Genomic DNA, 144179 nt, shown 5'->3' with positions numbered 1-144179 from the left:
AAAAAATAAAATTTAAGAAGTAAGCTGAAACAGATAAATTAATTCATTCACACGTTAATTAAATTAGTAAATTAAGTATTAATTACAATGAATAAATTTTATATTTAATATTAAGTAATAATTTTAATTAATAATATGATTGAAATAACAGATATTTGGAACGCAGATTTAAAAATAACAATAGCAATATTATTTGTTATTCAAAAAATCGTGGATTATGCATTTCTAATGCCGATCAATACGAGTGAAATGAAATCGAAAATATTTAGTGTAAGGATTAATTTTTTTCTTGGCGTTAATGAATAGTCATCTACTCAGGATATTGCCATTCAACGTGCACAATATTTTGGATGCGGTGAAGCACACATATTATTCAGAGTTTATCTCACATATGTAAAATAGAATTATTATTATCGATGCCGATCAAGGTAAATTATATATAATGAAAATTTTCCAGTGCAAACAGTAAATGTTCTATTTATTCAGTGAATCGACAAATGGAATTTCGGTTAAACAAGCGTATATCGTGTTAATTGCTTCGTCAAAAAATATGCTTCCCAAACGTTCGTCAGTTAGTAGATCTACACCGAAGCACACAGAAATAAGCAAATTTGAGATTCTCAAACAAACGAGGAAAGATGAGTGAGCAATGAATCAGATCTTTTACATCGATGATTTATCTAGATCTGAAAATTTATATATACATTGAAGGCACTGTTAATGTGCAACCCGAACACGCACATCAGAATCAGAAGACCAACATGCGGCAAAAATAGAGGCATCAATTCTTAACGGAAAGTCGAATGGACAAAATATGCTTATTCCACGCATTCCCATTATTCCCACCGACATACCTTTTGATTTCAAAGGACTGCAGTTCTCCCTTCGACTTGCATTCCCGATGATCATCAACAAGGCGCAATTACTTTAAGTGTGCGGATTGAACCTAAAAAATCCATGATTTTCACATGACCAATTGTATATCGGATGCTCACAAGTCAAACAGTCAAGAAATTTATTTATTTTTACTGAAACCGCAAAGAAGAAAGAAGACAGCTATTAAGAAGCAACGTGCCTGGCACGCGCCGACCTTGGGGAACCCCCTAAACAACTGAGTGAATCTAGTTGCAGCCGGTTCTTATCTCCTGTTCCACCCCTTCCAGACGGACGAGAATGAAAATCCGAATTGCTGACCAACCAACGCCCTTACTAACCCTTCCCAACCCTTTTACGTACTTTAACTAAGATTTAATTATAATCACATCATCCTTTTCTTTTAAATTTTGTCACTTAATTTCTTATTATTAAATTATCCTTATTATTGCATTATTTTTTTTTCTTTTTATTTCATTTTTTTTTCCTCCAATAACAATTTTTAAAACTCTTAAACTTCTATGCACTACATCATTGTTATAATATGTTTGCACTGTTATCTTTCAACAGCACCATTAGGGAGCGGAGATTATAGGCTAACCGCCCAGGCTCTCCATATAAGTACTACTATTCTGGTGAAGACGGAAAAACAAAAACTATTGTCTACCCTAAATCACTTGAATAGCAAATTAAAATAACAGAATATATATTGTTTGTACATTTTCTTTATATATCATTCAATTTCAATGAATATATTCATGATCGACAATAAAATAAATATCATTGTTTCTATCATTCCTAATTAAACAAGACAGCTATTTCAAATTTCCAAAATTATTTCTTCTGTGGCAGCAACGCGCCGGGTACCAGCTAGTCATAAATAAATTAAAGATCTATCGTTTTGCCAAAATATCTACCTATCAAACAAGACATAAATAGTTAGTAAGTTTTGTATTTGTTGACATTTCTAAAACTTTCTGCTATATAAACGCTTCAAATCAATCAATAAATGCAACAAAAATTGTATTTTTCTAATACCAAATTACATTGAAAGCATGTCATTTTCTTGTATACAAAGTCAATGTCGTAGTTGTCAGAAAAATATTCGACAACGGGATTTTGACGCGTCTTACGTTTCAGGCCTCCTTGAGACTTAAAAACTCATTTTAGGAGATATGGTTATCAGTGAAAACTATAAATCAAGTCTTCAATTCAATACTGATGAAATTTGGTATCTGATTTATACAATAAATTTAGATTTCTATCAAATTTTGAATAAAATTCATCCTTTGGAAATTTGCCTGCCTGTCCGAGTACAAGTAAACGCGATAATTACCAAGTTTAAAGAGCTAAATGGATAAAATTTGGCACAATTTTTAACATCAAAAGTATAAATCTGTATTAAGTTTTTAAACAAATCCGTCATTGTCACGTTATTAAAATTGTTCTGTTTCACAGTTTAGTTTCAGTCGGAAGGCCGGGATAACCGGGTAGGGCGTTGGATTCGCGTTTCTTGGGTTGCGAGTTCGAACTCCGCCGGCCGAAGACTCTCCGTGTGTGTGATGGCTGGCGCACGTATAAATCTGTCGTGGTCTCAAAGTCCTTCAAGTCATGACAGTGCACTAGGGATATTGGATCAGGGGTGATCGTTCTCTGCTTCAGATCAAAATTACGATCTGTGAATGAAATGTATGAAAGAAGTCCGCCCCGTAAAAAGGGTTGTGATGTGTGTTTAGCAAAGTCGTACTCTTGGCCCTAGATGGTGCTACTGAAAAACAAGAGACGCACTTTTAACTTAAAATCACAGACTTCTTAAGTCAATGGGCTTGTCTATGATAAGTACCCTTAGAAACAACAACAGTTTCAATCGGACAAATATATACAACTAATTCTAATGTTATTACCAATTATTCCAATATTTGTACTTCATTCACAAAATTTTACCTTCAAATATATATAAAATTAATACAATTTTTGGATGTCAAGATTTGCATATCCGCAGAAATAGCTCGTAATCAATATTGGGCTTTTAAACCAGACACCCATCGAATTTCATACTCGTACTATCGCTACACCTATTCTTTGAGTTAATAATTTATTTTTCAATCAGGCACTTTTAGATATTTTTAATTTACACTATTCTTCTTATTATCTGGTATGTCCTTTTCTATATTACTAAACTTGCAAAAATTCATTATCTATAACAAACTTTCAGAAAATATCAGTTATTTACTTCAAAACAGAGCTTTCAAAACTGTAAAACTAGTTGACGATCTAATCTTTTAATATATTTATCTCAAGGGTGACTTCGGGCTTAGGAAACCTCTTAAACTTTGGGATTGTAGTTTCCAGAATTTTGGAAACTTAAATTAGGTAAATGTCATCGTAATTGACCTAAAATTTGCCTCTGTCACTCCAGGTGGAAATTAGGTGTGCTTTGGCAGTTGAAAATAAAAGACGCTGTTGCATTCATCTTTTATGCTCAGTGACATACTGGAGAAAGATATCTTCTGAGATGTTTTTGTGAATTATATGTATGTATTAATAAAAAAAAGAAACCAAACGAAATTTTGATTTCTTCACAGTAATGCAATCTGGTAGTGAATAATAATTCTCAGGATTAAAACATTGAAAATATTTAAAATAAAATAAATTCTCTGTTTGCTGCACTAATAAAAGCGCATTTTTTAAAAAAATCTTTATTCAAAGTATACATTTTTTAATCTTTTATTTTTTTAGAATAATATCCATAATGAATATAATTCAAATAAACCTGTAAAGGCTTCCATTATCAAAGAAAAGAGAAATCCAGAAAAAAAAATTTAAAGATAAACAATACATTAGAAGCTGTTGACCTCTGAAGGTCAAAACTTTTCATTACTAACAAGAATGTTTAACAAGTGGTGCTAAAAAGATACGTTAAAGCACTGAAAATCAGCTCGTGATGTTGTTATTAAAATTGGTTGCACTTCCACAAATTTTGATTTTAAATTATTGCTGAAGAGGGCTAGATGCATACTCTGTCTTTTCACTATATTATGAATTACAAAACTCTCATGTGTAGTACTCAGAAAATAAAAATATGAGCATTCATGGTGTTGGCCAAGATCCTCTTGTTTTATGCAGATGGAGGGAAGGCTAACATCTTTATTTTAAATATACAAAGAAATTTTTGTGAAAGCAACTCCTCGGGCTTCAAAATGCCGTAAACATGTTTCTTTTAATTATATATTCTCAGTAAATAAAGAAATAAATCGGGACGATTATTTACACGAAGACAGGACAGCACACAGACCACAAATATTTACAGTCGAGACCAAGACAGGACAGCGCACAGCAGCAAACAATAGCCCACAAGTAGAAATCGTCCACAGCACACGAAGCAGCCAGACAGAATCCAGCAGGTGAGGGGATCCTCGGAGCATCGCTCTAGTGTCTCTCCAAACGGCTGAACTTCTCACTGTCTTCTTTTCGCTTTAGCTGCCGACTCACTACTTCTCCGACTCCGACTACTTACTGTCTTTTATAGTTGAGGGAAGCGGGGCTAGATTCTTCCAGACCAATAAGGGCGTATCTAGGTATATTTCGGTTCCTAGCGGATGGATCGTGAAAATTCTCGAACTTTCCAGTATTACCCATTTTGTCGTCGCCAATGTCGCCAAATGGTCACCAAATTTCTCGCCAAGCCCTGAGGTCATTGACGTGGCACCCATCCAGTACGCACAGGATAGATCGTATAAAAGTCTTTCTTACGATGACACTATTCATGCTGGGAAGCAAAACTACATGTTTGTAACAATATTTTTAAATTTTAATCATAAATACATTAGAATGAAAATAATTTCATTGAATTTTTTAAGTCTTTTACCACATCGTATGCTAAATTTGGAATGGAATTCAGAATTCGGTTTTCTGATTTTTCAGATTTTTCACCATAAACATGAAGATTATCGCATCACAGCACATATCTATAATGCTGTTAGGAAATAAATAATATCAGAAACAAATATGTTATTCTTTCTAAATATTCATAATTTTACATTATATACAATGTTTATTAGCAAAAAAAATCCCTTCATGTACAACTCAAATCCCTAAAATTTTCACTGTCGAGGTTGTCTCATTTCCCTTAATGTGTTGGAAATATAACATCAAAGATAAATCTATCAACGTTACTGCAGCAACAAAGAACTTTGAGGGGCAACATTTAATCAAAATATTCAAATGAAAAACCCTTTTACAATAATTCCAGAAGAAAAAGAAAGCAAAAGATGGTGGAATTCTTAGAAAACAACTCTATTCTGCCGCTCATAATTGAAAAAGAAAGTTCATGTTGACTAACAGTTTTATAAAGATTTAAAAAAGAATCTGAAGCTGACAATTTGATAAAATGTCTTTTCTTTAAACTGTTTGCATTCTTTGTGAAGCTAATTGTAAACTCGGCAGCTTTCGTACCGATGCTGGATACTTAATTTTAAGTGAGTTCAAAGTAATAAAGTGAAGAATGTTTTTATTTTGTTAATTCGCAAAGTGCAATCGCTAGTCAGTTTCTGAAATGGGAAAAATATTAAGATTTGCCTTTTAAAAAGAAATATCAGGAATAATATTTCTAAAAATCGGCTTTCTGTAACTATTTATTTTTGGAAGCTTTTACCAAGAACCTTGAAATATATGTGGATTTTTTAATTTATTTATTGTTAACTATTTAAAATGAAATATTTTTTTAAAAAAATGAGTTTTTTAAAAAGAAAGTTGTAATTTATTAATTAATACTCAAATATTTGCTTACATGTCAAGTATTATCTATAAAGAAAATATTTTCCAAGCTACTTTATAAATATAGCGCATATGCAGTATTATACTAATGGTTTAAGAATATTTTTCTTGAACATCGGCAAGAGAACATTTGTTAAGAAACATGAATCATCGTTCAAATTTATATTTCCTGGTATAATTTTAAAACATTACTAAACATTCAAAAAAAGAATTATATTTTATTTTCTTTTACACAAAATATACAAAGAGAAATTATAGTAATCGTCAAACTTGAGATTTTGATAGTTCTCCACAATTTTGATATATCTCTGTGTCCAAAATATATGATCATGCGATTGCAGTTGTAGTTCTGTGTGAAATTTTAGCTTCAATTGTTTGGAAAAGAAAGGCAATCAAAATACACGCACATTCGATCTTTTAGTACTTGTGTTTTAAACTCATGACAATAGTTAATCATAAAAAATTCCTACAAACTACTCATAGTACTCACATTTTTTGCCAAAATTCATAATTTACACGCACACACACACACACACATATATATATATATATATAATATTGCGCAGGAACAGAAACGTCTTTATTTCTATTATTAGCGGTATTGAACTTTGCTTTTTCTATTCCACAGTTGTCTCTTTTGAAAACCAGCTGATTTACCGGAGATATTGGCGATTCGTTTAAATATAATTTCGTGTGTATCACGAAATGTATACTATCGTGTATACAATCAAATTGTCAGATATTAAAATTCTGTTTTGAACTTTTTAAATGGAGTCTTGTCTCATGATATTATAGTGCCAATCAAAACGTAAGCGTTGTGTTTATCTACCTTCAAGCTTTCGCTGTATTGCAACTAATATTTTTTATTCGCATTATAAATTAATTAAATCCTTTATTTTTACCTTTCAACCGTGGAAGACAATCCCACAGTTAAATATTTGATAACATAAAGAAATCGATTTGAATCTTAGGACAATAATGTAATCTATTGAAGGTAATCAGGGAAAAAATTTATTTTAATAAACTTCTTTTAAAATTCATCAATTTGCACGATTATAAATTTGGTATCATTAAAAAATAATATAAAATTTTTTTATTAAAAAATTCATTAAAAAGTTAAAAATTAAAAAATTAAAAAAAACAGCTAGATTAAAATATTTACAACTTTAAAAGGGATAAAATATAATTTTGTGTAGTATGTTCAGAACCTATCACTGTAAAACGCCAAAATTCTCTTCGATTTTTAATTAATTAATATTATAATTAATATCTCAAAAACAAGGACTCAGAAGTATTTATTCCATTCTTCAAAGAGTCAAATTTCTCATATGGGCCATTTTGTAAGTTGCAGGTCAAATAGTTTGGTCTGTTGAGTAGCAATACATAGACAGTCATCTTTATTATTAATAGAGACATAAATTACACATATATTAATTCTTCCTAAGTTTTCAACGACGGAAAAAAATCACTCGATTATATAAATTAAATACCTGACTGAATAGCTAAAAATGTTTGAATTTTAATTTAAGAATAAAATTTATACTTGAAAATTAAGCAGATAAAAATTAAAAAATTGCCAACATTTAGAAAAATTCGCATGCCATTGATATTGACAACATTAAAAAGATAAATTGGTATTAAAACTTTTTTACACCATTCAGATATAATATTTTTGGAAGCTAACATGAAAATCTCAATTAATTTTTAATTAATTAAAATTTCAAAAGATTCAGAATGCAAAGAAAGATAATTAAAACTTGGATCGCAATTTTAACTCCCACGAGCAAGCATTTTCGTGTCTATTATATTTGTTTGTTTATTATAAAATCTTTCATATGTTTTTCTTATTTTGGCCTTTAATATAATCAGTTGCCTCATTATTTCTTGAATTGAATCAGTACGGGTGGAAGTAGTGAAATTTCCGAAAACTTCATTAAACTACTAAAGAGAATGAAGCGCAATTTTTTAAAAGCAGATTTTCAGTTTTAATCTCTTATGGACCATGAGAATATTAGAATCACTTATTAAAAAGGCCTTCTTTTATATTCTAGTTTTTTTCCTTCTACTTTAAATTAAGCTTTTTACTTGTTTTGCTTTTCTACCATGTTCTTTTGTTTATATTTCTTTATTTCAGCGAACGAAGCTGTGCTGATCAACAGTTTCTGAAAATTTCCTTTGGCGGCTATTATAAAACTAAAGAAAAGTTTCTACAAAGATTACAACAATAGAATTTACCATAATTAGATTATTTACAAATATTTTGCTTTTGTTGATGAGCGGTTCGAACTTTTTGAAAGATAATTCAAAACTCTGTCCATAAATATGAATATATATATTTGAGCCATATGTTGATATATTTCGACAGGTATTGATATATTTCAACAGGTATTGACAGGCGTTAAATTGAATACTCAAAGCTCAGAATTCAATTCAATAAAACATTTTGGGGATTAATCCGTGAAATTGCATGTTCCTAATATTAATACAAAGACCCATCTGTCTCTGCAGGCCCAGAATTTTTTCCCAGAACAAAACAGAAAGAAAATTACATTTATGCTGCATAAACATTAGATATTTGAAAGCACAATATATAAATTCAGAAGAGTTATTTTTCCATAAATTTCAAGCATAAGCTTTTGTAAAACAGGAATTTTTACAGTTTGTTTAGAAGAATTTAAAGGATCACGCTTTAAAACTGAAAAAAATGCCGGATATATATAAGATTTAAAACTGTAATTATTATTTATTACAGTTATAATTTATTACAGCTAACATATAAAATTTAAATTTTTAAATCCGAGATAAACTTATTTGTAACCTTATTTTAAGTTATCGAATGCTGAAATACGAGAAGATACATTTGGCTTCAAAGGCCCAGTCATTTCTTTTCTGAAATAAAAAAATTGAGTTTTGGAAATGTCTGTGCTCAATTTCCAAATGGCCTGAAACGCAGCAGCTACTGTGAAACAGAATGTTGTTGTTGTTTTCGTTAATAATAATTAAAGCAATTTTCCGTGATATATTTTAAAGCCTTTGGACATCGAAGTCCCAATGCAAGTCCTCCCGGGTTGAATTGAGTATCAAATTCGAGATAGACTACCACAACTCGCATAGTTGACAGGGCTTTCCTGTTTTTTTCTTTCAGAATATAGTGAGATTTCTGTAGAAACATTCCTAAAGCTAATTGATATCCGCCCTTATAGAGTAGCAACCATTGTTGCAGTACAACGTAGCACCACCTCGTGTTAATAATTAACACATCTCTAGGACATTTGCAGCATAAAAGTGTGTGCATGCTTTTAATTATATCTTGCATAATACTAGAATTTTAATATTTACTCAAATAGTAGTAAAATATCACAATATTTTAAAAATATTTATGATTTTTAGTTTAATACAGTTAATGATATGTACTTAATTTCTAAACAAGGAGCAATCTTTAGTATGTTTCTAGCCTTTTAAGTTCGGTATAATCATTCGATGATTCAAATTTAAAGAATATTAATTTAAGGACCTCTCTTGTTATTTGAAAAAAAAAAACTAAAATGAAGCTCACTACAATATCGATATGTTCCTGAATCTTAATGTTTTTCAACAGGCATATTTACTTATATTATCCCATACATGTGGCTTTTGAAACTGTGAAAGGATATATATGTCAAACTGTAAGAGGAATATTTTTGCGCATGCGCAGTTAGAATTTATCATATCTCCCTGAATATTTTAAAAATTCACTTCAAATTTTAATATGATGTTTTAATAAAACTTTGTCATATATTCTATAAATTAATTTAGTTGAAAACTATACATTTTTGAAACAATTATATATTTGCAGAAAAACTTTAGGACTTCTTTAAAAATCAAACTTTATATTTTTCTCCAAATACATCTTATTTTTACAAAAATGTATATAAAAGTCAGTCAAGTCAAGTACATCATTATTCCATTTAAAATTCTTATCTGCCTTTTATAAAACTGATGAGATAAAATCTTTCTTAATCTATTTGATTTTTAAATATCCGATGACCGAACCTTCACAGTAAAATATATTTTTTTATAGTTGAAGTGCAAAGAAAGTTCCGTCAAGCATTTCTGGAGATACTTCAAAAAATTCGTAAATCCACTAGTCTCTGAATACTTTTGATCACAAAGAGTAAGTTCAAATCCACTGATGAAAGAATAATGGAAAATTTATTTAGGAATCAATAAAATTATCTTATGTATACAGCTTTATAAAATCATTTTAAATTATAATGTAAATTTTTTTCAATGCATCATAACACCAAATGCCAACCAGGGAAGTTACTCGAAAATTCAAAATTTGAAAACAAATTTGAAGGTTCAAGGCCTTTTTAGTTTTCTCTACAGTGCTGCAATTTATTTATTAACTAGTTGCCTTTGGCGACAATTTGTAAATCGAGTATATATTAGATTTCAACCAAATCGGTAGTTAATCAGCCAATAGAATTTAGATATAATTGCATGTCTTTGATTCATTCAAAATATTAGATATCAAATCAATCTCATTTTAATTGTCTAATACTCTGTTTAATGTGTTTATGGAACTTCTTAATGGGGACCAGTCAGGTAAAATCATACCGCCATTAAAAATCGTCTGGTTCTTCTACCTTCTATAGTAATTTCATTTTTTTATTCGCTTGTAAATTTCATAGTATTAAGCATAATTCTTTTTTCTTAGCTTTTAAAAAAAAGAAAGTCACACTATTAAATAAACATTTTATGAAACATTGAAAACAATTTGAATTTCACAGCAACAATGTAATCTATTGTTGGAAATCAAACATTAAAAAAATTTTCAAAATTCATCGAAAATCTGCACAACTAGGAAATTTGTATAGTTAAAGAGTGAAGTTTTAAAGTTTTGAAATGTTGTAAAATTCATTTTCGTGCAATAATATTCTCGGAAGTTATCTTAGAAAAATACCGAAATTCATCTTCATTTTTATTTAAATGAAATTTTAAATAAAATTTCAAAAAAAAAATCTGTACATGGGGTCTTTTTTGGAGCTCTAAGGCATGTATGAACCAAATTTGGCGGCTTTATGTTAAACGGTTTGGTCTATAGAGAACTAACACATATACACATTCGTCTATATTATTAATAGACATTTTTTCTTATTTTGTAGTGCATCTTTCCTTCAAAATGTCATGTAAGAAACTGAAAATAAATATAATAATCACAACGTCAAGTACGAAACGACAAACCCAAAGATAATTTTCCATAAGTTTCCAAACCATAGGTGTCGTTATACAATATATTATTGAACAACGTACACTTACATTAAAATATTTATATACAAGCCGTAACCAAACTTCTCAAATAACATAAACGTCATCAATCATAGTGAAATACGCCTACTCAGGTTCATTTAAAATTTATTATGTATCCACATCCTAAAAGATATTGTAAATCATCTGCCATGGTTTTATAAAATATTACCTTTCCTCTTTTATTAAATGATATTGCAGGTTGGCATCGTAAATTATAAAATAGATATTTATCGAACATTGGAAGAAAATTGAAAGCTTGTTCTATATAATATGGCAGATGCTTTTTTTTCGTAAATGCATTTTATAACCATTACTTTGCTCGTTAATGTTATTATTGATTCGATATCATATATATATTATTCAATAATTATATTTAACAAGAATACGTACTGATACAACATTTGGTACGCTCCTATAGAATACAATCTTGTGAAAATCAGCATTTTATTGAAAAAAATTACAACAGAAAGGAGATGTTTTGTACTCTAAAAAGGATAATATATACTAATATTTTTTTATAATTGAATGTAATCCTGCATTGAGAATCAACTATTACTTTCTCTGTTTCTGCTTCTTTTACAATGTAATCTCTATTTTAATTCAAAATTTAATTAATGCCAACTTAAATGAATCTTTTACGCGTCTTCTTTCACGCATTCGACCGAGTTCTGCATGAATAAAATTTTAAATCCTTTAACCCCTTTACTACTCAGCCGGCCCAAACGGTCGTGCAAACTTTATACTGGAGTGAAAAAAAAGACAAAGAGAAAGAAATTTCAAAATTCAAATTTTATAAAAGTGAACTACTTTTCAGTAGATGACGAAATAATCTACCAATTTAGAAAGTTTTGATTTTTTCACCTCATTTAACATTAAAAACAAAAACTTTAAACCTATTTTTTCTAAATGTGTTTTTTTTCCTAAAATTTACGTTTCTCAAACTTAGTAAAATGTTATTAAAAATTTCAGACAGAAATTTTTAATAGCATTAGATAATATAGACATAACATTAGATAATAACAACTAGATAATATAACAACACTTAGTTGATTATATTATCTACGAAATGAGCCAAATTAGAAATGAGGTGATGAATTATTGAAAGCCACGCAAATTTTAAACTAGGAAAAACAACTTACAGAAAAATCTATAATTTTACCTTAAAACTTTTGTAGTTTGCAAGAATTTCGTATTATTTCAAAACCTTTAACTTCACTACCCCTCCAATAAATTGATGATTACATATATCGAAGGATTTACCATTCAGACCATTTGTATTTCATAGAAAATATCTGAAAATGTAAAATTCGAGGGAATAATTTCTAAATTATTTTAATTTTTTAAAGCAATTAATAGTAAAATATTTTTGTAAATTACAGGAAGTTTCTGTATAAATTTCATTTGAAAACAGAAAAATATTGTTTCAAATATCAGTATTTAAAAAGAATAATCATAATTAGTGGCATTAATATCAGTATTAAAAAGAATTTATAGAAAATTTAATAAGGAATAATTTTTCCCTAAAAATTTTTCTCATTTTCAAGAATTTTGAGTAAACATTCGATTTAAGTAATCAATACATATATTGAAGAATATGTACTCATTGTTGTATTGACAGGGTCATTCTGTCATTTTTTTATTAAAAATATTTGACAAAAAATAAAATTCGAGTGAATAAATTCTAAGTGTTGTCATTTTTTTAAAATAATTACATAGTAAAATATTTTTGTAAAATAAATGAAATTTCTGCATAAATTTCAGTTGATAATAGAAAACCTTGTTTCAAATATGAACATTTAAAAACAGCCTCCGAATGTATAAGCATTACGTTGATATGTTTTTTATGAGTTAAAAATAATATTTTCGGTTACTTTCTCCGGTTTTTTTGTGCTTCTATGATAAGCAGAGGAGGATGGCAAAAATGAATGACAGATGGCAGTTAGTTTTTACGAGTCATTCATCATTCTCAGTTCTAAATTCAACTAACAATTGTGGATGAGTGACATTAATGGCTTGTCAAAGGGTAGAAAATATGGCATGGATACTGCATCTAAGATTGTTTATCCTAAGGACGTTTAAAGTGTTATAAGAATACTCGTTGGATTATATCCAATTTAACTCCCGAGTCTTTTCTAAAGCTGTGCCAAAATAAATTCTTCATAAATAAGCACTTTTTTCAAAAGAATACTGTTTAAAAGTCACTCTAAAATTTAATTGCGACTTTTAATGACATGTTTGTTTAATATTTTATTCACTTTTAATTTTATCATAATTCAAAATAATCAAGAACATTTGTAAGAACTTTATTTAGAGATATTGCAATCCTAATGTCTGTGAAACTTAATACCTGAACAGATAATAAAGGTATAAGTAAGTTTCAGTTACCAAAATTAACTTTTAATGGGTAGTCAGTAATTAGAAAATAATTATTTTTTTAATTTTATAAAGGAAGTTTCATAATATTTTTGAAATTATTCCATGAAAAAAGAGTATTTTGACGGTTAAGCACTAAGGCGATCTTTAAAAATTATCAAAATTTGTATAATTTTAATGTTTAACATCATTTACAAGATTTCTTTGGTCTTTATCCAATATGACACATAGGTTTGTAAAAAGGGTTAATATTTTTTTAATAATCAATCTTTAAATTTCACTGTTATTAGATAAAATGCTTTCTTGAGTTCTTGAAATCTAGATTTTTTTTCTAAAATAAAAAAAAATAAGTAAAAAAATTATTAAAGTTTAGGATTAACTTTTTTGTACAAAGCAGTTACTAATTATACTTATAATATTTGTATTAGTATTATTGATTCTATTGTAAATATTTTAGTTCAAAAGATAAGATAACACAAAAATTTAATAGGCTTTCGGAAAATTGCATATTATTCAGTATAGTTTCGTCAATTATAGATGCGATTGTCAGTTAATTATTCGATCAATAGTTTGAACAAGTGTATTTGCTCGTGGTGCCATCAGTCGGTTTGATAAAATAATAAAAATGCATTTAACATTATGATACATTTTTTTTAATGTTATTTGATTTCAAAATTACATTGCACTAATTTCTTGAAAAATGGCACAAGGTTAAAAAAAATATAAGGACATTTTTTATTAATTAATTGATTAGATAGAGTAATCAAATTTTCTGAACTGCAGACTTGGATGTTCTTATTATTGTGGGGGAAAACAGATCAAGTCGAAATGTTCATTTACCCTTTTGCTTTAAGAATAATTGTATGCAATTAATACAAAAAACACTACTAAACTGACTTATTTCACTAAAAAAATAATCAATACATTCTATGTATATTAATTACAAATAATTTTAAGAATCAATTTTTCATAACAAAAGCCAGAGCAAAGATACACAGAAATTTGGTTTTAAATATTTTAATTTTCTTTAGAACAATGCGAAAACATACGTTTTTCATACTTTAAAATCATTTAAAATCAGATGCCTGTTGTTGGTTTAAAGCACTTTTTATCTTAAACATAAAAGTATTATATGTTGACAGCTTGAGAAAATCTATTATTCCTTTAATGTTTTCGTTCGCTCTAATTTTCTAAATATTCAAGACTTTCACAAAGTTTTTGTTTGTTTTATCTCAGAGTATTTAGATAAGGGATCGTTATTAATTGTATGCCAAATCACGATAAAATCTTAAAGCAACGTATGTCACTGCATTGCATCTTATTTTGTTTCAGAATTTGAAAAAAAAATTCAGAGTTCAAGTAACGTATAGGAATTTTGCTTTAATAGGTCTTTTTTTTAAAAGACCTATAAAAATTGTGGTAGTTTTTAGTTTTATTTTACACTTTTTTGATTTAAAAAAAAGTGAAGAAAAAAATTGACATGTTTATAAATAATTTTGGGAAGAAATTTTTCAGATAACTTTTAACTAGTAAGAAAATTAAGTTTACTGTAGTAGGAATCCTTAAAATATTCTTATTTGAAAATTCAAAGAAAAATCAGAATACGTTTCTTTCTATAGTCAATAGATGTCGCCACGATAAATTATTCTTTACGCAGGATTTACTAAAATGTTTTCTGTTCAAAATTTGTCTATAATTTGTAATTGTTCATAACTGTTAGTTCATAATTTGGTTATTTGAGCATATTATTTTTTTTCATAGAAGGTATTTTTTTATTAATGAAAGAAGTACTTTTATATTAAATCTTTAGTGTGAAATGAATGATCGGGAATTGCTACAAAGCATGTCATGCTGAAATAAATGTTCATCTATCAATTGAAATGTGCGTCTTGCATTTAATTTTCTCTCAAAATATTTTATACATTTTTTAATGAAATCGCAATCATCTTCAACAGAAAAAAACTAAACATTTTTATATTCATGGCTATACGTTGAGCATGAAAAATGTAACACTAATAAATTCCTCAGTTTTTTTTTTTCAATCGATTTTTACCTCTGCGTTGTAAAAAATGGTTTAGACACATATAAATATAATATTCAAATCAGATGAAACAGTCTGGCTTGTGTAGCGCCAACACACACATTAAAATTCATTTTTATTCATTTTAAATTAATTTTTCAGTAGTGATAAAGATAAACAAATAAAATTTAATGAAGGAAAATTTAAATTCTATCCAATAAAATTTCAGTCTATCATGTGTGAACTTGAATGATTCTTAAAAAATATTTTGGCTAAATTTTTTTCATAGAGTTGCGTACAGCTGTGCGATGTTATAAAAATCTATGTTACATGAATTTATTTTTAAAAAAAACGTTTTTTGTTACAAAGTTCTTTACATTACAATTACAAATATGTATATTATTATTCGATAGTTATAAAAATCTATACGGCAAATGCAAACCTGAATTTTCTTGAAAAAATATTGGTATTTTCAGTTTTTGTTCATCAATTTTAATAATCTCTGTGCTATGATTTTAGGCTGTGTTTGGATTTTTTACCTACTTAGAATGACCTTTCCATTGCTATATCTTAATTGTAATAGAGAATGAGTCATCTAATTAGATAGTAGGTACAATCAAAGGCGAATGGCGCAGTATCACAAGCGTTAAAAATCCAGGTAACAAGCGCAAACACGAATTGTTTGGAAAAAAAATATTTTTGGAGTGTTTTTTTTTTCTACATTTGTATGCAGCACTCCAATAAGTTAAAATATATATTCAATAGGTGATGGCAAAAATCTTCTTCGAAGATAATTTTGGTTATTTAATTCTTATCATTTTACATACAATCATCAATGTTTCATTTTTAAAAATTGATGCAACATGTGCAACCAGTGACTTTGTAAAAACATTCGATTACAATGTGCGATTTGTACACAATTCGATACAGCGATCAGTTTGTGTACAAATATGAAGTATCTGTTTAGTATTTGAAAAGTCTAGCAGTTAAATCTGATCAAATGCAGTTAGTGAAAATAAATGGAGCAGAAATTTATATTTTTAAATTATTCACCTATCTATTTTTATCATATCAACAACACGAAGCACTTTTCGTAGCAGTCTTTTGCTTTTCTAGCTTAAACACATTGCCTATTAATTACTGAACTTATAAGACCGAAATGTATTTTAAAGTTAAAACTTCAACACTCCTTTTCACAATATATCATTACGCTCATTTATAAATGCAGCTGTCAATCAATTTGATATTCCATCAGAGAAGAAAAATAATATCCAAACGTATTTTACAAAAAATTTATTAGATGTTGAATATTGCATTTTAAATGCTTACTAATGCAAACTAAAATATATGAAATTTTAGCAAAACAAGATTGTCAACTGAAACATCAAAGGATGCTATAATTAAGGTATCTCGATATTATACATTCAAAGCATCAAACAGTTTTGTTTACAATATTTTATGCAAAAACAGGAATGGCGAATTTTAATGTAAATAAACTACAATGACGATAATTTTTTTGCTTTGTATTTATGAATATTATTGATATCTGTCATAAATCAATTATATATTTGTAAGTAAATAATATTATAAGACAGAAATACAAAAAAAAATGTTATGATAAATACATTTATTTTCGTATGTTATTTATATTTGTAAAATGTTCTGCCCCTTCCTTCTTAGAAAAACGAATTACCACTCTATTCTAAATGTGTATGAGCTTATATTAAAAATCTATAAATAATGCAAAAATTTTAAGTTTCTAAACTCAGAGAAATATTTTGATATAAATATCTTATATGATAAAATTCTTTTTAAATGCTATTTGTCTTAACATTTCATTATCATGCATGTTAAGTTCAACTAATTTTAAATGCTTTAAAATAAAATTAAATAAGCACCAACCAAATTTAAATAGAATTGGCAATTTCCAAATTTAATATTTCGCTTCACCTAATTTCACTGAGCATTTTTCATACATTACATCATCTTTCATTGTTTCTTTTTTAGATAATGATTTATAAAATGTATAGAGAATTCAGCAAACATGAAACATATGCATAACAGACGATTTTTATCTGAATAATTTAATAAATTTAAAATAGTTTCATGATGGCATGCATTAACAATTAACAAGAAATAAATTCGAAGCTAAATAACTTCAATCATGCGAATAAATGATACAATCATATTCAATCTATTATTTTTTATTCTAGAATTGTTTATTTTCTAAAGAATAATCATTATCCATATATTGTATTGATCTTTTTCAATGTTAAGATTCTATAGTTATTTCTTTCTGAAAAATAGCCAAGATCCAAGTGCGTTAGGCAACTATCCCAATGATTAGTTTCCATATATAATGTCAGTTGATTGAGCTTCATTTGCTGACAAGAGTTCTATTATGGATTGATTATACGAAACCAGACCGAAAATTAAGTCCGCAGTAGGTTTCAATTGATCCAGAATCCTTACAAATTATCCTGGAGAATATCCGGAGTAATATCCGGACGAACCAGTAGAAATTTCCGTCTAGCAATGGCACGTGTTTGTTGAGATCAATAAAGACACAGAAACCGACTCTTGAAGCAATTATATAAATGGATTCAATATCTATTTGAAACAAGCTTGTGACAAAATATTATTCCATGGCCTTTTGCTATATAGAATACAATTTTTAATATTTTGCTGGAAATTTAAGTAAAAATAACATATAAATAAATTATTGACTTTGGAAGCAAAATCAGTTAGAACTCCGTGACATCATATATTCGGAAAAATTGTTGGAAAATTCGAAAAAAATATGAAAAGTTCAATTTTTATTTTTTTTAATGTCCATTGCAATTTCAAAGAAATCAAAAGAATAAAATTTAAAAAAATGAGGGAAATAGAGTGCATGCTTCTGAATGGCATCTCCTATTGCATAATTACAAGATTCTATTAAGCACTTGAATATATTATTATTTAAATGAAAAATAAGCAAAATTATTGTAGCATTTAAAAAAAATTTTGAAAATGAGTTTTAACTATAAAAGAGTTGCCTTATAATTTACTTAATGTCATTAAAAAGATTATATATAATTATCTCAATCTAAAAACAGCGTGAAAATCTTTTTATGCTATAATATTATGCGAAATTAGGGAAAAAGAATTTAAGAATTTCGTTTTTTAAATAATTGAAAATTTGATTGATATATATTTAAAAAACCTCTACCTTAAAGAGCATATTCTTATTCTTTTTTTTTTTTTTTTTGCTAAAATATGATAGATTTGATGCCCGATTATCTGTTTTGTATACAACTACATATACAGGCTATGCAGTATCTATTTTTTATATTCGGATAGAACACGCCAAGACGAATATTTTGGTGTATAACATGCGGAGTCCCCGAATATAGCGTCAAAGTTTAATTAAGTTGTGAAGCTTGTGTCATAACAACCAAGAAAATAAAACCAAGTGAAAATAAATGTTTATTGAGAAGTTCCAATACAATAGATTTTCGACATGTCGGCCATTCGAACAAATAAAATGGCAAAGTTTGGAATCGAAGTTCTCAATTGTTTTCTGCAAAACATCTGTTCCAATTTCCTTAACCTCGGTTTCAATTGCTACTCTCAAGTCTGTAAAAATTAGACGCTGCATACCTTGTGAAACACCCTGTACATTGGAGACCAACCGCTTTTGATGACTTGCTGGTTCAACTGGAATATTGGTTTCTTAATGCCAATTAAACTTTTAAACGTAACATGATGCATACATTCCCTCAACAAAGTATTTTCTATCTGAAGGACACGATAGACATTAAAGCCATATTACTTTAATAGTTTTATATATGATCTGCTTATTCTATACATGGATCTTCCTAATGAAATAGAGCACCACAACATTAGAGTGTCATTAAAAATTTATTTTGGTAACCTATCTGAAATTGAATATATTCCTTCTGGTAATGTAATTTCACTTTCTGATTTTTCATGTAAAAAGCGCAGATGTTTCTTTTTTTTCTTCTTAGCATTCATTGTAAGAGAAAAGAATGTGGTTAGATATTTGGTGAAGAAATAAAAAATCAGTTTAAATTTTATAGTCACAATAAGATCTAATACTGAAAGTAATTCGGAAATTATTTAAAAAAATCATCAAAATTCAGCCAGCATAATTGAAAGGCAATTAAATTGTTCATATTTAATAATTTTTTTTTAATTTTAAAATGGTGTATAAATCAATTTAGTGCAGTAATATTACAGGTAGTTTTGTGAAAAAAAGTCAAAATTTTGCTTAATTTCTAATTGACATTTTAAAACGCGTTTCTATTTACATTCCATTTGGCAGCTCTGACTCAAGCAATCTAACCTGTGTATGATGTGCCAAACAAATAAACACAATCACTGTTAAGTAATTGATGTATTGGGATTTGCTCGATATAAAAATCCTTTCATCTATAATATTTTAACGCAAAACCACTTTTAGATAAAATATTATAATATGCAAATCCCTTGTAAGCAAAAATTAGGACCGGCCATCCGGGGGGTGCGGCGGATGATAAGCACTGGGGCCCAGCGATTGAGGGGGCCCCAACATGACCAAGAACTGAAATAAAATTCTAAACGCTAATAGCGGGGTGGAAAGAAGAACAAAGAAAGAAATTTAACTGTAACAATCGCGTAGCCGATGGGTTTTGAAATATACGAAGCTTAAAGATATATTACAGCTTAGTGCAAGTGTGTAACACATTATAAACATAAATTACGGCCATTTATTTACCTCACCTACTAGGTTAAATTGCATATATTACTTTGATAATTCATACTATAAAATGTTTAATATTGTTATATTGCTTAATGCACTTGCTATACTAAGCAGTGAAAAAGAAATTGTAATTTTCCTGAAGTAATTAATAGCAAAAAATGACGCATTGAAGAAGCAAGCAATAGTAATATGTGTTCGTGTTTATATATATATATTTTTTTTAACGTTACAAAAAATTTAGGGCCTCAAATGGTTTTTTGCACCCGGTCCGCTTCATAGAAAAGGCCGGTTCTGGCAAAAATCTTTATTTTATCAGCTTGTTTGTAAGAATTATATGCTTACATATTAAAGAGTCAACAGGATACGAATCTGTGCTGGGAAACCCCATCTTAATTTGTAAGCATATAATTCATAAAAGCAGAAGGCAAGTTTGAAGACGCTGAAGATACTTTCGATTTCTTGACGCATTATATACACGCATGAGCCACAAACACACAACACAGAACAACGACACAGAGCGAAAAGAGGAGAATGAAGGCCAACTAGCATTTATCCCTGATCTTATATAACATGAGATTTCCGCCACGCGTCGATTCAATACACGTGTTGATCTTTGACAAGGGCAACGGAGGGATTATTTTCACTCGACATGTGGAACTGATGGCGCAATATTTTTACAAAGCTTCAACTGAATTAATTAAACATAAAAAGTGGAATGGGATCAGGAAATAAGGAACACTTCAGAATGACATGGGAAAAATTAGGACAAAAAAATTAGGAAATAAATTTGGATTTAATTTCGAATATATATATATAGAGAGAGAGACGAAAATGGAGTGTTAAATTAACCAAATATTTTTTTTTTTTTGTAAAGTTTCTAGCGATAAATCTGAAAACTTTTTCCGTGTATAAACAACTTATTCAATTCAATTAGAGATTTTTTTTTTCAGAATTTGTTCTCCCGAGCTACATTTAGGTCAAAAACAAAGAGGGCAGAGGCAATATCTATGAATGCGCATAGTTCCCTCGACTGCGAGTGTCTCCAAAATAGCTTGCCACCCAGAGGAAACGACCTGTCACTCGTGGCAAGGCAAAGAGTGGAAAGGTTGAGCAAAGTGCCTGTCACTGTGGTAAATTTGCGCTATTTGCGCAAAAGCTAGGAATGGGCATTCACCCAAAACTTTTAAAGAATGACATCTGGGTTCGAGAATAATGGGGGGATCATATCAATCGGAGACAAAAATGGACCAGAAACCCTTCCTAGGAAAATAATGCAATCAATTTTTCACAGGTATTATATCAGAAGTTCCCAACCGATAATAGTATACATTCCTTTGGAAATATGAAAATATATTGAGAATAACAGCGGTATAACACTAGAGATATAGAATCAAAATGGAAAAAGCTTGTACCATTTTCATACTTTTTCTTAGACTTAGTATAGAAAATGTATTGTAATCATCAAAAACTTCATACTCGAAGTTTTGACAAATCTCTACGTTTTAGACTTATATGAGTTCTGAAAACGTATTTTTGGGAAATTCCCATTTGTCTGTCTGTAACGAAGATAACTCGAAAACTCTTTGAACCAGATGGATAAAATATGGTATACGGTATTTACACTAAATTTATAGATTTCTATCAAATTTTGAGTTAAACCGTCCGGGTCAAACGTCCTCCTTTGACCGTTGACCGGGTCAAACGTCCTCCTTTGACCGTTGACCGGGTCAAACGTTGTGGTGTGGTATGGTGGGGAGAGGGGCGTGCATAGCTCAGGTGTTGTTCTCGTCATTTGACCGAAGTTAAAATTACGAGGTCCGCCCCGAAATAGCCCTAGTGTTGCTTTAAAATGGGACTTTAATATAACTCAACTAAACTATCAAATTTTGAACAAATTCCGTTCAAAAGAAGTCTGTCTGTACGGCTGTTCGAATATAAATTAACACCATAACTGCAAAAGGAAGAGAGCTAGATGGATAAAATTAGGTACAGGTATTTAATATCTATAATGTAAACACCTATCAATTTTTGAGCTAAATCCAATGAGGGATTAACCGTATGTCGGTCTGTATTTTCAGAAGCATGTAAACTAGATAACTCAAAAACATAATAATTGAAATATATTAAATTTTGGTATGAGATTTTGTGACCACAAGTGTAGTTTTGTATCTAATTTTTATTTCAGTCGGTTGGGAAAAACGCCTCTAAATCACAAAGTTGATTTCTGAATACTATTAACCACATACTAGGGAGTAATCATAAAATCTTGCCAAGGATCAGACGATAGAATAAGTAAAAATACTAAATTCAGACCAAAAATTAATATTTCATAACCATTGCACGCAAATGCTATGCAAGGGATTCTCTGGAATAACATCTTTATTAAAGTGTATGCGAGAAAGACAACTGCCACTATTTCCTAAATTTACGCGAAAAATAAAAATTGTACAACTCTCAAGTTTTTTTGAAGAACACTGAAAAAAGAACAAGAACAATGACTTGCATATTTAATATCTTTCATAAATACAGAAATTGTAGAAAGAGCACAGTTCTCTTATCCTTACCTTAACACAAATATCATTGTAAATTTTAATAAACTACAGACAAGAATTATATCTGTTTCATTTAAAATTAATTTTGCAAAAGAAGCTCCGTGAAACAAAAACTGAAATTGACTTCCATTTGAATAATAAATTACCCAAATGAGAAATTGCTTGCACTGTGTATGTATTTGGAATTATATATATCCGTAATAGTGAAGTAAAATTTTAATATCACTGTGTCATTCTGAATCCACTATGTCATTCCGAAAAACTTTCTAATAAATGTAATTTAAAATTGCTGTGAAATTTCCCGGCTTTTATTTATTTTTAAATTTCAGGATTTTTTTCTTTTTTAAATTTCGTACAAGCTCCTATTTTACAAGCATCTATGAGAAATTTTCCTCCAATTCCATTCATGTCACGCGAGATGAGAATTTTATTTCCATAGTTAGAAGAGCCAGCCCACATGGTATTTCTTGCGGCACGATAAAAGGCAGAGCATTCGAAAGATAAAGTGACGGAGAGTAAAGTTATAGAAATGAAATAAGAATAAAAAATAACAAAAATAATGTTGCATCTTTATTTTTCGGCCTTGATAATGATATCGTGCGCGGATAAAAATAGAATAAAATAACAGAAAATGATGATATTTAAAAAAACTCAATGAAATTAGAATGAATGTTGAAAACGGTGCTAAGAGAATTTAAATTGCATAGAAATATTTTTTATGATGCTAAGACGATTATAAAGGTTCGCTCCTAAAAGTGGAGCTGTGTTCAATTTAAGTTAATCAAATCTTCACACATTACTGAAAATGGTAAATTGAGAGACTTTATCCTCCTATTTTACACGTGTTCCGTGAGATGAAAATTTTAATTAGATATTTCGAATCATATACGTTGCTGCATCAAATTTCGTTGTTTTTTTGTTTTTTTTTTCATTATCATATTAATGGATTTGAATATAAAATTGTGTTTTTCTCACTCAGAGAGATCTAAAACTAGTAGATTAATCAAAATCAAGGAAAGGGAAATTTTGACTGTTACAGTATTTTTTCGTTGTAAATGTATGTTCCGAAAAATCGAAATATTTATTCAGTTTGCAAAGTATAATTACATTCTTCTAAATTATTAAAATTAAAAAAAATACGAAAGACTTTTTACATTGTGACATTACTTTTGTTTTTTAGTTAGTTATTGTAATTTATTGAACACGAGAGTGATGAGAAATTTTTATTTTGGCCCGCAATACCCCTCGACCTGATTAGGATCGAATATTTACGGTTTATGTTTGAACGTTCAATCGGGAATCGATATCCTCCACTCGCATCTCTTCCAGATTTTTCATAATATTACAACATTTATCTAAACACTAATTAGCATTGGTATGATTCGATTCCCAGACGAATAGATTCAGTTTAGTTTTGTTATATTAGTGTCTCGTTTTAAATCAATACTAAGATTATTTAGGACAGACCTCGTAATTTTGAACTGTGGTCAGATGACGAGGAATACACCTGAGCTGGCACACCTTGTTCAAACTTCTACCCTACACCAGTGGGAGAACATCTGGCTCCGACAGATTTAACGTGCACCAAAAACCAGGAGAATAAATTTGTATTACATGCTAACGGTGGTCCTAGGCTTTATTAATAATTATTCTTTTATTTGTTTTTAGTCATCCCATTATTTTGATAACCATAGATGTATTTTATATGTGTTAAAAGTCAATGATGAAAGACGAAAAATATCTATACAATATTTCCCGACAATATATATAACCAGAAGGCAGGCATTTTCAAATGTACAACAACAAACAACAGTGCTATGTGAAGATTACGGCTCTTTGCGATGCAGCGTTATGAAAACCGAATAATGAATTTTACCTCCTGCTGATGTGGAAATGGGACCTTTAAAATTTAAAACTACAGGACAACAAATCGTAAATAACCTTCATTTGTACACAAACCTCTAATCGATTTTGTATTTTTGTATAATTATATGTAATCTCACTTATTCAGCATTTTATAATGGTGGAATTTTCTATTGTTTTTAACATCTTTCTTGGCATTTAGAACTTTTGAAATTTTATGAGTTTCTGTATCTTCAGTGACAATATATTTTCTTTTTCCTATTTTAGTACTTAACTATCAGTAACTCATCTATAAAATTTTGATTCGTATAAATATCTCAACCATGAGCAATTTTGATTTAAAGACGAATTGAAATGCTTGAATTTCATAAAATATAGAACCCAGGTTTGGAATATATTAAGCAGCAAATAAATAGGACTTTATATGCTAATAATTGGATATAATATGAGTTTTGTGTTTTCTACCATATAATTCTAACATACCATTTGGTTTTATCATGTAATTAGCTAACATCTGGATGGCAAGGGTATAATATTTTGCATATCACACTATTTAAAAAGAGGTGAACGATTATGGGAAAATGCATCATTGTATTTTTATTTACCTTATTTATATATTTCTGTATTACTTTTCAAAAACAGTTCCATTTCAAAATATTGTACTATTGTCGAAATTTTATTATGTAAATGCATCCATTTATATTTCAAAGTTTTTGTAAAATTTGAATGAAAACTGTAAAAACAAAATAAAAAATAATTAATTACATTCCACTTAATATATTTATATCTATTTAAATTAATTAAATTTCAGAAATTTATACGTTCAATATGTGAGTGTAAAATAAAAATGAATAGCGACTTCAACCCTAATAAATGAAATATTTATCGAAAAGAATAAGTCTTCATATCAAAACATAACTAACGTGTGGTTGTCTAACATCTCTTTTACGAACTCGGTCTTCGTTCCTTATCCTGTCTTGAAATAGACTAACTTCTTACTCTCGTTTATAAAGATTTATTTAATTGTGTCTAGAAAATAAAGTATTATGAAATCGTAAGTTGAAATAAATATATTTTTGTATATGCTACTTTCGCATTTATTTGCGTTTTATACTGAAATATTTTTAATAAATTTTTACTTTCTCTTATTAAACACACACACACACACACACACACACAAAGAAAAACTTGTCGAAAATTTCCGAACCTTTGGTACCTGTAATTCTTTTGCGTTCCCAGTTTTGAAAGAATCTCCACTTATTAGGCTTTCCAGTCTAAAACACGCATTTTTGAAGTTAGACTAAAATTTCAATTAATCAAAGTTTAATCGAAATTATGAAATTACCTCGCCGCATCTTGGAAAAATATGGAAGTGTATGGGGAATGGGGCAATGGGGAATGCGTATTTGAATACTTTTTTCTCGGACCTACCGTGATCTTAGTGACCTTGATTACCCACTTGTAGTTTGGAAACCGAATATTTATCTAACAATGCTATAATCAGCGGTTTAGTCTTTGCAAAACATACGACAGATTTCCACTTATTATTTTAACACTTTATTTATCGACGTATCTCCAATAGAAAGCAAGGCCGCGGTGGCCTGGTGGTAAGGTCGCGGCTTGTGAGCCGTAGGATTTCAGGTTCGAGACCCGATTTCACCGAAGAACCGTTGTGTAAGGGGGTCTGTTGCACGTTAAATCAGTCATGCCAAACGTCCCCCCGTTGATGTGGGGTGGAGAGGGGGTCCCAGCTCAGGTGTCGTCCTCGTTATCTGACCGCGGTTAAAAATGACGAGATCCGTCCCAAAATAGACCTAGTGTTGCTTTACAACGGGACATTAATCTAACTAAACTAAACCAATAGAAAGCAGTAAATGCGTACTAAAAACAATATCAAGTCTTTTATTATTCATTTAATTATTTAAATTATTTTAATTAAATAAAGTTTTTCTTCGTCCTGGATTTTTTCTGTGCCAAAACTTTACTAATAGTTCAAAAATAAATTTGAAAAATTGATGTTAAAATGCTTTGTTAAATAAAGGTTTAAGCAAACATAAGCCAGCATGCAAAAACACATTTTCTACTATTTTTAGAATAAAGAAATATACATTTGCATCGTGAATTTATAAACCTGTTGACATGTCATCAATAAAATGCTTCATTAACTTCTGGACAGTATGAAAGTCGTCCCTAAATTGCCAAAGAAACGACTTTGCGCTCGTTGTAAATTACATACAGAAGAGTCTTCGCAAGCACATATGTCTTTCTGAACAACCTTCTCTAAAGATATTCTTTATTCGTAACTTTTCTCACAGCATTTGCTAATGACCGCCGTAGAACTCTTGAGTAAGGTGTGGGTGGATCCTCTTCTTGTCACGCAATTGGGTTTTATCACTTCTTGATGTACGATTATGGTAGAAATGGCACATATTTCATATCTGTTTATGGAATCAGATAGCATGTTGAAATATATTTCTTTTTTTAGTAAGCAAATATCTTCTGAATTTATTTAATTTCATAAGCCTTCTTCAACTGAGCACTGTAAAATATGTTTTTCTTTCGTTTTTTCCCTCGTGTATGAAGTATAAAAAAATGTGTTATAATCGTAAAAATGCTCGACTTCGAGATTTTGTCGAATCTCAGTATTCCAGCCATATCTGAATCGAAAAAAAATGCATTTTTGCAATCATGTCTTCCTTTCTTGAACATGATAATTTAAAAATTGTAGAGAAAAACAGACAAAAATTTGACTTTTGAGAAGATTTTGATTTTAAAGTCGTAGGTGCCTTTAAACATTAAACGAAATGCATTAGCAGAAATTATATATATCTCTCTAAAAGCAAATGAATACAATAGCTGTAAAACGCAATGGTGATAAAATTTGGTACATATCAAATTTAATATCTAACGTGAAGATTCAAATTAAATTTTGAGCTATATCAGTCATTGGGCTGTCCGATTGTCAAATGGAACGTTCGCACATAAAATAATTCATTAAAGCGATTAAGTATTTGATGAAATGAAAAAATTTTAATTTTGTTGAAACAATGAAATTTACTGCTGAAAAGTATAAAGAAAATTGCTTTGAAAAATGTGCCGAACGTTAGGAAAAAATTTACATTTACAAATAAAATGACATCATTAAAAGGAATATTTCAGTTTTATTTAGTGTAGAAAGCAATTTTATGGTAATATTTTAAATTAAAAAGCCCAAAATCTAGCTTAATTTTTCATTGATTTAAATTCTGTATAATAAAAAAAACGCCTGAAAAGGCATATTTCCACCCTTCAAAGTATAATTGTATTAAATTGTATTGATAGCTCTAAGTCTAGGGTCACTTCTGTAAAGCTTCACATTCAAGTTTGTACATACATTTTCCTGTACTATCAATGCGTCGTCTTTGGTGATCAGCCAGTACATCGGAGATATTGGTTACTTATAATTTCATTCAAATAATTTAGATGCAACTTCATGTCTTTCACACTAACATATATCAAAGTATATTTGTATGTTTATATATTTGTTATTTTAATTTTCTTACGTAGGTTCTGTTCATTATATACGCGAACCTTTCTAAAGGTGACCCATACCATGATAAAATAGTCCGCAGTGGCCTGGTGGTAAGGTCTCGGCCTGTGAGCCGTAGGGTTTCAGGTTCGAGATCCGATTCCACCGAAGATCTGTCGTGTAAGGCGGTCTGTTGCACGTTAAATCCGTCATGCCAAACGTCCTCCCGCTGGTGTGGTGTGGAGAGGGGGCCAGCTCAGGTATCATCCTCGTCATCTGACCGCGGTTCAAAATGACGAGGTCAATCCCAAAATAGCCCTAGTGTTGCTTTATAAAGGGACGTTAATATAACTAAATTAAAACTAAACTAAACCATGATAGGCTATTAAAATACCAAACTATTATTGACCAAAATAGCGCTATTAAAAACGCAAATACTCGTATCATTCATCTTCTATATCTTGCAGTATTGTAATTTCAATTTTATTCGTCTTATAAACTTAACAGTTGTTAATTAGAATCCTTCTTTATTACTTTTCAACGATATAAACATTAACACAATCAAATATCTGATGGAACAAAGAAAGCTATTATAATTCCGGAACAAAAATGTTATATGTTGTTAATGAGACAAAGAATATTTTTTAAAACAAATGCCAAAACTAAGAGCAAATTTGTTTGCCTTTTGAATAAGCATCATTAAAAAGGAAAATTTTGAAATTTTAAAACGGTATAGAATTAATTTTTGCGCAATAATATTTTCTAAATGCATCGTGGAAAAACTCCAAAAATTATCTCAAATATAATCAATTAAAATTTCAAATAAATCACAACGAGATGCACATTCCTGCAAGATATACATATATGGTCTAAGTTTTAACTGTAGGTCGGACGCCCATTGAGTGCCAAAATGCGCAAAGACAAATGTACATTCATCTTTATTATTAGAAGAGAGAGCAATAATAGAGAAAGATTTTACGGAAGTCAAATAGATGCTCACTCCAAACGAGAAATCCTAATTTAAGACACAAATTCAGTGAATACATTGTAAAAGAAAAAGCATACAATTTCGTTCATTTATAGATTTCTTTGATGTGTTCAATTATTTTTATCATTTGAAATGTGCGAAAGATAAGTAAAGGTTCAAATCTTTTGTACGCATTACAAAATTAAGCAGCAACATAAAACATAATTTCACCGGATTGATAACGATTACAGTGAAGATTTTTTTTTTAATTTTCTAATTCACGAAGAGTACATGCAGAATGTGCTTGAATCCTCATTTCTTTATCTCCATAAATTAATGAATTCATGTATAAGGTTTTTTAAAGTTAAAAAAAACACATTTTTGAAATTTTATGTGTTTACCTGCAAATGAGATAAATCGAAGAAAATGAAACCACTAGTCCATTGAGATTTTGCATACGGTCTTAATATCAAAATTGTAAATCTGCAAATAGCATGTCTGCTTTCTCATCCATATGTATTTTAAATATGTAAACAATAATTTAAAAAAAACGGTGAGAACAATTGATAAAATTTTTAATCATCACAGTTTCAGGTATTTGTTAATTTTTTCAACAAATCCGTTGGCGGGTAAATTGCCGATCGGTCTGCTTGCTTTTTATGAAAGTGGACGCAGAATTTCAGATACATTCTAAGCTAAATAAATGCATTGCATCAGTCTGGGCACAAAAATAGTTTAAAAATAGTAATTAAATAGTAACAAAATTAATAATAAAATAGTAATAGTAACAAATATAGTAATAAATACAAACATATAATATAAAAATATAGTAAAATATAGTAATAAATAATATAATAGTAACAAAAATAGTAATAAAAATAGTTTAGTCATAAACTTGAGGCCCGGTAATCGAAAGTATTATCGTTTAAATTGATTCATTTATTTTTCCTTGCTACAAATAAAGAAATAAACCGATACTTTTTAGTGAAAGTATGAAGGAATACAAAAAGGTTTTCGTTAGAAAATTTTTTGTGCCATACATTTATTAGACATAAATTTTAAAATTCTGAATTTTCCTTTCGGAAATTTCTACAGTAAAAATTCGAAAATAATAATTTCTTTGCACTTCAAACTGATAGTTATTTTCCTTTTTATATTTTAGAATTGAAAGTGAAACAGCCGTCTCCACATTTTTATGGAGGATTTTTTTTTTAAAAAAAATGGGTCAAAGCAGGAGTTGTTTTTGGCACGCCTTGTTGAAAAGAAGGGTTGTATTTTTTCGTACCCTTCCACACCAAACTGCATCGGAACTGAAAAGAGAAAGAAAAATATTTTTAGCAATTGAGGTCAATGACTTGATGAGATGAATGAGTGAAAATGATCAGCTTTTCAAACATTATAATTCCCCGAAAAAAGGCTCCGAGAGATATTGAATATTAAATTACTCTATAGTACGAATATTAAATTATTTCTATAAGGAGAATAAAAATAACCAAGCATGTCGGAATTGCTTAGGAAAATACTAAACACCAGATATTGTCCTGGTGTTGATTTAAATGTCATAATTAACAGTTAATGTAAAGTTCGAATGATTTTAACAAAAAAAATGTGCTTTAGAATAATTTTTCTCTCTACTTTTACCATATAAAAATAGAAAAACATCAGAAACCTTTGGTGGTCAATCGGTTGGCAGGGAGTATCGGTTTCAGTTTAATTTCGATGTGATGATGTCGTGTCCGCGCTACCACGGAAAGGGGGTGCAGTAGCTTCTGAGGGTAAAGACCCCTGAGCACCCTAGTGCAAAAGTCTGACTTCTTGCTCATATGAAGATGAAACTCACACATTCGCTTGCACAACCCCTTTTTACAGGGTGGCACATTCATACACCTCACAGATAGAACACAGATGTAGAACAACCATGCCCGAACCGAGATTCGAACTCGGGACACTCAGATCACGGGGAAGATGTGGTACACTTATGCAAGGACGCCTGCTTTAATTTCGATATCTCAATGAATCAAAAGTTTCTATTGAATAAATGCGCGCACTAAATTGTAAATTGTACATATAATAAATAGATACTTTCTTCGTCATCTTCCAACAATGGAAGAAAATTGAATGGAATGGAATTGAACGATAGAAGATCTAAGGGCAGTCAATCAAGTGGCCAGCATAATAAAAAGATTTAAAATTTTTACATTAAGAATATTATATAGAGTATTTGAATTTTTAACAATATCAGGCATATGAACTAGTTATAATATAAAACGGTTGCCATACAGAAAGAAACTTTAAAGTTTTTTTTATTAAGTAAACACTGCATTAAACTTTTCTTGTCACACTGGAAATAATCAGCTTGGTAATTCATTTCACAATTATATGAATCATTCTCTATGCGTACCATAACATTGCTGCATTCAGAATGTACCACATATCCCAGTGATCTCCATTTGTATGTCCAATTATTTTGAGCAATACTGTATGTTAACGGAGTATTTTAGGTGAATTCTGAACATAAAATCCAGCTATCGCTTCTATGTTTGCCATGTAACTAAGTGAAGTAATACAGTGAGATTATTAACCTTCCATTGGGCGCAACTAATCTGTGAGATGAAGTCACATTAATTGAGTACTCATATATACTCAAATACTCATACTAAATATACTCAATTGTAAGTGAAAAATTCTTTTAATATGTATTTTTTAACATACATTCAAAAATTGCATTAATTGAGTACTTTAATCTCTTAGATGAATTGCGCCCGATCGTGTTAGAATTTTCATTGCGCCCGACGGAAGGTTAAGGAATCAAACGAAAAAAAACTTTACATTTCAGTTAGTTTCTAAAATGTCTACTTCTATTGATATTTTGAAGAAAGTCATAGCAACTATGTATTATATCTCATTTTTTTTTAAGCAGTGTTACATTAAATGAATAATTTGAGCGGATTCTGAATAGGAAAATCTCCGTTCAACTATTAACGGTAAGTTTTATATTTTTTACATATTAAATTTCCAATAACATGGATTATTTGGGCATTATTTTTGTATTTTAAAAGAAATAAATTCTTTATTACTTCCAAACAAAAAATCCCAATTTGAATCCAAATGAAATTAAGACCTTGGGACAACTGTTAATTAAAAATTGCGCACACGGATTGAGGAACATATTTTTCTATTTTATTCTTCTTACAAAGATAAAAGAATGATTAGATACGCTTTTAATCACTATTCTTGTAAACAATGTTATATATCGTTAATGAATCTAGATTGGTATCTAATCATGTATTATTATTTATAAAGTTCCGATTACTTCCTAAATGATAATAAAACATTAAACAAATATCATTATAAAAGTACGAAACAGATCATACAGTTTATATTTTTAATGTTTCAAAACATTTGATATAAATTGATCTGTTTCATATTTGTAAAAATGGAATTTTGTAATAGATTTTCCTTTTATTTTCCTAATATCCCTTTCATCTTCTGAAGTTTATACTTTTGTGCATTCTCGATAACAATACATTATTTAATATTTTCAAATTAAATATCAATGAATCAATTAATTTAGTGAAATCTTGATTCTGTACTATTGGAACAATTTGGTTTCAAAATTAATTGATTTGAAAAATTCATAATATATATAATATTAAATTATGAATAAAAGATTGAAAAGTTCAAATCAGTTAGAATTTTTAAAAAAATTATTATTATTATAAACACCATAAAAATATGTTTTTGGAAATTGCTATTATCATCGTCATTCTTATTTTTCTAAAATTATTAGTCTATGAAATTATGAATTAGTAAAACAGAGTTTAAGTTTTCTTCAAAATTTGATTGTATATTTGTGTTTCTCAGAATTAATTATATACTTTTATTATGTTAACATACGAAAATTCAACTTATTTATATATTTACGATAATTAAATATATAAATCCAAAAAAACGCCTGTCAGCAAGACAAACCAGTGACCCATTTCTACATTTTTTTTAATGAAAGATTCCTAGATATGTCATTCTAATTCTCTATCCGCAATCTTTATCATTTTTTCAGAGAAATCGAAAAAATATAACCTCACTGTACATTCTTTATAGGTAAAAACTATGGTAAAAATTCTAAAACTAAGATTTCGCCATTTGTTATCATAGCTGAACTATCAGAATGATCTATGTTTATTTTTCCAGTATAATTTAAAATGCTCTTTTCTTGTATTTTGATAAGAAGTAATTCATCAAAATTGGTTGACATGACTAAATTAATGCTATCAATGTAATGAACGAACAGCTAGTCATCGAAATTGGCTAGCATCTTTAATGTTTCGAACAACTTCTTAAAAAAGATAGCTGAAATTTTAATATTTCAATCATTTTATATGTTTGCTTGAATCATTAACTGAACTTGTACCATTAAATTTTTTTATTTAACCGCTTGCATTTGAAAAAAGTGCCACGCGAAATGCTTTCGTCACAGAATAGCGAATGGAATATTACATACATCAGCAAACAATTGTCACAGAAGTAAAAATGATCGATCAGTCGATCGAAAGTGTTTGTTGGAACACAGCTCGCAGGAACATAGTCTTAGATCGAAAATTGATTTATCTATAAGATACAGATATTTATCCGATTTCTATATGGTATCGGATACTTTGTGTGGATTTGCTGCGATTTATAATGGACTGTTTTGACACGCACATCTATGAATTTCTTGCTACCATAGGTGAAAAATATTTCCTTTTCCAATACAAAATTCTGAAACAACAAATGCAACGTTCTGCAACAGGAATTGCAACATTCTGAAACAATAAATGCAGCGTTCGACAACAGGAATTGCAACATTCTGAAACAACAAATGTAACGTTCGGCAACAGGAAATGCAACATTCTGAAACAACAAATGCAACGTTCTGAAACAACAAATGCAACGTTCTGAAACAACAAATGCAACGTTCTGAAACAACAAATGCAACGTTCAGCAACAGGAAATGCAACATTCTGAAACAACAAATGCAGCGTTCTGCAGCAGGAATTGCAACATTCTGAAACAACAAATGCAACGTTCGGCAACAGGAAATGCAGCATTCTGAAACAACAAATGCAACATTCTCCATTTTCACTTCATTTCCTGTGCATACACGCAGATTCCCATCCACAAATATTTGTAAATATACACTAGTCACGACCACGAAACGTGTGCCTGCGTGATCATCGACGTCACAATCATAACAAAACATAGAATTACTCTCAAAATACAAAACATCTTGCTTTAGAGATAAAGGATTGCCATTGATAAGCAGATAAAAACTGATACACACAATCGACGTATTGATCTTTTTAATAATTTATTCTTTAAAGATTGGATTATTTTGCAATATTGAGAAATTTGTGCAATAAAAGCAGGATTACGGTGTTTATTTCAATGGTATTGGCCATACACATTTATCACGCACTGAATCCTATTGAATAATTTCATGAATACACCTGAAAAATTACTGATTTATTCTTAAAATTACGATTATCCCGAAATATTCAGAGATGTATGCAATATAAGAAGGGTTATGCTATTTATTTCAATGGAATTATACATTTAACGAATTTATTAAGTCCTGAATCCCATTTATTAAAGTCTAGAAAGCAAGAAAACTGATTCTGATGTATAGTTTATTACTCCCAAAAGCTAAATGCTCATATTCTTTTTTAAATTGTAAACTTAATTATTAAAGTTCAGCTATACAAATGTTTCTAACTACAATTTCTGTGACCATTAATTTAGTGCGCTGTTTTGAAATTAGTAATAACTTGTTCGTACAGTATTAAATTCGTGATCGGACGAGTACAAAACTAGTATCTGACTCCATTTAAAATGTGTTATTCATAAAAATGAATAGTGTGTTAAGAATTTCGTTTAAATGAATCCCCATGTGTTTGTTCAGTGTGAAATTTCCCGCTTAAACATCGATTTTTCAAGTACTTGCAAGCAGGAAATGCCATTTTCTCCCCAAATAGTTCTCATTTAACTTCCTAAGGGAACACAATAGAAACATCCAGCCCAAATCCCTTTCAAAATTGCAGGAAGAACTAATGAAGCCATATATTTATTTATAAATTTACTTACTTTTTATTACTTTCTTGTATACATTGTATAGAGACAATTTAGTAATTGTCAAAAAAAATTCAAACAAGAGATTTTGAACAATCTACACATTTTAGATCTCCTTGAGTTCAAGAACCACATTTTGAGGCATAGATATGTCCGTCTGTCTGCGACAAAGTAACTTAAAAATGCTTTGAGTTCGATTGTTGTATATGATTTTTACACCAAATTTGCAGATTTCTACCAAATTGCGAGCAAAATCTGTTTCGAGGAAGTCCGTCTGTCCTGCTGTTTGAATATAAGTTAACACGATGACTAGAAAACGAAGAGAACTAGATAGGTTAGATTCGGTATACAGATTTAATATCTATAGTGTAGACACCTATCAAATTTTGAGTCAAATTCAATAACGGGCTTATTGTCTGTCTGCCTGTACTTTCAGAAGCATGTAAACGCGTTTATTCAAAAACGCAATGATTTAGATATATCAAATTTGGTACGGGATTTTGTGACTACAAGTGTAGCTTTGTGTTATAGTTTTATTTCAATTGGTTGGGAAAAGCGCGTCTAAAACACAAATTTGATTTTCGGATACTATTAGCTGCATGCCAATGTTTAATCGCCAAATAACTCGCCAAGGATGATATGATAGATCCAGTGAAAATGCTAAATTCATGCCAATGATTAATATTTCGTTGCTATTGTACACCAACTCCATAGAACAGGGATGACGAACCAATACCACGCGAAACAATATTTTGGGCACGCCGCCGATTAAAACAGTTTGCATTTTACGGTTTGCAAAACGGCTTGCATGTGACTTCATTTGATAAACTGAATTTGTCCCAATTCGATTGGTTGGAAATCGAAGAATTTGAAATGCAACTCATTGATTTCCAGTCTAGTTCAATGTGGATTCAAAAATGTATTGAAACAAGGAAAAAGTTGGAATTGATTCAAACAGAAAGGTTAACATGCAATATAAGTAAAAATTCCAGTAGCAAAATTTCGGAAACATGCAATTTGATTCAAACATTTAACTGTTTGAAGAAGCTGGCTCATTTCATTTTAAGCATATTTTCATCTATGCCTGCAACTCATTTTCAGAGTGAAATAACATTGAAGACTCGCTTAGAAACCGTTTGGCAGATGACTCCAATTCAGCTTGCATTCTGAACATCTTACAATCCTAATATAAATTGTCATCTAATCTGCAACAACAGAAGCCACATTAATGCTACTTTAGTTTGAATTGCATGTATAATTAAAACGTTTACTATTATACAGTGCAAAATGCATTTTCAGTAGTAAATAAAGAGTTTTGAGTTGTTAGCATTTAGTTTTATTATCTTCCGAAAAATCACGGGCCAAAATTATTTCACGGCACGTCTATACCTCATTAGACATTTCTTTAGAAAAAATGGCACGTTGATCCATAAAGGTTCGCCATCCTGCCATAGAAAGTGTTTTCTGGGGTAACACATTTATTAGAGATTATACGAGCAAATTCTGGGGAGAACTATATTCCTATATTACATTAATATTAGGATATCTGATAAAACAAATTATTGCACACCATGTAACTTCACACGATCAAATTTGGTTCAAATTATGATCAAAATATAATAAACGTAAATTTTGCATCCATACATTTTGATAAATATTATTTTAAAAATAATTTGGAATCATTAAATGTCTGGCTGTAATCTAACGGCATCTTCTACTTCGAGATTCTTTTATTGCAGTAGTGAAAAGACGTTAGGTTTATAATTACAATCATTGCACATCAAGAAACAATGAAAATTTCAAAAAAAAAAAAAATCAAGACATTATCCCTTCAAATGAGAGTAAATTCTTTGAAAGAAAAATAGGCTTGTCACGGCATTTGAAATGTGGAAGCCAAAATACGCAACCTGTAAATCAAAAGTTTTGTAGTGTTCAGTTTTGCTTCTACAACCGTTTTTAAATCTGTTGAGCACTAGTATATCACTTTCAATTCCATTCCTATTGTCTTTTTCCAGAAAATTTAGTATCTAATAAGTACTTACTTTTTTATTTTCTCCTTAGAAAGTGTACAAAGAGAAAGCATTGTAATAGTAAAAAAAAAAATTCGAATTCGAGAGTTAATCGAATTTCCACGTCTAGGACCTCTTTGAATCCTAAATATTTAAATATATATTTAGTTTGTTTGTCTCGATATCTCCAAAATGCTTTGAGCTATGTCCACGAAATTTAACGTGTAATTTTTTCATCAATTTTGTAGTTTCAATCAAATTTTGAACGAAATCCATTCAGAGTAAATTTATCTGTTCGGTTTTCTGTATACTTGGAAACATAAGAAACTTGATAAATAAAATTTTGTGCACAAATTAAACTTCTACAATGTACCTCTGTACCAAATCTATCAGACCGTTTGTCTGTGTGTACTGTAACATGTGAGCAAACGCGATATTTCAATAACGTAAAAACTGAAATAAATGAAATTTGGTTCACATTTTTAGCATCTGATTTCGTATGAATATTCTTATCAAGTTTTCAACCAAATTTGTATTTTCGCATGCATGTAAACATTACAATTCGAAAACGCAATGACTTAAATAAATGAAATTTGGTTCGTAATTTTGTGATTATAATTTTTACTAAAAAATTATGCATATTCACAATTTTATGTTATTATAAAACACAAAAATTACAATTTTATTTGATTATAAATTTCACAAAATTTTTGTTTATTATATAATTCTGTAATTATAATTTTATTATTTAAAAAAATTATAAATTTATAATAAAACTATGTTAAATTTCTGTTTCAGTCGGTCAAAAAAGAATTAAAAAATACATAGTCGATTTTATGAGGCTTGTTTATTAATCGCATGTCAGCGAATAATTGTCATAAGCGCATGTAAATTCAGTAAAATCCTTAAACTCTTGCCAAATATAGATATTTCCCAACCATTATTTACAAAGACCATGTAATTAATATCCAATTAACAGTTTTCTTTACTATACCATGGGGTCAACAATTTTCATATAAAAATAAAAGTCCGAACATTGGAGACATTCATGACCTTGACCAAGGTCAATTTTATATGGCGCACCCCTTCCATAGTGTGAGTAACATTTTTATCAAAGAGTATGCGAGAAAATTAGAAGTAGACCATACTCGTTGGTTTTCTAATGATTTTACTGATGTAACTTTCAATTTCTAAAACAGCTTTAAATCGATCATTATGAAGAATTACTAACTACTCAAATTTGTGAAAACTGAAGCACTGTATTCAAAAACAAAAAATAATGTATATATGTAAGCTTATTTTGTTTGAAGCAGAATGCAGGTTGGAAGACATTGAAGATACATTTTCCTTTTTTAAATTCCTTTTAATCCATGCCGGGAAGGCAATTTATTTACAAGCAGGCGCAGACAGAACACGTCTACAATAGCGCGCAGCAAAAGCAGAAGTAAGGAAGGGACGAAACAAATGATCACTAGTCTTATACAACATGGGATTTTCGGCCCGTGTCAATTCGATACTCGCGTTGGCCTTGGATAAGGGCCCCGAAGGGATTATTTTCACTTGACACGTGGAACTGATGGCACATCATTTTTAAAAAGCTTCAACAGTGGAATGGGATGAGGAAACAAGAGAACACTTTAGAATGACCCCGACATGAGCCGCATTAGGCAAAAATTTAGGAAATTAATTTGGATTCAATTAGATATTAAAATATCATTACTTATATGAAATAAAAATCTGCGCACTCTTGGTTTTGCTTAAAGTCCACAATTGTATGGACAGGCAAAAGGGAGAGGAACAACATCTTTATTAGAGAGTATGCTAGAAATTTTTGCAAAATAAAGTTCCCACTAATTGTTCAAAAATTGTATCGATAAAGAAAGTAAACTTGTTACCAATTCGTTAAATGCGTTTACTGGTCAAGTTTCCTTTTAATGACGCTAATAAAATGTTATTTATTTATTTATTTATTTTGACAGTGGCCTATTTACGGGTGGGATTTGTTTTCCAAACTACATTGACAGCAAAAGAGCACATCTCCTGGCATTGAGAAAAAGGTCTAAAATGAGAGTTGCAGAAACCCGTGATGTTATTTTTTTAAGGTTGCATTTTCGATAGTTATCTAATTTGTTTGCTTTTTGATTGTGAGAACTATTTGTTTACTTTTTCACTCTTAGAGTACGATAATTAATAAATAAGGTGAAAAAGCAATAAAAGCCTTATTATTAGTCAAGAAATGAATCAATAAGAAGGAAAATGTAGATGATATTTTGTAAGCAACTGGTTATGTAGTAGATACTGTAGATGCATATAGTAGTACTGTAGATGAGGTTATTTTGTAAGCTACTCAAGAATCCCCGCTGCACACACAACTGATTGATTGATTTGGAGACAAAAGACAAATCTTTCTACCTTTGCGTCAATCAGACCAGCCCTCTGCATTGGAAGGAGGCAACTCATTCTTATTTTTTTTTTTTTCAATCCTATCTAATGTTTGCTTTTGTTGTCTGAGCTCATTTTCATTTCATTTTTCTCATTGTCTCATTAGGAGTTTTGGTTTCAGTTCTTGCTGTCTGGACAGAAAAATATTTGGTTGATTGAATATTCTGTTGTTGTTTTTTTAGCTTTTAAATAAATTGTGTGGATGATTTTCTAAAATTTTATACAGATGAAAATTTTTACAAGAAGATATCGATTATTAATAATTATTACTAGTAAAAATGATGAGTATTGCAAATAATTTATTGCGCATCTTTTTTGATATTCATTTTTGGATAGGCATTATCGAGTAGAGTGGACTGAGATCGAAAAGTGGGGGGGGAGGTTGTAATACTTTTTTCTGGTAGATCATCGCATCATCATTGATATAATTTTCTATTAGGAAAATTACAAGAAATTTATATTATATAATAGATATTTAATATTTTTGAGCTGTATCAACTTTCATATCTGTATTTGAAATTTAAAATATTAGACTATTTATAGGCAAAATAACTCTTTATAAAATTGGAATCTTTTGATATTTATTTTTTGTAGCGCAGTTAAAATATGTGTTGACGAACCACCGCACACCATAGTATCAAAATTACTACACAATTCTACATAGTAAATACAGTAGACTCCCGATTATCCGCACCTGCCGCACAAAGTTTTTTTTTTTTTTTTTGACTGATTTTTTCAAAAAGGTGCAGTTTTACAGTTATGCTTTTGTAATTACATAATACATTACAGTATTAAAACAGTACATATCTATTAATTTTTCTGTGTATCCTTGACGCCTCTCGTAAGTACAAAGCACTTTTCTGTTTTCATTAATAAAATGCATTTTAGGTTAGTTTTGAGTGATATACTAAAATATTAAGCGTTAGTGAAACATTTCCTACTGTTTATTTTACGTTTTATTGTACATAAAACGATTTTTCAAAGTTGGAATGACTGTTTTCTCTTTCGCTATACCCGTTTATAGCTTTTTTCGGATTATCAGCGATTTCTGTTATCCGCGGCGGCCGCGCCACCCAATTCCGCGGATAATCGGGAGTGTACTGTATGTGACTTTTATTTTATCTTTGGTTGTAGCTTTTTGTATTAATGCAAGAATAGATTTCATATTTTTAAAATATAAAGTGTAATAAACAATTATTACATACAATACATTACAATAGATTACAATTATGTTACCTATTATGTTAATGTTATTATATGTTATATATAGATTACATATGTTACATATAGGTAGCGATTTGTGTGTGTGTGTGCGTGTGCGCTCGCTTTACCTACATGTTTCATGAGTGGACCTCAAATATCCCATATACTATAGGTAATCTGCCCAACCAAAAGATGGAAAACAGCTGACGAAAGCAATCTATGAAATTATGTTCGAGATTCCAAAAGAAATATTTTAACATCATGTCATAAAACAATTGTATTGAGCTTGGTGAACCTAGAACTGCCAAATTCAGCACATATATATTTTGGAATGTGAGAATGTGCACCTCAGAAAGATTTCTTTTTTTACATTTTAAGAAGAATTTCGATGAATAAAAAATTAACTAAATATCGGCGTTTTTTCTCGATAACTGTAGAAATATATTTTTACTGCAATTTATAATTTTCAAAATGTTATCTTTTTTTATTTACTAATTTAGTAACTGCAAACTTCTTTTGTCTTGATTTAATTCCATTTTTAAGTTAATTTTAATCAGATTAAAGAAATCGCTGTAATTAATTCATTCATTCAAAAAAACTAATCCTCTGTCATTATTTCATCAAATATTTAATCGAATAATGCTTTCAGTTAATTGAACTAAGGAAGTATAATTCTGATTAATATCTGTATGATTTACATCTTTAATATTAGTATCGTAAGTAGGTTTCATTGTAAAGTCTGCTTTTAAATTTAATTTTAAACATTTTTTGTGTTTACAATGGTTTTGTTTTATAATCAAACAACAGTAAAAATATTTTATTAATGAATCTACATTACATTAATTTATCTACTACATTACATTAATGCATCTACTTTTAAATACTATTCTGTTATATCTATGGATGTGTAATGGTAGATAATTAGTAAAATGCGAAGCACAATTAAGAGTACGGCTTCTAAAAGAGCAAGGTTACGTCAAATTTCTAATTGAAAATTTTAGAAATTACTACTCCCGGTGAACATTTCACTTAACTGGTAAGGAAGAATGGTTAGTTAGAAATAATTAAACAAATACGATATAAGTTTGAAGAGAAATTTTTAAGCCAAACCATGGTTTGGTTTAAACAGATCTGTTTGACTTTATGTATATCAAACAATCATAAACTGAAATTGGGTATATAAAGTTACGTACTGTATAGCATATCCAATACCACGTTTGGCACAGTGTAAAGTGACGTCTTAATATTTCCTCCTGGGTTTTCTTTCTTTTATTTTCATTTACTTTTGAACCCGAGAAACCGAGGGGATGTAACTTTTAAGACCAATTAGCAATTCGCTATGTGTTTCAGAGATTTTATCATGCCTTATGTCAACATCCGTCTAATACTTGGCATCTCTGCTGTTTGTTTACTTTAAGAGTGTTTCATTTCGTCCAAATATTTTAGAATCCGTTCGAAGAAATTAGTGCTGGAACGAATTCAATTATTTCTCTTTTCAGAAATGCGGAATACAGTGAAAGGATGCATCATGCATTTCGTGAATACAGTTTTAGCAATTTCTTCTGTGGTTTCATTATATTGTTAAAATATATAAAAATAATGAAATTTTAATTATAAATATTGAATTATCCGATATGCGTTTGATGACTTATTAATTATATTTTCCTTTTATAAAAAAAAATTTCGAAATTTCAAGAATTTGTAATAACATGCGAAAAAAATCATTTTAATTAATTTTATAATCTTCATTAATTTTCTCAGTTGCAAAAAACATGGTTATATTAAAAAAGCAATATTGAATGATTTATGCACTGATAGGAATTCCTGCTTCTTCAGATGATTTTTTTATGTGATTAAGATTATAATAACGTCAAAATAATAAGAGGAATTACGATATCCAGTTATTATATAACATATTATATTAACATTTATCATTATTACCCCGTTCCATAATTATACTCTTTTAAAAAATATACTAAATTTTTATTATATTTGGTCCACACCATAAAACTTTGACAACTGCAAGTCTTGTATTTAATTATATTAAAGTATCGTTTGAGGGCAACATGTAAACAATTTAGGGGATGAACCTCTTCTTTTGATTCTCCCACCCAGGTGACGATACTTCCCTTTGACTAAATCCACCCAATTTGCAGGGCTTTTGGCCCACGACATCGGATTTCATGTGCGCTAGACCCCACCAACAAGGCATACTTACAAAGGAATCCGGTTTTGAACTAGAAGAAAAAGCCGAGATCTTACAACTAGATAAAGTCTTGGCGGACTTTGTTAAGTGAAAAATGCATAGAAAATTATAAATTGACGAATTTTGTAGTTATTTAATGTTTTTTTTTTTTAGAAAGGAAAGTGCAAAAGGCGAAAAAAAAAGCAAGTTTTCTGTAATTAATTTGATATATTTATTTGATAATTTATTTAGATTATTTCAGAATGTTTATACTCTGTTAGAATGCCCTTTTTTAGTTCTTATTATTATCTTGGCTTCCTTCCAATTCTTAAAACAATATCATTATTTTTCTTTCGGAATAAAATAAGCAAAATTTCCCTTTGCCTTTCTTCTTTTCTATAAATGATTACATTCATTTTCAACGAGTATTTATTCTTTTTTTATCCATGATTATTGAGTTTGAAAATAATGTCTATTCTTCTGTACTAATTTATTTTTCTGATAGTTTTTAAAATCTTTCTTGTTTGTATAACAACTGAATGTCATAAGATATTAGCAATGCATTTAAGTAGCTTCGTTCAAACTGAATCTTAAAGAAACCTTAAAAATGAAAGAATAATTGAATTGGAAAATTCTACAAAATAGAGGTGTAAAAACATTGCTGCTACTGGAAATAATTGTTTGGGGCTTATTTTTTTTTTAATTATTATTGCAGGTAGTGTTTTAACCTATGAATTGTAGGTGTGAAAACACTGTTTCAATTGACAATTGAATTTGTGTGTGTGTGTGTGTGTGCGTGCGTGCGTGCGCGCGCGCGTTTATTTCGTTTCATGTTATGGAATGCAAGAAAATACGAGTTAAATTTAATTTTAAGTAGTTTAAATTTGAAAATTACTTGGAAAGATAATTTCAGTTTTCATTCAATATCGTAAATAAATGTTTAAATTTTGCAAGCAATTATTTATTCTATTTACGAATAATCCATTTTCATTTTGAAATATATTTACTCTATAAGGCATATCTATTTTTAATCTTAAGAGTTAGACCCAGGTTAATTTCATTGTAATGACTATAATAAATCAGAAAAAAATGTCCCGACCTTGAGTCTATGTGGGGCTTTTTTAGGACCCGGAGAATTCTGGTAACTTATCTCAACCTGTAATCCAACTCTTCGGCTTTCTTTCAGAAACGCAATAATCGTAATGAAGGTCATTGCTTTGGGGATATTGACCTTCGTTGATAGATGACTCGACTGAGAAATGCCAAAAAGTTGTACAGACTTCCTAATATTTGATTTCAATCTCATTGGCGCCACGTAACATCCGAGTCAAATGGTGGCAAGTTACACCAGGAACAAAGCTCACAATTAATAAATCATTTACTCTTAGCAAATTAATAAATGTAACAGAAATATATTTCCCGAATAATGAACTGAGCACCTGGTTAAAATACAAAGCTTTAAAAAAAAATGAGTGTTTTTGTCAAATTTGCGGAAATGGTCTCCCCAAAATTTTCTCGCATAATCTTGATACTTATATATTATTAACCGCATGCCGTTGTCGAACAATAATTAGAAAAAACCCTATCAATGTGTAATTTTTGGCGATTTTATTTGGCGATTAACCGATGGATGTGGCCAATACGTAAGTACCAGAAAACCGAATGTGTGTTTTTGGACGCTTTTTTCCCTACCGATTGAAAAAAAAAAATGACACACAACTACAATTGTAGCCACAAAATTGCATGTCAAAATGCATATAATTGAGCTATGAAAACTACAAAATAAGTCACTAATCGCTCATTGTATATATTCAAAATGTGCCAAATTTTAGAAAAACAATAACAACTAGATTTTCATTTATTTATTTATCTTTTTTTAAATTAGAGAACGTTAAATTTAAGATAGTAGAATAGCATCTCCATTTATCTAATTTCCTGAGGGTCCAAATGCACATAAATTTGGCCCAGCTCATACTCCTTTCATTGATATGTATTTTCAATTTTGTTGGATAGCATACAGATTTGAAAATATACGAAGTCTAGAATGTAATTAGCTTCATTATTTCGAATTATAATCACTTGACAAGAATGATATCTTTGTTCTCATCACGTTTTTCAAACTGCCAAATGGTGTTCCATCATTAACAGACCAGATCCAAATAGGATCCAAAACTGAAATATGATGATTAGACCCAAGATCCAAATATGAGGATTAGATCCAAATAGGACATGCAAATTTAGAGAAGGATCAATTAGTTTAGTTATGTTAACATCTCGATTTAAAACAACATGAGGGCTATTTTGGGGCGGATCCCACAATTTTGAACCGCAGTCAGATAACGAGAACGATACCTGAATTAGCCCCCCCTTCAAATTTCCACACCACATCTAGTAAAGGGACAAAGAAATTTAGATGCCGTCGTCGTCGTCATCGTCATCCTTCCAAGGTTTAAATAATATGCTAATGAATTACTGAAGGTTATGTGAGCATTTCAAACTTACCATATGTCTAAATATAACATTGTTTGTATATCATTTTATGGTAAATATTAAATGGTTCTGACTTAAATTATATGAAATTAAACAAATTATTTTCATTAGTATACCTAGAATTACAAATATTAGCAAATTATATAATTGGCTAAAAAGTTAAAAAAAAAATCCATGTTAAATTCAGATTTGTATGTATGGATTTGATAACATCCATGAGCCATTTCTGAATCCCTTAAAAATTAAACGTTTTTTTTTTTTTTTTTTTTTTTTTTTACAAGGTGACTGCGTTTTCAACTACAAAAAAAAAAATTTTAAAAAAATGAAGTTTTTAGATTAGAAAGAAAAAAGCTTGGAAAACTGTATGAACTGAACACTAACTGTTTAGCCTCTATTATCATCTTATTAAATGACGACTTCCGAAGGGCCGCGTGGTCTGGTGGTAAGGTCTCGGCTTCGGAACAGGAGGGTTTCATGCTCATGACTCGATTCAACCGAAGAACCGTTGTGTAAGAGGGTCTGTTGCACGTTAAATCCGTCATGACCAAACGTTCTCCCGCTGGTGTGGTGTGGTGTGGTGTGGAGAGGGGGGTGCCAGCTCAGGTGTCGCCCTCGTCATCTGACCGCGGTTCAAAATGACGAGGTCCGTACCAAAATAGCCCTAGTGTTGCTTCAAACGGGACTTTAATATAACCAAACCAAACAGACACCTTCCGAATCGGGAATGTATTGCCTTATTTATCCCATTATCTGTAGAATACTAGAGGTATTTATATAATTTTTATAGTGAATTTTAAAGTGCTGAATGATCTAATTTCAGCTTATGAGAATATATAATTCGAAACCTATGCGACACACAAACATGACTTTAAGAGGTTAAAGAAAATATTTTATGTAATTTCCTTGCATCTGATATTCTTCCATATCTTAATTTTGTAATCAAGTAAATAGTTTTTAAGCCTTTGCACTCGGAAGGTGAGTCTCACTCACCATTCAAGACGGTGCATCATTTTGAAGGCTTATTTGTTTGTTTGTTTTATTTTAATTGTTAAAAACGCCTGCTGAGTAGTAAGAATATGCAAATTAATTAAATGTGAGCATACAACTTAAAACAATTATATATATATATTTATTTTTCGGAGCAATAAAAAAGTATTTGTATTAGGTGAATAATTATGCATCGATTTACTTTTCCGAGTGCAAAGGGTTAATCTACGAACATTTATACGTCACAGTTAATTTCAAAATGTTCAATAAATATTAAAAGCTGAGAAAATAACATTTTAGAAGCCAAATTCATCAAGATGAAATCAAATTTGTGACTCTTTATTATCATGAAGGATTTACTAATGAGGCTAATACAAAACAAGTTGGAATTATTCCATCTAATCCTAGTTTTACAACCCCTTTTTTTTTCATAAGCCCAAAATATGCCAAAATTCAAAAAAAACATTCCCTGCAGAAAATCAACCAACTCTTTTGTATGGAATTAGATTATGTGACTCGCCTACATGCAGCAAAACAAATCGTAAATTCATCGTGAAGTTTGTAAATTCAACTCTCACAACTTCAGCAAAAGAAAGAAAAAAAGACCCACCAACAACCTAAAAAGAAGTTCCACTCTCGTATGTTACTCACGAGTAGCCTTATCATTTCTAGAACGGTTGTTGAGTCCTTGAATCGAGCAAATGACAACAACGCTCTTCGGTGGTGGAAGGAAACAGCGGGGTTTCGGGATCGGCAGCGTGACGTCATCAAAAGCTTCCTCTCTGCCCCTGCCAATTGCAACACATTCATCAGGAGTAAAGAGCGTTCGAAAAAATGTAGGAAGCGCGAAACGAGCATTTGTCGAATTGGCAGAACAGCTAGCTAATCGTTTGGCGAAAGCTACCATTTGTGTTTAATGCCAGTGGAGATAGCTCATTAGCGGCGATTGTTTATAACCTTTATCGTCTGCGTTTTTTTTTTGTGTTGTTCTTCTTGCTGTTCTATGTGGAAGTGAGAAAAAAATTATTCTGAGTGATTATTGTGTCGATATGGAATTGATAAAAAGAGAAACAGCGTGTTAAAGCCACGAAAAACTATTTTGTGTGGTTTACCTGATAAAAAAATAGATCAAGTGTATATTAATGCCACTTTCGTTTTCAATTATTAATAAAGATGAAAGAAATAGTATATTGTGATTGACATCTAGAATCATACAAGTTGTGATTCGCAATTTCTGTAATTTGGCGAAAATTTATTTCTTGTTGATACTCGTGGGAATTGGTGATTATTAATCACTTTTTTCCTACTAAAACTATAGTATTGATTTTTTCACATGAGTGCTTTCGTTTTTTATCCCTCGGGTACCAGTTCTGTTTGAAATTGAGAAGACAAGAAAAGAAAAACAATTCAAGGTAGTTGTTTCAAGTTTTTCATCGAAAAAAAATCACTAATTAATTAATTAACAGAATAATTAGCTAAATAAATAACGGATTTTTCCTGGGGAACTTCATAAGAAAAACAAAAATTTATTGATTCTGCTCTTATTAAAATAGCAGACAAAGATGAAAAAAGAGTTGTAAGTTTGAAAATTTGCATTTTCTGTTGATGTTTATTTAACTGTCATAGTTTTAATTGTGGTAAGATGTTTTTTGTATTGTGATGTCACTTAAATATGTTATGTGAAAAAAGAATTGAAACTGATTATTGCATGTTGACCTTCAAATTTATTGAAAGATTTTAATATGATAATGAAAGAGGAAGATATTTTGACTACAAACGAACATTTCATTCAAGTAAGGGAACAAATTTAGATTATCAGTCTGATTTTCAGTACAATTTAGAATTGAAAAAATAAGAATTTAACTGGAGTATTCAATTGATTGTTATATTATCTGAATTTTGTAGAAAAATTGTAAATGTTTTGCAAAATGGTTTTGTAATCTATTAAATTAAAGGCTAAGTTTATTTTTGAATTCGAAGAATAGTGCAAAAACTTATAATTCCTTAAAATAATTTGTCAACTTTCTTTTCTTAACCAAATTGAATAAGTTTTATTGCACTTTGAAGAAGAAATTATTAGAACGTCTTTGAAGTTTTCAGAATAAACTATTCTAATCAATAAACTATATAGCAGCAATCAATAAAGTGTACCAAGTATAATAACATTGTAATGAAAAACATTCTTTTGTGGAAGAAATGGAAGGATAAAAACATAATTGATTTTTCCACCACAAAAAAAGACTATGATGTCGTCATAATTGATTTCTTCTTTCAAGTAATGAGTTACGGCAACTTTACTATAATTTTGGATGCTTAAATTGTTCTGATAAAATCAAATGAAACTTCTTAAATATTGGCATTGTACCTTTAGACTCCTTGTATGTTCTGAATACACGTAATATAAAGTTCAAGAATTCAAAGTTTACATTATCTTAAGTCTGCATTGTATTCAAGAAATATTCAAGAAGTGTGTTATTACTGATCTTTGTGAAACTGTTACCCACAATTTACCTCAAGACTACATTAATCAACTTATTGATTACATTATTGATGTGTAACAATTGAGAAATTTGTGTTTTGACTTTCGACATTTAAAAAAAAATCTCCGGATTCGCTGAATCGTTAACGTCAAAAGTATTTTGTCCTGAATCGAATAAGTAAACATAGGAATAAAATAAAATATCTTCATCATTCGAACCTAGAAGTGCGCGAATGATAAGAAGAATGTTCTGATAAGAGAATTTCATTGTATTGAGCGAGTAATCAGAGTCAATACAAGGGATATATATCTTTTTTTGAAAGAGAGAGAGATAAAATGACGATCATCGGAAAGATTTATGCGCTCATCAATAGTGCTGTGGTAAATTTCACAATTGAACTACAGGAGGTAGATCGTCCGTGTATTATGCAATAAAATACGAAAACACTCAAACCTGAAAGAAAAACACCAAAATGAATGCGAGATTTTTAAGGATTATGCATCTTGGACTGTCAGTGATTTTATTACTGGTAAGTGAATTCTTTTTATAATATTTACTTTAAATAGTCATCAATTTCTAGGAATGACATCGTAGATGTAAAAATTAATACATATTAATGAAAAATTTTCCATTTTTTTAAGCATTCGCAATTCTTTTTTGTTGAATAATTTTGTAAATAGCTATAAATATTTAATCATCTTCTACTCAAGTATTATTTTACAAGAATAATAACAATGATTCAATTTTGCGTTTGCAAACTTTTTATATTAAAATTTAAATGCAATGATTTAAATTTGATGCAGTTATTTTTTTACATTTGATTTATATTAATAATAGCATATGCATGTATCACAATTTTCTACGTAAGTATTATTTTGTAAGAACAATAACAATTATTTAATTTTGTATTTCAAATTTTTTATAACAGAATTTAAATGCATCGATTTAAATTTGGTGTAATTATTTTATTACGTTTGATTTATATTCATAACATCACAAGCAAGTATATCAATTTAAATTTTCAACTACAAAGATAGGAATTTTAAATAAATTTGTTTCTAAAACTTTATGAATTATTTTATATGCATGGTTTGACTATTTTTGAAACTTACCCATTTGTTATTTCTTATGCTACGAAAAATGATTAAATTGTATCTCAAATGTTCTATTAAAAAATTTTTGAGACAAAGATTTGTGATTTTATATATTAGAAAGAGTTTTTAAAATAACATAAAATTGTATGATCTTTTCATGAAAATTTGTTCCAAATTTTAATTGAGCCAAATTATTTTATCAAATTTATCTTATCTTTAAAAAATTAATTTGTAGCAAATTGTTCAACTTTATTCAAAATAATTGATCATGAATGGTATTTATGTGAAGTATTTCTATTACTGCAATGATTTTTGGACAATAATTTGATAACTACAAACGCAATTTAGCAATTTATGTAATATATTTCCATTAATAAAATAATTTTGGGCTAAAATTTGAAAATTATAAATTCAATTTAGCTATTTCTGAAAACTTTAGTGAATTGAAACTTGATTTTAAAACAATAATACATTTAACTATTATGAAACACATTAATAACGCAAATATATTTCTTATTATCAATCTGAGTGGTTTACTCAGTAATAGATTCAGCCATTAGTAAGAAAAATTCTGCTTCGAGTCATTGATTTGTGATGATTTACAGCTTCTGATGGGATGATATATGATACTCATTGATTGAATCAGCAACAAATATACATTCCACGGCGATCATTAGCATTTGGAACTCGTGCATTAATACATTATTATTTTTATATAAATATACATGCTAATGATTAATAAATGAATACTGTAACATTTTACCGCAATTCTGACATATTTTCCACATTTTATACCATTCATTTACATTAAATGTTTGATACGAATTGCTATAATTTAAATTTCTCAAAACTATAAATTATGATTAGAGTTCTACAGATTTTTAAATAATTATATATTAAAGAATTTATTATTAATTAACAAATCTTATTTATAAAATTAATAAATATTGAATATGAATTAATGTTTTTTTTAAATATGAGTTTTGAATATGAAATATATGTTTTCTAAAATTTCTTTTAAAAGTGAAAAATATGTTAACTTCTCATCTAATGGAAACTCCTAAATTAATATTTTGAATTGCAGATATTTAGGCACGTTTTCTGTTAAACCTTTTCTAGTGTTTTTGTTGGTCTGAAATTACTTATTTTATTATATTTTTCTTTACAAAAGAACGTTTTATAGTCTATTAGTGAAAATATGGTAGAGAGAGTTTCATATTTTACATATGAATTCATTAAAAAAATCATTTTCACGCAGAAAATATAAATGAATATGTCCTTGAAAGAACTAAAGTCTTGGATTATTGATTCCAAATTAATAAAACTGCTTTTACTTTTGGTTGATCGAAGACGTGAATTTAAGATACAAAAGAAAATGCATCTTAAATTCGTTTCAGACAAATCTTATGCGATTCAGTGTAGAAATTACTGCATCTTGAATTTTTTTAAAATTAATTATTTAGTGATTATTATCGCATATAAACTAATAGATATGAGTTTTTGGTTATGAATTTGAATCTTATTAATTAAAATTGCTGACAAATTTTGCTGAATTGAATTTTAACAAATTATAGATTTAAATGATGTATCTGAAGTTAATGCGGCCTTTTGGGATTTTTAGTATTAGTAGACTTTTTTTATATATAAAATGCATATATTATCCTCTAAAGAAAGCTGAAATGGTTCTTAATAACCTTTTACTCATTCAAGATTTTATAATGCAATATCCCAATTCATTTCTGGAAATATTGTTTAAAAATTTGTGTACTTGACACTAAAACTACTATTAATTAAATTTTTTTATTGTTTATTAATTATGTATTTTACAAGAAAATCTTCCTTAATTTTATCCTATGCATTTCCACAAGTGACGGTAAAATAGATTTGCACAGAAATAGCAAATCATTTCGTTCTAAAAGTATTTTGATTTTCTCACAGGTGCTGCATACAAATAGTGGTTAAACTAATTCGTGGTGGCATTATATAAAAATAGTAAAAACTTTTTGCGAGATTTGTGATTTAAAACGAATCGAATGTTTTATTAGATCAATAGATTGTCTAACTTTCAACGTCTTTCTTAAGAGTAGGACAGTTGAATTCATTTCGGTTTAATTTTCTAGTTTCAAATTATGGATTAAAATTTTATTTTAAAATAATTTTTATTTACAGATTAAAAATCTATTTAAAGTTTCTTCATTTAAAATATCTGAATTTCGGAGGAGGGATGAAAAGGGTTGTTTTATTAGAAGAAATCTATGAATTTTTATTCGTTATAAAATAAATTATTCTTGGAAATTGAAACTGACGCAATATAAATTATCTATGTAATTAATTTTAATATGAATTTCTGAGTTTTGATTGCCAACAAATTGTAAGAAAAAACAATCAAGTTTTTACTTTGAAAAATTAGTTTATGTAGAATAAATCCTTATCTAATTATTTTTACACAAAGAACATAGTCCTGTTATTTTAAAGAATAATGATAGTTAGGTATCTATTTAATATTTTTTTCCCATTACTGCGTAGTTCGCATTGTACTATTATTAATAAAAATGATAAAGAGGATCTAATCTCGGATTCGAGATTGTTCTGAATAGGTTGGAGAAACACCAATGTTTGATTATACATAAAATCGTTCTATCTACATATTGGGATTGTTTGATTATATGTAGAATCGTCCCAATATCTACATATTGGGATTATATGGAGACATCGGGGTTCCCTATATCTACATATAAGATATTGGGAATCCTGTTCCAAACATCTTAAACGTAGGATCGTCCTGAGTGATTTATATAATATTTAAGATTTCATTGCTCCTTTTCTACGTAATATTACCAGTATTTGTAAGTTTAAATGCTCAGACTAATCATCAAAATTTCACCTGGAAAGAGTTAATTATTTAATTTTCACTTGATAAACGTTCAAATGCGTTACATCAATTTAATTTTTGAATCCAGAATACTTCTTACGACTGGAAACGGGATGCTACGTACCATTTAGGGTAAGACAATGCGCAGATAAATACTAGAAGAAATATTATTGCACTTCTGTGCCAATTAAGGAGTAATTATGGATTTGATGCATTTAGTCACAATGGCCTGGAGATAGTCTTGGTTTCTAGGCTGAAGGGTATGAGGCTCGAAATTCAATTCTATCAAAAATAAATAAAATCACCTTGTAAACGGGACAGATGCACGCTAAATTCATCGGGGTCAAATGTCTTTTCGCTGATGTGTTGCGGAAGTTTAGGAAACAGGATGCTAGCGCAAGTAGCGCCCTCGTCATTGACCGCGGCTCATAATTAAAAAATTGTCCACAAATAACCAGCGTTGCTTCAAATAATAAATCTAAACTAAATAATAATTTTAATAAAGCTAAACTAAGACATTTATGCATAGAATCATCTTGTATTGAATCACAGAGAGATTAACTCCTAAACGCCGCCTCTTTTCTCCAAAAAGGAAAATCTAAAGGTTAATTTATTTTATTTAATCTTGCATGTATTGATTAAGTCTTCTTTTATAAAAAAAAACATTAAATTCTTTACAGCTATTGATAAATAGTGTTTTATAACAATCATTCTTGCCGTATGTAATTCTGTATGGCAATATTACTTTTTTTTCTTCAAACATTTAAAAATACAGAACTCTTGTTTCATTCTTAAGAGATCTTATATTATGAGAGGAAGATTGTATCATTTCAAATTTCTTCTTTTTTTATTTTAAAATCAGAAAAATGTGTCATTCGTAGTTGGAATTAAAAGTTTCATTTTCCTGAATTCGTAACTTTCCTGTAATTTATCAGGGTATCTGTCAAATGTATCGCGCCACCATACTGATAGATAAAACGAATTGTTCTTTAGATGAGTCGCCAATGATGTCTCATTTTTTTTTTCTTTCTGTTCCCAATCTATTTCATTATCTCTTTGATTTGATTTAACATTTTTCTTTTTCAGTTTTCATTACAAAAAAGATATTATCGCAAGTTTTATCTTCTAGATTCAATATTTTCTTTTTCTCTACTTCATTTACCTAGTTCTTTTTTTTTTTTTAATATCGTAAATAAAAATGACAGAAAAAAATATTTTTATCTGCATGTGAAATTTACTATATGTTATATAATATTTTTGGCAATCATCTGTTCGCTGAATTACATTGGTTGAGTTAATTTCAATTAAATCTTATGCTTTATTTCATGTTCATGATTCCCCAACAAATTATTTTTTTTTAAGTATCGAAATTTTGATAGACAATAAAGTCGTGTTATGTTAAGAATTTTGGCATTATGCATGTGGTCTATATGAACTTTCCATAACAATTTTCGAATCCCATATCATTACAGTTCCCTTTAAAGCGTAAAGTTAAGAATCTGGGCAATATGTTTCGCATTGCGCATTGTCCTGTCCGGTAATGCAGTTTCACTTACTGATCACCGTGGAATCCATACATATGATCAACGGAATCGTTTTTCTTTTGCTTTCAACTGGGGTCCGACTACGTTAAAAACACTGGTTTTCGACTACATTGGCGAATTCTTCTTTTATTATTATTTCTTGTAGTTCAGGCTTTCCTCTTTCCAAAATAGTATTTTCTAGGAAAGATCTATCATCCAGGATAATTTGAAACAATTTTTTAGCTAAAATATTTCTTTAACTTCAATTTTCTTAAACTTTAATTTTTATAAAAATTGTCCACCGTTAACATGATATCTCAAAAACTAATAGAGGTATTTACATAAAAATTTCAGCGTGTGTTTTAAATAATGTGGGCAATGAAATGAACCAAAAGTTTTATTGTTGGTGAATTACTTTTTTATTTATAGGTGTTTTTAGAAAAATTAAGTTGTAAATTTATGGAAAAATGTATATGTACGTACATTTTTACCCATAATTTCTTTGCATCTCAAAATGTTTCTTAAATTTTGGCTCATTTCATTCATCATTATATTCTATAACTTGTGTACAAAGAAAAATAGGATAGCTGCATTACAATTTTGTGTAGAGTGTTAGCCGTTTAGGTTAAATTTCATTAAAATTTACTACAAATTTTCCTATTTCTCAAAATATATTATATTTCCAAATAATTTTTTTGTATATATAGTGTTTATAATTGACAATACATCTAAAAACCATAAATAGTTTTTAAAAAATCCACTTTTTCAAAAATATTGCTTCGAACGTAGTCGGCTACCTTAAAATAAAATTACACGAATAAATAATTGATGAAGTAATGTAAATGATTTTAATTCCACTACAACAGCTATAATTCTATTGCCAAAAATTTTAGAAAAAATATTTTTTTTTAAATCCCTTGCACTCGGATGGACGGACAGAAAGACAGACAAACGGATTGTGAATGGATTTCGTTCAAAATTCGATAGAAATCCGCAAATTGGGTGCAGGGATTTCATACCAAATTTTATACGTGCAAAGCAATGTGCTTTTGAATTATTTTGTTCGCAGACAGGCAGAATTTTAAAAAACGTGTTTTACGTACACGTTTGAGTGTAAATATTCGTCAGAATATTAAGCATGATTTTTGTTTTTTATTTTGCTTTCTCTTTGTATTCATCATGTACGAAAAATTAAAAAAGTAGTTATAATAGTAGTTAGTATATATAGTTAGTAGTTAGTATATATAGTTAGTAGTTAGAATCGTCGCGTAATCGTTCATAAAATATAGGCTAAAACTGAATCCTTTTCTTTGAATTGCATTTTTAAAAATATAAATGCACATTTCGTCATGAGAATTGTTGTGTTTACTTAAGACTGTATCGCCCGATTATAGCTAACAATGAATCATATTTGTCATTAATAAATAAGATTATGATCACTTAAATAACTTTTCGTAATACTACTTATTAAAATTATATTTCCAAAAACTTTCATTAATTATATACCTATATACCTATACCCAACCTATATCCGCTTGGCTGGTAAGGGGCCAAAAGTAGGTCGATTAAAAAATGTTATTTTCTTTGTTGCCAAATAAATATGTCTGTAAAAAGTATTAATTTTACTAGTGATAAAATATAAGGATAATCTTAATTCTTTTTCAAACATAATTGATGAAGTTCCCATATGTAACATTACACTCATTTAGTTATTAGAATGTTTATAAAACTAAGTATCTTCTTCAATAATATTGTATGCAAACACTGGATGCTCGGTAGTCTGCACCATTCGCTTGGCGCAGCATAGATAAACATTGCTCTTGCACAATAAAATGCAACCAACTAACCAGCGAGACAGTCCAGAATCAATTTGATGACTAATTTAAATATTCATAAAAATAACAATTTGTTTAGTTTAGTTATATTAACGCCCCGTTTAAAAGCAACCCTAGGGCTACTTTGGGACGGAGCTCGTAATTTTGAGCCGCGGTCAGATGACGAGTACGACACCTGAGCTGGCATCCTCCTCTCCTAACTTCCACACCACATCGTTTGGCCCCGACGGATTTAATGTGCACCAGACCCACTTACACGACGGTTCATCGGTGGAGTTGGGTCTTGAACCTGAAACCGCCGGTTTCGAAGCCGTTACCTTACCACCAGTCTTACCACCTTTAAAATTAATAAAATGAAAAATATTAACCTAAACTTGATCATTAACATGAATTAATAATCATTAATATGAAATTCAAATGACCATTATATATGAAAAGCCTCTTAATAAAGCCATAAGGCAGTACACAAAACTTCACTTCTTAGTGCTGCAAAATGCTTAAATCCACCCTTTGTTAAGCTTCTTTAATATTTCATGCCGCATTTCGTAAACCATCGCAGCAAACCACTCGCACTAAGAAATTTTGATGTAACAGTTGAAATCATTAGCAGCATATAGCATTTTATCAGAGCATGCCAACAATTTAAAAACAGCTTTAGTTCACTCATTCAAGTGTATTTTCTCACAATAATGTTTTTGTACAATTAACATATTTTTGATATAATAGTGATGATGTATAAAATGCAATATTTAATTAAATAAATGTATGAATTTAACGCCATGCAGCACGTAAATCTTGTTAAATTCGAATTCTTTGTAAATAAGTGTCGGACAACAGCTTGATTTATCTTGCATGTGAGTTATAAACCTCATTTTGAATGCTAACCGGCATCTGACGGACGTGATCATATATTTAAATGCTTTACTTTCTAAAATACACAGGGAGACTGTTGTAAGAGTCACAGATTTCTGTCTCGAGATTTTAATTAATCTCTGTTTTAGATTTTATTGAATCCATAAAAAAGACATTATACCTACTTATTTGAAAACATTCTAATTCAGAAATGGAAATAGTTAGGCAAACGTTAGCGCGTTTACATGAGTGTGTACCGATTGATAGATAGCCAACCTTTTGATATATTCTGTTCTTAATTTGATAAGAATCTTCATTTCAGATTCAACACTTGTGTACCAAATTTTACATATTTAGGTCTTTAACCGGGGGTGGGGTACCTTAGATATGAGGATGAGAAGCTTCTGGCATGGTGGTTGGTTCTCTTTACCCAGATAGGTACAGCAATGGTGGGGCTCGGCTGCCTCATACCGATGATGAGAAGTGCTGTACCGTGGCCGGTGATAGCCTCCAGGACCTAACCTTAATTCCAGCCAAAGGTGTCACGACGTTCCGGTCATTCAAATTAAATCCGTATGCAGTAAAGAGTAGGTGGGACGGAGTAGACTCGTGTGGTTATATAGGTCTTTACATTTTATAGTTATAGTGTTCCCTTATTCTCGGACAGGCAGCAAATGCGATTAAAGACTAGATACCAAATTTCATCTTTTTAGTTCAAAGCTTATTTGAGTTACTGTGTTCACAGACAAATTTTGAGACCGATGCACAGGCGAATACGATACTTTCTCTTTGTATATTTCGTTTACTATGAAGGGAAATCTCATAAAAATATTTTACTATTAAATAAATACGAAAATTGCATATATATACTAATATATTTATATCAACTTAACAGTTTCTCGATTCTTTATTGTCCAGACATAGTTGTGTAAATCTTTATAAACGAGATTATAATAAGAGATGATAAAATTTAAATTATGGAAACAGGCATCAATAAGAAATGCAAGGAGAATAATCAAAAATATTTATTTTGTGATTTAATTTTTAATTTAACTAACAATTATATATTTCTTGGTTATAATTTATTTTTAAATCAATAAACAAATAATTATTTTATAAGCTTATTATTTAACTATTTAAAATGAATTAGAGAAATTTATTATGGGCATAGGCATCGACGAGAAATGTAAAATAGTTTCTATCAGTCACAACATCACTATTCGTAGTATTAGTATAAATTGTTATAATTTGAATAATTATTTAATAAACTATGAAAAACTAAATGCTTTTTCTTAAATATATGATGATCTATTCAGTTAGAGTTGACTTTAGTTTGATAAATTAGAAATCATTTGAAAAACTTTACTCATTAAAACAGCATTTGAATAAAGAAACTTGCATTTTTCCTTTTTTATGACGACGCTTGGAATATAATATCTGCATTAGTTTACAAATCATACCGACTGACATAGCGAATATGATTTAGGTTTTACTTTAGTCTTACAACAATATTCCACATTCTTATTTAAGGAAGCTTCTCAAGCGCACTGTCTCAGCTGTGGCGATAAAAGGATTTCACCCTAATTATATATATGCATAACTACATTTCTTGTTATGTTACTATTTTCAGATTTTTTGTCGGAAATCTGTTAATAGAATTCGCAGCCTTTAAATAATTTGACATGCATGCATTTTGCTGCAGTCAATGAACTTTTAATCCAATGCCATTTGACTAGCTGCCGTTGTCCACATACCCGAATGAAATTTAATCTTAACTTGGCATTGCAGGAAATAGCTAGATATCTTGCAGGAAACGTCTTTGATAGTTACTCGTCTGCGTGAATGAATTTCATGTACGTGTAAGTTCATTCATGAATCTAGAGCGACGTTGAGGAAACTTCTGAAACCCAGAGGTCAAATCTGTTACTCACGACAAGTTAAAAATATTTCGAAATCTATAAGTATTATAAGTAAATGAAATAAATTTTAAAACAATTAATAATATTAACTATATACCATCATGAGAGCGATGTAGATATTGCTGGAATTCCTGAATTTTTGTTTTCAAAAATTTTAGAATTTATGGAAAATTTTATAAATGTAGATATAGTGGAATAATTTTGGTTTCAGTTTCATTTAAAGATATGTATGCATAGAAATGTCCAGAATTTAGAAATTACAGTTTAAGGTTGCTGGTCTAGAATGTTATTAACTGATTTGTAATTGAAAATTCTGAAACTTTTTATTGCCGATATAAACAGCTTTGAAACAAATTATTTAAATTAAAGAAATTTTGATAGTTAGCCATATAATTTTTTTTCTAAGACATTCTTTTTCTTAATAGGTATTTGCTGTAAATAATTTCAAATCCTAAGGTTCCTTCTGTTTAAATGACCTGTCAGCTATATGATGAAATTTTTGTATATATTTTTTAAAGTCATTTTTACTTTTTCATATAGAAAGAAAAAGAACTGTAACCATAAAAAAAATAGAATATGTCATCTGACAATTTTCAATATTTTAGGCCTCCTTCAGTCAAAAAAAAAAAAAAAAAAAAACCTTTTTTGAAATTATTGTTGTTTGCCTGTGGATTCCATAATTCAAAAGAGCTTTGAACTAAATGGATGAAAATTAATATGTGGTCTTTACATCATATTTATTGATTTCTATCAAATTTTGAAAGAACTCCAATCGAGGAAGTCTATCTGTCCTGCTGTTCCGAAAACATGTGAACATGATAGCAACTAGACACAAAATAACTAGACAACTTTAGTTATATTAACGTCCCGTTTTAAAGCAACACTAGGACAATTTTGTAACGGACCTCTTAATTTTGAACCACGATCAGATGACGAGGGAGGCCGCAGTGGCCTGGTGGTAAGGTTTCGGCTTGTGAGTCGTAGGGTCTCAGGTTCGAGACTCGATTCCACCGAAGAACTGTCGTGTAAGGGGGTCTGTTGCACGTTAAATCCGTCATGCCAAACGTCCTCCCGCTGGTGTGATGTGGTGTGGCGTGGAGAGGGGGGTGCCAGCTCAGGTGTCGTCCTCGTCATCTGATCGCGGTTCAAAATTACGAGGTCCGTCCCAAAATAGTCCTAGTATTGCTTTACAATGGGACGTTAATATAACTAAAACTAAACTAAACAGATGACGAGGGAGACACTTGAGATCTCCAAACTACCACACTTACCAGCGGGAAAAAATAACTAGACAAATGAAATTTGTGACGCAGCTTTCGCATCTGAACCAAATCTTTCATAGGGTTAATTTGCTATCTATCTGCACTTTCTCATACATGCTAATGCAATAACTCAAAAACGCAATAACTTATATAAATGGAATTCGATATGTGATCGTATGATCACAGTTGCAGTTACGTGCCACATTTTGCTTTCAATCGGTCAAAAAAATATATTACCAAATTACATATTCAATTTTGTGGATGCTTTGTAATAAAGGAACATCAAAAAGAAACCTGTTGCGTAAAACTGGTGAAATGAAGGTAGAATGATTTAAAATTTTTCCATCATAATTTTAAAACACATCATTGCACAAAAGAAATTTTTAGATTTTTTTCAAATTTAGTGAAAAAGATATTCTTTTATTTTTCTAATGTAATCAATTGCTCAATTTTTTTATACAACAATCCTATTCAAACTAGAGGATTCTAAAATTTCGTAAAAGGTTCGATATAAGAATTCGAAAACTGCACAATGCAAAATTATATGTATTTTGTTTTTTCTTATATGATATGGAACAACTAAACGCAAGTAGAGCCACAGATAGAGTGACTAGTCTTATATAATATTATCCTTTTTTAATCTTTGTGAACTTTTTATCGTATGCATGAATTTAATTAGCATTTGATGATGCTGAAAGTTATCAACTTCAGTCATGCGTCTACGTCATTTGCATTTTTATATGTAAAACAGTAACGTGTGTGCCATAGAAATCATTCGTGTAACTTAACGTCTAATGGCAATAATTAAGGTGTATATACACACTTGAAACTTCGAAAATCGTTTAAAATATCGAATATTTTTTTTATTGCTTAATAATGTTCTATGACCCTTTAGCTTTCAAACGGTACCAAGATGTTGTCAATATTCGAAATATTTCTCGAGTTATAATTATTTTTCTTGAGTTGCTTTCATTAAAAATTCTAGTTACGGTTTTTTTAGAACTCATTTTATGAAGAATGATATTTCTCCACTATGTTGCTTCATTCAAACAATCATAACTCAACAAGAAATGAACCAAATACAATTATTTATATATCAAAATAATCTGTATGAAAAAGCGGATGTTTTGTGCCTCAATCAAAAATATATTTATAGAAATAAATTTTTAATAGCTATTTAAAAGTTAAAATGACAGAAAAAAATCTCACTTTTTCTATTCATCGTTGATGAAAAAATTGTTAAAAAAAACTATATCTTTTTATAACTTGATTGTGGCAGACAACATGAAGACTAATATTAGGCATAATTTCCATCTAAAATTGTGTGTCTGTACAAATTAGAATTTAAGATATCGTGTTTCAAAAAATAGGCTAATTAACTCATTAAATATTATTTAATTAATTAACAATGAGTGTAATATGGTTTTTTCTCACTGAAATGAGTTTAAACATATATTAATGACCTACTGTGAAAAAACTGGATTTTTAAAGTTAAAATTAAAAAAAAAAAATCTTCTAGTGTGTACGTACACCTTAAATGTAAGTAAACGGCATACGAAGTTCCAGATTATTTCATTAAGTTTCTAAGCTGTACTTAATTCTAAACTAATTAATGAAACTGCAATATATAATATAGCTCTAGCCGAAACCTCTATTCGATCAGAGCAAAGAAGCTGTATAAGAAATCAAGATAATAGAAATAGGCGTCTTACAGAAGTTTTAAGCGACAGCAAAAATAGGTTTCATGCGATGACTGCAGCGTAATTCATTGTAATTCTTACCTGCTATTTAATTGTACTAAACCATCAATCTAATTAGATGAACCCTTCTTTATTTTTCTTAAAAGATAGAATAGAAATAGGCAACCAATAGATGGTTTGAATATGAGGTGTGAATTGTGACAATGAACGTAAACGTGAACAAACAGATTATTACTGATTTTTCTTTGGAAAATGATGTTCATACTTTTCAAAACTTTCTCTCACAAAAATGATTTTTGCTTTATTTTAAAACTCAAATTACCTTTTTAATCATGTCAACTTTATTTCCATGTAATTTTCTTTTCCGTTTACAATAATGTTTTGAAGGATTCTTCATGCACAGTGTACAACAATGTTTTTAATGTTCTAAATTCATGAAATTCTAACTCATTCAATAAAACATTTAATCCCATGCTTTTGTGATAGTGTTAAAATTAAAATGAAACAGGAATTTCTTTGTTCAACTAGCAAAATTGGGCTTTCATATCCGTTTTTATTTTGTAATATATACACTTTTCAATTTGCAAGTATAATAATGTGTAATAGACTGATTCAATAAAATTCATATTTCCGGTCTTCAAATAACAAAATCAATTAATTTACATTACATATTAATAATTTAACAGTCTAAAAAGTCTGAGTGATCAAGCTTATCGCAAAAGGCGGCTAATATAATTAAAAATCAATATAATCATTAAGATTATGATTGAAAATAGAAAAAAGAATTGTCATATACAACGAAGCCTAGCCTTATCTTTTATTTAGGAATTATTCGCTCATATATTTCTTTCGTTCAATTTTTGACATATCCTTTTTCGGCATATTTCGACATGATTCTCTTAGCATCTTTTTTTTTTATCAGTTTTCAAAACAATATACAATAGACATTATATCAATACACATAAAAGAAATTTAACCAAGCAATTTGAATTCCACTCGCTTATAGATTCATTTTTAACACTAGCTGATTCTAAATTATTTGAAAAACATTACAAAGTTACGTCATATAAATTTTTCTACACAAACTAGCATATTGTCTTAAATTTGCTGTTTAATATTTTTTTAATGCAATTACTCCATTATTTTTCTTGTATCAACCGAGAAATATATTCCGTTATTGAGAAGTAAGTAAAAGAATTATATAATCGGAACCAAATTTGACCGACGGCTATTTTTGGTTGAATTTTTCTGAGTTTCTATCCAAATCAAGATCTGAAGCGAAATATTGGATATATTTCTAAGTGCAGTCCTATGTCCTCGCAGAAAACTACTAATGACAAGTGATAGAGTGGAGAGTAAACAATCATATCCTGTCAATTATCTGACCTGTTTTATAAATTACGCGTGGATACTCTGTCTTCTAAATGAATTACTGACGATTGATTCCAGGAAAAATAGTACGTCATGTGATAAAATGATGGGTATAAACAATGTCCGCAATCGTGAAAGATATGACATCATTTTTTATGATTCCGAGTTATAGTGCTCATTGTCTCTTTTAAATGGAAACTCATTATTAATCTCTTACTCCACAGTGATGTGCTCTGAACTTTGTACCTAATCATAGAATTATCGATCGTGAAATTGTAGCGCAGTGGTTAGTAAAAAATTATCTGTATTTCCATAAATCTCGAGTCGTTTATATTTTCATACAGATAATCAGAACAAGCGATCTTGCCGACACTTTAACGTATACTCTCTTCCGCTTGAGAACTTGAAGCAAGGCTGTGAGCTCAGAGATCACTGAACACAGTCCTTCAAATGAGCGTTTTGTGCTTCTTAATATAGTGAAGGATAAATAATTTTACAATTTGAGACATTTTTTCCAACCGTTTGAAGGCAAATTATATAAAACACAGAATTATAAGATCACATACCAAATTTCATTTATCTAGTATCTAATATCATGTGGTTACAAGCATGATTACAGATCTATTGATGGTCTATCACGGATTTGTAATCGATATGTTAAAAATGTGTTCCAAGTTTTATCCCATAAGATAAGATCTAATTTGATAAGACCTAATGGTGTAAGATCTAGTGAGATCTATTGTATTTATTTGTATTATGTTAAACAAACTTCCTGTGAATAAATGCCATTAAAATTTTGTGAATTATTGTAAATATTTCATTTACGGTTAAATTCTTATTTAAGTAAGAGTATATTCTTTATAGTAAGTATCCTTATTTGTAAAAAAAAAAAAAAAATAAGCAAATGTAAACGTATATAAAGTAAAAAATCTTACTTGGTAAAATTATTATAGATATTCAAATTACTGTTTAAGAAAATGCCAAATGGAACAATATTTATTTGGAATTTTCTAGCGAAACAAGAAATATTTAGAATTGCGCTGGTTCCCCTAAGTACGGAAATTCCGCGTTTGTACTAAAATATCCGAATAATATTTCCTTCCGATAAAAATGTAACTCTTATGTAGTGAGTCATTTCCGCAGGATTGTTCAGAAATGACAAATTATTTTGATCTCCTAGTTGTAAAAATCTATTAATTTTTTTGCAAATTTGATTAAAAAATTTTTTCACACAACAGCATTTTTCTCACAACATTTTTGAGAAACTCGCGGGTATTTGTTGCATATTTTTCCTTTAATGCAATAAAATATCATGCATTTACTGTATTGGAGGAGAGAAACTTTTTGCCTAGTTTTGAATTTAAATGCTTGCATTTTTTCATATGTAACTTTTTTTCATTTCTTGCAAACAAAGCGTGCAAAAAAAAAAAAAAAAAAGTATCGTAGTTCTCAAAATTCGAAATAAGATTTTGAGTTATTATCTCATTTCAGAACCCTCTCAGTTCGAAAACTACATTTTTGTGATTAAGTCTGCCTGTCTGAGCAAAATCAATCAAAAACACTATATTTCATTCCATTGACCTAACATATAGTTTTTACACTAAATTTGCCTATTTTTTTATCAAATTATGAATCGTATACTTTTACTGAAAATTCGCCTGCTTATCTATATGCATATGAACACGATAACAATAAATCGTAAAAAGCTAAATGGATACAATTTGGTATACAATTCTGACATCTAAAGTGTATATCCTTTTCATATTTTGAACGAAATCCATCAATGTGTTATTCGTCTGTCGGCTATACATTCGCATCGATGTAAACGAAATAGCTTTAAAAGTGAATTAAATAAATAATTTTGATGTATAACTCTGTCAAATTTTTATTTCAGTCGGTTGACAAAAGTGCGTTCAAAAAGCATACTCAGTTTTTCTTACTACATAGCAAAACATAATACTTATGTGAGGGACTCTGGAAATAAAAATCTGTGGACTCGTGGCGTAAGGATCTCCCAATTTCCAATTTTTATACGGAGGGGTAGGGGGAATAACACCTTTATTAGAGAATATGCGAGAAAAATTCGGGGTGACCATTTCCACTGGTTCATATTTTAACCCTTTATAGGGCCTGGGAAGTATGCTTCCCACCAAATTTATCAATCTTTGTATGAAATTATTTAGGTTGGCATCAGTTCTGACACATTTTTTTAGAAAGACAGAAATTTAGATGCTTCAGTTCTTTATCTCAATCAAAATGATGTGTCTTGATTTGTTACTTAATTATTAATTGACCAAATTAATTAATTAATCAAATTAAATTTATCTAATAAGCTAAATGAATCCCTTTTCTTATTCTAATTTCAAGCCTAAAAATATTTTAACATAATATGACTAGAAAAAAATGGCCCTTTAAAGGGTTAAAATACCTGAAATGAAATTTAGTTTATTTAAAGTACATTCAACCTTTGCATTATTAATTGTATTCATAATTTCAAACGTTGTATATACTTACTTTGAAATAAAAAAGCGAGAATACACAATTCACAAATTTATGCAACTACAAATATGATAACTTACTCGATATTGTTAGTCTGTATAAGTGTTATGTACCGTGTACCTGATACAAAGCATCGGATTGAAATAGTATCACACAACCCTACTTTAGCTTTGAAAAAGGAAGTTAATCTAATTAACCGAAAATGCAAGACAAGTGAAAAGATATATCTTTTATTGATAAAGTTTTCTATCTTCAAACTAAATATTTCCGTTGTATTCGAAGTTTTCTTCTTTCTTGTATTAGTATAAAAAAAGGAAACATTATCACTGCAAAACAATTGATACAGAAGTTTTGATGAATCTTCAAAACATTCACTAGTTTCAAAAATGATTTTCGAAAATTGTTTAGCTGTTTATCTCTAAAGGAGAAGACTCAAAAACCGAAATACTCTAAAACAATGAAATTTAGCATGTATCTTCACAACAAAAGTGTATATTTCTGACAAATGTTGGACGGAACCCACCAGGAAAATTCTGTTATTTAGTCCGCGCGCATGAGCGAGCAGTAACACGAAAACATAATGAGTTAGATAAATGAAGTCTGTTGTGGGATTTTAGCTCTAATATTGTATATAAATATACAATTTTGTACTCTACTAATAACTTTTTTAAATAAAAAAATGGAAAAGATAAAAAAGAGTCATTTTGTAAAAGTATATGTGAAAGTGGAGACTTGGGTCGGCTGGAAATGTATGAATAAATGGAAAATTATTTATAAGTATTTTAGTAAAAGGAAACTGATGCAAGAGGACCTCGTTTGACGAAGTAATCTTTGATCACCTAAAAATAATATAGGGTGTTCATTAATTATTGTCGGGGTTTCCGTACCTCATAACTTTCGAATAAAAAATATTACGCAAAAACCGATTACATATTCGTAAATTACAACTCAAAGAATTTTATTAATGATATTAAAATGTAAAGCTTGCACAATTTGCACTTTGTAGCCATTCAGTTGAAGGCGGTTATGGAGAACGTTCCATATCGTCGTATGTGCTCGGTCTTCCCGCTCCCTTTCGGTGTAGAACGCTACCAGTTTCCTGAAATTGTGTTAACTAGCGTCTGATAGAATTATCCGAAGAAGGATCTTTCTTGTACGTGGTCCTGAAGCGACGTTGAGTAGTTATGACTGATTTAGTTTCGAAAAACCGCAATACACACATTGCTTTTTCTTGCACTGTCGCCATTTTTATTTATGACGTCATAATTACCCAGACTGCAAATGCGCTAAGATCGCATTGTTGCCACGTAAAATTCTTTGAGTTGTAATTTACGAATACGTAATCGGTTTTTGCGTAATATTTTTTATTCGAAAGTTATGAGGTACGGAAACCCCGACAATAATTAATGAACATCCTATATATCGAACTTCTTTTAAAAAGTCATTAACGAATGAATAGAACGTCTCCATAAAAATATGTTGACAAATCTGTTTTTAAAATGTCATAATCAGGATTCAAAATACAGCGGTGATGATATAGGTTTAAAAACACCTTTCAGCTTTCCCATAAATAAACCCATAACCCATCAGCTTTCCCATAAATATATTACATAAATAAACTTTCTACTACTACATAAATAAACTTTGGATTTCGACTAAACATGCAGCATTTAGTTGAAATTTTTGTTTGCTTTTAAAAGGTCTTTTAAAGCTACGTTTTAAAAAAATAAAGCATTATTTAAAGGAAATAAAATGAATGCTACACATTTAATCCATTATTTTATTTATTTTTATTATTGTTTAATTAGATGGCTCTTTTAACTTTGGAAAAGTGATGTCTTACTCATTCAATTAAAGATCGAGAAAATATTGAAGATTTTTTTATTCATTATATGCAATTTTTAGAGCGAATTGCAGCATCAGCATGATTTATTTTTTAACTTACAAATTTGAATCTGATGTGTGGGAACGATGATTAAGGGATTAATAATTTGTATTACAAAAGTGAACTCTCTTGGAACTAAATCAGTTGGCATTCTTATTCGTGCATGTAAGGAAATACATTCTTTTTATACCCTTAAAATATACTATAGAATGTTTTTAAAAATTCAGTATTTGAAGAGGAAAGTGGTATCAATGACTGAGCTTGCCATTACAATCAAGAAACTAATATTTAGTTAGTTGATTGATTATGTTCGATCATAGTTATTTTGGTTCGATCCATTAAAATCCTAGTTGAAACCCAGGCTCACCGAAATGCCTCTGAATTGCAAATGCAACTATCAGGAGTCTACCCAAAATTTTCTCGCATATGTCTAATAAAGGTCAGAGAGAAGGCCTTGCATGGTATTGGCATACAATAGTTACGAAATATTAACCTTTGGCGAGTATTCTGCATTTTTACTGAATCTATCGAGTCATCATTGGCGAGGTTCTTGGCGATTAATTTGTAGCATGCGGTTAATAGTATCTGAAAGCCAAATTAGTGTTTTAAATTCTTTTTTCCTAAGCGATTAAAACCAAAATATGTCTTAGAACTACTCTTGTCGTCATAAAATCACTTACCAAATTTGGTATATTTCAATCACTGCGCTTTTGATTTATCGCGTTAACATGCTTTTGAAAGTCTAGACAGACAAACGAACTATAGAAATGAGGGAGTGTATATAGACATTTTGAACCAAATACAACTCTGTTGAATTTAGCTCAAAATTTGATGGGTTTTTAAATTATAAATGTTAAATATCTATACCAAATTTAATTTAATCTGATTTTCTTTATTTTGTAACTATATTGTTAACTTATATTTGAACAGCCGGAAAAATAGATTTCTACAGAATAGATTTTGTTCAAAATTTGACAAAAATCTGCAAATTTAGTACAAAAACATTATATCAAATTTTATCCGTGTAATCTCAAAGCCTTTATAATAAATATATAAGCATAATTCCTTCCAAAAGTGTATTTATCAAAGTCAGGGCGTTCTAAGAAATGAATTTGCTAAAATCTCGAGTTCATTTTTTTTTATGACTACAATATTTTTATCCATATTTCATAAACGAGAAAGAAAAAAAAAACATATTGTATTGCTGGAAAATAATAGTTATTTTAAGTTCCCATAAGATTTGTTGAACAATGCAATGAGTCAACGCCTAGTGACGCCCTTTTAAGATATGGGATGGTGCTGGAAATTTGTTGTTCGAAAATGTCGGAATGGAGTCAGAAACAAACAAAAAATATTGAAATTTCTGAATGATTATTTCAAGTACTAAAAATTATTGCGAACTGTATATTGATTTGAGATATCTACTTTAATTTTACATATATAAATTTAACTTTAATAAATATCATATGTGTGATCTACAAAGAAACTTTTGAATATGTTTTAGAATCGAAATATTTCAGAATTACGTAATAATATTCAAAATAGTAGTGGATATTCTTGCATAACTGAAAAATTCGCTATTTAAAGCGGCGGTTCCTCAATCTTTAGTTTGATTATCTGATGTTACAGGGCATATGCAGAGGGATCCAAAACAGACGAATGTGAAATGGTGGCAGTGATAATGCAGATGATCGGATAACTGAAAATATCTGATTATTAGGAAAGAAATAGAGGGAACCTTATTTGCGCTTCGGAAAATGATGCAAATTGAATGAGTGAGAGATATTTTTAACTTTGTGCAGCGTTACAAATGGCGTTGGATGAATATATGAAATAGGATTATATATATTTATAAAAAGAAGTTTTAAGGGCATTCCTACTGAATGCATTCATTGCAATGATGATGAAGGAATTGATGAACTCTCCCGATTTTATTTGATTTGTTTAAGGTTTTCTGGCGCAAGAGCCATAAATTGACCGTGTTGCGCCAAACAATAGGTAAAATTATATGATTTTCAAACAGTAATCGAAAGGAATATGAGAAATAACTAAAATATAATCGACATTTAAATAAATTGGAAAAAACTTCATAGACTTTAAAAATGCAAAGAGTTGGACATGAGGTATCTTATCAAGCAAGAAAGATAATGGAGTGCAAGACCTTTGCAAAAACTGTAAACGCTGAGCATTGAAATTCGGGCAATCTGACAATATATGTTGGACAGACATTTGACAATGACATCTCGAACACAAAGACGGTTGTTCTCCTAGCAACAGCAGAACTCTCCTGAAGACACCAGTCTTAAGTAGCACTACTCTTGCATATTCTTGCAACTCTCTATCTCAGAGAAGTTTTATCCATGAAAATGTTGTGCTAACTCTCACAAAAAGGTCTAAAAATATTAATTTATTTTACAAATTCAGTATTTTTGCGCTTTTGTTTCCCATCGTCATTACCATTACATGCTTTCTAACGCTTTTAATTTCCATATTTGATCTGGAAAACTAGTATGAAACTAGTTTGATTTAGAGTGTATCACCTCCTGTCCAATTCGCAATCTATCTATAATTATATTGCCAACTTATATTTATACCTATCTGTAGAGTGCACCTATTTATATATTTTTTTTTCTAAGAGGATCTAAGAAACACATTTTATAAACTATTTAACAAATGTAGTCGATGAAAGTAAACTATTTGATAAGATAGTAATTTGAAATTCTTTTGATCTATTCTGTATTTGATGTAAAATATGATTCTGTTTTGGTCTATTCTATTGTTAAAAGTTGGTTACAAATGAAAATTGTTGCCATCTTCTTATTCAGTTGAGGAGATGAAAATTGTTATCTATAATACATGAAAGGTTTCTGGTCTTTAAACAAAAAGGTTTGATTATGATAATCAGATCTGATACATACCATATATCGATTGTTTGAAAAATTTGAAAGAATTCTTTGGAAACCTCCTATCGTCTTCAAGGAGATTTCCCTCCTTTGAAGGTTGTGATTCACGTTGGTTTTGCAAGTGATAAAATCAAGTGCCAGTTGCCAAGATCCTCGATTCGACAGAGGCACTTAATACATCATCAGTGAAGATAGAATTTTGTGATTCGTTGACTAATCTTTTCCTTAACACTTTCAACCCTTTTATGTCTTTTACGTTTGATAATGATTTCTTATCTTTTAATTTAACATCTTGTCCTTTTTTATTTTAACACTTTCCTTCTTATCATAATCTTATCTTAGTGCTAAAATACCAACTCCCTGATAATATTTTTGAATAGAAAATTATTCATTTCAAAATTGAGATTCTGTCTGGTTGATTTTATAGTCTTCCATTGAATTTCTTTACTAATCATCTGAGTGATTTATTAGACTGTTTTCTGCCCCTAAAATTAGATGAAAGATATCAGAGAAGCTGTTCATAATTTTGAATGATAAACAAATGGCAATGGATACGCGTCTAATAGCCTATACAGTTCAAATGTCCTTGTCTAAAAATAGAACATTCGTTTGTGCCTCTATAAGCACTATTATATAATACTTGTAATGGAATAAAAGTCCGGATAATTCTTATCTATTATTTGATTCTAATGTCTGATTAACCAAGCATTAGCCCACGTAAACAGATTAAAATTGGTGAAGGAATTCTAATTGCAGTTCACCAGTCAGAAAATCAAAAATAGCACCGAGTTACCAAAGGTTCTTATGAATAAAATACAACAGAGTTGCAGTTATCCAATATAAGTGGGAGATAATTGAAAATGAATAATGAAGGAAGAAAGAGAAATAATGTTTTTATGTAATAATCTCTATCTAAAAAAATGGTTTGGAATAGATCCTTTTTTTTTCAGTACAAACTATCTGCTATAAATTAACGCACAGTTTGTGTTACTGAATAAATTTTTCTCATAAATGGTTGGATTATGACGTATTCAAGTTATCCTTTGTTAAGAAATATAATGTAGCCTTATGTTTAAGTTAGATTGGTATAATAAGCATAAAAGCATTAATTTGACCTTTGAACTTTTAATTTAAAGACTAACAATATACTTTACCATAAAAACTTATATTTTATAAAAATGAAGCCTTGAATTATGAGCCGCTGTCAGACAACGACAAAAAGTGAGGCGGCAGTTTATTTTGACATTATATATGCGAAATAATGAAAAAGAGTTTCTTACGGAATTCTTTCACAAATATTTTCACATCTTGTGAATTAAACTTGACATTTAATTTATGTTTTCAATATATAAAAATTTTACGAACTCTTTTTAAAAGGATTCAGGACAGGGATTCATAAGATTATTTTATTTCTTTCGTTGGAATACTTGTTTTGAACGTACTGAAACACTGACTGATACGTCTAATGATCATTGAAACTATTTGATTTTAGAAGACTTCTTTCAAGATTCTTATTAATATTTATTTAATTGAATTTTTTTAAGTATATTAGTAATATATATTAAATAAAAATATAATATAATTTGTAGATCTGGTTTTACCGAATTATCTAATATATATCTTTCAGATCTGAATGTCCTTAAAATTCGGAGAGAAACTGCGATTATATTTTGTTGATCAGTCAAAAATGAAATCATATCTATCACTCATGTTTTATTATAGAAATTTTCCACTCAAAAGTAATTGTAAATTTCAATTTGATAATTTTATTGATTTTTTTCTTGATGAAAAATATTCAAGATTACCTAGTATTGAATAAAAAAACAGATTAAAATTATCAAACAAATAATCTATATCTTGTACAAAAAGAAAGTGGCAAAAGACTCTTCTAGAATTTTTTTCAACAAACTTGAAAATGGTTTAATTTCATACAAATTATGTTTTCTAATTGCTGTTACTCACCATCTCAAGAAGAGCCTTATGTTCGCACTTGAATCTTCTGCCTGCTTTGTGCAATACAATTCAAAGTTACATCCGCCGGATGAATCATTTTAATATTATTACGGAAAATTGTTCTAGGGATTACTTTGAATATAGCACAGCAACCTGGACAGTAAAAAAATGACATCTTCTCCAATGAAAAATTTAAAGTACCAACAGACTACAAAAACGCCTCTGAGATATACACAAACAACAGTACTTGCAAAAACTCATATATAAGATGGCAACCACTCCCTAACTTTAAAACAATAATAAAATTCAAAGTATGCAGCTAATCCTGCAGACAGAAAATTGACACCCCTGTGAACGACTCCGATAAAATAATTTCTATAATTTTACATGGGATTTCCCAGAAGAATCTCCAGATCTCGATTCCTTTATAGAGATAGGGCTGTAATTCTTCCATTTTCTAGACTCTTTATTTTTATCGCCAAATGGCCATCAAGTTCGCGTATCAATGACCTGTAATCCTTTAAGAATCCTGTAAAACACTATTTTCCTCTATGAAACTTTAATTGCAGGTAAGCGATATTACAGAATTTGTCACAATATTATTGGCTATTACTTCTCTGGTCTGAAGCTTCTTCAGTCTCTTTCCTGTTGATCTCTTAAAAGTTTCCATTGAACATTGTGACTTATTTCTAATTCCATTAAAAAATCTATAGAATTCTGGAGGCATTTGTAGCTGATGTGTAGTTTTTGAATCGAATTATAACGTCTTAATTTGAAATTCTAAGTTTGAGAACGATAATTATACGATCATATAACAAACAAGCACGACGATTCAGAGGACTATTTCAGAATCATCCATTAATGGTAAGTTCTCATTGGCATTAATCCATTCATGAATTAAAATCCAAGAGAAATTGACAATGATAGTCTCGAACCCATTGATCTTATTTGATTTGGAATTGCCAGTAATGCTCTATGAATGACAACCCTAGATTTGATGGTCTTCAACCCTTGTTTGTCAAAAGAATGATTTGGTCTTTAACCCGTTTAATAAAATTCCTGAACGGAAGAGAAACAAATTAATGCATTTTTAGATGTACGATGTTCAATTAATTTAAAATCAGGGAAGGCAAATATTACGTTAGGTAACTAGGGGTTGATTTTTTCTCAATTCAATTTTAATTTATCTGTTGTAACGCGTAAAATTGCTCATTGAAAATTAAATAATCGTTCATTTAGTAATTAAAATTTTTACTCGCAGTAAAGGGTTTGAAAAATTAACCCCATATTCTAGATGATGCATATCCTTTATCTTTGAACATGAGTATTATGTTTTCCCCTCGAAATAAATTGTCTATTATATAATCATCTTGCGAGTACTTTTATTTCGTACTGCTATTACATTTCTTGCGTTGTATAGATATGAGACCGAAATTCTAACATTGCCTGCTATTTAAAAGCATATATTCTTTTTATTTTGATAACTGTTTAAAACTGTATTAGTTGTTTACAAAATTTATAAGTAAGAAAGGATTAACTTGACAGATTTTATTAATTATATATATAATATCCTGTTTGTCTGACTTCAGGTAGACGTAAAGTCATTGAACTATTAATACAAGGATGCTGAGATCTATAATCTGACATGCAATTTTCAATCTATGTCTTTTATCTTTATTTTCTTTGTTGCTTATCTTAGATTATTTTTTAATTTGTCTAAATTTAGAGTGCCTTTATAAAAAGACAAAAGAGGTTTACTATATTGTTTACTTTCCAGATTAATCTTTGAAAGAGATAATTTTTGTTGCAATATCCCTTTTATTATCTGAGACTTGAGATATCTGATGTAAACAATAAAGAGATGGATTTGATAGTGATCGTTTTTGAGACTTGATTTCGATAATCTTGAATCAGTTCACGTTTCGAGCTCATGCATTAAGAACTACCGAATTCTCGTTTTAATTCAGTCGAAGGGTGTAGAATTATTTATCTCTAAAGCTAAAGATTATAAACGGAAGTACTGAATGTACACCTATCGGCATGGCAATGACATTTAGTTTCAAATCGTAGCTTATCCTTTGACTTTTGTGAAGGGTTATTTATTTTATTTAGATACAATGATTACGTAAAACATATTGTTCACAGCAGACAAGTAAATAGTTTCTTATTCATTAAACAGTTAAAGGAGCAATATGCAAATATTTAATTCATTGGTTTGAGAGAGCAAATTAATTTCAAGGTTCTTTCAGATGCAATCCAAATTGTCAGATCATCTGAACTACTATACATGCACGATTCTTTCATTAATTATTTTCTGACAAAGTAATACAAATTATGCTTAACTTTCTGAATGCAGATGTTGATACAGGCAATGAATGATTCTTGGATATTTTTTACCTCTTATTAACTTATCTTTCCATTTATTATCTTGTAAACAATTGTATTTGTTTTTGACTCCACAAGATTAAACTCGTCATCATGAAACGTTTCACATGTCCAATGTGTTTCAGTGTTCAATGAAACCAAATGGAATTATGTTGCAATATTAATTCCAATTCCATCGAAGTCCGTCATATATCTAGAGCCACGGTGGCCTAGTGGTAAGGTCTCAGCTTCGGAACCACAAAGTTTCAGGTTCGAGACCCGATACCACCGATACAGACCCACTTACTCGTCGTGTAAGCGGGTCTGGTGCGCATTAAATCTGTCGGAGGCAATCGTCCGCGCACTGGGGTGATATGGAAGTTTAGAGACGGAGTTTCCAGCTCAGGTGTCGTCCTCATCATTTGACTACGGTTCAAAATTACGAGTTCCGTCCCAAAATAGCCCTAGTGTTGCTTTAAAATGGGAGGTTAATACAACTGAACTAAACCGTCATATATATATATAGGCTTAATATACATTAAATCTGATTTTGAAGTCTGAACATCCTTCTGTTGTTACAGTGTAAGTTATGGGAAAGGTGTATCAAATCAAGTGTCATTATTTATCATCTGAGTTCTAATTAAAAATTCTACATCTCCTTTAAAACAGCACTTATACTGCTTCAAAATGGGTCGCTAACTGAACTAGACAAACTCATCCACTGCTCGAGACTGTAGAATTTTTTTATTTGAATTAATAAATTTTTAATGGTGACTTTTTAAATGTCAAATGCTTTTGCTCATTTTAGCAATATTTCATGAATTTTATTCACTTATTCACCTTAATCATTTTTACTTTATCTTACGCGAAGTATAGACAAAATATTACAAACGTTAAAGATTACGAGCTCGAGGTTTTGACAAATCCCCACGTTTCAGACCTTCTCCCTGATTTCGAAAAACACATTTTTGAATCCAGGTCTGTCTGTCTGTGTCAAAAACACCTTGAGCTAGATGGATGAAATGTCGCTTTATTTAGAGAGCGGACGAAAAAGTTTTGATGAGGCCACTCCCATTGATTCTATAATTCTTTTCATTTCTTTTAGCTAATATGTTTTATCTTTGTGCTTTTTAGATTTTTTTTACCATTTGTGTCTGATATTTAATATATGTTTGGCGACCATAGTCACATCCAAGTCGTGTATGCGCTACTATGACTCAAACATGCGCATCGGACGAAATATCTAATTAAAATGGCCTTTTTTAATATCATTTAATTGTCGTAGGGAAGAATCAATTTAATTAGAAAGTAAATGTGAATCACATGCTATTCGCGGCCCCTAACAGGTTAGAATCTAGAATCCGTTTCTTTCAAGAAATAAGAAATATTATATTTTGATAATGAAAAATTATTACCATGCCATATTAACTATTAAATTGGTTACTAACTATTTGTAGCGTGCCTTAATATTAAAAGCCAGATCAAGTAACAAAACACGTGCTTTATTTTCAATATGAGACTGCACGGAATTTGAATTTAATTAAACAGTAGATGTGAATCACAGTCTATTCGCGGCCACTAACATGTTAGAATCTAGAATTGGTTTCTCTCAAGAAATGAGAAATATTATGTTTTAATGATGAAAAATTATTACCATGCCCTATTAGCTATTAAACTGGTTACTAACTATTTGTAGACCTTAATATTGTAACCTTAATATTAAAATCCATATAATGTAACAAAAAGCGTGCTTTATTTTCAGTATGAGACTGCAGGGAACTTGAATTTAATTAGAAAGTAGATGTGAATCACAGGCTATTCGCGGCGGCTAACATGTTAGAATCTAGAATCCAACTGTCTCAAGAGATAAGAAATATTATCTAATAATGAAAGATTGTTACCATGCCCTATTAACTATTAAATTGGTTACAAATTATTTGCTAAAGGTTTAATATTAAAGGTCAAATCATATCTCAAGACGCGATTGTGTTATTTTGAGAATGAGATTACAGGGAACAGAATTTAATTAGAAAGTAAACGTGAATCACAAGCTATTCGTGGCAACTAGCATATTAGAATCTTTAATTCAATTATCTCAAGAGGTAAGAAATATGTTTTAATAATGAAAGATTATTAACTATTAAATTGGTTACTATTTGTAGTGATCCTTAATACAAAAGGTCAGATCTCAAAACACGTGTGTCTTTTTATGAGTGTGACACTGCAGGGAATGAAGAGATATCGATATGTAGAAACATAATGGTATTGGTTTTTGATATCTGTCAGAACACTTCCACTCTAGATTATCTCTGCAAATCGAAATATTATCGAAAACAGCTTCAGACCCTCTTGTAAAAATGCGATAGGTTTCGACCTCTGAACAGAATATGTCGCTTCCTCTTACGATTTTTTGACCCGCCATTGTTTTACGAATTAGTGATTATTCCAAATTTTTTTCCTGCTGAAAATCTCTATCAAATTGATTTTAAAATACATAAAGCTGCTTTTGTACGGTCCTAATAAGGGTAATGAAAACAGTTTTCGCTTATATTAAAATAGCTTTAATTAGACATTAACGAATGTACATAATTATTACGGATCACGCCTATTTAGACAAAAATTATTAAGGTAAATAGACTGGATAGATGGTATGGATTAAAATTTGAGACAAAAAAATATTTTCAATCTTTGCGATTGAAAGATTTTATGTACTGTTCACTATTTCAATTAATGAAACAATATATATTTTTTATTTATTATTAGCTTTCTTTGACTACCATCTGGTCCAAAGGGAATATTGGTCATATATAATTTCAATTAAATCTTTTAGGGATAACTAAACGAATCCATCAACAAATTATTTTTATGCATCAAAGTTCATAGACGTTAAACTCTTTTTATTTTGAAATCTCACAAATGTTCCGGGCATAAATTATCCTAATGAAGACGAATCCCATGATATCATAACGCTACTAAAAACGCTCTAATTTTCTATCCATCTACCAACTTTCATGATATTGAATTTCTCTTTCTTTTTCATCGTATAAACTTCTCAGATATTTCACAGAAACCTTCTTCCTCAACTTTCAACATTGAAAGAAAATCTTTCGAACAAACATTTAATTTAAAAAAATAGTTTGGACTTCAGTGTTGTAATAAAATTTACTGTTGAAAATTATATATCAAATTTAAAAAAATCACCAAATCTCATTCAATAAAGTAATTTTTATTATTAAAAAGGCACTTTTTTTTAGATTCTAAAATGGTGTAAAATATCAGCCTTCTGTTATATTTTCAAAATTTAATGCGACAAAACTTCAAAATCTTGTTAATTTTAAATTAGATAAAAATTTCAAAAATTGCTCTGAAGTGCAAATATGACTGACTTTCAAAAATAAATTTGCGCTAAATTTAGTTCTAAGCCCAACGAGCAATATGGTTTGTAGAGCACTAACACACCAACAAATGGACATAAACATTTCCTTTTATTAGTAGTAAAAATATTGAAATAATAACTATTTTAGGATTTTTTGATTGGAAGACTGGAATAATATCTACTTCAAGATCACATTTATAGTTATTTTTCTTTATTTTATATTTAATTAATCTTTTAATATTATCTACATACATAATTTACAGTCAACAACAAATTGAGGCAAATTTAATATTCTTTGGTAATAAGCGAGACCATGAAAGCGTCATGCCAAAATTGGAACATAATTCTCCTTCTCGTAATTCTCTCTCGCCGGGGCAATCTCCTTTACCCTATCCAATATATCCATCGAGAGGACCTCTAAATGGCTATAAGTGAAATACCCATGTGGGAAGGAGATGAAAATCTGACTTATGACCAATCTTTCCATGCGAGTGTTATAAGGTCGTAAATATATTTATATATATATATCTATATATATATAGCAGCGCGAATAGAAGTAACCTTTGAAGTTTTAATCTCAATTGATTTCACCACGGGAGTCATAATTTGTGTAAGAGAGAAGCGATGATAAAATGGCGTCTTTTTACATCGCCATATAAGAGCAAGATGAAAGAATTTGTTTTCTCTTACAATGATTTTACTATGATATTTTGACAGGTATTTCTTAGCCACGTGTAGGCTTAAGCAAGAGTATCTTCGGTATCTTTTATAAAAAGAATATAAGTGTTAAGGATTTTTATCCCTTTTTTTCTAGCGTGGGATCGACGGAATCAGCAATTCTATTAATGGCGTGTTGGAAGTAATTAAATAGTAAAGTAGAAATTCTCTTATTCAGGAAATAAGAGAACATTTTAGAATTAAGTTAGCTTGGGCTAAATTAAGATAGAAATTAAGAAATTAATTGGGTTTTAAATTCCTTTAAAATATTATTGTATGTGCGTATGTGTGTGTGTGAGAGAGAGATTGAGAGAGAGAGAGAGAGAGAGATTGATATATATATATATTGAGAGAGAGAGAGAGATTAAGAGAGATATTGAGAGAGAGAGATTAAGAGAGATATTGAGAGAGAGAGAGAGAGATTAAGAGAGATATTGAGAGAGAGAGAGAGAGAGAGAGAGATTGAGAGAGAGAGAGAGAGAGAGAGAGAGAGATTAAGAGAGATATTGAGAGAGAGAGAGAGAGAGAGAGAGAGAGAGAGAGAGAGAGAGAGAGAGAGAGAGAGAGAGAGAGAGAGAGAGAGAGATTGAGAGAGAGAGAGAGAGAGAGAGAGAGATATTGAGAGAGAGAGAGAGAGATTAAGAGAGAGAGAGAGAGAGAGAGAGAGATATTGAGAGAGAGAGAGAGAGATTAAGAGAGATATTGAGAGAGAGAGAGACCATCCTACTCATTTACGAATCTTTACATCTACTAATTACAACTAGAGATTTTTGGTCTCCACATTTCAGATATCCTTGAATCGGAAAAAAAATAGTTTTAGAATTATATCTGTTTGTTAAAATGAAACTAAATGCATTAACCCAGTGGATAGAAGAAACTTGGTATGTGAATTTCGCACCAATGTTGCAGATTTCTATCACATTTTGAACGAAATCTATACAGAAGAAGCCTGTTTGCAGTATGCCAAAGTGCAAGTGAATGAAGTATATAGAAAATATAAAGAGCTAGATATATAACATTTGTTACACAGATTAAAATGCAGATTTAACATTTGTCAAATTTAAAATCTAGCAAATGTTTAAATTAGGAATATTAAATTTGCTACATTTAAAATGTAGATTTATATCAAATTTGGAACCAATTCCATCAAGGTATTGTCGTGTATCTATTTGTACTTATGCATGCATGTAAACTCAATAATTCAAAAGCGTAGCAAATTAAGAAAATGAAATTTCGTTCATAGTTTTAGCATCTAAAGTGTTGATTCTTATCAAGTTTTAAGCGAAATCTATTAAATTGGTTGTCCGTCTTTTAGTCTGCACATTTTCATGCATAGAAATGCAATAACTAAAATACAGTGACTTAAATAAATGAAATCTGTTATGTGTTCTTGTGATTACTATTGTAACTCTGTCAATTTATGGTTCAGTCTGTCGGGTAAAAAGACATCAAAACTGCTGATTCGATTTTCCAGCACTTATGTATTAACTGCATGTCAGTGAATCTTTAAAGGTCACACACTAGATTCAATAAAAATGCTAGAATCATGCCGTTGATCGATGTTTTTAACTACTTTTCATCAATGACATTTAGTAAATATACAAGTATCTGTTTTCTTTACTATATTACGAAGCATGCAATTCTCATGTTTGAGACTTCAAAAATAAAAAATCTGAGCGTTCGTTGCGTTTACCAGATTGCTTAAGGACTATAATGTATGTAGAGAAAGGGAGGATATCATCTTTATTAGAGTTTCAGGGAAACTACTCTCACTGCTTTTATAATATTATTTATTGTTGTAGCTTTGGATTCTTAAGACTGCATTAAATAAATTACTAAGAAGATTTAAATCGCTACCAATCTGTATCCACTTATAGTCAGTTTCTCAATGTGAGTATTATAAATGAATTTTATGCAAAAAAAAAACATTAATTAGAACGCATATATTTGATGAAACATTTGGAATTAGCGGACATTCATTTTCAAACATCCATACATTTTTCCTTTTAAAATGGCCTATAAATTGAAGTTAATTATTCAAACGAAGAAAATATATTTTGTAAAAAATATTAAATTTACGAGCATATGATTTCACAGAAAATCTTTCAATCAATGGCAATATCAGCTCTCTCTAAATTTATGTAGCATATTTGATCTCTAATTAATTTGTGATATTAAAAATAATATATATTCATGTTTATCAAAAAATTTGGCGTTAAAACTGCCCACTGAAAGCAAGGATTTTAGTTATATTACCAAATTTTATTAAAAAGGTTATATATCCATGGTCAATATGATTTCCTTTTATTAAATTGAAAGTATTATCATTTTATTCACGGAAGACTTTTTATTGTATTCTTCTTTAAATTTTTTACTTAGAATGGGCACCGAATTATTACTTCAAGTAAAGCCCTCCATTTTTTCAATTGAGAAGAAATAAATTTTTATAGTGGTATAAAATCATCGTAACTGACACTTTATCGTCAATTGAATTTGATAAGTCGATTTTGTATCATTTCCTTGTCGAGACTCTGTACTCCTTTAAAACATTTGATAAAATAATTTTTATTACAAGATTTCTCTATTTTCGTATTAACGATATGCTGTTGACGAATGTAGTAAAATTTTAATGAAAGATTATAATAGCCTTTAATCTTTAACAGGAGATGGATGGCTTGCGGTTAAAATATAAGAACTGTATTTCTAAACAGATATTTTCTCTGTAAATATCCATTCAAAAGAATTGGAAACAATAGCTGTGACAGATTTTTCAAAATTGCTAAATGTAAATATGATTATGAGTTAAAGTATCATCTCCAAGATGGTTATAATAACAAATGGATTTTCTTACACAAAAACTAATGAGAAAATCCCAATGTTTTATTTATTTAGTATGTTCATTCTAAACAGTATGCGATGCAACGTATTGGGACTGAATCAGTTTTGAATAGAAAACTACACAAGATTTGATAGAATTTATTAAAGGGAACCCAAAACAAACAACGTTTCGATTATTTTTCACTGACACAGACATAAAATGGAATAATCCATTTTTAACTGCTTAGGCATTAAGCATATAGAAGAAAGAAAGGTGCTTAAATATCTCAAATAGCATTTTCCGTTCATGTTCATTCATTAATGAATTGTTGAGCTATGAAATTTGAATAAAAAGGATGCATATATGCACGTCATTCTGATAAGTGAAAGGGTTAAAAGAGTAAGTGTCAATTAAGAGCTGAGCCTATTTGAATGGTCGCGTCGTCTGGTTTTCCCTTTGTAAATTGCCCCTCATTATTTCTCGTCAGTTGTTATTCACCTTAAGTATTCTATGAATTCAGCAAAATATATACGAATTTGTATGGTAAGTAAGTCACTCTTACTTTCTTGTGTACCAAATACACAAAAGGAAAGTATTATAATCGTCGAAAAATTCGAATTCGAGATTTTGATGAATCTCCACGTTTTAGTACTACCCCTGTGACCTTCGTTTTAAAATTCCCTTCATTGCTTTCCGAAAAATGCGTTTTTAGAATTATTTCTGTCTATAAATAAGTAAACAAACGCCGTGAGCGTGATAAACGAAATTTGACATGTGAACTTTACACCAAATTCAGAGATTTTGAACGAACTCCTTTCACAGGAAATCTCGCTGGCAGTTATTTTGAGTAAAAATGAACACGATAACTTGACAACAAAAAGAGATAGACGGATAAAATTTGGAACATAATTTTAGCATCTAAAGTGTATATTCTTTTCAAATTTTGAATAAAATCCGTTAAAAGGTTGACCCTCTGTTGTTCAGTACTTTTGCATACCTGCAAACGCCTTGTAGAAACCAACGACTTGGTTCAATTCACTTGTAATATTGTAATTTTGCGTCCAAATTTTTTATTCAATCAGCCAAAAAAAAAGCATCAAAAATGCATTTTCGATTTTTTTTTTTTTTTTTACAATATTAAGAAGCCCAACATTCTAATGTGCTGAACTCTTAAAAATAAAAATCTTAGCAACTACAACGTTCACAGATTCACAGGTGTTTTATTCTCAAGAACCGCTGTTGTTTGCGTCGAAGAGGAAGGATGACATCTTTATTTGAATGTATGCTCGAGAGTTGGACGAAAAATCCGCCTTGTAAAGTTTTAATAATTGATAATGAACTATTTAATTAAGAAATAAGTTGTGTCATTGCCTGTGAATGGGTTAAGTGCTTCATTTTCTTGCTTTATTCTTCAACAAAGGTACAAAATATCTTATTAGCTAATACTCGCTATCCCGCAGAAGGAATATGTAAACTTCCCATGATTGCTAGGCAATTCTCACTTGTACGTTGATTGTACTGCGTGTCCTACCTTAATTATTGACTGCAGTGGCTCGAAATCCGATTACATTGAATGTCTGCTGTGTATATGAGCCTGGAGTCGATGTCGTTGGCCAAGTCTTCCTTCTGTTGGTGTGGTGCGGAAACTGGAAAGGAGAGTATCAGCTCAGGTATCGTCTTCCTCATCTAAAAAGTATTCGTTTTAAAATAGCACTTTTTGTGCTTTCAAACGGAGCGTTAGTATAACTCAACTCAAACCTATCACAATTATTGTAAAAAAGCAAAAACACTATTGCGATTGAGTTTAATTTGTTTCGGATGCATTAATTCATGTCTACATTGATTGAAATTTGTTGTTTTAATTTTTTTCGATTTTTTAAGCATTTAGAGAAAAAATTAAAAATGAAATGAAACTAATCATAAAAATTATACAAATGCAAAGAATGATTAATAAAAGTTTCAAGATATATAAAAAGAATCCTGAAAATTTATAATTTAATGCATCATTATTATAAATTTATAATTTAATGATGCATTTTAATCTAATGCATCATTAAAAGAATTTAATTATCTTCAGAATAAATTCTCGGATCATATGCAAACATAAAAATTCTTAGAACTTGAACAAATGGTTCTTTTTTTTTTTTTTTTCCTTCTTTTTTTAATTTCTGAATATCATTTGAAACTTGATTCATTTAAGCGTTTGTATTCGTTTTCGTTTATTATATGGATATTATTCAACTTTTTGCACTCAAATGTTGAATCTGAATCGTCATTCCGAAGAACAGCATTGTATACATATTCTTGTTCGATAATAATCATTACAAAATCCATATAATAGCAAACAAACTTATATTAATCTTTAGAAATTACTATAACCTATAATTAGATTTTTGAGCTTCCTAAATGCATTAAAGGGAATCCTTACACTCACATATGCACAAATTATACATATTATTTTTCAGCTTACAATGAGTTAATATAGCGAAGAGTTAATATATATTAATAAAATTCATGCGTAGGTGTCTAAAAGAAGAGTCAAACAAATCACATTCGTTTGTTCATATTTCAAAAATCACGCGATCCATCATTTATTTTAGATGATGTCCAAATCTTATAACTAAATAACGTCTTTTATATGTGTTACGCAAAGGAAATATTTATGTAGGTGAAATTAATTTATATTTCATCCTCTAACATCTCTAAATGCATGGTATTCCCTTTCTATCTTTTCTTCTTTCTTCTTTTCCCTTTCTATCAAGATTTAAAATATATTCCTAAATTGAATAGTAGCATGAATTGAGCCCATTATAGTGTTCTGGGAAATATTTTAGAATGAAAATTGGAGACGTGGGTAGAAGAAGTTTAAGAAAGTGAGTTATAAAAAATGAAGTTAGACATCGAAAATCGCTGGTTGAAGTACTCAGAATTTTTGAACTCCCGTTTCCTGTATAGCAATGAGAACTCAATGAATAAAACCTCAAATATCGTAAGAAAAAAAGTATGTTCCCTGCTTGTCCCATTTTTTATCCAATTTAAGTTACAGCCGACAAATTTACGCGAATGTTCTACATGATAGTGATCATTAGAAGGACTCGACAGAGATTAGAAGAGATTTGAAGAACATCTGTTGTCACAGAAACGGTTGTCTCGCATTAAAGGGAGGATATTGTAGTTCGTTTTTATTTCTCGGCAACTGTAATATCCTGCATTTAACAGACTATATTGTTGATGGAGCTTAAAGCCGAACTAATAATTGGACTAGTTAACGCAAATGATTTGACTCAATTCAATAAATTAAACTGTTCATTGTTATTTGGAGTTTTATCGAATATTTAATGTTTTTGTTACCATAAATTTAAGTGGGGACTAAAATTCAGAATTACCTGTTAGATCACAAAAATAAATATCCTTTTAAATCAGAACTTCTGCAAAAGCAACAAGAAAGTGTCTTTCTCTTTTTTTCTATTTGGCAATTTTAATCTTTTTTTTTCCCCACCTCTTTTTCAATTTGACTTCGGCTTTGATACAGAACGTACACGAATCCGAAAACTGGCATGTAGACGGTTGGCATATGTTGATGATCACTGTGCCTCATTGGTGTGATATGATAACACCTAGAAAGTTTTGGGTATTGCTAAGTTAAAAATCCGTCCTTTTTGTTAGTTCAAAGCCAAACGTCAGTATAACTTAGATAAACTAAGTTAACTCCTTTATCTACGAATTTATAATATTTAACCTCTTAACTAGATGACAATCCTATTTTGGGAGCATTAATTGTAATTTCAATTCCTATAAAAACATAAAGAGTAATTTAAACATTTCCAAGTAATGTTTCCATTTTTGATTATTTGATAGTTTTATTTGTTTTTAGATTTTTAACACTAAAAGTTCAGTAATTAGAGACACGTGACAGATAAGTTATTGTCAGCAAAAGGGTTAAACTTCTTTTTCAAGCCATACGAACATAAGATATTCAGATCTATGCAAATTTCATGCCGTGGTGCCTTGTATGATTTCATGCCGTGGTGCCTTGCTTTGAATACCCAACCCAAGAATTTAAACCAGTAAAATAGTATATTTTTTCACTTTTTAATACTTATAATAATAATAATTTAGCTGGAAACATGGGGGATGAAAATCTAATATTTAAGAAAAGACATAATTATATTTGCTTTTAAGCATGGGAAATAAGTTTGCTTGTATAATATTTATACCGACTATACGAAGATAGTGATTTCAAATTAATTATAGTTATTACAAAATTATCCTCACTTTGTGTCCAGATTACAGTTTCTAAGTTTAAAGTTAATCCAAGTCGATAAAAAAATTCACATGAACGAAAAAAAAAAGAGTGCATTTATTTCTATAATTTTATTAGTAAAATCTTTCTTATGAAATATAAAGGGACTGTAGTTTAACCTAAATCACGAAATCAATTCATGTGAACTAAAAAAAATGTAGCTTTTCTTTCAATAATTTTATTAGTAAAGTCTTTCTTATGAAATATAAAAGGACTGTAGTTTAACCTAAATCAAGAAATCAATTCATGTGAACTAAAAAAAAGTAGCTTTTCTTTCAATAATTTTATTAGTAAAGCCTTTCTTAGGAAATATAAAGGGACTGTAGTTTAACCTAAATCAAGAAATCAATTCAGGTGAACTAAAAAAAAAGTAGCTTTTCTTTCAATAATTTTATTAGTAAAGCCTTTCTTGTGAAATATAAAGGGACTGTTATTTAACCTAGGTCAATACATCAATTCACATGAACTAAAAAAGTGTGGCTTTTCTTTCTCTAATTATATTTGTAAAGCCATTCTTATAAGATATAAAAGGATTGTTTTTGTTTTTTTACTTATTAAGCGTAAATGCTAATCTGAATACAAGTTCGTTTCATGTCTTTTTCATTAAATTCTGAATGCATGGCAAGAGTAGGAGTTATCCTTAACCTGCTCCTGAATTCAGATCAAGGGCTTTCTTTCATCATATTAGGCGTCATCGAATCCACACTAGCTGATTGGAATCTTTCAGTGTACTCAGCGTTATCACCCTCAAAGGTTATTCTTTTTGACAGAATAATGTTGAAAAGAATAGAATAAAACCAATTCAAAATTGTTTCATTTGGAATTTTTTTTTTCCTTCAGATTTTGGATCCAATATTTTTTTTCTGGTTTTATTTTTTCTTTCTATCCAAATGACATGTTTTTGGCATTTCATTTGTGGTATGTTTAGGATTATAAGAAATTAAGGGAAAGGCGGACTTTGAAATAAGCAAAAATGGACAGCAAAATGGAATTTTATTTTTATCCTCACCAGAATATATATCAATATTCAACTAAAATAGTGTTATGCATTATTCAATAAAATGAATATTTCAAAGGCATAGAGAAAAAAGACAATTTAATTACTTTCCTCAAAATGATATTGTAAATAGATATAAATATCTTTGAAACGTTCCAGGTGTCTTAATTTTTGAAGATATTAAATAGAATTGATAGTAAAGATTTCGGTTAAACATCAAAAGAAAATAGGGTATGCCTTTTATATTTCGAGGGTTTTTTTAGATAGTTAAGTCAATTCAGTTCCGAAAAACATGTAATTCTGATGAAAATTCAGTAAGTGTGCATAAAAAATTTTCTTAAAAAATTAACATTTAATTGGATACTTCGTAGTATTTTTAAGCTCTGAAGACCTGAAATGATTAATTTAAATTGATTAAAAAAATTTCAGAATGAATTAATTTTGATGTGGTAAGATTCAATTTTAATTTTGCACTTATTTGGGCATACTTATATTTGATTCTGCATCAGTGTTCTTCGGAATTTTATCGTTACCAAAGAAATGTTTGTTTCCAGTATATGACTATGGGATACTAACTGTAATTAAACACGCTACTTTTCATTTTTATTGTTATAAACCATGCATTAATAATCATAGGATAATCTATTATATGTATATGTAGTCGCCTTAGTTCAAGATCTATCCTTTGTTTCTTTCAATTAAAAACCCATTCATCATATGTTTAGATTCAATTTGAAACTCGATACTCTGTCGATCAGTTTTAGTTCTTTTCTTTGATATTTTGATACAGAAACAGAAATTCATCTCATGTGACAAGCCTCTTGTATTCTATCAGTATCTTTAATCACACTGTTGAAAAACAAAAGGCATTTTTGTATTTCCTTTAAAATCCAATATCCACGCCTTAATAAGACGAATCTAAACTTAGATTGCTTCCTACTTATGCTAAATCAAGGACATTCTGAAAGAGCTTCCTGAAACCGAATCATACAGATGAATTATTCTTATAAAAAAAAATCGCTAATCCTATTCGATATTTCAGATCTAATATTGAAACAAGATATAATGTATTCTAACATTTTTTTTTTTTTAAAGAGCGTTTCATATGAATGAAAACCATTGAAGTATGTCGTGTGAGCCAATGTAGATCATGTATGAAATTCCGCAGAGACAAATTCTTTCTCACGAATGATGACGTTTTTCATCGGGATAAACTTGACCAGCAAGACTACATAGAAGATCCCCAATATATCCATGATTCGGGGGCTGTCTTGGTTCCGATTTACAGTTAAGAAATGGGGGAAAACGGGGAAACCCGTGTCCCCTCATGCCGTCCAACAGCTAAGGAATTCCCGTAGTTATTACGGAACTAAGGTGAAAACTACGGAATTACGGATATATAGCAGAAAACTACGAAAAATGGTGAAAAGATCTTTTGCCCGAATCTTTTTTTCGCAGCAATGCCGATAGTGAAAGTATTTTTAGCATGGTTAGGAAAAAATGGAATCTTATACTATCACGAATGCAAAAACGCTGGAGTCTCTCGTCATAATAAAAACGAATATAGCAATTGGTTATAATGTAAAACTGAGCAATGATGACTTGAAAAAGCAAACGCAATTTCTAATCAATAAAACAAAGTTATAAATATATTATACATTGCATTAAATTGTTTTAAAAAAAAGTCATATGTGATTTTTTAAAAATTATTTAACTTATAAATTTAGTTAGTAATAAATGCGTTACATAATTTTGAATATTTAAAAAATATTTGTTTTGAAATTAACTAACCTAACTTTAAAATTAAATTGATTAAAATTTTAAAGAAATTTCTATTCTTCAATAATTTGTTTATATTACGTTGCATGTAACATATTGATTAGAAGTGCTACTGGTGACAACCAATGTTGGCTGGTATGTCCTATTGAGGTGTTAACTGCTAAAACATGATTTGCCGAAAAACTGTTGAAACTGCATGGCCAAATTATGACAATGAACAAATATTTACATAGTGCTGTTTCATGTTGAACGGAATTGGGATGATAAAAAAGTTTAACAGCAAGTGATAGTGATAATTCTTAATTACGGAGTTTAAGGGCTGGAGCACTTAGATCGACTTGTCATTTTGTAATTCAATGTACAATAATCTAAATGTAAAGAAACACAAAGAAATAAAATATTTTCAAAATGTAAGAAAAAATAAAGAAATATTTTTAAAATGCGTAAACATAGAAACACATTCTCTAGGAAATGAAGGAATATAAGGATAAAACATACCATTTTCAAAATGAAGAAACATAAATAATTAAGGTGTATGTACACACTTGAAACTTCGAAAATCGTTCAAAATATCGAATATTTCTTTATTTATTAATAATGTTCTCTGATCCTTTAGCTTTCAAACGATACCAAGATGTTGTCAATATTCGAAATATATCTATAGTTATAATTATTTTTCTTGAGGTGCTTTCATTAAAAACTCTAGTTATGGTGTTTTTAAAAGTCATTTTATGAAGAATGATATTTTTCCACTATGTTGCTTCATTCAAACAATCATAACTCAACAAAAAATTAACCAAATATAATTATTCATAAATCAAAATAATCTGTATGAAATAGCAGATGTTTTGTGCCTCAATCAAAGTTATATTTATAGAAATAAATTTTAATAGCTATTTAAAATTTAAAATTACAGAAAAATCTCGCTTTTTCTATTTATCGTTGATAAAAAAATGTTTAAAAAAACTATATATTTTTATAACTTGTTTGAGGCAGACAACATGAAGACTAATATTAGGCATCATTTCCAACTAGAATTGTGTGTCTATACAAATTAGAATTTAAGATATCATGTTCAAAAAAATAGGCTAATTAGCTCATTAAATATTATTTAATTAATTAATAATTAGTGTAATATGGTTTTTTTCTCACTGAAATGAGTTTAAACATATATTAATGACCTACTGTGAAAAAACTGGATTTTTAAAATTAAAATTTAAAAAAAAATCTTCTAGTGTGTACGTACACCTTAAACAATAGAAATGTAAAAGTGCATTAGAGTGGAAAGAGATATAATATTTTAAAAGATGTATAGTTATGCTGAAATGTTCCTCAAAGATTAGTGAGTAAAATTTAATCTAATAGACGAAATATATGACAAACGATTATTAGATTAAACAAATAAGACATCTAAAATACGTAATTATCTGTAACATTAAGAAAGCATTTAGAAGTAGCTTGTTATATTTTTTATTTAGAACAATTCTTTATTTTTCAGAATAAGATAGCACAAGTGGTGGCAACGGGATTTTGGGAAATTAATATATTTGGCCATGCTACATTAACCTCTATCTTCAGGCCATTAGAAAGCATTTACTTTCGATATCGTTAAAATTTAGCGAAAAAGAAAATAGTTCTTTGGTTGTGTAAAATAATTTTGTATTGGATAATATTTATAGAGAAGATGTCACTGTACAAAGAAAGAAATATTCTTAAAATATTAGGACTTTATCTTCTTTCTTAACATTACTTATAGTGAGTCAACGCAATTTTTGATTATGTCCTCTTAAATTGCATTCTATTTATATATTTAAAATACTAAGAAGTAATAAACAATCTTGTAACCCCAATTACTGGTCTGATTTCGCTATTTTTTTCTTAATATAAATGAAAAAATAAAATATAAAAGCTTATAATTTCTAGATATGTTATGAAGGATCATTTGTCATCCATTACTCTCCATTCTTAGAGAAATCTCAAAAACAATTCTTCTTTCTATAATCTGCATAGGAAAAAAATTATAACAGAGTTCCCCAGCTCCAACCATTGGACTAATTGCAAAAATTATTTCATATTAAAGCATCTGACCCTTAGATACATTATCAATGGCCACCTGCACCTATTTTCACCGTTCTAAAGTTTCGAAAGATTTTACAAAATAAACTTTGGCAGAGTTCCAAACCTTAGCAAATATTCGCCTATGTACACATATTGCTAATTATCCAGAATGTTTATGTTTATCAACCAAGTTTAATTTAAAATTATACCTTCTCATATTGCGATAAGATGTTAATGAAAGTTATAGTTGGCATCAGTATATTAATGGTATATTCTTTTATATAAAATGAAATAATAATTTAATGAATAATAATTAATTATATATACATATATTAATTAAATTGGCAACACGTCCAAGAATGTTATAGATTATTGAGAAGATTGTGCAATAGAGAAAAGACATCAGTTTGTGATGGATTAATTTTAATACATTAATACAACAATGATTTATTAATACATGGCTTACAATTACATGAGCGAGCCAAAGAGGATGGGAAATGCCATTTTATTGGAAATTTTTGTCGCTGTTTCTGAAACTATGACATTCTTCCTCTCTCTAATATACTAGCTATTGAAATAATTCGTGAATCTGCAATTGTCATATTCTGTTGATGTTGTAATCCATGAATTCATTTATATCTTAAACAAGATCTAAAAATGATTTTACTAATTGTATCTGTTAAGTAAAACTAACAGCTACAAAAGAGTAATAAATTCATTGTCTCCAAATTAAAAATCACTGCTGGTAAAATAAATCATAAGCTTTAATTCCAAAAATATTCCATAAATCTCTAACATTACGAGTTTCGAACCACACCTTTTTAATTTTTGAAGACATAAGGTATATTTCTAGTCTACTCAAGGTATATTAATAGTTTTCTAATTATTTTCAAACGAACTAATTCTTAAGCCTAAAATAACTTGGCAGTGTTATGCGTAAAAGAAGAAAATTACGTTAAATTTAACATTTTCTCTTCTATCTTAACACATTTGTAATAATTTTTATCAATTTCACATGTTAAAAGTAATGTGTTGTAGTTTAAATTCTTGAAATGATGGGAATTTGATAATGATAATTCAAAACACATTTATTAGTTCTAAAATGAGCTTCAAAATGAAAAAAAATTAAAACAATGTAAAATGCATTTTTTTCCTCCACGTAAATTGATATCTAACATACATCAATAAATAATTTAAAATTCTCCGCAATTCATATTTCATATAGTCTTTGCTATACCAAGAAGTGTTGACTAAAAGAAGTATTGATTGAAATCTATTTTAATGTACTCTTTCACATAGCCTAGGATGTCAACTATGCCGAAACTTCAAAGTCAAAAGTCAAGATGGTTGACAAGATAAACAATAGCATGCATAGGGTTGCTAGAAGAACTATTTCGCTTGCATGTTTGGGTTACCATATGAGAGACAAACTCAATTTCGACATTTCAGTATAACGGATTTTTTGTAGAAAATTATAAATTATCTCATTATGAAAAAAAAATTTCTTCATACCAGTTGTAATCAAATTTTACCTAACTAGTTTCTTTTAAAACGTTTTTTCTTTCTACTTCTATAATTATTATTTACACCTTCTTCAATTTCATTGTTTTTTTTTTCCTTTTTTTAGTTTTTCGCATCAGAATTTGTGTCTGGACACAGCAACGTGTCGATAGAAAAGCCCAGCCACTGTCGAGTGTCTGGTGGTTCTCTTTTAACTCAAGAACACTTTGCCCTTTATTCTTGTGCCAGTTGCTATCGTCACATGGATGTCAGGCTTTTTGAAAATGGGTATGTTAAAAAGAACTTATTGTTTTTCAAATTTATTCTAATCCTACATATTTCTGTGTTATGCTAGGAACTACCAGCCGCTTTTGGCGATCAACTGTTCGTGGGGAATAATGTTTGCTAAAACTTTCAAATTATATTTTATATAGCTTACTATGAATGGTTTTAAGCAAAATATTTTCAAACTTCAAAATTTGATAACACGTACTGTTTTTGAAGCTTTAAATCATTCTGTTCATTATGCTGTGCATCTTCCTAATTTTATTCTCTGACCTAAAACTCGCCTGAACTTTCATTAGAACTTTTAATTAGCTGTTTCACCTGAACTTTAATTTGAAAGGGAATAGATTGAATTTCAACTAAAACAAAAACTTTTTCCTTAAAACTATTTAAAAATAAGCACACTTTAAAAATTTGTAACCGTTGCTTATTTTAGAAGTTAAACCTTAAATGTGAATTAAATGAAATTAAAAAAAAATGTTATAAAGGCATACTTTAAGCAAAAACCTGGAGCGTCATGAAAAGATATGCAGCATTTTAATATCTAGATCATTAACAATGGGAAAAAATGCAGAATAGAATATTTGTAATAACAATAAAAATGATATGAGTTTCACTTCATCAGTGAAATAGATTGTTGTAAATTAAGTTTTAAAGTATTCTGAAAATTCAAATAAAAGAACAGTACAGAAATTAAATTGACACATTGAAAAAATAATTCTTTGAATTTCAAGATGATGCGAAACTTATTTTGTACTATAACAGTTTGAGCACTTATGGTCAAAAAAACATCATAATTTCATTTAATTTTTGAATAAATTTAAATTTTAAAAAAAAACTATCCAAAATGCATACCATTAGTGCCAAATTTGGTAATTTTAGATCTTTCGGAAAGCCCTATAGGGCGTCAATACACACTTACACATTCTCTTTAATTATTAAGAGAAATATGCAATAATTTTTACATTTGTGTAATCTAGAGAATGCTGCTCTTTGATAAATAAAGTACTTTAATTTCGCATAACCATAAATAGGATAACTATTTAATATAACATTACATCCCAAAAAAATTATTTGGACATGCACTGGAGTTCTGACTCATAAATTATCAATCACATTGGAAAAATCAGTAAAATTATGAAGTTTCTCTATTAAGAATAATTTAATATAATATAACACTGCCCCCTCCAAATTTGGAGATTCCCTGGAATTCTGGTCTATATATCGTTAATTGTATTATAAATGATTAAGCATATTGGAAAATTAGCAGCATTTTCATATTTCTCTATTTAGAATAATTAGTTAATATAACCCCTTCCAAAATGAGAGTATTTGGAGATGCCCTAGGGTTCTGGGCTATAAATGGTTAATCGGACTGAATAAAAATGTGAAACCTCCACATTACATGCCACCAAATGTTCTACGATTTCCCAATTAGCTAAGAAGCAACAAGACAGAATTTATCTTCATGAACTGAGAAATATTGTCAATACGTTATCGGACTAAGTCAACATCCATAGAATATGCACTTTTTTTGTGTGTGCGCAATAATAAATACTATTGCGTGACAAGACTCAGTTCCACCCACACTAAGAAGAGAAAGGATGCTTCCGCGACATAAGTACTCATATATTAGCGTTGAATAATACGAAGACAATAAAAGAGTGCTATGTTCAAGAACTGTATTTCGGAAATATATGTGTTGTCAGGCGCACCCTTTAAGTATTCCTAATGCTAAAAAAGTTCTGGTAATTAGAGAATTAAAAAAAATGATGGATAAGAAGGAATTATAGCTTCTTTTATGAGTGGGAAACCTGATGGAAGCGGATTTCTTAACATTTATATGTATTCAAGTGAAATACTACTAACAAACAGCATTAATGTTGACTTCTGACACTCATAATGCATTTACAGTTCAGTATGCTTATAAAGCCACTATCCGGATGTTGATACAAGATAAAAAAATTTTGTTTTCCTTAGATGACATATTTTTCATGAGATTCTTAAGTGTCGCCACACTACCCATGATCAGCTTTAAGTTATACTTATTCAAATTAAAATAACACTTTTTTTTTCATTGCGCTCAATAGGGACATCACTCTGAAATTTTGAAAATACTTTAAAATGTCATAGTGATAAATTTTGAAATCAGTCATTGAATAAAAATGGTATATCAGAAGTTCTAGCTATTTTTATTTTGTTCATTAGTAATAATGGGCGAAAATAAAAAAAATATGCAATTCCAGCTGCTGCTGAAAATGAATAGGTATCTTATATTCCAATGTTTTCAAAGAAAAGATATTATTTTCCTGTCATTGCTCCAAAATCTCCATTTTGAAAGGTTATTTTGAAATTTCCTCCTTCGGTAATCTTAAGCTTAAATTTCTAACCATGGAATAAAAGACATCATAAGGTGTTCCTCAACTTTTGGAGTTTGGGAAAATCTTCTCTACTGTTTCGTTCATTATTTCACTGAGATTTAGAATGGCCTTTAACTAAATGTTATGTGATATTAATGAAACTATGCTAGGTGAATAAGATAAGGTGATTTCACGATGACTAGAACATTAGTACGATGGTTAAGATACTGATATGAAATTGAAAGAGATGATAGATATAAATAGTAAAAATTCGAAGAATGGAAAACCTTCCCTATTGTTACATTCATTATTTCATCAAGATCGACTGGCTTAGTGTTCTGGAATATTGATGAGACTAAGCATGGCAAAAAAAAATATAATGAATCTATTATAACTAACACATTAGTGTAGATACAGATGTGAAGTTCAATCAGGTGAAATATAAAGAATGTTAGTGAATATTGGAAGATAAAATGCCTTTTCTACTTTTACAATCAAAATTTATCCAAGGTTTAAAGGTAGCTTTATGTAAATGTTATGGGGTACTGATGATATTATACATGACGAATTTGATATGCTGACTTTATGATCACTAACACATTAGTTTAGATACAGATGTGAAATTGAATCAGGTGAAATATAATGTTAGTGAATACTGGAAGATAAAATGCCTTTTCTACTGTTACAATCATAATTTACCCAGGTTTAAAGGTAGCTTTATGTAAATATTATGGAATACTGATGATAATATACATTTCGAATTTGATATGCTGACTTTATGATCACTAACACATTAGTTTAGATACAGATGTGAAATTGAATCAGGCGAAATATAAAGAATGTTAGTGAATATTCGAAGATAAAATGCCTTTTTTACTGTTACAATCAGAATTTCCCCAAGGTTTAAAGTTAGCTTTATGTTAATGTTATGGGATACTTATGATATTATACATGACGAATTTGATACGCTGACTTTATGATCACTAACACGTTAGTGTAGATACAGATGTGAAATTGAAACAAGTAAAATATACAGAATGTTAGTGAAAAATTTGGAATATAGGAAGCTTTCTTTACTGTTACAATCATTATTTCACCAATATTTAAAGTGACGTCTAATTAAATGTTATAGGATACTGATGATATTATACATGGCGAATGAGATATTATGAGTCTATGATGACTAACGCATTAGTATGATGGTTGAGATACTGTAAAAATGAAAAGAAGTATTAATGTTGATTTAAAAGTGGTTGAGATAATTTTATACTGCATGAAAAAAAAAGAGTTTCGACAGAAACTGCTAACTTCTGATATTGCTCTGATTGCATATTTGTAAATGATCTAGCGTATTTTGGAAGAAAAAGGCTTAAAATCTTATATCTACAATCTCGCCGCTAAGGCATCGGCATTTTCAATAAAATGCTAGTAAAATATCTCGGTTTTTGATCCCTGACATGAAAAAAAAAAAAAAGATGCTTGCAGTTTGAACTCGCTATATAAACTTCCGATCAACAGAGAAATATAGTGATGTCTATTTTCAGATTAGATTTAAGAGCAGGCTGTTTCCTGTTTATATGTTCGCTATATTTCTTACTTATTGTGTTGATATTCGTGGAAGTGTGCATCCGGCTTTATTCTTTCTTTTTTTTTACAGTACCAAAACCTCATTTCATTTCTTATATGAAAAATTATATTATACAGCAGGGGTGGGCATTAAGTCGATCGCGATCGACCGGTGGACCACCAAGACATTTTGAGATGACCGCTGTTACTAATTATCTAAGACCAGCAGAATAAAAGAAACTAATTTTTACATTCATTTATTACCCATTTGGCAATGTTTATATGGAAGAAATAACTGAAAATATAAATTGTATATATTCTTTTTATCTCTTAAGGAAAACTAAGTTTTTCTCCTTTAAAATGACAATTTTAAAAGCACGTAGTTCATAACCTAAGAGTAATTTTTGGAATCTAATAAATGAAGTAAAATATCCTAATTTAAAAAAAAGCTGTACATGATTTAACATCGTTCTTTGGTTCTACCTACCTACGTGAATATCCATTTTCAACGATGAATATAATTAAGACAACATATCACTCCCATCTCGGAGACTATAACTTAGAATCCAGTACAAGATTAGCAGTTAATAATTATATTCTTAGATATCCAAAATTGGCGGACAGTATGCAGACAAAGTCTTCTACTAACTATAAATACTAGAACTAACTTTAGATGAAAATTACTTATATTTTAATGTATTTTGAATTGATTGTTAATAAATATATGATTTGATATTATATTAGTGACTATTATAATTATAGTTGTATCTTGCTATTATTATTATTATGTTTGTAGTTATGTAGGTAATTACATATTCCGTATGTATTATTAAGTTGTAATAAATATCGTAGACCAATTTTTAACTAACTACACCAATGCCACTGGGTGAACCGCAGCACCTTGAAAAAATTAAAATAGTTCGTACTCTGGAAAAGTCTGCCGACCTCTGTTATACAGGTTATAACATTATTTTTTTTTCGAATATGAAAAATGCTATACAGGGTGTAACATCTTTTTATAATCTTGGTGGTGTTTTAATTTTTGTAACCAGGTTATAACATCATTTTTACACTCTTATAATGATCCAATATTTAATTTCTAAATAATTAGACATTGCCGATGGTATTTTTCCTGATGGAAAATTAATTTTAAACGATGTAAAAATTTTTATTTTATGTTGTTTGTGTCAATAAATGTATTGATAAAGAAATATAAAATCGAAATTTTTAACAGTTCCTACTAATCACATTTATTTTATTTTTTACTCTTTTTTTAACCCTTGTTAGTTTTTTTTTTTTTTTTTTTTTTTTTGCATTTTTATTTATATGGGGGTTAGAACTTTGTAATTCTTTATATTTTGCTTTCCTTCTTTATGTGTGTTTTAATTTGCTTTGTGGTTAGTATTCCTTGTATGTTTTTGATTAATGCACTCAATAAATGGAGTCAATCTGTAGTGTGCTTATTTCAAATAAATAAATTTTTATAAAATATTCCTGAACATTTTAAACAATGGTATATTTTTAACTAGACAGATTAGGCAGCTACTTGGGTTCACAGGAATGAGAAAGGACAAATATTTTTAAAAAAATGTTATTTGTCTCATTACACAATATATAAATTATACAATAATGCGATAATTTTAAAACTATCAAGCATATTTAATCAGGTTTTTTTAAATTCAGTTATTACCGTATTTATATACATAATTTATAAATGTTTGCTTTATGTATTAGTATGCAAACATGAATACAACACATTCGTAAATCATATTAAATTAATAAATAAGTAAAGACATACATTTTCACATAATTGCTGATTGGTTTGGTTTATGTTTTAATGGCACAAGAGCCAATCTTGGCTAAACTGCGCCATCACATAATTGCTGAAATTAAACGTAAAATAAAAAATTAGCATAAAATAAATCATCAGCGTATTAATCAAATAAGGAATGCTCAAATGTGGAACTAAATTGAATATTTATTAAAAAGAAGAATATAATGTGCACTAACAAAGGACACAGAATGTTTATATTCGTCACTGATTTTAAACAAAGACCCTTTTTTCTAGGATTAAAACTGGCCGAGTTATGAAGCTTTGAATTTCATTAATTTAAGCCAATCTCAACAAAGTTCTCAAGCAAAAGAGTCTTGTTGATTAGTTGATCTTCCTCGATGCAATCCTTCAAATGGCCTCAAATTACATAAAATATTAATATTCAAAGCTCCACCATTTAATCAGTTTTAGTCCTAGAAGTGTAGAATCCTTTTGTTTAGAATATCAGTAAGTCAATATTTTATCTAATATCACTAGTCAGGGTAAAGTAATGTGCAAATATTTAGACTTTTTAATTCTTCAAAACTACATTTATTGAATAAACTTGTTATTTACGTCATAACATGTTAAGCACCATTCAGTCACCAGTGATCGGCACTAAACTTTCCGTTCTGCCCGCATCTATCACTGGTGACTAACCTTTTACTTTTCGTTCACGCCAATCTGTCACTGTTGACTGACAATATAATTTACGTTCAGACTGCGTTAGTCCTTATTGACCGACGGTACTCATTAAAAAAATTATATTCTCTTAATAAATTTTAATCTGGAGACCACAAAATAAGGCACCGAAATGCATGTAATCTTATCAAGATTTTATATCGATATCGGGTTGTCAACATATCAAAGAAATCGGATATCTCGGATTAGACGGAAAATAGGCTTGGCCTTTAACGTGGTAAGAGATTTTTTTCGAACTGTAATGCCTATTTATATCGATTTAGAATTGGGATGTCTTGCCCAGATTAGGATATTTTATATATATATATATGCGTATACTATCCATATCAAAACTTTTTTTAAAACAATTTTTATTTATGCCAATAATATAGGATGAATATATATCCATATATGTTATTATACTGGTATTATTTTGAAATTATTTGAAATTTGTCTATATTATTTAAAAAACAGTCTTCTAGATTTTTTTTTTTTTTTTGCATACTCCATAATAAAAGTTTTAGTCCACCCCCTCAGAATTTCTGAATACTTCTACAGATTTGGAAGGATGCAAAGCAACACATGTGTATATGCAAGACAACACTTGTATGTCCGAGCTCAAAGAAATTAGACGAAGATTCATTATGAATAGTAATTTTAACACGATATTACAATACCCTGTAAATTTAAAAATGTTAAAAGAAATAAATGATAGAAAAGATTTGTATCCTTTTACCAAAGTTTGAAGATTCTTTGAACTTTTGTTAGCCAATGTTTTCTTATGCAAAAATTTGGATAATTAATGAGCATAACAGTTAGCCACAATAATCCCTTTTCATACGGCTTAGTTCTGTGGTAAAAAAATGACTGGCTTTAATTAAAAAAAAAGAATAGCATAAAAACTGTAGAACACAAAGGTTAAATACACCACGAATGCTCAGATTTTCAGATTAGCATCATTATTTAGAAGATTCAAAATACTTCTGATTTTTTTTAAACTGACAATCTACGCGTATCCTAATGATTTTAAAACATTAAGAAATATTTGTCGCGCGATTTTTACTTACATTATCATATGTAGATAAACAAAAAGTTTGCATATTTTGAATATTTAAATAACTTTTCGAAATTGTAAATTGTTTTAATGTCAGGCTTACAATCAGTTTTACGCTACCAATCAAAAAGAAGTATTCCCTCATTGTATAGAATGTTTTAATGTTAAGAACGAATGCAGTAAATGGATGTCAATTACAGTAAACGGATACATTAATTAAGCTGTCACTATTGAGTTCATGAATTTTGAACTCAACTTATTTGCTCCTCAAAGCAACGAAAGACCACAGGGTGTGTCACAATAGATTAAGTGTTCCAAAACATAGGGTGTGACAAACATCCCAAAAAGAACTCGATAAGAAATATCTTGTTACCCAGTAAGACAGGATGTTAGAAGTCTTTTTGTCTGGATCCATGTGAGGCCAAAAAAAAAAAAGTCGTTTTGCTGAATCTAGTATTATGCACACCAAATCGTACAACAGCGTTATAAATCATTTGCTTTATAATTTATTTTCTGTAAGACATTCATATGAGTGCTGAGAAATTGAATCGAATTCAGGGGGAAAAAAGTAGCAAAATATGTCACTGTATAAAACAAAATAAATAAAAATAAGTTTCTGTATAATAAATGTGTTTTCAATATATCTAGAAAAATATCAACAAATTAACGCTAAACCATAATTAAAATTATTAATTAATTATTACATTAGTAAAATATTTCATTTTTGACGACTTTTTTCTCTGTAATCTACGGAGTATAGAGAAAGTAGAATAATTATCAAAAAATTCGAACTCGATATTTTGACGAATCTCCACGTTTTAGACCCCGAGACCTTTAGACATAAACCGAGTTTTAGAGCTTTAGTTCGAAAATCAGAATTTTAGAAAATATCCGTCTCAGTCACAAATATAACTTATAAGCACTTTGAGCTACACGGATGAAATTTAGTATACTGTCTTTATACCATATTTGCATATTTCTATAAAATTTTGGGTAAAATCAGTGCTGAGGGCGTCCGCTTGTCTGGCTGTAAAAATATAAATTACCATGTTAAGCTCAAGATTTAGATAGATAAAATTCTTACAAATATTTTGCATCTATATTGCAGACACCTGTCAAATTTTGTGCGAAATCCAATAAAGGGCTGACTGTGTGTCTGTCTGTACTTTCAAAAAGAAATAAACGCGATAATTCAAAAACGCAATGACTTAAACATATGAAATTTGGTATGGGATTTTGTGATTACAAGTGCAGTTTTGTGTCAAATTATTGTTTCAATCGGTTGAGAAATACGCGACTGAAACACAAATTTGTTTTCCGGATACTGTTAATCGCATACCAGGGCTTAATCGCCAAATAACTCGCCAAGGATGACACGATTTATTCAGTAAAGATGCTAAATTCACGTCAAGAGTTACTATTCCGTAACTATTGTACATGTGTACCATGTAAGGCATTCTCTGACTTGATAAGTTTATTAGAAAGCATGCGAGAAAAGTTTTGGGAGACCACACTTTTTGGTTATTATTTTTACATAAGTTAGTTTCAAAGGTTGAACTTCGATTGAATATTGATTTCAAGAAAAACGATATGATTTAATAAAAACAAGGTATATTTCGTCATGCAATCCCCTTTCTGAGAATTCAAAATAACCTAATAGTATTTCTGGAGCTAATAAATATTTCTAAACCATTAGCTAGACTAAAATGAGAACTTTATTTTTTTTTTTCATGTGACAGAACTGCCTCTTGCTCTCGAGCATAAAATAAATGCTATAAAAAATGCTGAATCGAAAAATCAAATGCATCACGAACATTACTAATGCATTTTTGATGGAAACATTTGCCAGTACACTTAATTTGTCGATATGTTTTGGCACTTTTATTGTTTTATCGTCAAAACTGACAGATGCTTTATGCACTTTGGCATTTTCCTTGATATATAAAGCATACCAAAACGCATTGAAAATAAAATTACCTGAGGAAAATTAATTCTGAATTTCTACTAAGTAACTTTTATTAAATCAATAATCAGAATAACCTTGGCTAATCCAGAGTATATAGTCAGTTTAATACTGGAAAATATTAAAGCAATTCTTTGCATCACCAAATAATAATAATAATAATAACCTGAGGTAGTTCATTATGAACTTCTATTAATATCTCAAACTGAGAAGTCATTATATGCTCTTTAGATTTGCGAAGAATTCTTCGGGAAATCATATTTTGACATGAAATCTTTTATTTTATTTTTGAAATTAGCTATATAAAGATTATTTGCTTATATATTGCTTCCTTTATTACACAGACGAATTGTTTTTCTACTTTCTTGTGCCGACGTCCTGGCATAGGGGTAGCGCATCTTCCCCGTGGTTTTAGGCGTCCCGGGTTCGAGTCCCGGCTTGGGCATGGTTGTTCTTCCTGTTCTATCTGTGAGATGTGTGAATGCGCCCTCCTGTAAAACGGGGTTGTGCAAGAGAATGAGTGATGCGTGAGTAGTCAAATCGTACTCTTGGCCCAAGTTGGCTCTACGATAAAAATAAGAGGCAGCCCTTAGGCTTAAATCGGCTGTCTTTGAACAGCGGGCTTGTCCGTGGCAAGTGCCATAAGAAACAACAACTACTTTCTTGTAAAACAAGTATTGTAAACGTAAAAAATTCGAACTCGATATTTTGATGAATCTTCTTATTTTAGACTTCCCTGAGTTAGAAAAACACATTATTGGAAAATGTCTGTCTGTCTGTGACAAAGATAACTCAAAGGCGCTTTGAGCTAGACAATTAAATTTTAAGCATGTTTTTGCTTTTTTAATTTTAAGATGATGTAACATTTTTAGTGCATTTTACTAATGGAATTCATTGTTAAAATTGAATTATATAATTAAAATTTTAAATAAGTGCATATTTCTGCTTTCCAGTCTATATATATGCCAGGTTTGGTAGCTCTGCCAAACGGTTTGGCCTGTTCACTGCCAACATACACACACACATACCTTTTTCTTTATTGTTAGTAGAGATTAATTTACAGTCTTGATCCAACACATAAAATTTCCAGACGCAGTTTATCCAAATCACAGCTAAGAAAAGGCTATTTCAAAAGAAATATATCTAGGAAAAAGTTTTATTTATTTATTTTTCATTTTAGCACAAAGCTACGGCAGCGAGGTATGTGGCTACAAAATCCAGAAACAAACGAACTTTACGAACCCTCTTACAAAAACAGGAGCAGTCCCATTTTCAAAACATTCCGTACTTCCAAACAAATAGATCTTTGGATAAGTTGTTGCCAAGCTGCAGTCGAGTGCTGTGACAGCATGAGAGAAACTCCATTAAATTCAGGTAAGTTACCACCCATTTTTGTATTTTTGTCTGTCTCCGAGAAATAAAAATCATTCTAATTGCAACTGTAGTTTGCAGGGACTTTACACAAAACCTACTTCAGAGTATGCCATATCGTTTGCTATAAAATTTCAAACCACAGGCTCTATTGAAAAACGTTTAAGCATTAAATTTTAGAATAAGTAAGACTCATCAATGAGTGTTAAACTTAACTATTATCGTTTTACTTCGTTTTATATGAAGAAAAAATATAGTAAATAATCGAACTAGAGATTTTGACAAATCTCCACGTTTCAGACCTCATTGAGTCCGAAAAACACAGGATTTCATTTTTAGCATTATGTCTGTTTGTATATACGATAATTCAAATACCTTTAGAGCAAGATAAATGAAATTTTTAAAATGAATTTTATACTGAATTTGTAAATTTCTCTTCAATTTTCAATGAAATCCATTCATGGGAAGGTGGCCATCTATCTTTTCCAGTTGTTAATGAGCATGATAATTCAGTCTATACTATTGCATGCAAGTAAACGCAATAACATAGCTACATGAAATGTGGTATGTAATGTTGTGTATTGCTATGTTAAATTTTTCATTTCAGTAAAAATACACCAAAATGCATACAAAGCATTCATATGCGGGACTCAGAATATAAAAATATCTGCATTCGTACATTCACGACATTGCTCAAGGTCAGAAATTTTTTAGCGAGGGGGAGTGGCGTATAATATCTGTATAAAGAAATTTGCTAGGAACCTTAGATGAGACCACTCTCGCTGATTTAAATAGTTAACTATTTCATGGAGGCAGGGCTAACATGGTTGGTAGGGCGTTGGACTCGCATTCCTTAGGTTGTGAATTCGAACTCCGCCGGCAGAAGACTCTCCGTGTGTGGGGTGGCTGGCGCACGTATAAATCTGTCGTGGTCACTAAGTCCTCCATGTCGAGAGTAATACCACTGGATGATCGTTCTCTTGTTCAGGTCTAAATTACGATCTGTGGTTGAGTGAATGAAGTGCATGAATGAGTCCGCCCCGTAAAAAGGGTTGTGACGCGTGAATAGCTAAATCGTACTCTTGACCCTTGTTGGCGCTACTGATAAAAACAAGAGGCGATCACTCGGCTTAAATCGCTGACAGTTTTGTAAAGTGCCATAAGTCACAACACACAACAATACAATTATTTCTTGGTTTTTTAATATTTAATCATTTTTATTTATTTATTGATTTTTTTTTATTTTGTCTAATATACTAATAACTTCCCAAGACCAACATCTCACATTGCTCATCTACGTTCTAGACCTTCACAGATTGAGATGTAAAAATTCTGAATGTTTTACTGATAATATGTGATTAAAATTGATCACACATCATTATTTATGTAATCAAACATTCTCAAGTGATAAAAATTTGTATTATATCCTGTTTTCAGATACAAACAATTTCAAACTGGATACTAAATTTTTTTTTCGTTTTTTTAATAGTTCAATAATAGCTACGAGTCATATATAATTCTATACGGTATTATAATTCCTCCTAACTATTAACAAATAAAGAATTAATATCCTCTTTTTAAAATTATGCTTAGGAAAAGAAATCGAGATTCTACAAACGATAAATAAAAATAACCTTATCTACTTATGTTTGACTCAAAATACCCGTATATTTTTTTTTTTTTTTCATTCTTGACACATTTGTATTTCATATATCATTTGAAGGATGTGAGTACTTCAGATATCGTATAATGCGGGCATGGACAAATGTAGCAATGTCAAAAAATTGCATTCTTCTTTGAAAGATGAATGCTTTGTGATAAATAAAATCGTAAACTAATTGAAAGCCAGCGGGAAGGATTTCCCTGAAATTTTATAATAATCCCTAAACAAAAAGTTAATATCCCTTTTTTTTCTGTATAAAAATTCTGGATATTAGGCAAAGCCGTGAATACTAAATTTGTTTTTAAAAATTTTTTTCAGTGTATGGCACATGAGCATTTTCTATTTCGCAGTATAATAAAGATAACTGGTTATGCATTTTGGGCGCCCCATTTTTAACAGATTGAAACGACATACGGAACTACGACTTTAGTTTCAAGATCACATATCAAATTCCACATGTCTAACTCGTTTCATCTCTTTCGCACTAACTTCTTTTTTTACTATAGAAATAAACTCGAGTTGTTCGGATAGGTTTTGATAAGAAAATATATTAAGTTGTAATTACTTTTCAATATATTTTCTTAATTCGTATCTGTATCTGCTCTTTTCAGCTGGTGCTTCCGACTCCCATCAAAGCTTATCTGTACTTTTTGATATACAGCGACGATAGTCCAAATGTCAAAAAATATATATGTGTAAATATATTTTAGTAGTTACATGGTCCAGAAGAAGAAACTTTGGAAATTTTAAAACTTCGATATATTTTATTATGGGAGGCATTTTATGTACAAGAAGCGATGATAAAAATACATCCGTTTACATCGCGATACAAGTGCAGAAAAGCAAAAGAGACCGAAATTTTTCCCTTCGGTGGTCTTACTATGAAATTTTGATAGGGATTTCTTTAACACTTGTAGACTTAGGAAAGGGAAATTTAGATAGTTCTAAAAGAATGTTGTAAATCTTAAGGATTTTTATCCCTTCACTAGGGGGCGTGAGAAAATGCCGAATTCATCCTTTTTCTAGAGCATGTGTTGAAAGTAATTAAATAAAATATGAGAATTGGATCAGGAAATAAGAGAACATTTTAGAATGAAGTTAATATGAGTTAAATTAGGATTAATAATTTGAAAATTAATTAAGATTTAAATTAGATTAAGAGGTATAGTTACGTATATATAAATATAACAAAAAAATTAGCCTTTTACTGGTCTATTTGGTATGTATCGATACTTGCAAGAGAATTTTGATATTCTCCGATTTCGGTCTTTTATAATAATGTAATATAACGTAACAAGATGCTTCTGTGATGTCATCTTGAAGAAAATGCAGTTGTGAAGGGATAAAAAAAGCATAAATCAATTAATTTTTAACAGAAAGCATAATTCTTACTTTGGATTGAAGACAAATAATTTTTGTCCGAGGCAAGACCATTTGAGAAACGCGTGCGCAGACATACATGTTTTCAAAGCAGAAATACATCAACAAGTATAGGTAGAGATTTTATCAACTCAGAGTAGAGATTCATCGTTTCGGAACAAGAGCAATAAGAACAATAAACAGAAGAGTTTAAATCAATAGAATGTACAGTTGTTTGGCCCTGAAAAGCATGGGAAAATACAAAAGCTTGAACAATTCAAAAGCAAAAGCGTTTTTGAATTTCAATTAGAGTAGAAAGAAAAAAAATTTCGACAAACCAATCTCTCTCTCACACACACACACACACACAATTACAATTACTAAAATTTCTCAAAATAAAAAATATATATATTCTAATGAAATAAATGACATTAAATCATTGCATGACTAAAATCACTTTATTAGCATGCGCACAAAAATCACCTGACCAGGATATTTTAATGAAAATTTAATTCGAACATGATTTCTCTTCGGAAATATTCAATTTCCATTCTTAAACAACTACTTTATGCTGTAACTTTATATTGCTATTGTAATTTAGATTTTTTTTTAACTAGAATGTGGCAAACGTTTATAAAAACTGAGTTTATTTTTTTTTTTAATTTTATTTGTTTATTGACAGAGGCTGTTTGCCCTCGAACCTGGGATGGATGGAACTGTTGGCCTGACACTGCACCAGGTACTATCCAACAAGCACCTTGTCCCGCCTACATATACTTCAATAGCGATAGACCTCAGTGCACGCGTAAGTACATTGCAAAGTCTGGAAATTCGAATGAAAATTATCATTGGATGCTTGTGTATGCTGGGTCTGAGTATAGTCATTATTATTTTTAATAAGGTATTGATTTATCTGATAGTTTGATTGCGTCTAATTTTGAAACTTGCGAGAGTTGTTTGGGATGGGACATTTGTTACTTTGAACAGATCATTGACAATGAAGAAAACGGTAACAAATCTGTAATGCATTTTTTCTGCCTAATGTTACCGTGTCATGGTTGGACAGAGATTTACAACGATCCTATTTTGGGAAATTGAATGAGTGTCAGGTCAATGTCTTCCGCCCTTCGCGATTAAAATAAAGGTTATCGAAAATGCATTTTTTTTTCTATTTTAGATACGAAGATCGATCTTCTTTATAATTCCATGCATTATCGAAAAACCTATGTAAACGCAAGGAGTTTCATTAATTCAATCGATTGTCTCTTTGGAGTGTTGATCACGAAGCGAGCTCTCTAGCTGAAAGTTGTGAGCACTAATTGCTGTTTTGAATGAACGACTTTTGTCTTCTGTGTTTAGGACTCCTATTAATGATAACTTTTGTGTACGGTTTGGCAGTTTTTCGCCGACTGTCTGATTTTTTCTTACAGAGATAAAAAGTTCTATTTACTATAATCCAAAGTATTGACTTTTTTCACACCAATACTTTCCATACACCCACCCGATTATTTTCATGACAATTTAAAGGCATCAACGTTTGATCCAAAGTGATATTTGTACTAAATTTACCTGCAAAACGGATCATTGATGACGTTAACTTTAAGATTCCACGACAAGAATCTGCAAACAAGCCATCCCCACACTATTAAGAATAAAAACAAAAATGAAATATGTTCATTGCAATAAAAATTTTTAGAAACTGCAAATATATATATATATATATATATATATATATAATATCTTATTAACTCTTCGTAATTTTATATATGAGATGAGTTGTCTTCATCTATATTCTTCCAAGCATTTTAGATGCCTAACTCTTGAAGTTGCAATATGGCAAGTTAGAAGAACAATACAGAAATAAATCTAAAGCATTTGCACTAAACTCAATGAAGCGCGATTCATTTTCAATTATATTTTGAATGCATGTGGTGAATATCGAAACACACCTGTAGACTTTCCCAAGGCGAATTGAAATATAATTATTCAACTATCAGCATACTTATTTTGTCAATTTTGATAGTAAATATTTCTTCTGAATAACGTCCATGTCATCGAAATGTCAATCTCAAATCGGTTTTTCCTTTACTCTTAGGCGATCATCTAAAAGCATCAAGTACTGGTAACACTACTTCATTAGCCGAAACTGTCGTTACTCAAACATTCGTCCTGTACAGTGTGAGTAAAGACGTTAAGGCCAGGAAGCAAAATTGGGAAAATGCCTAAATCTTAAATTGAGGATTAAAATGCCATTTGGATGGCAATTATTAACCCTAAATACAAGTAAAAGAAGTAGCAAATCTCATTTGTAAATATTTTATTATCGGGGAATATTACAGAACACGTTGACCAGTAAGTGGATATCAGTAAAAACTTTGTTTAGTATAGAAATTAAGATATAAGGGGAAAAAAATCCAAACTTTTAAAAGTTTGTAAGAAGCATTCCTGCGAATTACTTCCAATATTCTGGTTTTCATGAATGGAACCAAATTTGACAAAGTCCGGTGTTTATTTTATACTATTCATCTTCGAATTTATACTATTCATTTAGATTTTATCTCTATTGATGATGTAAAATGTCTCCAATTTGCATGAATTTTTGTTAAGTCACCCCATATATTCCCTATTGGATTAAGATCTGGAGACTTAGCTAGCTATTTCAAAGTTTCAACATTATCAACTTTGGACCATTTTTTTTTTTTTTTTTTTTTTTTTTTTTTGTATTGTTACTCGAATGTTCAGTTTTAGCCAGCAAAAAACATTCAGAATTTGGTTAAAAAATATTTACGTGGACACTTTGGTATAATCGTGAATTCATTTTAACACCAATGAACGAAACTGGGCCCACACTATTACAGGCAAAATACTTTCAATTGATCATAGAGATTCCATCTAATTGGCGCTTAGAAAATGTTTATTTATCTTCTCTCAAATCATACCATTGGTACTGTCATACATCTGGTCCATCCAAATTCTGTCATTTTTCGTCTGTAAAAATTATTTGTATCCATTCATTCCCCCAGATTATAACTTGCTGGCTGAAGTTTAAAATCTCTATTTTATACTTCTGCAACAAACGAGGCTTAATAATTTGACAAACATTTAAACCGGTTGTCTGAATAAGTTTCCTGAACCATTAGTTCTACTGGATGGAAGTCTGCAAACTCTTCCTCATCCCCTATTGTACATGTATTTTGTTCAATATTATATGATATAAACAATATTTGCAATATTGTATAATACTGTTGAATATTTAATAATATAAATATTGTACAATGTTGTGTAACATTCTGTGCTACCTGGGTCAAGTGAGAATATAGCTTCAAGTCTTCCCCTGGTATTCTTCTTATCATAATGGTTTTTCAATTTTAAAAAATTGTGGACTACAGTCATTGATGTTTTTTTATCGCAACAAGACGACTTTTCATTCACATTGAAGAAAAAGCTTCAATTTCCTGATCACTTACCTTTCGTCGTCTTCATAAAGACTATCAAAACTTCAAAGAAATGCATGATAAATTTGTAATTTGAAAAATTATAACCGTCTTTGTAAGTGCAGTAATATTTAAACATATACATGCTCATTTATTTTAAATTTTCATTTATTTATGAAAGTTTTTATTCAGGTTGAAGTTCTAACTTTGAATCTATCCCCTTTTTTTCTGATAATTTTATGTTTACAAATCTTGTTCGCGTTATTTTTTAGGTATTTTGATAAACGTCCGTTTATTTATCGTAACCTTTACTATATTTGATAACGGTAAATTTTTTAAAGCAAATATCTTAGTTTAATTGATTTTGTTTCAGGTTACGCAACAAAAGAATGTTGGGATAACGCTACATGGTTCATTAATTTCAAAGGAAATGAGTATAGTGATTACTCTACATGCGGTCAAGGTGAGGTAAGCAAGCTTTTTTTCATTAGTATCAATGAGAACTCCGACAAACAAGCTCACTTTTATTTGAAAAATCAAATGACATGTAAAGCACATCTGAATAAATTATTTGCTTCTTCTTGCCGTAAGCCAATTACAAGCCATTGCGGTTTTACATACACAAATAGTTTCGTTTCAGAAACGATTAAACACATTTTAAACCGATGCCTTATTTTGTTTAACAATATAGCATACAGCGCTATTCCCCCTCCCCTGGTGGTGAGTTTTTGAACTTTTTATTTTTTTGGCGGAAAAAAAATTCCTATGGCCTTCTTTAAACTATTACTAAATTTGATAACATTTGGTCCAGTAGATTTCCTTTTATGACTATTTCAAAGTGGAACTTTAATTACTATAACCACCCTGTATATGCGAATATAAATCCTGTATCTAAAACAATGCAAAGTATTGTTGTAAAATATATTTTTAAACTTATAAATACTTTTAAAATTTGTTGGATGTTGAATTTAAGTTCTTAGTGAAGTGTATATATCTCAAATTCATTATTTCGTGGAATATGATTAGTTACTTCATGAAATAACTGATAAATCATAATTTATTTTATGAAATAATTAGGAATTCTATGAAATAATTGTATACTTACGTTAAATATTGCAGATAAAAGAAACAGCATGCGAAACACAGAAAAGTCTTTCATTTTGAAATAAAAACTAAAGGAAATTATTCAGAATGTCCATTACTTTGATAGAAAATTAGTGGCATTACGCAAACTTTCTGGAAATTACACAGAACATCCCCTTTCTTGTTGACATTATTTTATCCTCGGCCCTTTTCTTGTCAGTATTAGGATTTTATTCATTCCATTGTCATTCTCCCTTTCCACGTTCGTTTCCAAATTCAACTTGCATTTACCAAGTGCGCTGAGGATAAAATGTTGCGCCATATATTTGCAAATAATAAGTGGTCGTAATTTTTTCTATATTTGGGAACCTGTGACATGTAACATTATCGAAAATATTGGTAAATGCAAGTTGAATATTTTCAGTAATATTACATGTCACAAGTTAACAAATTATAAAAAAGAAAAAGAAAAAAATGCGGTCACTTATTATTTGCAAATATATGGCGCAACTCTTTATTCTCAGTGCAACGACTTTTTTTTAAAGACAAACAGCATGCGTTCAGTAATAAACAGATTTTAATGCCCCCCCCACCCCGAAAACAAAAATAAACCTTTGTAAGGAAGAAAATATTTTATTTGTCAAATATAATGGATGTTCACGCAAATAATTACGAACCACCTCAAAATTAAGGCGTACGCAAACTGAAAGCGAACCTTCCGAGCAAAAAGTAATTTCTGATTAGGTGATTGAACTCTGACCCGACACAAGTCACTTCTATGCATATTGCGCTTTTTTGTCCATATGGTTTGATGAAGATTTTAAGCTCGCATTACAGTTTCATAAATTATGGACAGATACATATACACTCAAGATTTTGTCGTAATTCACTAAAAATTGACTCGCGACTCACAACCCACCACTTGGGAATCCATTGTAATTCCTCGACGATCTTGAAAGCTTAGAAATAGAACGAAATAGAGCATTAAAATTGTACGATTTTAAATGATAAAGACGACATTTATTTACAAATGATAAGTATCCTCTCTTTCAAAAGCTGCAGAACTTCCCACATACCTTATAATAAAATTGCAACGCATTTAAATCAGATGCAAGGATCCAGGGCCCGACTTAGCCTCATTGGGGCCCGCCCCTATGCTTCACTACTTCAGTAAGAACCAAATTTTATGGAAGTATTTAAATTTTTCACTTCGTTATAGATATATAACAAGATTGACTAGAACCTAAAATAGCTATAAGGTAAAAAAAAAAAAAAAATAATAATAATAATAATAAAAAGTTCATTAAACAATGAAACGTAAATAAACTTTCTATTCGATTTGCCCCCCCCCCCCGTCTGATACAGAGACCCGGAGTAACTGCCCCGTATGTCCCCTTCCTTAGTCAGTCTCTGCAAGGGTCCAAACAGAACTGCTCTAGATAGTGTACGAGTTCAAATCGCATCTTCATAACTTTCGATTTTATACTCAATTGTGAAAATAGTAAGCGACATGAGATAACTCCTGCGCCAAATTGCCAACAACTATGAGTTAATTATCAAAATCCAGTATTGTTCAAATATCGCTTCAATGCGTCAGTTTTAATAATGTTTTTGGGCTGACATATTATCTGAAAACTGCAAAACGCGAACTTTGTTATCTACAGAAAACAACATTCTGTCGGATCTAGATCTACCAAATTTTGCATGTAATTGCTTCTCTGATTGCAATCAAGAAAAAACTTTCGAAATTTTAATTAGATTTCAAATTAATAAAAATAAATTCAAATTTTTCCATCGAGGATTTCGGTGTATATTATCAAACAAAATCAATTATTAATACCGCTTTAAAGTTCAAAATATTAACGTTTTTCAGTGTTAATAATTTCATCCCTGTATAGTTTTTCACCGAATTAAATTTTTCGAAATGCAATTGTTATCGTGCGTTTTATTGTTATAGCCTAACTAATTTCATTACTTCATCAAATCTCTCCTGGTTAGGGAGAGGGTAAACAACGGAATCTTGTTCAAGAATGAATACAAAAGCACCGGAGGGATTCCTCATTTCAAAAATGTGTATGGGAGTTTGTTATAATATTAAAGTGAGCAATAATGACTTAAGAAAAACAAAAGTCCTTGTTGTTTAATGTAACAAAATTGTAAATTTTTAACAAATAATGTTAATTTATTTGATAAAAAAATAGCGTTATGTGATTTTTTAAAAATATTATTTAATTTATATATTTGGTCAATAAGAGTGTGTTAAATAATTTTCAAAATATTTGTTTTAACTATTTAAAATTCTTTGGAAATATTGATTCTTAAAAGAATTCGTTTATATTATACTATATATAATGTATCAGTAAGAAGTGCTACTGATGACGGGGTAACCCATGTTGTAAGGTATATATTTATGAAATTTCATAAATAATTTAATTTGTGGTTTCATTTTTATACAAATGTTACAGTATTCCTAACACGTTTGTTAAACTGAATTTCATGAATTAATATTCTTTTACGGTACTTTATTGCTGCAGTCCACGCGATAAATCAACAAAAGTTCAAACCGCCACCAATCGAAAAATTGGCGCTTTTTCAATTTTTCAGCGTTAATTTGAAAAACAAACCAGACGATCATAAAAATTAATAAGTACCTTTGATTTCTAGGTCTAGATCTTTTTTTTTTTTTTTTAATTTCTCAACTTTATTTAATCATCTAAATTTCGACATTCTTAATTGGTAGAATCCCTATATAATCTGAAAAATGGAATATTACTATGTCTGTTTATAATTATCAGTTTACTGGGAATAATCCCCCCCCCCTCTTTTCTTTTTTTTAAAGGATATAAAGCTACTAATGAAGACACATCTCATCACATTTGGAATCTCTATCGTTCTTCTCATTCCAGCACTCATAATATTTTTCTATTACAGGTGAGTTTTTTTTAATCGGAAATGCTTCACTTACAGACATTAAATTTTGAATAATGGCCAAAATTGTGGTAATCTTTTGGAGAGATTGCAGTTTTCGGATTTGACAAACTAAAATTATGAATAAAATCAAAAATATAATGGAATTTTTATAATAGATTTTTCTTTAGAACATCAGTTATAAGGAAAACTAAGAAACATAGGATAACGATACTATTGCAGAAATTTCGCATTTACAGAAGTTAGATCATTTTTAACATCAATTATGGCCTTATAACGCCATCGTAAGGAATTCTCCAATAATTTTAGTTGCTCCACTGTTATTATGTCACACCAATATTGAATTTCTTTAAATAATTGGACCTTATTGTTGGATCATTTCTGTGTGACAAGTTTCTATAGCTCGCACCATGGACATTCGATTGGGCTAAGATCTGGTCATTAAAGTAGTGAAATATGATTGTTTTGAAAGCAGTTTTTACAATTAGTGGCAACATGACATGGAATTCAATCCTCTTGAAATATAAATTCTTCATTATCTGGCAAAAGTTTATTTGTGGACGACAGCATTTTAGGAACGTACTTCATTAATATATTTTTGGATATTTTAATGAAGTACGTTCCAATCAATTAAACAAATTTTGCCATCAGATTTTAGTGTTATATAATAGATCATATCACTAACTAGGAATTTAACAATAAGTATAATGCAATCAGGATAGAAATCCCCTCTTCTTCCCTTTACATAAAAATAATCAGATTATGTTCTAATCATTCTAAATCACCCTGTCTTATTATCCTGCTATCGAATTTGCATTGAATAATATCTGCATTTAATTTCATATTGCATTGGGCCATTTTACTTTGTCTACTTCCAGAGGATTTTTTTCCTTCATATAGACAAAGTCTTTTAATTATTCTATCATCATTCAATGTTATGCATCTTTATCTGTCTTTACAATCTGGTTTTCTAATTATTGAATTTCTTTATACTTCTTAGAAAATACGTCCTTAGTTAGATTTCAACCAACTGTCTTTCTAATTTCATTCTAATTAAAGCCTTGTTCATATAATAATAAAACTTTACATGGCTAGCATAGCTAGTCAAGAATTTACACCATTTCTCTTATTTTTTACATTTTGGCAACTCAGAAAATGGAAGAATACAAAAACAATGACCAACTTGATAGCAATCACAATTATAGAAAAATGACCTGCTTTCAGCGTCAGTTGTTGAATTCTAATGATAACAAGATGCCACTTTATTGGCAGTTTAAATTCTTATGCTCATTGATTATATTCAAATGAAGAAAAGCTGTGATTTATCAACTAAAACAAGATGTGCTTATTTTTCTGGTTCATTATCTATAATTTTTTTTTTTTTAAAATAATTGTACATAATTTAATGCATTATATTCTTGGTTAAATTATCTTTAAAATGACATATAACTTAATGGCATTAATTCAAATAATACTGCAGTTATAAACCTTTAAATTTTCAAAATGCACTTTTTTAAAAAGATTTCCACAATTTTGACCACTATTGTAAGGCATTGCACTGGAAACGAAAATATTCAAATTTACTAAACATAACGAAATATTCACATTTTTTAATGTCCTTATTATATCAGTTAATTCACTATAACTATTAATGGAAATCTATGAAATATTTACTATTTATCTTAGTTAATATAGCAGTCAACTAATGTTATTATTATTATCTTACAAAAAAATTTACAAGTATGTGTTTATTTTTTTCATTTTTATTATTCATTTGAATATAGAATAAAATATGTCTCAGAATTATGTATTTAATTAAGCAAGTAATATAATTTTAATTTTTATTGAAGATTCAAAACATATTAATTTGTAACATAAAGTTTTTCATTAGATTTAGTTTATTTTGAGTTCAAAACATCTCGTTTTAAAACCGACCTCGAAATTTTTATCATCAACACATCCGAATGTGGCAAATCATCAATGGGTTTTGAACCCATTATTCTTTAATATTGCAACTTAACTGCTATGGGGTGACCATGACCTTGATGTAGTTAAGGATCTTCGATGGGGCGAGAAAGTTGACATTATTCTTTGGTCAATTCTATTAAATTACAGAACAAAAGTAAGACAAGAAAATTCATTTAAATACATTTCAAACTTAATCTATAAGTTGGTCAGCACATGTAGTATAAATCAGCAAATGAGAAGGTTTATCTCCCACCCCTATCACCATCCATTTACACCATGATAACTCTAAAATCTCAGTTGAGATGTGAGAAATGTTTGTTTTAATAGAGTATGAAAGTTAGAAGTTTTAATGCATGATGGCATCTTGCACCATCCATGTAAGATTTAAAATTATAAGGCTATTCCACAATAGGCCACGAGTGGTTCAAACAGGAATCCTAACTAATGAATTAAAGCAAATCAGATGATTTACTTCGATTTTCAAAAAGCAACTTATAAAATCTTTTCATTCCTCAAAATATAGTAAATTAATGCAAATATTTAATGAGGTAACTTTCTATGTTTGTAAAAAGCATACTTGCATAAATATTTGTTCAATACATAAACATTCCTGGTTTCCTTTATTTTTTTTCCGAGCATTAACATATTAATATGTTGACTGCCATATGATTCACCTGTAATTCACACCAACTATCTAATCAGATAATTCTTTCGATATTACAATTATGAGATAGCAAAGAAATGGTCATCTAATTAGGTAGATGATCAGAATACAGACCAAAACCAGGGCATTAAATGTGTTGAAAATAAAGTTTGGATTTTTTTTGAAGCGATTCTGCTAAATTTTAAGTATATGATATTATAGTAAATAATATGTAATGGCAATGACTATTGTAATATTAAGAGTTTATTTTGTTTCTCAACTGTTTTCTATATTTTCAGACAACTTAGGGTTCACCGCATATTCATGCACAAGAATCTCTTCATATCGCTGCTTTTAACAGCTGTGTTTGTCACAATATTTGAGAGCTATTTCATCCTCGATTCTTTCAACAACTATAACAGCATTCTTGAAGCAAATGGGGTATGTTATTTACTATTATTTTAGAGAAAGAAAAAAAAAGTAAAATTTTCAGTAACATCAAAACAGTTTACTTATATTTAAAAACATAAAAATTTTGAGAGTAAGTATATATTACATTTAAGCCATTATATATTACATTTATTATAAATACCCTTATTATTTGTATATTACAATTAGCATGAACACCATTTTAATGTGAGTCTGATGAATTGATTGGCATAATATGAAAGTTTGAAGTACTGCATGAAGGAATCATGCACAATTCTTGTACGATTTAAAATTATAAGGTTTTAACATGATAGTGCTCAAATAGTTTCGAATCTTAATTCTTATTAGTTTAAGTAATACTCCAGAAACAAAATTTCTTTGAAGAACGATTTGTAGAAATGGCAGCGCAGAATAAAAGTTTCAAAACCGAACAATTACAACATTAGAACAAAATTTTTAATGTGAGGTATATAAGTCGATTTTAACAAAAAAAAAATATTCTTTTCCCTAAACTTTCAAATTATTTAAAGAATTAAGCAAGGTCTCAGCACTGGAACTGAAAGATATTCGACACAATACCATTAAAAATCTATGGTATATGTAGTGATGTGAAATGGAAGTTTGGAGATGGACTTCTAGCTCTGATATTGTCCTTGTCATCAGCTGATGATTCAGAATTAAGAGGTCTGTTCCAAATAGTCCTCATGTTACTTCAAATTAGAATGTTAACAATAGGCCAAAATTATCACATATTGGCTTTGGGTTATTAATACCTTAAGTTTGATACATGCTTATATTAAATATTCATCATGTAATTGGATCTAGTGCATGTTAAAACTCTTCATGAATAAACATTCTGTTGATATAATGAGAAAGTATTGTTAGATACTTCCTCAAACATCTTTCTTCGATTCATAATTACAAGGTTCAAACAGCTCTCCATCAATTTTTGATCTGTTGCAAATGTAATTTTGAACACACTAAAATATATTCACTTTGTATTTTTATTATATAATGAATGAATAACAAGAAACTTGTGGTGCAAGAAGAAAAAAATCCATATTCTTGAAATTATTAAGAACTATCATGGAAAACAAACTTCATTAAGAATTAATTATATTTTCAGATGTACAAGTTAGCACAATAAATTATAGAGCTAATGCCTCCAATTGATAAAAATGAATATTTTTAATGTTCTTTACAGCCAGGATGTAAATTGTTTTATACGCTCACAAAATACATGAGATTGTCTACTTATATGTGGATGTTCTGTGAAGGATTCTATCTGCATAAGTTGATAGCTGCCGCATTTGCAGAGCAGAAAGGCATTTTGATATTTTGTGCTATTGGATGGGGTATGTACACAATCTTATCATACAGTATTTAAATTTCCATTAAGCATTAAATATACTGATTTAGATTTTAGTATTTGAAAGGGAAATGAAAAACTGAAAAGATATCCATGTCAACAAGTTAACAATTCAGCCTTATATGCATAAGCATGACAATTTTTAAAATCAATGTATATATTTTTAAAAAATGATTACTTTTACATTATAATTAACATATATAGGATATCTATAAATTAATTCTGAAATATTTTAAGCAATCTATAGAAAAAATAAAATTCAGATTATTGTCTATTTGATAAGCTTAGCATAAGAACAGCTAGATATCCAGCTGAAACATTCTTTCATTGTGATATCAGAAGTGTGGAAATTCTTTAATTTAAAAATACTAAAATGTTAAGAATAATTTACTAATTATGACTAATATAAAACTGTTAAAAACTTTTGACTTTTTAAATTTTTTTAGTGGCATCTACATACATTAATGCAAATAACATAAAATATAAATCTTAACAATATTTAGCATTTTTCCCATTTCGGCTGACCTTAAACAGTTTAGTTATTAGCTATTCAGCCATGATTATAGTGAACATCTTGTATAATACAAAATCATGAAAATGGAATATGTGACTTTAAAACTAAATATTTTAATTTCAATTTATTCTGTATAAATATTTTTTGTCTCACTTCAATAGATATTATTTATACTAATGCTTTTTTTACTGAGTAGTTATAAATTAAATTCAATAATTTTTTCTCACTACAGGTGTACCCTTCATTCCAGTTATTATTTGGGCTGTTACAAGGCAATTGATGGCAGATGAACTGTAAGTCAAAATATTTTATTAAATGTGCATGAAAATGAAAAGTTCTAGATTATATCAAAATTGTAATTATATATTATTTGCAGATGCTGGACAGTCCCAGGTTATTATGAATGGATAATTTATATACCTATGCTAGCTGCATTATTTGTAAGTTTCTTTTTAATTCAAAAAAAAAAATTATGAGTTCAATTTCAAAATTAAGTTACAATTTCTGCACTTAAATAGAATAATATGAGGAGGTATTAATAAGTAACACATATAACGTTGAACAGAATAATAAAAAATGAAAACATTATCCTTTTTGATATTACTGCCATTCATACTGAAGCATTTGTCCCAAAATTGGACCAATTTGAAAGTTCTGATATTTTAGAATTTTGTTGGCTCATATGAATTGGATTTATGATATGTCAGAATCAAATTTCTGCCCCAATGAGGAAAAACAAAAAGGATACAGTTGGGGTATTTTGTAGCACCCACCATAGAGCTATGGACTTGACATGCTCAAATTTTTAACTGTTTGAACTTATGAAAAGGTTCCTCAGTTGTCAGAAGTTTACTTCCATTAATGATTTGATTAATGGCATTTTATGAATCTGTACCACAAGGAAATGTATAAACATACAGTTTTTTCCTTATTTAATACCAGAAAAAATATAAATACTTATCAAACTGAACCAGGGCTGAGACAAACCCTCAGGATGAATGCCACAAAGTAATAAATAAGTAACACTTGCAATGTGTGACAATATGAAATGGAAATGAATTCTGATTATTTATTGATACCCCAACGTTTAAGATTTGATGTTGGAATTAAAATGCATCTAAAATAAGCACAGTAAAACTCATTATATGGGGGAAAAAATCAATGTCATTAAAAAAATCTTCTAATTCATAGTCTCCTTAAAAATAAAGATTGAATTTGTAAAACATAATTATGTAGTTTTGCTCCAATATTTAAATCCATCAACAATCTTACACCATTAGAACTTTCAATAATCAGGAAAAACACAATAAATATGTCTCTTCATACAAAGCAAAACTTCTGATTTCTTTCATTATGCAATTAGCAAAATGTGCTTATTCTATTTCATATTTTGTGAAAGTCTGTCCAGAATCGACATTAATTCGATACTTGAAATAACAGAAATGACTTTTTAGATGCATTTCTGTTGCAGAGCGCTTTGAATTTAAATGAAAAAATGAACGATAATTCATGATAAAGAATTTTTATATCATTAAATTTTTTGTAAGTTTAGTTGAAATTAAGTTATTGTACATTTCTTTTCCATTTTTATAACCAAAAACATTTTAAACGTTAATTTTTTATTAAAATTGGTAATTTCTTCAATAAAGCATTTTTACATGAATTCAAAATTTAATTAGACAACAAAATTTTAAGTTACACTGAGGGGGTGTTATGGGATTGTTATGGTTACAATACTCTGGTTCTAGTTTTAAACATTGTGTTCTTTTTATTCTAGAATATAAAAAATACAACTAAGCACACTATATAATGCAAAAACAAAACAAAGATATAGCAGCAAAGATGAACCTTATCTTATCAAAAATCAGATACTTTAAAAAAATTTTTAGTAACATGTATATTTATTTAAAAAAAGATAAGTGTCAAAGCTAAGATTAGTTTTGTGTAAATAGAAAACAAGTATCTCTGAATTGGAAAATGACAATCATTTTAAATGTAACTAAAAAAAACAAAAAAACATTAGAACTTTCATAAAAACTAATATTAGAACATATAATTATTTTGTACTTTCTTCATATTCTTAGATTTGGTTTTGTAACTTTGAGAAAATAAAATTTTTAACAGCCTTGTTACTTTTCTTTTGCAGGTAAATTTTTGTTTCTTAGCTCATATTGTACAAATAATCATCACGAAACTAAGATCAACAAACTCAAATGAACCTGCACAATTCAGGTAAAAATTTCAATCTAATTTAAAACAAAATGAAAAATATTATTTTTTGTACTCATTTCAAATCAACTAAATTAACTTTTTGAAATGCATAGGAGAGCAGTGCGAGCAACAATGGTTCTTATCCCACTATTTGGATTGCACTTCCTATTCCTGGCTTATAATCACAAAAAAGGAGACTGTCACATGATACTTATTTTTAATCTTATCATATATTCCATGGATGGGCTGCAAGTAAGGATTTTTAAATATTATTCATCAAAAGATAATATTCCATATTGATTTAAAATTAAATAATAATTACTTTATATTAAATTATATATTTTTGGTATAATCTTTGAATATTCCAACCATTTATTTTTCCTATTTACAGGGAGGCCTTGTATCATTGCTGTTCTGTTACCTAAACAATGAGGTATGTCATGAACACATTTTTTATGATTTTGGAAGTAATCTATGTAGATGATCAGTGTATTTTAGCATTAAACATACCAATAGAGCTAATATACTACTAGCTAATATACTACTACGTTAAAAAAGTTCCTAAATGTTTGATATTTTTCTAATGTTTAAATGGAATTATGCTGTGTTCTGCAGAACAAATGAAGAATATCATGTAACTAACTAGTCAAAGCTGGTTTTAACCATTTCAAACACATACAGCAAGTACAATAAGTGATTAGAAGCATTTGAAATTACCTTTACAGTGAAAAGATTTTTTCAATAACTAGTGAGCCATAAAGTCAATACAGAATATGTTAAGGTGCTTAAATGCCTACAAGATGTCATATTTTTGAAAGAATAAGTCCTGGATATTCCTTCACGATAATATGCCCACTAACAGGTATCACAACATTGTATTCCAGCTCTTCCAAAAAAACAATCTTACTTTATGTGATTTCTTCCTCAAATGAAGAATTTGCCAACATTCTGATAAACTGTATCTATGTATAGTTACTTTTGGATAAACACCAAGAAAATTTTTTTATATGTACACATTTTTTTATTATAAATTCCACTTCTTTTTTAATGCAATAACATTTCAGCTATAACTGATAAAATCAATTCATTGGTTGCATTTACTCTAAAACAGTTCAATTCAGCTTTGTAAATAAATTTTGCACAAAAATGATAAAATTGAAATGAATCTATGCTTCAAAAATGCTTGCAATATGGCGATAATCTATATAAAGGTGATCCATTTTTTTTCCCCCAGGTACTGTATCTACTGAAGCGATCATATAATCGTAAGAAAATGGTGCACGACATAACTAGTCACATGAGCAGTCGCAAAGCAAGAGAATCTCGCACATCTGTATCTACAAATATGGAATCATTAGCTAATGATGCTCTATCACGTGGACTCAACAAAAAATGACGGCAACTTCGAAGGTGCCAGAGGCACCTTCGTAAAGCGTACAAGCCAGTACTTGTCACTGCATTATAACATATTTCATATGACTTTCATAAGACTGAACCCAGGGAACATAAAAAAAAAAATTAATATCTCAAGGAAACATAACTCTATACATCATTTCCCAGCTAAACGTTCCATCAGTATTTGAAGAAATGATTTTTAAACAAAATGAATATAATAATCAAAGCAAGAACATATAAACTGTGATAGATTCATTATTCATCTCTGTGTTGTTGATAAATAAAGATTCATCAATGTAATCATTTAATAATGTATTTATTGTATATAATAAAATTTAAATACTTAATGTGTGTAATTTTTATAAATAGAGGAACAACACAATAATTTAAAAAATATTTAAATACATTGCTTAACCTTATTGCACATTTTTAAGATAAAAAGGAATATTTTGTCAACCTCTCTGAATGCAAAGGGGCCTTTAAAACAACTGCAAAATCTAAATAATGCTTCAAATTTAATTTTAAACAAATTTTCATAATACTTGTTGTGTTCATAGTTCAATGGTTTGAATTATATTAAAAAACATACCTGATTTTTAAATTCCATTTAATTTCCTTACCACTACAAAAATAGAACAATGTTTACAAATTATAAATTATTTCAGGAAGTTGGCTTCTTTTCATCCTCTGATACAGGTGGCCGAGATAATACTTTATCAATAAGACCAAATTCCATAGCTTGTTCAGGATTCATATATCGATCTCTTTCCATATTTTGTTCTGAAAGAAAAATAATGAAATAGGCATAGCATAAAAAGTTAATCTATATAAAAAATCATTAATGATAATATTTTATAAATGGGAACATAGTTACATTAAATTTTATTACTCATAAAACATGCTTTTTACTAAAACAAAATGTTCAGATCATATATTTTGATTTCTAACAAAACAAGAAAATAAAGAATCCTTGGAGCTTCAAACACATTACTTTATGATATTTGATAAAAAATAATGGCAAATGAGAGAATAAGTAACTATGTTTGTGGCACTTAAAGTATATTGTCTAAAATCAATACATATAAAAGTATTTGAATGTACAACATGCACCTTGAAAAAAATTTGATTCTTCACATAGCTAATTAATATTTAAATACTTAACTCCATTCCATGTGTAAAGCTGACCGATTCCAAGGTGTACCACAAGGAAATGTATAAACATAAAGTTTTTTCCTTATTTAATACCAGAAAAAAAATATAAATACTTATAAAACAAATGATGTCATATACAAACAAAAAATATTACATGAATCCATTTTATATGGATATACATGAAAGTAAAATTATATATATATATAGGTCCCCACTTTATGTCCCAATAACTTATTACCAAATTAATTAAAGGACTGCTGAAAAAGATCAAGAACTCTAAATTTTATGGTCCTCTACATCTATTAGTTATATTTAATAAATTATATAATGATATATTAATATTTAAAAAAATTCAATTTTCTTGCAACCAAAATTAACCAAGTTATAAAGATATGAATTTCATTTTAAGCGATTTGATGACAGCCTCGAAGAAATGCCATGGGTTGATTGATTATTTCTTCAGAAAATAATTAAATGGTCAAAAATAGGGATAATTGAAGCTATATAACTCGGTCAGTTCTTGTCCCAATGAATGGAATTTTTTTTTTTTTTTTTTGTTTAAAATTTATCAAGAATATTTTATTTAATAGAAAGTGTGGGACTAAATAAAAATTTTAATATCATAATCTTTGCAGAAGTACATTTATCGACTCAAAGAATATAAAATATGATTTTTATAATTTAGAGTACTTTTCCATTTGGAAGAATATACATATCTCCAATGATTTATAAATTTCATTGTAGATCAAAATTCACTAAGACACTTTGTATAAATGTATATCGATTTAATGTTGCATATCCTAAGATTCAGCTAAATGTACTGTATATTAAGTGGTTAAAGCAAAAGTTTCCATCATTTTAAGCAAACAAAAATTAAACATTTTTCTCTTCATAAATCAGGAAACTTTATTATAAATTAGGTCAGCTTCTTTTAGAATTCAAGAATTCTGGTGAACTTCCTGATACAACAGTGATGAAAAGCAACTTAAAATGCAAAATTAATATCTCAACAGTAATGAAAAATCTTTTCTTACCAATGACTTCAATAGGCTGTTTTGTATGTTTAGAATATAATGCATTTATTCGTTTTTTAAGGTATGATATTTCATCTGCTTGTATAAGAATATCAGTAGCTTGACCCTGAAATAGAAAATATATTTATCCAATAAATCACTAATAGTAATAAAGAAATAAACATTTTATTCTTTAAAAAACAGCTATTTTTCTAAATTGTTATTTTTTTAATCAAAAACTGATAAAAAGCAAATAGTTCTAAAACTTTAAAGATATTATAACATTTCGCATCTATTGTAAGAATCAAAAAAAGAAAAAAAAAAATGTCTCAACAAAAGCTTCTGAAAGATAAAAAATAAACAAATAAAAGGTAAGATAAATTCAAGGAATATATAGCAAATACTCTAAATAATAAAAATAATATGTTTAAATGCGAAATTCAAGTATCTGATTGTTTAAATTATGAAATGCCCAGAGATTCCATTCAATCTCAGTTATGGAGAAGTCCAAAAAAATTTTAGTTCATTCATTGGGGAAAAATAAAATATACAAAAGTAAAATAATAATAATTTTTTTAATATATATCTTTCAACCTAAGCATATAACAAAATATTAAATAAATAATAACTTTTATTATAGAACACAATTTTTACTAGCACATATTTCTAATAAATATGAACCATATTAAAGTGCAAATAATGAATACATGAATCAAAGTTACATATAAAACACCGTCGAAATCAAATACATCACAAAATGTATAATGATTGCATATTATTAACTTTATCTGTTCCTATTAATTGATTCAGAATATTAGTGACCACAAAAGAAAACTTTCATAACATTACATAATAAAGATTTAACATAATAAGAAATAAAATTATCACATTTTTAACCAAAGAAAAATTAAACATAAATTCAATATGCTCCTATTGGTCTCTAAACATTGTGTGAGGTCTAAAATGCAAACATAAATCCTACTGATGGGATTATAAAAAACTGTAGAAATATGGTGTAATATAATAATATAAAATCAGTCAGACATCCAACCATAACAATATAAGCTGCATGATATCAATTTATTGAATTTGTCATTAACAAATAGCAATGTTATTTTACACAAATTATTGAACAGCATAGTTTTAATATCAATCATAGAAAAAAAATTTTAAGATTTAAGTAAATCATAAATTATTTTTACTCAAAGTGCATATTGTACTTATAGTGAACTAATGATCAAATTTAATATTAGTGAAATATTATTTGTTATATGTCAATTTTGTACGCAATAAAAAATGTATATTTTTTAATTCATAATTTTATTCCACATTAGAAATCAAATATACTATTTTACATTTTGAAATATGAATTCATAAGAAATAAATAAATAAAGATTTTGCAAATAATAAATTAAGAAAATTACAAAAATTAATGTATTGTTTTTAAAGAAGTGTATAGAAATAAGAAACCCAAATTAACTGTAATTAGATTTGACTAATTACATGAGTTAGCCTAATAATAATTTATCATTTAAACTGACATAATCTTAAAGAAAAATATGTAGATAAACCATTTAGGTATTTCAGAGTTTGCATGAAAAATAATAATTATTACAAATAATTTGTTATTTTATAAAAGGAGAATACTTACTGAAGCTTGGCCTGATGGTTGATGAATCATGATTCGTGAATTAGGAAGTGAATGCCTCATACCACTTTCCCCAGCGCAAAGTAAAAAGCTAGCCATACTGCATGCTTGTCCTACACACCATGTTGCTATAGGTGGTAAAATATACTGCATAGTGTCATAGATACCCATACCAGCAGTAACAGAGCCACCTGTAGCCAGAAAGAAAATAATGTATCAAATTACAGCAATAAAAACATACAATAAACTAAACAAGGAGTGAAAATTTTTTAATTTATTTGTAAAACTAATTCCATGACTATTATGACAAATACAATTTTTGTACAAAAATATTTAAACAACATTTATTTTTAATAATCTCATTAAGTAGTGCTTTTATTCCTAATCACTAGTTATATTTATTTCTATTTTACAATTAACAAACTAGCAAATATTCTATGCTACAGGTTTTTCAATGCCATTTGAGAAAAAAGAATAAATTTGACATTTTCTGTTAGGAAAAATAACTTCCTCTTAATATGAATTATTTTAATCTTAAATAAAAGTATTTTCCATATTTTTTTTTACGGCCAAGAAAGTTCCATTAAGTTTTAATAACAAAAAATCTTAATAAAAACACAACAGAATGATAAAAGAGAATATGGTTTATGACCAACATTTTAATAAAGAAAAATATAATGGATTGATTAATGATATATAGACAATTAAATGAAATAAAAATATAAAATTCTTATGAATTCAAAGAGACAATAATAGGAATTAATAAAATTACAGAAAATATGAATTCACTGGTATAATAAAAACCATGACACTTTTAGATTTTTTTTAAAGAAGCATTACATAAAAGAATAATGGAATAATGTTTAGCTTTTCTATTTTCACATGCTAACAGAGACATTTATTTTTAAAAAATTAGAATCTGTAAAAAGGTCTTGCTTTCAACTTAAGAAATTACAAAAAAGAGAGTTTTATTTGATCATCTTGTACATTAAATGGCATTCTGTGTTTATCTTAATAGTTGTATTAAAAGAAGTAAATTCTTATTATATATATATATATATATATATATATATATATATATATATATATATATATATATATATATATATATATATATATATATTAAAATCTTTTATATCAATCATTTTATTAGTTTTATCATTCATGATACAGTTTGGGAAATATTACACTTTCATACAAATATCAATTTCCATTCTAATTTTTCCCCATAAATATTCCTAAATTTTGTACAGGAATTAAAAAGTATTTATTTAGATGAGCAATATGAAAAATTTGTTCATCTAAATAACCATAAGTTCAAATACCTGCAAAATACTTTATTCCCCACCTGACATTTGCAAAGGATTATTCATTGAAATGAAAATTTGTTAATGTAATCTATAAGATTATAGATTACATTACATCTTTATAATTATATCTTTATATTTAATGTTCATAATTTGTAAAGTGTTTTTATAACTAAAATACTTTGTTCTTCTCTTTCTTTCTTTCTTTTTTTTTTTGTAAAATAATAAAGCATATAATTATTTGTTATTACTATTATTATTGATATCCCTCTATTTATTTTCCTGTTCTAAATGCTTTCAGCTTTTATAATAAAACAAATAAAATTTGGTGTAAATACTATTCTTATAAATTAATATGTAAAAATTGTCATGATTTTCTATTTATAAAAAAGAAAAACTGATTTTCTGTGTCTAAATAAATATATATATATATATATATATATATCCAAGGCAACAAAATAAAATGATAGATGCATTTTTGAGACTCAATCATATTAAACATTTAATCAAACAATTTAACAATCATATATCTAAAACAGGTTTTAGCAAATGCAAATTATTAATTCTGAGTTGTATTTAGCCAATTCATTTAAATTAAGAAATTTTTAAATTTCATTTCTCATTTCATGACAAAATTAACCAATACAAAAATGTATTTGAAAATTATGAACTTTTTTCTAAGCATGCATTCAAAATAATAAAATAAACAATAAATATATTCAATCAAAGTTTTGCAATGATCAAATTTCCCAACAACACAGTAACAAATTTTAAAATAACAACAAAATATTTACACATTAAATCCTTTTTACATGCAAAAATGCTGAGTGGAGAAATGAAGGGGGAAAATGTATACTAGGAAAGCAAATAGAAAATAAATGTCTTATCTGTTTCAAAATTATAGCTAGAGTAGATATATTTCAATAAAATAGTACTAAACAAAATTTATCTACTGAAGATGAATTCTTAAAATTAAGTAAACTCAAGCAGAAAACAAAATAAAAAGATTAATTCTAATTTAAACATTTAAGATGAATAAATCAAGAAAGTTTTCTAAAAAATTAAAGTATTTAAAAAATACATTACTTACTAATAAAGTTAAAATAAGGAAAATTATGGCCAAAGTTCATTGAATTAACTAACAAAGAGATAGAAACTCAACACTATATCCTTCAACAATAGAATTCTCCTCTTTTAATGAGTCAAAAATAAGATCTAATAATCTGCATGCAAGGTCCTTAGAAACAAAGGTCAAGTTCTTCGAAAGCACCCTTTTATATTCTGATGTGCTCTTTGATATATAAGAAATGCAATTCTATTCAAAATTGAACTAATAAAAATGAATATCAAGAATCTTAGATTGAAATTTTTTCTCAAAATCAAATATTATGACAATCTAGCAATATGTCAAAAATTCCTCCATAAAAATGATGCATGACTTTATCAGCCTCTTACTACTTTTGTAGTTTCAAATTAATTTGTAATTTAAAGATATGTAAATATTTTTGTTGCAGTCATTCCAAAAATATCAAAAAATAATTGATAAAAAGGTACAAAAAAATTTTTTTAAAGTATTTTTTATAAAAGATTTTGAGACCATTGTATTGTAGAAAGGAATCTAAATCCAATCAATATTAAATAAGCATCTGGCTATTTTAATATTTTGAAATGATTAATAGCCATGTTTGGAATGCAACTAATAAGAAATTGTTGAGTCTATATTTTTAGAAATTAGTGAAGATTGTAAGAATAATTAATTAAGCTGAAACAAAGAGACCAGTAATTATAATTTGGAAGGTGCACATACTGAAGATTTATTGCATGTATATAATTCATGATAACCTTAAATTGTTAAAATTAATAATTTCTTATTCTTTTATATCTATACTGATATTCAGTATAGATATAAAATAATTCCCATTTTCAAATAATTTAATTGTATAAAATAATTTTTATTTTCACACAATTTACAATTTTTAAGAAACACACTCCCTCCCCATCAGCCTAAAAGCATTCAAACTAAAAAAGAAAAAAAAGAAAAAGAAAAGAAATGAAAAGTTGTTTGGGTACTAACAGATAACTGAGTACCCAGAGTTTCGGTAACATATAAATAATTTAATTCAGATACCACATATGAAAAAAAAAAAAAAATGAAATGAAATTTTATCAATGGCCAAGGAAAGCAAAAGCAAATGGGGTGGGGAGCATGAGAATTAAAAATTTGACAGAAGAATAAATTTCAATACAATGATGGAAAAATCATAACATCTAAAAGTTATATTTGGAAGACATGTCAAAAGTAGAGGAGTTAAAATACAGATAACAAATTGGCATAACCAAAAAATAATAATTTTCTAAATTTTAAAATACTGTAAGAGTCTGTTTTGAAGCAATCGCATATTCCAAAGCATTCTAAACTTAATATTTAATATATTAAAATTTAATAAAAAGTTTGAAAGCAATCCCTCTAAGAACCATGTTGTTATTGGCAAATCTCATATTTTTGTAGACCTGAATATGCCATTGTATCATACACAACAATAAAATACAAATATTTGCTTTTTTTTATTAGAGATAAACTGAAAAGGAAAAATAAATATAAGTATCATGTTATAATTTAATAATACTAATGAATGTTATAATTTAATAATACTCATTCACAAAAAATGGATATACATAAAACTTAATTTTGTAGAAAAATAAAAAAAGCAATAATACTATAAACTGCATGTTATTATATTAAATCATTGAAAAGCCAGAAAATAGTTTTTGTAAGCATTATTTACAAAACTGCATCATTACAAAGTTATTAGTGCTATATTTACAAAAAATATTATTAATGGTAAGTAAATAGCAAATAAAAAACTTCAATCTATAATCAAAATTATATTATATAATTATAAATCAATTATTCAAAATTCAGGCAAATTTTAAGCAATTAAAATTATTTTATACTTACCAGGAGAATTAATATACATATGGATGGGTTTCTTGCTACTTTCAGATTGAAGAAACAAAAGTTGAGCAACAACTAAACTAGACATTTCATCTGTAATCTAAATTAAAAAAAAAAAAAAGTTTCAATATTATTTAATGTTCTAAAATCTTGAGAAGAAGAGAAGATCATTAATATTTGTGATAACAGAAATTACAATAAAATTCTAGCATTTGTTGGTAGAAACTCCATAAGAAATAAATTTCAACATAAATAAAATATTTTTCTGTTTTATGAACAAATACATTTATTCAGTATTTAATTTTAAAGTAAACAAGTAGAGAGAAAAACATTTAAATTTTAAATAAAACTAGTACTTGGTTGAAAAGTTTAAATTTTAATTTAATCCTTTGAATAAATCAAGTTTAAATTAATTCAGTTTGTGTCCTTGATATATATTAGAGAATACATATTTATGATAACACTCATTTTTTAAAATGGATTTCATTACACATAAATTAAGAGTCAAAATGCAATATCAATTTAAATTGTATTTTAAAATAAAAATCCATACTTTCAATAGTTAGGAACTATCTCAGAAAATATAACCTGTTTACTGAACATCAACAGATTGCAATCAACAACAGCAATTGTCTCTATAATTTTTTCACGTTTTAATGAAAATATAGTTATTATTTCAAATGTTTTACTTCAAACTTTTTTTATTTGTAAACTTATATTTTAAGACATTGGTGTGATTTTTAAATTGTTGTGAGTTTCTTTTAGAGAATACAAAAGTTTAGCTTTAATTATCATAATAGAAATAATTCAATCTTTTTTTAGCAGTATATTGTCTCTGTGATTTTTTAAAAATAATCTTATGTTTTAAAAATTTAATTATTTGTATTAACAAAAAATACATAAAAAAAGCAAGTAACATACAGGCCCCATCACACAAATAATCCTCTCCTTGAGAAGTCTTGAATATATGTCATAAGCCCTTTCACCTCTTCCAGTCTGTTCAATAACTATTGGCACTAAAGGCATTTGACATTTTACACTCCTATGAAAAAATCTTGAATTTTTTGAAAATTGAGGAGATGATGCTAACCTTGACAGCTATATAGAAAAAAAATTTTAAATTATACGTCTTAGTAAGAAAAAAAAGCAATTCTTTACATGCTCTCCCAAAAATAATCAAGTATCTAACAATATCAATAAAAATATAAACAATTTAATGAACTATATACTGATATAAAATAAGTCATATTTTCAAAATAAAAAAAAAAAACTGTATAAAATTTTCTTTTCTACAAATTAAAATGTTGAGCTTGAACGGCATAAGATTAGTAAAATGGTTCAGGCAAACATGACGGGGGAAAACTATGTTCTTTCCTGCTTTATTTTAAATAATTAACTTAAAATAATTAATAAGCAGCTATCTATATGCATTAAATAGTTTATATTCTATTAACTGGTTCAACACATAAACAAGTTCGTTCCAAAGCACTAAAAATTTAAATGAAATAATACATGATATTACCATTCGAGCACTTGCTGTTAATGTTTTCAACATGCTGCTATTTCAATAAAATATGTTACAAAAATAATAATAATTTATTTTCTTATAAGATACTTTTTCTAAATAAGTTTCATAAAAACAAATGTTACAAGCCGCTCCGAAGACAAAAATGTAAACAAACAAAAACTACGTGTAAGAGATGAGTTGTTTCTAGTTTACTTTCTCCCATATATGAAGTTGCCTTGGTAAAGCTACAAGAGTTACGTAATGTTTTCAAATCATATGTAGAGTTGCAAAATCCACTATTTTTTGAATAACAAATAATTTTGCTATTGTTATTTTTAAATATTTGTTCCAAATATCTGTTATTTCAATCATATTATTAATTAAAAATTATTACTTAGTATTAAATATAAAATTTATTAATTGTAATTAATACTTAATTTACTAATTTAAGTAACGAGTGATTGAATTAATTTATTTATTTCAGTTTACTTCTTAAATTTGATTTTTTTCAAAACTATTTATTTAATTTCTTTATTGGAGTAAACCATATTCATTGATTTTCAGAAAAATTTGAATTAAATATATATGTCATTTCTTTAAAATGTTTACTTTAGTTCTATATTCTACCAATAGATGGCACCAGCAGTGAACAGAATATATGCAGTCATGTCACAAGCAACTAAAAAGGATTTGTATGGAATAGGGCATCATCAAATGCGAATATCGGAAAGACAAGGCTACTCTCATGAAGTGGAGCGGCGACTTCACACTTTCCAGTAAAGTCACCGCTCCGATAAATTTCAGTGATATGCAATTCAATGATACGATAATTCCAATAACCGGTCGGTTCACTTTTCCATCCATTCACCGATTTCTCCTTTTATATTTTGTTCGAGAGCTTCTATTGGACAGTTCATATCGATTGTTACTTTCCAGTGAAGTCACCGCTCCGGCAAATTTCGATGATATCGTATCGATTGTTACTTTCTATCGTGATCCAAAACCTGCAATCGAAATATCACCAGTAAGATCGTATCAAGGATTTCGATCACACCCCTCTTTGAAAAGTATTGATCACTGGTATTTGTGACATTTTGATATTGGCTACATAATAACCTCTCGTAAAATATTCGTCATCCCTACTTCACACTTTACAGTAAAGTCACCGCTCCGATAAATTTCAGTGATATGCAATTGAACGACACGATAATTCCAAGAATAACCACTCCGTTCACTTTTCCACCCATTCACAGATATCCCCTTCTCTGTTTTGTTCGAGAGTTTCCATTGGACAGATCGAATCGATTGTTACTTTCCAGTGAAGTCACCGCTCCTATAATTTTCAGTGATACGATAATTTCAAGAATAACCGATCCTTTCACTTTTCAACCATTCACAGATTTCGCCTTTTATGTTTTGTTCGAGAGCTTCCATTGGACAGATCATACCGATTGTTACTTTCCATCGTGATCCAAAACCTATACTCGAAACATCAGCAGTAAGATCGTATCAAGAATTTGAATCACACCCATCTTTGAAAACTATTGATCACTGGTATTTGTGACTTTATGATATTGGTTACGTAATAACCGCTCGTAAAATATTCGTCATCCCTAATCATATGAATAAGTTTGATCTGAAGCGGGAAGCAAATGTCGCAAATTGAACTACAAAACGGAAAAGAAGAAAATTAATGGAATGAAAATGAAAATATTGTATCGCAGTAAATCTTATTTCCATTTTTTTTTTTTTTTTTTTCAATAGGTCAAAAGTTATTATTGTGAGTCTTCAAAGATAGAACCAATAGAGAAATTAAGTCCTTTATTTCAGCAATTGTTTCAGATATTAAAATTAGAGTCAACAGTTTTTCCCAGCAATAAAACTCTGAGTCAGAAAAAATTTAATTAATCAACAAATATAACAACCAAACTATTCTGTGTGACTAATTGACTAATGATTTTTTAATGATCTAATTGATCTGTAGTGATTTTTTAATGATCTCAAAATAAATTAATAATTTAGCTCAAACTAATATTTTTGCCCCGGCATTTTACTGCAGCAAAGCTTTTAAAATGTTAGTGCCTTTTCATTATTTTTATATTTTGAAAGCATGCCTGATACGGTTTTCGGTATTTCTCTGTATCTATAATAACGTTTAATATTATGTAAATTGTTTCACGATATTATGATGGTACTAAGGATATATTTACGATATACATATAGAAGAGCACTAAGATTATTGATAATATCGCAGAAATATATCGTACATCATGCGCTTACAGCTAATTTGCGGACTTTGATAATAACCATTTTGCAGAAGAAAATCTTATAAATTAATACATGGTAGAACATGTCCTCATATTAAATACTCACTGTCAAATAAAAGTCCGACTTTTATATAATGTGAGACGACTACGCAATCCTAAGCAGTAATTGTCTTGTTATGGTTAACCGTAGTATTTCTCATTTATGCAAGATCAGATTGTCATTTAAAATTTTCCTATTAATTTTGCAAGAGGTTAGATATAAAAATGAATGAACTAACTCAAAAGGCTACGAAAACTAATAAGCTTGTAGAAAGAAGGCATTTATACGATAAGTTGCAAAATATGTAAAATTCACCTCTCCTATGCATATATGTGTAATCACTTCATCTTTTGCCTTGAACTATTCCAAAGTAAGATATAAACACAATTTTTTCCGTTTAAAAAAATGACCTCTTATTAACAAAAAATGTCCAATTACATCATTACGATATCTTTACGATATGTATTCGGAATACCGAACAGCATCATGTAAATATCGAATAATATTTTGTGTAACAGAAGAGATAAAGGATGAAGTAAAAACTCCATACTTGATACTCTGTACTTCATCACTTGATTGTTCATTTGATCTACTAAATTCATGAACACATTTAATTAACTCGAAATCTATAGAAATCTTGAAATGCTTGGACTCTATATAATTTTTTTTTTTTTTATCTATCCCCGATAGGTGAAAAAAAAATATTTTTGTGAAAATACTCCTATTTCAATACATGTCGAATGAATTCGTGTTTCAGCTAAGTGACTTTAAGCAATCTGACCAGGGAATACAGAATTTTCAGTGTTCATTTAGTCACGACAATTTACATGATCATCTCAAGTTACAAGACACTGGTATATTTCTATTCATATATTAGTATTGCCCCTTTAACAGTTTACGACACCACACAGTATTCACAAGAGAATCAAAGCTTCCTCTGGATAACTTATTTTTAAACTAATTGAGACACAAAATTACACGGAATATTATAAATTATACTTTTAATTTCATCATAGTATCATCGCAATAGAAACCAAAAAAATTATGCAAAAATGTTAACATTTTACTTAATTTTATTATATAAAATGCAATAATGTATTAAAAGTTTTTTTTTAATTTTATCTGCTTCACTAACGTTTTACAAAAATATTCTTCGCAACTGTCAAAAGTAATAAATTCTACTAATAATTAGCAATCTTTAGCAAAAGTATTGACACGTGTATATAAAAAAAATAATTTTATTCAACCGAAAAATTTTCAAAATTTTTTAATTGATGAGGGAATTTTTAGATAAATCTGTATTATTATTCAGAAAAAAAAATAACATATTTCATTTGTATGTTTTTAGTAACTTTCATTCATTGGATATTTCAGTGATACGTATTACTAAATTATGGGACGATACATTTTTTTATTTGCCCTAAATGTCCCAAAATGATTTAGATATTGATATAAAATATTTTGAATAGATTTCGACATTAAATATTACTATAGAAAACAGAAACTATACCAGAGAAAAGAAGGAAAATTCTTAAAACATATGAATTTAATATTAATATATACTATATAAATTATCAAATTTTCAACAAAAAAATCCATTAAGCATAAAGATATCTTTCCTAAACACACATATGATTTTTTCACTGCAAAAGGAAATTTCACACACCAAAAATTATAATTCTTAAAAGATTATTTTAAGAGACATATCAAAATTTTCGCTGAATGCCAAATAATTTGCATATTTTGATTACTACATATATCAATGCATATTGTGTCTTATATATCTAAAGAATATCGTACTTTTTAGTTCTATTTAAAAAATTTTAGATACGATTCCACCAGATGTGGCCAGCAATTTGAAGCAAAAGTATATCTGTCATATTTTAATATAATGGTGGAATTTAAAAAAAAGATATTCGTCGAGAAACTGTATTTGATTCTCTGAATTTATTCTTTTCTGACATACATTGTTGTGCCTTCATTCAATTTTATCCTGTGCCCGAGGCCATATTTAAAACTTTTTTTGATTTAAATCATGATAACCATAATGAAAGTTCGTGTTCAGCATATGTTTTATTCTGATTTTTCGTTCATGGAAATGGCAAAGTTAAAGTTACTACTGTTCGATTAGGTAATATTCGTACCAGTAACTTGTTCTAAATTCACGCCTCAATAAAATAAATCACCAACTGAATAAATGCCTTTTTATAATATTTTTTGATTCTTACTGGAAGATGCCTTCGTGTTAAAGGCTTCAGTCGGTGACTTTTCGAACTATTTTTGTTTTTTGTTCTTAAAAGAATTTCCCTTCCGAAGTATGTTTCTAGTACAAATAACATTTTCATAGCATTGTTTGTTTTTAGTAAGGACTTTTAAGTTTTTTTAAGTCTTTTCATTAACTTCCTGATCATTCTGTTCTTTCACACACACACACACACACACACACACACACACACACACACACACACACACACACACACACACACACACACACACACACACACACACACACACACACACACACACACACACACACACACACACACACACACACACACACACACAAACGTATTTATTGTTAAGTTTTTAGCATTTGTTTAAAGTAAATTTTCATATGCTGCGCTAAATACACTTGAAATAGAATTTAAAAAGAAAAAAATATATTTTTCAACATTGGATATTTATTTATGAAAATTTGTGCAACAAAGGGGTAAAAATTTAGTAAACCATCAAAAACACTGGTGGGTGAATTTTTCTTTGGAGTGGGCTTAATCCTACCTCAGATATATATTTTTATGAGTAAATCGTATTATGTTATTTGTAAAGACACAAGTGTTCTAATTTTAATTCTTGTTTCGTTTTCTAAGTATCTTTTTCAGAAAAAAAAATATATAAGCATTTGATGAGTAATTCTTTCCGAAATATCCATAATTTTCTAGAATGAAAGATAGAAAAGCTTTAAGAATTATGGTTTTATCATTTTTGTATGAATCAGTTAATAATTGTACTGAAATTTTTTTTTACATGAGGTAATGCACTTATGTTATTCGAATAATAAATACTATAAGCTTAAACATTTATGTTCCTGTGATGTATGAAAATTAAGGAAATATAATTCTGTAGAGACTGTTGCTCAATTTCTACGCTTGAGTTGTTGAGAATACGAATGCCCTTTGATATTTCGTGCAAATCGGCTCTCTCGAAATCACGAATTAATTCCAGTCCCGCAACTGAGCAAATACTGATAATAAATTACTTTGGAATAACTGGAATGAGTGTTATTTTAACTAAAGTTTCGAAATCTAAGTCACTTTTGTTTTATCTAAGCATCTGAAAATGATTTTAACAACCACCATGCCGGAAACTTGAATGTTTTGAATATTGAGAAGAATTTTATAACCTAAATTTTCTTGTGAATAAAATGACATAATTCTTTTTATATATACATCTGTTTGAACAGAATAACAATTTAATAAATTTATAATATAAATTAGTTATTCTTAATTCAAATGTAATTTAATTAAATTTTAATAGTAAAATATATATGTATTTTCATTAATTACCACATTTTAGACATTTCAAAAATACTATTTTTTTTAATTATATCTATTTGTGGCGACATAATAAACGCAACAACCAGCTGATGGTGGAATTTGTTATTTAGTTGCAAACACCAAAAATTGCATATCTGTGCGAAATTTTGAAATAAATTGATCAACTGGGAAAGATGTTATTGCAATATGCACGCTCGATATACCACTAAGTTAACAAAAATCTTGCCCTATTATTGAAATTTAGAATAGAGCATGTTCATTAATAAAACCTTTTTTTTAGCATCAGAATTCTGTAAATTCTTTTTAACGTTGTGTTGTAATCGTTGGAAGTCTGAAGAGATGATGCCAACTTAACTCTTGCTCTACATCTAACAATAGATAACAATTATGAGATTTATTCTAAAATAGATTAGATCTGTATCTTCAAATCTCAATATAAATAATCTAAACTAACTAATATGAGAATACAAATCAAACATAGTATTATAGAGTACAATTAAATTCTTTTTCAAGTTTTTTTATATGGCATTTTCTAGGAATTGAATATGTTTTTGATATTATTTGGGTCAGTCTTCTAGATATTAACTTCTCAATTCTGTGATATCAAGAAGAACGATAAAATCGCATTCAAACAGTCATTTCTACAGTTAACATTTTGCCGCTTTTTTTAAAGTAAATAAGTATTTTTCTTCTGTCGTTTTTATAAGTTTCCTTAACTCTTTCAATGATGGAGTCTATTTTTTAAACCACCTCTTACATAATATTTTTTTTCACTGGATGTTGGTTTTTTTTAACTGTCTATTAGAAAAATTCCATATTCTCTAAGATGATAAAGACAATAGATGGCAGCACAGATATTGTTCTTTTCTTTTGGATTAACCTCATTTCATGAAGAAAAATAAATCGAATGTATCCATGAAAGTACTGTTGTTTCTGAGCTTCATCGTTCTTCTTGCGCAGCAAATATGCAGAGAACAAAAAGAATCAGTTTTATCAATTATTAAATAATAACTTTGCGATTTTGTTTTTGTTTCTTCACAGTTTATGCGCGTTTGCATGGAGGTATTCAACTTAAGAGCAAAACTTTCTGATAAATTTTTAAGTTACACTTTCTGTAAGCATTTTCGAAACTGAAATCACAATCAGTGCCGCAACTCACTCTAATTAAAAAAATTAATAATAATCCAAATATACTAAATTTAAATTGATCCGGAGTAAATATTAGAAAAGCACGAGTTAACAGAAATTTAGACGTATAATTACTGCGTAATTACGCTGATCAATTAATATAATTAAGATATACTGCTAATCTTCCGAATCACCGATCTAAAAATTCTCTTTTAAAATAATAAATCCATTAGTTATTGATAGATCAATTCCTTTGAGCAATAAATGATTGAAAACTAGCTGCCTTTGGCTACTCGCCGGTAAGTCAAGAGTAATGCTCTTTAAAACTTTCAATGAAATTTTTTAGTACCTTGGCTTCGTAATAGTTTCTTCGACAAAACAGTTTTAAGCTTCAAATTTCAGTAATCACATAATTCATATTATTATAGAAGCTATATATATCCGTACGACATATCTCTATAATTTGCTATCAGCTGCCGTAAGATTTAAATTGGAATGTAAAATGTTAAAGAAATATATAAAAAATATTTTTGTATATATTTTTGTATAGTTTATAAATATATATTTTCAATAAATATAAAAAATTTTTTTTGCCAAAACCGAACATATATTTTTTTAAATATGACTACAGAGCATCGAATCTTTCAACATTGTATTCTTATATCTACCATAGAATATATATATATATATATTTACAATTTATTGAATATTTCAAAGAATTATTCAATAAAAATTTCTTTCACCAAAAGATTTAGTTTTACTTTCACAAATATTTAAATGTCGTAAATAATAGTATATTTTATTTCAATGAATAAATGTACTTCTGAAAACAATTACACAATTACAATTGTTGATTAAACATTTTAATCAACATTCTAACATTTCAATCCTCTGCAATCAAGCCTGAACGATTTATAAACTTTGAATATCATTATTCTAGGACAATTAATAATTTCATTATTTTAGACAATTAGTTTTGGAGAAAATCCAAGCGCTGAAGGTTTACAAACTACTTGTTGGGTCCTGATTAGAGTGGACATCTTATATATATAAAAAACCATGTTTGCCTTAAATAAAATTGATTTATTGCAAAATAATGCAGATATAGTTAAAGATAATAATTTTTTTTTCCTTGCATTGTTTTTTTTAGAAAATATAATATTTCATATTTATTTCTGTTCATATAGAAACGCGATGCAACTTATACTTTTCTATGTTTAATTTGTTTTAATTATTAACTCATTTTTTAAATTGAAGTTTTTGTCAATGTGATGGCAAGAGGTTGATAAAAATTTAAATTTTCCCCATTTCACGCGTAAAGTGGCTTGTAGGTTTTAAATTCTATTTTTATTTTGTGCGGAAGAAATTGTTGGAAAATAAATATTTTTTTAAAAAACTCATTAAAAATAGAAACTTGATTTCTAAGTAAAAATATTGGTATCATTGAAAAGAAAATATTTTGAACTTTATTGATGATATAAAAACCATTTTTATGCTGTAATATTTTTGGAAGTTATCGAGGAAAGATCCAAAATTTGGTTTAATTATTAACTAATTAAAATTCTAATTAATGTTTCATAAAAAAATCGTCTCGAAGGGCACGATTTTACCCTTCAAAGTCTAGATCAAATGATCTCGGCTGTAAAGCGCTAACTCGCAGACACATATTTTTCTTTATAATAAGTAAAGAAAATATAAAGATAAAATATAACCTATGTCTCAAATTTATCAGAAAATCGCTTTCCTTTTTCTATTCCTGATCTTAAATAAGCTAAGTTCACGATCATATCTACATTTTATTAGTGTTCACATCAAAGGAACAATTATTTGTTTACGTTTAAAATAATTTTATTACTATGCATCGCAAAAATTAATTGCCTCTTTAAAATGCATAAAAATTAGAAGAAAAATCGTTTAAGCTTTGCGAATAATTTGGAGTAATTATTTGGCGAATAATTTGGCATAATTATCTCATATATTCGACGCATATTTAACATAAATTGAGTTACAAATTACACCATTTAAATTGAAAGCCAGCCTTTCCATTCCATTTACGTCGGCTTTGTAAGTACTGTGTTACACTGATTGCTTGAAGAAACATTCCTTTGCTAGGTGCCTCAGTCCTTCTGCAGATGTCTCTGATCCTATAAACAAAAACATTCTGCTGCTAACTCTTATAAATTTTTTTAAGATGTTGTTAAATAGGTATTGTAAAAATGAACATATTTATGAGTTATGAATATCTTAGTTTTAAGATAACTGAGAAATCAGGAAAATGATATCATTTGATTTAATCAATTATCTGCAACAAGTTTTTGAAAACTTTTATTGGCATTATGAATTAAAAGATGACATGAAAAATAATTGTCTGACCTTATTTTCAGCAAGTTTTCCATAGAAGATATTTACTTTTCTTTAGTCATTGGCTTTTGATTTTCCAAATAAATAAACACATAAAAAAAAGGAAGAAAGCAGCTGAGAGATGTCAAAAACGCCCATCATTAATATAAAATATTGCTCTTTTGAAAAATTTTCAGTTGATTTTATAAAGCACTTATCGAGCTTAGAAATAGAGATACTTCATATGACAATGATGACATGCTAAAAGTAAATACCTAGGTCATGCAATGTTTAACTTCCCTTTTTCTTCTATAAGATGGACAGTAGATTTCGGAATTAAATTGACGCAATGCACTTGACGCAGATCCTACGCATAAATAAGAATTGACACCATTATTGGTTGGGTAAATTCTTCAAATATCCATAAATAAAATATATTTTGACTTAACTCAATTACTTGTTTAATTGGAATGTTGCAATCGATTCTTTTATCTACGTTTAGAAATAAAATACAGCAGTGCAAATGGAATTACAAATTGTAATACTTTTCAATACTTACTTCTGTAAACATTTCCGTGTTTACAATAACAAATATTATTTATAAACTGTTTGATATATTTTAATTAGATTTTCATTACATATCCGAGGCGCTATCTGGTAGAGACTTTGGCAAGAAAAACTGAAGACATTTAAAATTTCTTCGATACTTACAAAATTAATTATGAAACCTTTGTAACGATTACTTAGTAGAAACTAATAATTATAATGAAAAATTAAAATACTTTTAGTAATGAATTTAAAGTTATAAAAAATTTTATTTATCAAAAATATAGAAATAAGAAATAATGGGGAGAAATTGTGAGGCTGGAAACAGAAGTATTAGGGAAATTAAACCATAATGAATAAAAAATGAATCATAAAAAAGAAAATTCGCAAACATTCTTTAAAAATTAAATATATATTATAAATATAATTAAAATCACGCGCAAAAACGAATTACCGATAAAATTAATTAAATTATTTTCATTTCTTTCGTAAGTTTATTTTTGAACTTCCATTTAATTATTTAGGTATTATAATAAATGATGAGCATCTTTGAGAATATATAGCCATATGCTGTGCAGACCATAAAACATTATTTGTTTTCTTTAAACAAGAATAGGCGACCTAATGTTCTGGAGTAAGAAATTTTTACACAGCAATCTTATGAAAAATTTATTAAAAATTCCATCCAATACATCTGAACAAAATGCTTTACTTCTTATAAACCTTTTCTTTCTCTCCAAGCCTATTATCATGGATATTTTAACAGATAGTTTAGATCCTAATGGATTACTGGAAGGGTTAAGAGAATAGCCATTACCTTGATAAAATCGAATTTTCAATCGTTACTAAGATAAATATAAACATCGCAATTCCTAGATCTGCTTGCCTTTCTAAAAATTACCTAAATTTACCAATTATTCTTTTAAAATGTTAAGCAAACGATGCCGAGTAATGCTTTGAAATGATACAGTGAATAATTATTTTCAAAATTGCACTTTTCTTTTGTTGAATGAAATTGTTTGAGAATATGAACATCACAAAATTATTAAAAATGGTGCATATTAATGAAATATTGCTTTTTGTTCATAATTTCTTAAAATATGATTCCTTTTGTCTTACTAATAAAATTGTTTTAAAATTTGTATCTATGTATGCATCACACTAATATTCTGAAGTATTCGAAATTATTCGGATTTTTACTTTACGCTAGTTTTTAGGATTTTTTATTTGTATTCACAATCACACCTGAAGTAATTTTTTAAAAAAAAATTGCGAGATAAAAGTAAATGTAAGGTGTTTTAAACAAGGCGATGTGGAAACTATGACACACACACACACACACACACACACACACACACACACACACACACACACACACACACACACACACACACACACACACACACACACACACACACACAACCTTATGAATGTTGCCATGCATAAAGAAATAAAATATATACAGTTAAAGGTCGTTAACGAGCGTAAATCGTTTGCGAATCTTACTAGTAATAAGAAACACTCGGTGAGCGAAACAATTTTTTCCATAGAAATCCATGTCAAATAGGATAATAAGTTCTATTCCAAAAAAAAAAAAAAAAGTTATTCAAAGAAATTTATAATAATGTAATTTATGATTTGTGACTTTTTACTTTTGCTTTTTTTACAATGAAAATTATCTAAAGACATTTGTCTTTGGCTACGCTTCAAAATTTGGTAAATTAGACACAACATTGTCGTTAAATGAATTTATAGAATTCATAGCTACTATTGTGGCAGGATGAGGCTTGTCAACATAAGATGCAATAATTTCCTACGCCTTTAGCATCTCCCATATTTTACTGGTAGGTTGTTGCACTGTTGTATCTATTATTTCGTCCTCTCTTAACTAAATATCATCCACATCTTTTTGCTACAACGCATAATGTAATTCCGTATCGGTATTTCTGGTTATCTTCTTCCACTAACTCATCTATATCTTCGTTATTCACGTCTAGCTCATAATTTCGAGTAGAAAATCAGAAACTCGTCAATAATGATCAACAGACACTTCGAAGTCACGTTCTACAACGCTATCTGGCCAAACCTTAACCCACGTAAACATAAGGTTTCACCACGTAACAAACAAGTATTTCTCATGGAGAGATACAAGCCAATCCAGCATTACATCACGGTTTCTCCTC

At 28.9% G+C, this 144179-nt stretch overlaps 2 protein-coding genes across 2 annotated transcripts; one reads left to right on the top strand and one right to left on the bottom strand.

Moving 5' to 3' along the window:
• The first annotated feature begins 48431 nt into the window (after positions 1-48431).
• On the top strand, positions 48432-122860 carry LOC129972672 (calcitonin gene-related peptide type 1 receptor-like). Its single transcript, XM_056086893.1, has 14 exons — positions 48432-49398; positions 92577-92737; positions 103352-103545; positions 107247-107369; positions 110372-110466; positions 113921-114012; positions 116920-117061; positions 118254-118404; positions 119165-119225; positions 119309-119372; positions 121079-121164; positions 121257-121395; positions 121535-121576; positions 122378-122860. The coding sequence occupies exons 1-14, from the start codon at positions 49342-49344 to the stop codon at positions 122537-122539; spliced, it is 1569 nt and encodes a 522-aa protein (XP_055942868.1). The 5' UTR covers positions 48432-49341; the 3' UTR covers positions 122540-122860.
• Positions 122861-123128: 268 nt separating this feature from the next.
• Positions 123129-132298, bottom strand: LOC129972673 (ATP-dependent Clp protease proteolytic subunit, mitochondrial-like). The gene is made up of 6 exons (XM_056086894.1): positions 132137-132298; positions 131536-131712; positions 130618-130714; positions 126355-126542; positions 124725-124830; positions 123129-123318 (listed from the first exon to the last, which is right to left on the bottom strand). The coding sequence occupies exons 1-6, from the start codon at positions 132167-132169 to the stop codon at positions 123200-123202; spliced, it is 720 nt and encodes a 239-aa protein (XP_055942869.1). The 5' UTR covers positions 132170-132298; the 3' UTR covers positions 123129-123199.
• Positions 132299-144179: the final 11881 nt, after the last annotated feature.

The sequence above is a fragment of the Argiope bruennichi genome, chromosome 6 (assembly GCF_947563725.1).
Source record: "Argiope bruennichi chromosome 6, qqArgBrue1.1, whole genome shotgun sequence".
NCBI classification, from domain to species: domain Eukaryota; kingdom Metazoa; phylum Arthropoda; class Arachnida; order Araneae; family Araneidae; genus Argiope; species Argiope bruennichi.
The sequence above is the reverse complement of the archived record's forward strand: the minus strand, read 5'-3'. Positions and strand labels throughout refer to the sequence as shown.

What these genes read in the sequence shown, in the direction of transcription:
- LOC129972672 (XM_056086893.1), top strand. Translation starts at nt 49,342, where the DNA reads ATGAATGCGAGATTTTTAAGGATTATGCATCTTGGACTGTCAGTGATT. An exon ending in CTACATGCGGTCAAGGTGAG is followed by an intron (nt 110,467 to 113,920) that starts GTAAGCAAGCTT and finishes TTTTTTTTAAAG; the next exon opens with GATATAAAGCTACTAATGAA. An exon ending in ATTCCATGGATGGGCTGCAA is followed by an intron (nt 121,396 to 121,534) that starts GTAAGGATTTTT and finishes TCCTATTTACAG; the next exon opens with GGAGGCCTTGTATCATTGCT.
- LOC129972673 (XM_056086894.1), bottom strand. Translation starts at nt 132,169, where the DNA reads ATGTTGAAAACATTAACAGCAAGTGCTCGAATG. An exon ending in TATGTATATTAATTCTCCTG is followed by an intron (nt 126,543 to 130,617) that starts GTAAGTATAAAA and finishes TTCTGGCTACAG; the next exon opens with GTGGCTCTGTTACTGCTGGT. An exon ending in ACAGCCTATTGAAGTCATTG is followed by an intron (nt 123,319 to 124,724) that starts GTAAGAAAAGAT and finishes TTTTTCTTTCAG; the next exon opens with AACAAAATATGGAAAGAGAT.